The sequence below is a fragment of the Limanda limanda genome, chromosome 4 (genome assembly GCF_963576545.1).
Source record: "Limanda limanda chromosome 4, fLimLim1.1, whole genome shotgun sequence".
Lineage (NCBI taxonomy): Eukaryota > Metazoa > Chordata > Actinopteri > Pleuronectiformes > Pleuronectidae > Limanda > Limanda limanda.
In genome coordinates this window covers 10528121-10670128 of record NC_083639.1, presented here as the reverse complement: position 1 = coordinate 10670128, position 142008 = coordinate 10528121, and the positions used below count along the sequence as shown (strand labels likewise).

The window sequence follows — 142008 nt, the reverse complement described above, 5'->3', positions numbered from 1 at the left end:
TGAAAATATAGGTATTTTTATGGAATTTTTTTCTTTTGGCATCAAACACAAGTATATAAATACAATGTATTTATTCAGAACATTTCAGACCCCAACAATTTAGTAAATGTTGTAGTCTTGTGTCTGTAGGAGTCAACTGAGGTGAACTTAAGAAAACACTGAGTTACATGAAGCTGTAAAGCCCTGTGGAGCTGAAAGGAACTGCAGTCAGATGTAAACTGTGGGTTTAACACTATGAGCAAACACTATTATATAGTCTTTTGATCCATTGTTAATATACAAATACAGATTAAAGCTGTTTTAAGTATTTCCGAAACACATAAGATCACGGCATTTCATTTTCAGAAGATTGAATGCAATGGAAAGAGAAGAGGAAAAAACTGGGGCTGGTTGGAAACACACTGAGGACGTTTTCTTTTTCATAAATTTATTGTATTTGCCCTAGACAACTTATTCATTAGTTGAGACTATACACATGTAATTTTTCCCACCTTGAGGCCTGAGTATTTGACAAACACCCTCCAAACGGATATCTTAAAGAAGTTTTTTTTTTCCATGTGATTCACTCTGTTGAACAAATAAAACACACTTATGCTCTTCAACAAATAAAGGAACATAAAATCACATGATGGTATAAAGCCTAACATGCCCAATGAAAAGAAAATAACATATTGAGACAATGACGTAAAAAAAAAACACAGTGACAAAGGGGAAAACACAATGTGATAGTCTTGGAAGTACAATGTGGTACAAAACAATCTACATGTCAAAACTTAAATTTAAAAAGATGCACCTTGCTCATGTATGAAGTCTACTTCATGATATAAGACAGTTTTTCAAATGTTGGAAAGCAACCAGGTCGAGGCCATCTGTATTTCCCTACAGATGTGCATTCATCACCGAACTCATTCATTCAAGATTACTCATCTTCACATTTTTACCGCTCACCTAGTAACTTAAGCTTTCAATTAAAATAGACCAAACCCCTCTCGGTGGCTGGGCTACATGCGTCAGCTAAATGCGAGAACATTGATATTTAATAGAAAAATATATTGCACTACCTCTTTCCTCAAACTGAAATGGTATGGTAAATGATTTAAAATGCACTAGGTTTGATTATCCTTTAAGGGCCTTCTAAAGCTAACCATTTCAATGACTGAGGATGGAATTCTTACACAAGGACAATCTTAGCATCAATAATTTGATGCTATACAACAGAAGTAAAAGCAGCTCAATAACCAGTGATAGTACGATGAGGCACAAACAAACAGTGGTGTTCATCAGCCATGAATAATTCATGCAACCAATAGAGTTTGATACATACACAATTAATGAAATGGGACCCATTCCAAATGGCTTAAAAACTAGTGCTACAACAGTCAGGCAGACATTTACAAGGAAGCGGTGAACAAGTCTATAATTTGGATTGTTACGCACTTGGCTGACTAAACCATTGTGTATTTAAAAAGGACAATGAACTCAAAGGGGAAACGTAGACAGAAAACTAACAGTCAGGGTGAGAAGTAAACAAAAGAAGAGCATTAGAAACAGTTCCCAGGCTGCCGTTACTGCAGTCAGCCAGCCCATCTCTCACGGTACTTTCACTGCATCAGCCACACGTTACGTGGAACACCCAGCAACAGGCATGAAAAAGTCTTTCCTTACATAAAAAAATACAAGATATCACAGAGTAAAACTGTCAGCCTGGAAAGCAACCAACCTCATCACAGCCAGCGTGTGGGACAGAATTAGACTAAAGCTGCATATTTAATGTGAAACAAAAATAAAACACATGATTTTCACATACAGATTTTTTTCATTCATAATTTTCATCCTGATCTAAAACATTTTCCAACTGTCGTAACTGAATGAGAAATTCCCCCAAACCCCCGCAATGTGAGTTTCTGACGTGTTATTCGTATGTATGTACACAGAGAGACTCTCTGAACAGGGAGCCTGCCGGGGTGGAGGGCTGATGGAGCCGCTGTGCAGTGTCTTTGTGTGATTATCATTGGCTGTGAGGGGCGAGCGGAGTTACTTAGTCTGGGGGTGAGAGAGGAGGCTAGATCCCTCTTTTCAAACACTTTGCACCAGTTCGGCCTCCTAATGCCACTCGAGTTCATACTGGCTACCTGTGTCAGCACATCATCTTGAAGTTGCCTGGGACTGCGTCGCCATGACGACCCCTCCCGGCTGGCCGGATCCCATGCCAGCCAAGACTGACATAGCCACGGCCTCTGCAGCGCGGACACTCAGCCCGTTGATGGTGGCCCCTGGGCTGGAGGCAGAGGCAGGCGGTGACGGCCCGCGTTGGATAACTGCCGCCGGGGAGCCGATGGGCTCAGTCGAAGTGTCCCTGGAGGATTCATCTCCTCCTGCAGCTAGAGACAGAGAAAGAAACATTCACCCTTAAGGAGAGGTGAGCGAGTAAAAAGAACACATTAGATGGATGAGGTGATTTATGGATCCTAACAAAAGAAGGAACATTGTGCTGGAAGCTCGTCGGTTTGTGACCCTCGGTGGTTACCTAAGAAAGCGGCCTTCTTCTGCATAGCTGTGACAGGGCAATCTTTATGGGCCAGGAGGAGCTGCTTCAGCTGTGCCACCTCATTCCTCAGGAGGGATACTTCAGTCTGAATGCAACACAAAACACACAGCATACACATCATTCCCAACATGCCCCTACCCGTCACATTATCAGGTAAACTAATCTGTAAGCATGTTTAAATATTTGGGATAAACCCTGGAGAAGCCGCACCGTCAGGGAGACATTATTACTGACGAGATCGTCTGCCTTCCTCTCAAGAGAGTTAACCCACAGCTTTCGTTTCTGCCGGCAGCGGGAGGCCGCCGCCCGGTTTCTCTCCAGAAAACGCTGCCTCCTCTCATCAGGATCCATCTCCGAGGCTCGTCGTCGCCGCCCGCCCGTGGGCTGAGCAGGGGACACCTGGGCGAAACATAATTTCACATCACATCTAGATTATGTGGCATGGGAAATGTGGTATGGTGATTGACAGAAAGACTTTATCACAAGGAGGAAGTTTTTCCTTAAAGGCACAAACATGCTGTGACTTGATAATTTTCAAGTCACTCAGAATAACACAAGATGTTTTGGAATAAGTGCATGAATGCTTATTGCAGAACCAAGTGTGATGCTATGTGGAGACCATATTTAATGAGTCCTGTAAAAAGTCCATATACATCACATTGTCAGTATTATAGTGTCAAACGAAAGCATTCAAAACAAACATTGAATGTGATGCTCATGTTTTCCTTTCTGAAGTGCACATATGAGCTTGTTTTGTTTTATTCAGTTGAAGTTTAAAGAAAATTTGGAGAAAGTTTGTGATATCACATTCAAGAAGCCAAAGAGATGTTTTGTGAGGCCACAGCTACTTTGACAACCCCACAAAAATAATCATATGATCCTCAAGTACAAGTTTGGACCAAATTTGAAGGGATTCCTTTAAAATATGTCAGAGATAAGGTGTTCATAATAAAGGGAGGGAAAGGTGCTAGGTTGTGTTGTATGTAAGTTCATATGACCTGTGTAATACCTGTGGTTGAGCAGGTGACGGTGCATCAGAGTTTTGGCCCGGCTGCTGGCTCTGTTCCTGCCGCTGTGGGTAAGCAGGGAAGGATCCTGAGCCACAATCATCTTGTGCATCCTGGCCCTGATGAGTAAGAACTGTCTTCAGTCGCTACAAAAACACTGACTGTTGAGCTCACAAAAAGCTGTTAAAGTTAGGCGTCTGCAACTATTAAATATTACATTGTTAATATACACATGATACAAATAGTTTGGCCCCTATAATGATGCCAATATGACTGATCATCTCTCACCATATTGGACTCAGAATGCAGACTGTACCCAGAGGGCGAGGACGAGCCACTGCTTCCTCCACCAACTGGAGGTCCTGGGATCCCAGGGATGTTAGGCACTGAGTTCACTGGCCTCGCAAGCTTCACATTCCATCGAATGGTCATGCAGAGAAAAAGAGTAAGAATCAGAAGAGATATGGATCAAGAATATTGCTCAAAAAGATTAAGAGATCACTTAGGGCCTGTCCCGATTCACCCCTTAGCCCCTACACCATGGCCCATACCCATACTTTTGTGCATGCTCTTGAAGGGGTAGTATTATTATTACTTTGTTGAACGTTTAGCTCGCAGTGAGAGAGCAACAAGCCGATTGGTAGATGCAGAGCAGAGTGAAAGGGCTTGGGTGTATCGTTTGACCATGTCCTGGATGTAGACTTGACCCGATCCGTTCGCAGCACGGTACACAAGTACTAATGTTAACCAGTGAAGGGAGCGGAGGAGCGGAGTAGTGTGAGTGGATTTAGGTTAAAGACCAGTCGAGCTGCTGCATTCTGGATGAGCTGCAGAGGTCGGATGGCACTAGCAGGTAGCCCTGCCAGGAGGGAGCTACAATAGTCTAGGCGTGAGATGACCAGGGCCTGGACCAGAACCTGCTCCGCCTTCTGAGTGAGAAGGGGGCGTATTCTCCAGATGTTGTGCAGCATGAATCTACAGGAACGTGTTGTTACAGTAATGTTGGCAGTAAGGGAGAGTTGACTGTTGAGTGTCACACCCAGGTTCCTAGCAGTCTGATTGGGGGATAACACAGAGTTGTCAAAGGTAATGGTCAGGTCGTGGGTTGGAGAGTCTTTCCCTGGAAGGAAAAGTAGTTCAGTCTTGTCAAGGTTCATTTTCAGGTGATGTGCATACATCCACTGAGAGATGTCAGTCAGACCTGCAGAGATTCATGCTGCTACCTGTGTTTCTTCAAACACCTTTCAACCTTAGGGTATCGTTTGTTATTCCTGTGTACCTTAAATGAAGTTTGAAAAATTGAACAGCTTAACATTTTGCAAACCTCCCTGCTCATGCTACAATGTTTCCAGTGCGGGGCAGAAGTTTCTATGGAGAGGACTAATGTAACATTGAAGTAGTCAATGTAAACACACTGACTGTGTAATGATCAACAGATCAATCTGTCTGGTCTCTGCTGCAATGTGGTCAGATGTGTCACTATTATAATGTTGGTTGATTACGGTTGTTAGTGGCGTTAGTTGATATCGTTTGTCATTGTTATAACGGTGTTTGGCCACTGATGACGTAGCGAGTGGTGCCAGGTTCCTAAGGGGAAGATTTTCTAGTTCTACCCCTTGTGGCTCTGTTTGGAGGTGGACACGCCCAGCGAAGGGCACTTCATATCTAGGGGTAGGGCCTTTCACAGGTAGTCTAGCTCCTGCAGGATGGCACATCTATGTGTGCCATCATAAGAAGGTTTTCTATGTGTCCCAGCACAGTCTCAAGATGCTGGAGGAGATACCAGGAGAGGGGCCATTACAGGAGGAGCCCTGAACAGGGCTGTAAAAGGGCAACAACCAAGCAGCAGGACCAGTATCTGCTCAGTTGTGCGATGAGGAACAAGAGGAGCACTGTCAGGGCACAACAAAAAGACCTTCAGAGTGCTACTGCTGTGCATGTTTCTGACCAAACTATCAGAAACAGACTCCATGAGGGTCGCATGAGAGCTCGACGTTGTGAGACCTGGGCTCAAAGCCCAGCACCAAGCAGATTGATTGGCATCACCAGAGAACACTGGAATTGGCAGGTTCGCAGATGAGAGCAGGTTCTCACTGAGCACTTTTGATAGACACGAGTGGCGCCGTGGCAAACGTTATGCCAGCTTGACCAGTTTAGCGGTGGGTCAGTGATGGTCAGGGGAGGCATATCCTTGGAGGGCCGCACAAGCCTTCATATCATAGTCAACGGTACCCTGACTGCTGCTAGGTACCGGAATGAAATCCTTAGACCCATTGTCAGATCTTACACGGTTAAAGTGGGTCCTGGGTTCATCATGGATCAAATTTTCACTTTTATTTCAGTGTGATTTTGAACCCAGCCCTCAAGGTGTTACAGATTAAGATTTCCTTTCAGCATTCTTACGTTGTTTTGTTGTCAGTGAATTAAACGTATATCAGTTATGATTTTCCACATTAATATTTTTTTCCATTGGAATTATATGTGGTATTTAAGTGCTCCCTTTATTTTTTGAGCAGTTTATAAAAAAAGACTGCTAAATATAATGTGTTATACTTCTGAGTGTTTTGAAAATGACTTACAGATATAACTGAGGTCATCTGCGAAGGACTGGGCAGGAGAGGGACCGTCTGCCCATTAGGGAAGTGCCTCACCAGCGGATAAGAACTTGTTGGGGAGCTGTTGACAAAATCAGATACCTGTAAACGGCTGTTCCTCCAATCGGTGCAGACTTACGATTGAGGAAAAGGTGCATTTATATCTTTCAAGAGGGATTAGGATGTGCTGCAAATACCCCGAAGAAAAACACACACAGCAGTTTACCTGAGCTGTCGGTTGGAGGGTGGAGTTGGCGTGATGACGGATGTTGGGGATGGCAGAGTTGAAGGGTGTAGTGGTTCATTACTCATGCGAAGTGGAAGAGAACCTGGACGCACAATGGTTGGAGTAGGGGCAGAGCTGGGCTTGGGGGGAATCTCCTGTTGAAACATCACACACTTTTTATGTTGACAATTAAATGGAAGTATATTTTGTCTTCAGGAAAACAGATATAATCATTAATGAAATTAACTTATTATCAGTTGAGACTGGGCTATTTTTTGTTGTGGAATAATGCCTTGCAGTGCACACTTTGTTTGTTGTAAGATGTGTTTGTATTTAGGAGAAGATTATTAAATAAAAATAAATGACAAGTTTTACCAATTTTGATTTTGATAAATCCATTATTATATTAATCTAGTAATACAAAATAATCATTCGAGTAATCGATTTATCGAATAAATATTCGTTGGATAATCGATAGTTGCAGCCCGTCTGTAATCCAATGTGCAGTCCACATAAAAGAAGTCTCTAGCAATACTTTGCATCTGTCCTCTCACCTTCGCGTCTCTGCTGTCATCCGACATGCTGGAGGAGGAGTCTGGACTTCCAGGAGGTGAAGAGTCAACTTCCAAAGGACCCTCGTCCTCATCTTTTGCTGGACATGGTGTTTGTAAAGGTGCAGACTTGGAGGAAAAAAGCAGACAAAAGAAGATCGATGTCAAGTCATCTGAAATCATTAAATCCTTCATAAATAAATTAATCTGAATGAATGAATTGAGTAAAGCAAGAGTGTGAAGTTCCTTTCAACATACAATCTTCCTTACTCTAACCAGGTGCTTTGCCCTCTGGTCATCATCATGTGCTTTGCTAAACTCCTGTTCAAAGGAATTGGCGAGTTCACTGAACAACCCCACCTCCTCACAGTTTTTCAGGAAACGTGTGGGTGTGGGGGTCTGGTCTGCATTTGAAAAAAAAAATAGTATGTCAGATAACATAAATGCTTCTTACACAACAGACAACAGATTTCAATATCAATATAGATGTAAAAAAAGTAATGTAAATAGTAATGTCATTACCTGCAATGATAACAGAGTCTGTTCTGGCAGGACCAAATTTTAATGTCATTTCATGCTTGTGTTTGTGGACTGACAGGTGGTCTTCATTGGTGAAACCCTGCAAACAATAACACAGCAGATAAGAAAAGTATAGTAATATAACCACCAAACAGCATCATTACTCTGGCCACTGTGCTGCTCATAAATCTGATTTGAGATTAAGATTAGCTCCTGCTTTAAGTGCAGAAGGTCCACAGTGATGTCAGACACTGTAAAAACAGTCTTGCATGTGCTTACTCATTTTTATGGATTACTCTGCCATTTGTGCACCACCTTGAATAAATTGTAGTGAGTCTATGTAATAACAAAGAGGCAAGGATTTATATTAAACCATGTTCAGACCTGAAATTAACATTCATCTTGAGAGAAGTGGTCAGCGTGATGATCGTTGGTTGACACCTGGCATTCAATTACGTCCTGAATGTGTTTCCTGCGACCACTTGTGATTGGATCTCACGGGAAACACTTCCCTACGCTATATGCAGATCACAGCTGTCAGTGGTGTTTGCGATGATCGAATGATGACGTTTTGACCCGGTCTAACTCCAATGTTTGTGTGTGTCTGTATGTGTGTAAGTGTGTGTCAGTGCGAGCAAGAGCAAGAGGTAGAGAGAGAAAGCTAACGAGCAGGAGGAACTGAATGAATGAAGGCAAAACTATGAGGAAAGATTTGACCAATTTAAGAAGTCAGGTGGCTGCAAACCAATACAACATAATGTCACAGTACAGGGTAATAGAACGTCGGCTGAGTCTGTGATCCTTCATATGTGGCCCTGGGCGCCTTGCATTTACATAGAGAAAAGAACATGGCCAAGACCAACTTTGAATGTGATTTGAGTGATCGGATCTCGGGACACATCTGATTGCATTCAGACATGTACTTGGCACAGACCACTTGTAATCCGATCACTCTGGGTGGGTGTAAATAACAGGTCTGAAGAGGGTATTCGATTTCAGAGCTTGATAATCAGAGAAGTAAAAAATAGTGATATGGAGACATGTATATGAATATAAATACTGAACAAAATCGTACCTGCCCACATCCAGGGGCAGAGCACACAAAAGGCCTGTCGTCCCCCATTTCAGACGAGTGATCTGTAAAAGAGGAGCAAAGAGCAAACTGTTAACTCCAATGGAAGCAGAGATCTGATCTTACTAAGACACATTATATTATCAGCAATAAATACATGCTCCTGAACGTTGCAATAGGGCAAGTTTAAACCAGCTTCCAGCCATTGACAGCGTTGACCAAACAGAAAGTGGTTGGCCACATGAGACGTGCACCTGTTGAGAACCACGGTCTCTGGTAGCGCCATGGACAGCCCGAGCTCTCACGTAAACACAGAAGCGACAAGCAGGCCGACCACCTCCGGCCTGGTCGGTGCGTTGGCTGCGGACTCGGTCGGTCGAGGAGAACCGTGGACCAGCGATCAGCCATGAAGCAGCAGAGCCAGAGCAAGCTAGCACCCAAGCTGCCCTACACTGTCCTCGAGTCGGAGGCGTTAGCCCGCGATCACTGCCGAGGTCACCCAGCTGTGCAGCTAGCGAGGTGGGCTGGGTGACGGGACTAAAGGATAGGTTACCATAGGGCTATCGTATGGTAAATACATATTGGACTTCATGGGAAACGGGCCTCAGGCTAGCAGAACCCTGCTGCTAGCCACAGCACCCTGACCCGACACCTGACAGCCGTGTCATCCTCCCGGGCGCAGAGGCTGGTTTCGGGCTCACTTATGTCACACAACACACGGTCGAACACGCCCAGCAAAGCGAGTTTTTTCTTCCTTGTGTAGCTGCCAGCACAACACCGCTAGCTAAGCTAATGCTAACCCAAGCTTCGTTAGCTCCAGTTCACACACCGAGTTAGCAGCTACACGTTAGCACGCTAAATGCTAAAGAAAGCTACGCCCGTGAACTGGTCGCGCAGAAAATAGCACAAGTGACACGAGTACAGAATCTGTGTCGGTCACGAAAAATCACATTTGAGGTTAGAACAAGCGAGCAGTGTCCGGACTCACCCACCGTGGAATCGGCCTCTCCCTCCGCCCTGCTCCGGACAGCGCCGCGGTGCTGCTGCTGCTGCTGCTGCCCGTTGTTGACACTCTGACTCTCCGCCCGCCAAACATCGCGAGAACTGCACCAAGCCACGGTGTTGCGTAAGACAGGGGGTCGTATTCATCTGTGGTCGTATTAATGTGCCCCTACTTTACATATGGAAGCCCCCTGAAGTCCAATTAACTCTTATTTATTCAGTTAAGATTTTCATTATTTTTCATATGAGTATATTTCTTTTAGATAGATAGATAGAGTACTTTATTCATCCCTGAAGGGAAATTAAGTTGTCATAGCAGCCGGTACATTTGAATACAATAAAATACAATACAATAGAGTAAAATAAAAAATATTGAGGTAGAAAGAATAAAAAAACAGAAGCACAAGATAAAATAAAATAAAATAAAATAGGTATTTAATAGATGTTCTTTTTTTCTTTTTTTGACAATAACGAACAAATAACGCCTTTCAAAACACAGGTACAAGGTGCTTTGCAAGTTAAAGATGGACAAATTAAAGGCAAACAATAGGAAGTTAAACAATTTAAACAATTGAATACACAGCATGGGAGGCTGTGGCTGAGGGGTAGAGCCGTCGTCCTCCAACCTTAAGGTCGGTAGTTCGATCCCCAGTCTTTCCCATCTCCATGGCGAAGTTTGCTGAACCCTGATTTGGCTCTCATAGAACAACAGAAGTGCTGCTAATAGATGCACTGTATGAATGTGTGTGTGAATGGGTGAATGTAAAACTGTACTGTAAAGCACTTTGAGTGGTCATCAAGACTAGAAAAGCGATATATAAATACAAAACCATTACCAGTATTGAAGTACACATAGATAAATAAAAAATGTTAGACGAGAAGTGAAAAACAAGATTAAACTAAAACATTGAATCGGAACATGGAGAAAGCACAGAACATTGCTTTATTCACATCCTTATTGTATATTTATAATGTACCATTTATCAGCTCTCTTGTATTGTGTTGTTTACCCTATGAAACGTGTACAATTTCTTAGTTAATACAATTTTTCCAAAAAATATGCTTTATATGCTCTTTACCACTCTTTTCCTGTCTACACAAAGGCAGTTGAGTTAGTGTCCCAGTTAAAAATAATTTCCAGTTAATCGGGAGGAAACTGAAACTGTACTGTACACACACACCTGTCACTGTCCTGCCAGGAATGTCAGAGTCCAATAGAAGATCAACACATCCCACGTCTGAACATGTGAAAACACACACAAACACATAAGACAGGGCTGTTTAAAAATAAATCTTTATTTCCATATATCAGGCTCAGTAATAAAATATTCACTTGATAAACCAGTGTACTTGGCTGAAACTTGAAATCCTGTGTTTGATTGAGACAGTTATAAGCAGGACTGTGATATAAGACTAATATTGCATTGACAAGCAAACAAAATCATCTATATCATACACACCTAACAATGGACATATAAGCATGCACATACTGTACATGTTAAGCTCTGCTCAAATCCGCTGCAGCCACCATAACCTAAGATTTACATCGGGGAGGATCTACGCGTCTCCCAAGTGTCGTGAACGGACCGTGTTGGATTTGTTCGACCAGCTAACCAGCCTCGATCAGTGGAGGGATGTGCTCAACAATCTCACAACTTTCTGCTGTTGAGATCAAACACTGTTAAGGCACTGGAGGTTTGGTTTGAGATAACAGTTCCGTGTAGTTTGAAGCAGAAGCCATCTGTCTTTCTTGCACCCAGGTTTACACTGTCAATACAAACATACTACACTATACTGTACACAGGAGACAACTACTGATTACAAAAACAAAATACTGAACACCACAGTAAGTTTCCTAGAAGCAAAGGAATCAAAACACGTATCTCAAGGCATTTTTTTAATTCCCCTAACCCTAACATGTATAATTCTTTACCTTCACTCATTTTTTTTGTTCATTTAAATTTGCAGCACCACAGGCTATTCAGATTAAATGAAAACATATTGAAGCATAAGTTCAGCCTTTCTGAACAACATTTCTTACATCTGCTATGATTAAAAACCTTGAGATCAAACAATAGTGCATTGCAGTTCACACCACTACAGATACAGGTTGCTCTGCCATGAACCCTGACTGTACACCTCAGCATTCAACTCAGTTGACAATAACCAAGTCTTTTTCCCCCCTCAGATCAGTCTACACAACAATTAGGAACATTAGAGAAACACTGATAACCATGAAAAGAAAAACATGAGAACTGGACAGAAACTTAATGTAAAGACATCCTGTGCAGCAGGAAATAAGTACATAAACAACGAAAATAAGCCTGTATACACACACACTCAAGAAAGCTAATACAGAAGACATTTTAAAGGTCAAGCTCAAACATGGTTTCTATATCAACAGATATACATTCAGCTGAAATGATGAAGTGATGATGATGCAGGCAGTGTCCCAAAAACCAAGAGGAGACACTGGCCACAGCACCATCCATCAAACAGCAACTTTAATCCAATTTCTATTCAGAAATCATTATGTTTTAGCAAGTCACATGCAGGTGGTGGTTACAAATAATTATTTCACATCTCATCCTTCTCTGAAAACTTTAGAGAAGAATCTGAAAATACCGAACAATCTAAATACTATGTTACAGTAATTAGTGGGTGATCGTCTGGACTTAAACATTTCTGGAACAGGTTCTCTGCTCGGCAGGTTACCACCGTGAACTACTGAAGTAGCTGAAAAGCCAGTAATCCTGCCTCATGAAACAGACACCATCAAATAAAACATGTATTACTGCTCCAGCTTAACTCTAATAAAACTAAGCAACTGAAATAAGACCTACTGATTTGCACAAAAGTTAAATAGAATTTAGTTGTTACACTACATTTGTTATTTCAGCTATTTGCAGTGCTATAATATCTGCATCACAAAGACAATAACTGGAAAAATATTCAATAATTAATAATCATCATATGATGTAATGTTTTGAATCTATGTAACTTAGTATTTCACCATCATCTGTTGAAGAACATGATTCCATAATCAAGAGAATTTCTCCAATCACAGCTTCTCATCTAAACTCAAACCTTCTGTGGTATCACACTCCACTGCTTCTATTACTCTGTCCCGGAATTTATCTTCCATTTCATAAAAAACAAAAAACATCCTTGATACAAATCTAAATAAAATCCGAAGACGAAGCAAATGCGAATAATGGCCACTAAAAAAAACATGTGCCACATTTGCCTTTCGGTCATTTTGGATGTTTACAATGCTTCATGTCAGAACACGATAATTATATAGATACAAGATCCCCCTTTTGAAGGTTCAAACACACACACACACACACACTTTTGCCAGTTAATGGTGATATTACTTTAGGCAAAGTATGTTTCATCACCTCGTCTGCAATTCTGTCAGCAGACTAAATGCATTTTCCTGAATGGAAAATCTACTTGCAGTTTTTTCTGCAACAATGTAGAGAATCTTTGACAAAGTCTGTCAAACGAAATATATCAATCTGTCTATTTACATATATTCTATATTTACATATATATTTATTTCTTGTTTAAGTAAATGTTGTAAAGATGTCTGTTCCTTGAGTTATTTTGGTGAGCTTGGGGGAATGTTCTGTTCCTTGCCGCTGCGTCTGGCGCCCCGCTGTGGATTAAATGGTTTTGCAATGTTCACGCCTCTCTGATGCTCCCGGACTTTAAGCCCTGCACCTGCACCTGCACCTGCACCTGCAGCTGCACCTCCAACTCTGGCTTGGCCATTTCCCCCTCTGAAGGAGCGCAACGGCTGACGAGGTGGCCGGCTCTCTCCATTTTTCTCTGGTTTGTCTGTTGTGCGCCTGTAGTTGGGGCAAGGCTCTTCCCCCCTGTTGGCCTTGAGCTCCTGTAGGGGCTGGCTGTCTGAAGACGCAGGAGGTGGGGGAGAGGGAATCTGTGATCCTGGCTTGGCCATCTTCTGGCACACCTCTGCATAGCTGAGCTTTTTGAGCCCCTGGTAAGTGAAGAATAGAGACATTTCAAAACCGAAGTATAAACCACACATCAAACAACAAAATAAACATTAAAAAGGATAAAGAAATTTGTCACAAGTTTAACAAACATACAGGCTGTCTCCGTTTGAACCACATATGAGCATAAATATTAAAATATCCACAACAAATAATCCTTCAATAACACACTGACAAGGATCAATGGCAGAGAATTGGCTTAAGTTGTAACAAATACATTTCTATAGAAATTGTAAATGTTAAGACACAACTGGAATCAATTTAAAATGTTGTGAATTCAAGCTGACATCAGCTGTAAATATTCATTATCCACAAAGGAGTCAGATAAGATTCAATTGGACTTTATACAAGTTTTTTGAATAACTCTGTATGACACAAAGCAGTGTACGCAGGTCATAAATTTCCTCATATGACTGACTAAACAGGGACGTAAGCAGGAAACTAATGCAGTATTCAAGAGGAGGAAAGCCGGACTCACCAGCTCTGATGTTGGGGTTGAGGGAGACGGAGATGGTGTTTCAGTTGGAAGTGACTGGCTGCAGTCGGGGGGGACATCGTCTGATTCAGCTGGAGAAACAGCCTCCATGGATGAAGAGATCACTTCCTCTGGAATGGGAAGTTCAGCTTTATCCTCTTCCTTTACTGGAGAGTCACTGAATCAACAAAAATAAAGTGTTATTTTCTTCAGATAGTTGGCTAGTTCTTGCAATCAAAACTTCTGGAAGAGCTCCTGCACACTGTCCCACTTGGAATCAGAAATGTAATATGCAGTGTTTCAGTAGTAGACCTGTGTTCTGATTGCAAGTTGGACAGTGAGCGGGAGCTGTGTCCAAGTGTTTATTAGTTCTTGCTACACCATGAAGAAAACTTTACCATGAGGTGGATGGTGCCTCGGTCTGCAGTGCCACAGGATCAGGTATTGCAGCTGGGACCACGGGTTCAGGTGAGCTCACAGGCTCTTCTGAGACAGCTGTGCATCTGCTCTCATTAGCTTCCTGGCTCACAGGCTGAGATAAAGAAATTAAAATATAATGAGCATTTATGCAACTTTTAATAACTCCAATAAAGGGGATATCAGAGAAGATGAGATTTACCTTGTTAGTCACCTTTATGCCACGTACAACATCAGAGAGGCGCATCTCTGGCGTGGTTTCTCCTCGCGTACTAACCACAGACCCCGGTAAAGGAGGGAAATTGGAATCTGCCAGGTCAAACTTTGGAGGAGGTGGAACCTTGGCCTCCATCAAAGGGATAGGACGCTGCAGAAGAAAAAAAATGATTAAAGGTTAAGACAAGAAAGGATTTTGTACACTACGTGAAAATTGCCAAAGAACATTACACTGACAACTTTTTGAGACGCCTTCAGGACCTGTCTGGTCTACAGAAATGTGTGAGGACAATTGTTTTGAAGAGAGTTGCTCGATATTTTACAGAAAAAGGTAAAGTGCTCACCGTGGTATATTCATCTTCTCTTTTTCTCCTCATGCCTCTGTAGCCACCTCTCCTAAAAACACATCAGTTCTGTTTTCATATTTATTGTCTTTTTGTCTTGCATATCCATTGAGCTGACTGTGAAAGCCAAAACCATTCCTTAATAATGTCAACACTTAAGGTGATCAAATTAACTATTTATATGAATATTAATAGAGTACACACCAGTTCACTGCACATTAGTGGGTCACACTGCAAATAATCTCTTAATGTTAACAAACAGGATAAATTAACTAACCTGCCCCGTCCACTTCCACTCAGATCTCCGCTGGACATGTTAGCTGGCAGAGAGATATCTTTAAAAGAGAAGGACAGCAGAGAGACTGGCTCTGGTGTCTGTGAGGGCTGCACACTCAAGGGACCAGTCAGACCATCCATCAGGGCCCCCAGTGTCAAGGAGGAAGGAGAATGAGTGTCAGCCGGCCTATGGTGACCCTTCACGTGGTTTCTGGACATAAACAAAGGACATACAATCTTAAAACCCAGCGTTACCATGAAAAAGTAGATTGATATTTTAGCAAAATATAATCGATTACTTTAACAATAAGAGTGAACACATTTTGACGTTAAAGCAGTTTAAAATAAAAGGCAAAAAGGATATGGTAGATTGATCACAATGTAGTTTTTTACATTTCTAGACCATAAATGCCTGACACAGGTTTGCTTGGCTGCACATACTTTTTCTATATTTGATCTGTATGTCTTTATTATTTGTTTAAATAATTTGCTTCCCATTTCAAAATATATGGACCAAATTCAAACAAACCTAATCTGTGCAGAAGACCTTCGAACGTACAAGGGAAATTAACCATCTTGTCCTATATTCTAAAGTAGCTTGCAACTTCTGTTTGCCAATTGAAAACCAGGGCTTAATATAATGTTTATGAATTGATTTAACAACCACTACAGCTAAAAGAAAAACTTTTACGAGGTCATTCCACTTCATCTGTATTTTTATTGAGCCTGGGATTTGCCGCCCTCTCAAAGGACATAATTAAGCTAAGGTAACAAATGTCTCATATAACTTCATAATGTGGGTCCATTTGAGTTGTAGTAAATGTATATCCTATTGTCTCATGGTCCAAAACAAATCCAGAAGGAAATCATCTCAATGGAATCATAGTTATGACAGTATTAGTCTTGTTAAAGACATTTGAACCATCAGGGGCTAAACATTAACGTTAAACTTGATGCAGTCTGCTAAAAGGTAAGGCAATAAACATGAGTATTACCACACCCCTAAACGTCAGTAGTGTGCTACAAAGGAAATTTAAGTAAGACTAGAGTTCAAATTCACGTGAAGTAATGTGATGTCCCCGACAAGTCCTGACAAGTGAGTAAAATAATCACATCCTGTCATACACGTGATAAGAGAATGAAAAAAGGTGAATTAAGACGGGACAGAACTACTGTGAATGAGAGAGTAATGTCATCATGACTTGCACTTACTGGTTCCTGCTCATGGGTCGATGTGGTTTGATGGAGCCCGAGTTTCCTTTGTAGTTCCCAGGATTGTTGTAACCATTCATGAATCCACCATTTTGGAAAGGTGCCTAGATGTTACAAAGGAAATCAAATTACACAATGTAACTCTCTCATACTTTAGTCAATAATGAATCTCATCTTGAAAAGCACGTTGTGATTGAAACTCTTACCAGTGGCGTTTCAAAGTAAGGCGTGACTGAAGGGTTCCAGGAGTGAGACACCACAGGATAAACAGGGTACTGCTGCTGAGGGCTGTACATCTGCGGCATGTAGACAGGGGAGTTGTACTGGGCCTGGGGCTGGGCAGGCTGACTGAAAACACTGTCCAAACTGCGGAAGCCATTCTTACCAAAGAATGTGTTAATGGCCTTAATGCGGGCCTGTGGGGGACAGAAAAGGAGAGGAGTGGAGTGAGTTAGGTGTGTTTGTTGTGGCTCAAGAAGTGATGTAGCTCTGTGTATATTGTCCTTTAGTCCCCTCAGATCTCATAATCTCAAGGTCATTAGGTCATAAAACACTGCGCTGACTAGGGGAGAGAAGGGGAGGGAGTTGGGGGAGAGAGTGAAGGAGGACAAGGAAGAGTAGAGATAAAGAGTAGAAGCAGAAGCAGATATACAGTAGAATTATAGAGAACTACAGATTAAACCTTCCTCCCAGCCAGTCGCAGTGCATATGGGTCCTTCCAAGCGCGATACTGATCAACACTGGTGTTAAAACAGAATGATTTATATCTGACAGGCTAATTTGTTATATCAGCGAAAAAAATTAGGGCTCAAAAGGTCAAGTCAAAGTCCAGCCGCAAAAGATACGTGAAATGCAAAGGTAAATGCGAGACTGGGATAACACGGGCAATCAAACTATCTGGAGATACCAGTGTGCTGCAGTTCAGACAAACAACGGAGCAGAGATCATTGGATTTGCTCCTTGCTTATCAAGAGCCTGTACACACAAATCCCAAGGTCACTCTTGAGGCCACAGCTTAGCCAAACAGCCTAGCACACAGAGTAGTGACGCGACAACTGACAACACAACTAGTCTTGCGTAACACAAGGCTCACCGGGCTCCACACTAGTGTCTAAATTACAACCAATGATAAGCAGTGATCCAGCCCGAGCTAAGAGCTTACTATACTCAATAAAGTCAATAACACTACTCACCATGATGGGTTTTCCCTGGAACATTTTCACTTCCTCTCTGAGGTATCTGAAAGCCTGGGGACAAAAAAAAGAACCCAACATTACACAATACTGTAAAATCTGCGGTGATCTGTTTTCACTGACACCATTCATCACTTATTAAATATGCGTCATTAATTACCATTTACAGTGTCATAAACTTCTTATTATAATTCACCATGTTTCAACATGTGTTGTTAGGTCTCGAAGTGTGATTAGTTATGTTTTATCATTTACTGTTGTTCACTGCATAATTTGCATCCGTCATTGTGAACAATAAAAGCCTGGCAATTACAGCATTCGAAAAGTACTGATTTTAATACTCAAATTATATTAAACACAGACCTACTTCAAAGAATTAACTGTATTCTAACTCTAGATTCGACCAGCAAGTTAGTCATGCAGTTATTATTGTGGTTATCAATGAGGATACGTACCTGTAGTGCATCCATATCTGACTGAAATGTTATGTACCAATTGCTGTTATGTGCAAACTCGACACTTAACGCTTTTGGACAGTTTTCGCTCTTAAAAAGAGCCTCCACCTCCTGCAAAGAGAGAAAAGAGACACATGTTATACTGTTCTGGCTCCACCACTGAACTCATCTCCCCATGCATGCTCAGTGATGAGATGTCAATGAACCATAACACAGCCACAAACAAATCAAACCAGAATTTTAACATCAAAGTGATGCAGGTACTGTGAATCACTGAGTACAACTAACTACTAACTGAGCAGCTACACAGTGTAAACCTTGTTTGTAGGATGTACTGTACAGGGAGAAGTGTGGATGTGGAGGACTGTGCAGTGCGAGTTGTCTTTACCTCAACTGGTGTAGTTTCTGGCACCTCTCTCAGAATAATGATACAGCGGCTGTGGTTCGGCCGAACCTTCTCTCCACTTTCGTCAACTTGCACCATGGGAGAGGCTGTAACAAAAACACAACTGAAACATTAGGGTCACAAACTAAAAAAATTGTAATGTGGATTCTGTAGGGGACCTCAGTGAACAACAAGTGTAAATGGATACAGGGACAACAGCAGGGACATGACCGTACCTCGCAGTACATCCACAATGAGGTCCATGTCAGTGGTGAGAGCTTTGATGTCCTCTATGCAAGCGATGGTCCAGATGGGAACAAACTGATCACTGTCCATCTGAGATATAAGGTACAGGTCCTTGGAGAGGTTCTGCCTGTAATCACCCAAAAAAAAAACATTGATCTTTAAAAAAATCATTCAAAATATCTTTGCTTTGTACCTTCACAATCAGGACAGCACCAAATATGGATTTTCACTCCAATCTCTCACCATCATTAATCAGGAACTGATCCTATTCAATCAATCATCAACCACTCTAATCATCCATGACTTACTTCAGAAAGTACATGAGCGAGTATCAGAATTACAATTTGTAGTAAATAAAAAGGACTTGGTTCATTATTGATCTTTCCTTACTAATAATAATATATTCTATTCTCACCTCGAAAAGCAGAACTCCAGCTGTTTCTTCAGAGCCTCCCTTAGGCACTCTTCAGACATTGGTTGTTCCTTAGAAACGTCAGCATCTATGGCTGGTTCGCTCTGTTGGTCGAAAACTAGAAACCCAAAGTCAGGGGGGTTTGTGCCGTCTGTGGCTGCAGGGCCCTCGGTGGCTGCAGGGCCCTCGGTGGCTGCAGGGCCCTCGGTGGCTGCAGGGCCCTCGGTGGCCACAGGGGCAAAGTCACCAGTGCTGTCAGGAAACTCAGTGTCACATTCTTTACCCTCTGTGGTAGGAACGTCTGCATAACCTAAGATAGAGAATGCAGGCAATGACAAAATAGTTGTGAAATAACGGTTATGTGTAGACCACAACAGACACAACTCTGAACAAGCTTGGTCATGCTTCGTATTCTCTGCGTAACCCTGAAGACATAGACTTACAATGATTCCCTCATATACCATGTTTTAGTTTAAGAAATATTGTCCAATTCTATATGTCAAAGTGTTGTACTGGGAGAGGTATGGCTTTTGATTTATATTCATGCGAGGAGCAGAAGCTGGGGATAAACTTTAGTTCAAAAACATTAATTTAACATAGAAGTGCTCTTACCATTGGTCATCTCAGCAGGAGGAGGGTTGGTCTGCGGCCAAGATGAATCCTCTGTCCCCTCTGGGACGGCGTTCTGCTGGGCAGGAACCTCCTGCCACACTTTAGCATTGGGATTCAGACCCGCTCCCTTACTGGTAACCTGCATGATTATAAGAATATAGTATGAGGTTCACACTTTACACTGTATTCTAAAAGGAACAAATAGCATAGAGAAGCAAAACAGTTATTTGGACATTATATCCACCATTATATCACTCATTAGCCATTAGACACAACCTCTTGGTAAAATCTGGAGAATTTACAACGGAGTCCAGTAAATGGTTGAAAGCAGCCAGTATAAAAAAGTCAATACTTTATTTTGTTACTTCTAAAAGTGGAGCTTGGTATATTAGACTGGTGGAAGGTGGAAAAATGTTGATATTACACATGATAATCCAGATTTTAAGATATGGATTATCACGCCTACGCAGTTGAGAGGTGTGGTTAAGTGTAGTATGAAGCAATCGGAGCAACTGTGTCAATGTGTCAACTGTGTACAACAACAGATCCCAGATAAGTGTAGAGCTGTCAAAAAATGAGTTATTAGCACTAGTTAACCATGAATTACAAATGAGGGCAAATTCCCCGGCTCAATAAACTGCTGTCCTGTAAAATATCCTCTGAACGCAGTTTTAGGCTGAGGATATGCTTTTGAAATACTGCTTATCCGTATAATAACGCAAAAATAACTAATACGCCTGCACAACCCTGACAACTGACTTCCTTCCTCGGATGTATCACAGCCAATCCGATGAATGAGGCGAGTTCACATGCGAAATCCTGTAATCCAGTTTTACAACACACACACACAGACACACACACTTCATTGGCTTCCTCCTCAGCCGCACTCCGCCCCTCCCACGGGCACATGGAACCATTGATATCTATGCATGTAACCGTACATGGCGCTGGTCCGACTGGGAGCGTGACTTACACAATGCATTTCAGCCTGTCACCAGTTGCAAAACCTCGATCGCCCTCGTCCATCGAGACCAGTAGATAACTGGGAACGTGTAGTAACCTGTACGTGCGTACTGTGGTGGTTCGCTGGCACCGAGGCCTCAAAGTGAATTGGCTTCGAGAATCAGGAAGAACGAGCACATGGCGCAGACGAGCCCCTTGCTACTCGGGGACGACGTTCAAAACGCACTCGTTCCGCGTTGAATCCGAGTAAATAGAGCCGATCCGGCGAATGGATACAAGGCGTGTGTGGTTGATTGACTACCGGGTCCTCTCGGATCGATCTCCTGACCAAGGGATCGAGCCGTGACCTTTACCACGCAGCTCTTTAACAGCCGAGTGGAGCGGCTAGCTAGCGGTGGACACAAATCACATGCAGCATGAGCACCGCAGCGAAATGAAAGAATACGTGTATTAATAAAAACTTCTTGTTAAGGAACAACATGTCCCACGTTCCCCTCCCGAGTGCCTCGTGTCCCCCCGCACAGGGAGGCCAGCGTGGTCCCCTCGTTGCCCACCATATGGTGCCTAGCCACAACAAACACACTCCGTTAGCTAACTAGCTTAAGTTGACTGTAGCAGACCGGCGAGAACTGGCCTGACTTTACCCTGCAGTCATTAACTAACGTGTCCCTACAGGGTGACCGCGACCCGCCATTAACAGCACATGGAATGAATTGAACCGAGGGGAATTAAATGCCATCATGAAGGTGAATAAACCACCATGAAACCTGAAAGGAGTGAGGCGGTTTAGTTCCAGGGAGGAAGGACGCAAACAGGTTGCCGCATGTTAGCTAACCTCCAGGCCCCAGCACTCACCATGCTGCCCCGGTGCTCGGCTGCTTCTCTCGGTGTCCCCTTCGGCTCCGAGGGGTTTACCCGCCCTGCTGGATGTATTCCCCCGCAGATGGTTTCACAGTGGCCCGCTGCTCTTCGTCGTCGCTTCCCCGGTTGAACTCACGTCTCCCCGGCCACTGGTAACTCACACGGCCGTGCGTGCTCCGGGTGGATCCGCGCACACTTCAACTCCCAACACTTCTAACTCGAACCAGTAGTGATGCTGTGGGTGGGACAAGCATTCCCATTTGGTTTCCTTCTCGTGAAGTGTGTTCCCTCCGCTGCTCAGTTCTTCATCCCGCAGATCAGCTCCGTAGTGCCGCTAGTCCAGCGTGTGACAGCTGCGTCCTCTGTCCTCCACGGTTCGTCCCGACGAGCTGAGACGAGCTGAGCTGCCTCCGCCTCCAACCACTGCACCGTCAACGCGCCGCGTCGCAGCCGCTGGCGGTGACCTCTGAGCGGCCGCAGCGCAGTCCGAGTGCAACTCAACACACCGAGATATCATCTGTAATCTATCATCTATATCCACACCTCATGTTTTACTGAACTTCCATTACCAGTCAATTTACTGCATTAAAAGTACAACCCAGTCATTGGACATGTTGAAGATAAGATAAGATGATAATAAACAAGGTTACAAGGTGCTTTAAAGATTAAACAATTGTTGACAATTGAAGGTAAACAATATAGGAAAAAGCTCAAATGCCAAAAGGTTAAAAAAAACTATTTAAAAGCAATTTGAAGATCAAACAACAATACAGCACAGGTACAAAAATAAAAGTGTCACAGATAAGTGTAAAAACAAGATAAATTTTCACTCAATTTGCTGTCCTGAAAAGCTGCTTTCAACGTTCAATAACAGTTTTAAACGATTTAAAAAATCAAACTTTGACGCCACGCCACGGCCATGCCGTTATTCATTTAATTACATTTTTTTAATTTTTTATATTTAATTAATTTAATACCATTGGAAAAACGCAACAGGAAGCCTGCTATTTTGCATTTGGTGGCCATTTTGGCCATATTCCACATTTTTACTTTGAGGTACTTGTACCAGGACTTACTTCAAACATCAACTTCAAATTGAGATGAGTGTCATCCAAACAAGATGGAGAAACAAACTTACTCAAAGATTGATTTTTCGTCACACGGCCCTAAAAAACTGAATAGAATCAATATATATTATGGTTACATTTAAAGTGTTCAAGATTGATCAGTAAAATTAAATTAAATTTTCCATGTAGAAAAGATCTAGATTTTAATCAGTGGATATTATTTAATGCGTAACACTATCGTAGAAAGTTTAGATGAAGCTCATTTCAATTATTTTCACTTAAGATTGCAATTTATCAACATTTTCATATTGGATTCATCTTCGGATTATTCGTTAGATTCTATAAATTCATAAAATAGTAAGAATAACAGTCATCTGTATCAAAGTGACAACTTCCTATTGTGTTTAACCAATTATCCAAACCTCAAAACAAAAAGTAAAATTAAACGAGGGTAAAATCAGCCAAATTTCTATATTAACTATATATATATATATATATAAATTATATTAACTGTAATCCGAATAATTGACAGTAAATGAATAAAAAAGGTACACTTCCAGCTGGGTTAAGTGGAGTATAAGTACAATGTAGCATAAAACTCTAATACATAAAGTAAGGAGCTCTCAAAGTTGTATTTAAATTGCACAGTACTTAGGTTAATGTGCTAAACTTGCATTCCATCACTTCTGGTTATCACTTATAACTCATACAGTGAGTGAAGAGGACATGAGATAATGCAAAGTTTGAAAGTGTGGCAAAATTATTTTCAATTAACAAGTACGGGTAACTTTAGCTTTCTGTGTTCAATTGCTTTTTAAAAGGTGATGTGAGACAAATGGGATTTTAGGATTTCCTGACATGTAAATTGAAATGAAACACTGGTTACACTATAACATGGATGGCATTGAAAATTAGAATTAAGGGAATGGAATAAAACCATGAATGTTGACAGTGTTAGGAGTTTGAGCAGAGCTGGTCAGGGAGGATAATGTACAACAAACTGCACTTAAAGAAGTTTATAATAACCCACTGAATGTGTGGTTGTGTAAGTGTAAATGTTTGTTGTCCTTCTGAAGAGATCTCAAGTTTAATTTAATGTACATAAAACAATTTTAACATGACCTAGTGTGCAGAAAGTCAGAGTCATAGGGTGGAATTAAGTCTTGGGTTTTATCGTGAGCCTTATGCAAGGAAATGGCTTCATGAATGGTTAGTGTTGTCCTGCACGGAAACTGTTGTTTATGTATCTTGATCGAAACATTGTGACGAGTATGACTTGTGCTGGGATTGATTAGTACAGGGTCAACTGTGTATTGTTCCACCGTCATGTCGTTACTTCATGATTTAAAGCCTCACACATCTGTGCTCCATCCCACAGAGGTGATTTCATTCAAGGCTGACCGAACCTCTTCACACGACTTTATGGGTTGCGGTCATCTCACGACATTCCCAAACTAAGTTTTACCCACACTCTCCCATCAGACTAGTGGACCACAGCTATGTGGGTGTGCAGGGCCTTAATGATTGTGTCACATAAAAATTAAAAAACCTCTCACTACTGGATACCAATGATGAAACTCAGAAGTGAAACTGTTGCTTAATGGTCTCATGAATTTTATTGTTTATGTAAAACTGACCAAGTACATGACCAATTTACCAGTGACAACAACCTACTTACTGGTGACCAGGTTTGTGCACTTACTTCAGACAGATACAAAAAGATGTTTTATCATTCATTATTTATTGTGGATTCATTGGGTTAAGCCTTGGTGACCACCTGTGACGTCGGCTGGCTCTGTTGTAGTTGCTGGATCTTCACATTCATGACTTCGATCACAGCTGCAAGACAAAAACAAACCCTCAATGAATTAAGTAAATAGTTGCGTTTGTTGTCCTGAACTAAAGGATAAGGTTGTGATCGACAACCTAACTTGATATGTGCGGTCTGCAGTAATGTACAACATTGGTACTTTCATCCGTTTAATTAGAAATTTTACATACATACACCCCTGTATAACATTAATGAAATGCTTAGCATTTCTTAGGGCTTGCATACAGACTATATAGTCGACATGCCTCCACTTCCACTTTTTAAAGATGAAGCCAAAATGTCCTGGATATGGTTGCTGTCATCTTGGGCTAATTACACAATTTGTAGAGTGTGTGCAGTAGTGATTGGGGGATAGAACAGTCAAGCATGACATTTCATCCAGTGGTTATATCATCAAGTCACTAATTAAAACCAAATTTGCTAAAAACATCTTTAAGATAAAACTATTTGATATGTGATTTTTAATTTTAGTTTGGCCTTTGCCCCATCTGCTATCACAGTATATGACCTATACTGCAGCCAGCCACCAGGGGCGATTGAGGTGCTTCAGCTTTACTTTTCGGGAGCCATTATGTCGGACAACTTTACATACAGTCTATGACATATATATATGTAAAAGATATAAGAGAAATGCAGTACAAATGTTTGTCTATATATAAAGGAAATTGTGACCATGTTTGGTAAAACAATAAGGAAGAAATGATCTGTTGAAGATGTTGCTTGGCTTACCTTGTTTCATTGAATGTTTTTCCTGAAGAGCTGGCTGAACCTTTTCTATCTGCTTTGTGAGGAAGTCTATTTTGCGCTTGAAGAATTTCTTTGAGTCTCCCACATTCTACAGACACAGACAAATACAGTTATATGAATACATTTACATAACAATTACTAGCTCAACATTATGTGAACACTGTAAATACATGAATACATTGTGTGGTGTTCAAAACTGCACATTTTTACCTTTTCAACATAATATCCTGTCCCCACATCCACTAAGACATGTTCCACATCATTTAATGTTCCAGGGACGTACATCTGAGAAGAAACCAAGTCAAGGACAAGCAACTACTGTACATCTCAAGAGACATCATTTGAATTACATCTCGCAGAACAGTTAAATGCTAGATTGTGATGAAGGATACAGAACTGGTGAGAGGCACCAGCAATTCTTTTCCTGCATGAGAAGAAAGAGAAAACAGAAAAGGTGAACAACTAATCTGTAACAGCTAAAGATTCAAAGCTGCAGATCAGCACAAATTTCACATCACTAAATCCTGCTGGTTTTACTTGATGTATTAATTATATGGAGGCTGAACTTTCGTGATAAAGTTCACTATTCCTGATGCACAGAGAAGGGAAACGTGGTTTATCACAGGAACTGAAGAACCACTGATGAGGTATGTATGTTTTTGAATAAATATTTCCAGTAACATTGATTAAGACTTGATTTTAAAAAAATAATAAAATGTATTTCACTCACCTTTGTTGTTTTTGCTCAACACATTTAAACTATCTTTTGCCTCAACAAACTTTGTCTGGGCAACTTTTAGTTGAGTTATTGAAGACGTCAAGAACTCAACTTCCTGCAAGACATTAAAATTGACAAAACAACCACAGTCAGAGAGGACACACCAAACAATCCCATAAACGCCAGGTTCATTTGGGTCCAAGTAATTTTAGTAATTGCAAATTTGTCAGAAGAATGTGTGGCGGAAGTACAGAAGCAGCTTTGACTGGTCCCCCATCTTGTGGCCCAGTCTCAAGTCAAATTCTAGCTGCAAGACCCTCATTGGCCCTGTTCAGACATGGTATTGACATGTGTCCCGAGAGATCCCACCACACGTGGACAGCGGTAAGTTGTCCTGTTCACTCCTCGCACTGAAATCCTTTCTGAATGTGTCTCCTGGGACCACCTGTGATCGGACTTCATTTCCCAGCTCTGAGATCAAATCAAGTTTTAATCGGATCATTCAGGACGGATGTTAATACCAGGTCAGGAAGGGGTCACTATTTCAGTCAAGGATTATTGTTTTCTCTTTTTAATCAATCTGCTTCCAGTTTTTCAAAATATAAACACACAAATCACAGGGAAAATTAACTATTGCATTACTACACAATGTTAATGGAGACGACACTTTCTTCTAGGGATATTGACTGTCAGTGACAACCAAGATATCAATATATAAAAAATATTGTTTTGTCTGGACAAAGTTTAAAACACAAATATGTTCAGTATCATATAAAACTGATGAAGACATAAATATACATTAATATCTTGTTATCGTGTCAATCATCTATGTGACCGGTCAACTAACCTGCATGAGGAAATAAAGACATTGCGGTAGATATGGGGGGGGGGGTAACGGCTCTGAGCCCCATACGGTTGACATGGTCATGCTAACAAGACTGTAGCCATTCACTCACTTGCATTGATTTACCGTGAGAATATTCCTCGTTTTACGTAGAACGTTCCATGCTGGAATATTCTACGTAAAACGACGAGGAACACGCGTCGTCATAACACACCGGGTATTTAAGCATCGTCTGAACCGCTAGCTAGTGATGCTAGTTAGCTTCCCCCCCGGCCTGGTTTCAACCTGAGTGTCGCCCCCGTCGGGTCAATATGTCCGAACACACTCAGGCTGGATATGAAGTGAACCTGCTCTGTTACCTGGTCCAGCTGGTTCTTCAGTCCCTCCAGCTGAGGCAGGGAGAGGTCTGTGAGGTTCACCGCCATGTTGGAAACGCACTGCCAGAGGACCCTCTTCTTCTTTTCGTGGGAGTGTTTCCGGGTGAAGTGACGCCGGTAGTGGGATACGTCGTCCCCTGGTGGACATGACGCGACGGTACATCTAGTCTAAACAAAGCCGATGGTCTCTCATGGAAGACAAATGCATTACAAACACACTGTGGTGCCACAAATCTAAGTCGCTTACTGTTGAATTATAAAACAATGCATTGAATATTCTTAATTTATAAATAAATGCCAGGTTAACTGCATTAAACAGAAACAATTATATTAGGTGTAATCCCTCTGTCAGAACTAATTCTCCATGGAGATGTTCTAAAGTAGCTTAAAGGTAGGTAGTTTCCTTTGTGCTTTGAGTCTTTCTTAGTGTCTCTTCATGATATCTCATAATGTGTGAGAGTAAGATCATCTGTTCCATGACTTCTTTTTCCAGAGCTATTATCTTTATGACTCTGATCATGTTTTGTCATGCTGCAGCTCAGATGAAAAAATTGTTAAAAATACTTTTAACATCTGAAGTGCCTGCATTTCTTCCATGGTCTCAACATGCTTCAAGAGCTAGAGATAAAGCTTTAGTTTTTACAATTAAGGAGAACACTATCCCACAAGTAAAGAAAACAACAGTACATTTGTATTGTACGAATGAGATGTCCATGTTGTGTAAGAACACATTTTACTAAGCACATCTTTCCTATCCCAAGTTATTACTGTAAATACCCGTAGTCAGGCTTTACCCATCCCTTCACATAAATGTGATCGAAATCAGTTATTTCCACAAACAGGCAAACAACACAGACTGTGTGTGAGAACACCTTTATTTGAAAACAATTCTGCCAATATATAAAAATAGCATCCAAACACTGTTAAAATTTTAAATAATTCAAAACACTTTAGAATTTGCTTAAAACCAAGAGGCATTTAAATAAGGAACATGCAGTACTACAATCGTACTTCAAAGGAAATTCAAATCAAAGTCACATTCTCCAGCTTGTGTGCTGAAACCTTTATGTTTAAAAACTGCATAGAAACTGTGTATATCCTGCTTTTTGAATACTTTTATCTCATTAATGCACCTAGTGCAGGTGGACAGGTAGCCCACAGGCCACAGGCGCATCACCTGAGAGGTGTTTTACAAGTGTGGCCTGATGGGATCGGTCCATGTAATCCAGCAGCGGCGCCCCAGACCCAGCAGAGAATCAAGACTAAGCAAGGCTTTGAGGAATGGTTGATGAACTGATCACCACAATCTGCAAGTTTCCAAAAGCAACTAATGTTACTGTAGAAGTTTATTCACTTGCATGAATGACAGGCCTGCTGTGGCAGTTTAAGATCGTTGACTTGAAATGTGTCATTCTGCAGTCACCAGAGGACTTTCATCCTGGAGGTGATGGGCAGACACTGTGGGTGAGTACAAAGAGGTGGAGCCCCCTCTGCCTTTGACAGAATCTTGGTAATGCCTCATTTTTCTCATATATAAACTCAGCAGTGGGTCTAATCTTTGTTCCATAAACCAAACATACATCTATCAGCTTCTCTGAATGCCAACGTGCTCTCTCTCTCTTAGGCAAGCAGGATGGTAGTAGAGGCCGTGATGGCTCTGCTGCAGGCCACACCAGACACTCCTGCATGTTAACATATGTTTAGTATTTTGTTAATTCTCCGATTTAATCCTCCGTTTTCCTTTTTGTCTTTTGATCCACTTCAGACTAAGGGCCACCAGATGTTGTCTGTGCACAGCTTGGCTCCTGCGATAGTGAATTCTAGTCACACACACAAACAAAGAAGAAAACGTTAACTTTCATGATAAACAGTTTTACCCTGTTGAAAGACACTGATCAGCTGTCTCTTTAAATACTGCATAGAGACTGTTTCTGCATTTGGCTCATTAACCCACCTACTGCAGGTAGACAGGTAAACCGTAGGCCACAGGTGCAGCTCCGATCAGGTGTTTAAGGTTTGTGGCCTGACGCGAGGGGCCCATGTGTTCCAGGAGGGGGGCTCCGGGTCCAGCAGCGAACCAGGACTCCAACAAAGCTTTGGTGAAGCGATCAATGTCCCGATCTGTCACATCCCACAAGTTTCCCAAAGCAAACGGACTAAAGAGAGAAAAAAATAAATAGTAATGAACAATTTAAGCGAGTGAATTAATGTTTGTAGATCAACCACATCAAGATATAAAATCGCCAACTCCATTTGTTAGATATATTTGCGTTAAAATTGTATCAATTGATCCTTATTTAACTGCACAACAACACAGATATCTCACCAGCCTGCGATGAGGTAGTTGAGGATGATGCCTTGTCCCTCCTGGTCTCCACGCACGGCCAGAGCAGCACTACTGCAGCCGAAGAGAAGAGACGCCGCTCTTATCGGCGTCTTCAGGACCGTCTGACCGTCCAGGAACCGAGCGCCTGCTCCGTGACCCACGTAGCTAACGGACCACACATGCAAAGTTTAACAGGTCATCACGTCACATGGGAGGAAAATTCTCAGGAAAATTTGGATTTTAATAACACAAAAACAGTGCTTGTCGAATCTCCTCCCATATAATCCCCATCAGTATGTCGTTTCCTTCCTTTATACAACTTCCACAGAGTTTCTTTATTTGATGTGAAGCATATTTTGGACAAGGGTTTTCCCCAAAATTTAGCAGCCTGAATCTAAGCATCAAAACATTCACAAAAGCACCAAGTTATTCCATAGCCCTGAATTAACAAAGTTATTTCTCAACATTAGCATGTTTGTGGAGTGTAGCCATTGCTTCTCGTCTCTTTCAGGATGCAGAAGATCATCACAAACTCACATGTACAGATCCTTGTTGGCCACTGCTTCTTCCAGCTGACCCGAGTCAGGAGCAACCCCACACACACCTTCCCAGTCCGGGTTACTTTAAGCAGAACAGTCATGTGTCATTAGGATGAAACAGCAGTGAAAAAGATAAACCTTATTTAATTCTGAGTGTTAGCCTTACCTGCTAAACCATTCCTTGAACCTGTCCTGAGAGTTTCCTAAATTAGCATCAGGGTCTAGCACATAGAAGGCCTTCTTTGTATCCACACCTTGTCTCAGGATGGATTGAGAGTCATTCTGAAGGGAAAGATAAGTAAGAAAGTAAGAGACGTACATCTGCTAGTGCACACTACAGATTACATTCGTGGACTTTAATCTTACCACTTTCTGAATGCTCAGTCCAATCAGTGAGTGCAGAGAAGGCATCCGACTGACAGAGTGAGACTTTAAGATGGAGATGCTCTCCCATGGCAACTTCTGAAGGTGCTGCAAAGGAGACAGGACAGAGAGTCATACTTTTACACTATTTTGCTCAACAAGGGACATACTGTAACAGAGCATTGGAGGTCTATTTGACTCTCAAAAATCTGTTTTATTAAAAATTAAGTTGACAGGATTTGATAGAGCTGATATAACCAACCTTGTCCAGGATCAGAACAACATGACCATGGGGCTCGTCCCTCTCTGAGGGCCGGGAAAGAACTGTATGCACGAGCTGGCAACACTCCGCAGGCCAGTGTGGAGAAACTCCAAGAGAAAATCTTTGCAATTCTTCTTGAGACAGCAGAGGAGATGCAGACAGCAACGCCTAAATGAAAAGTCACCAGTTCAGTGTTTGTATATTTTGCTGTTCCTGCTCCAGCCGCTTTTGAGATCAAGTCAGAATGGAAGGTCAGCTGTTGATGCTCCAGAATCCATCAATTGAAAAGAAACAGATTAAAAACAAACAAACAAAATAAACCCCACACACCTTCAACATCTCCTCACTGCATGTCGCTCCTTTAGCAGACAAGGTTTTGCAAAGGTGCTGGGCCTGATTTGGAAGTTCTGGATCTGAAGAAAGGGGGAGAAGAAAGCTCTTCCAGCATCCGAGCAATCCCTCCATCTCTTTCAACAGTTGCTGGAAGAAAGATGTGAAGGTGTTTAGATGAGTAAAAGCATAAAGTAATCACTTACAACTTTCATACATTTCTTAGTCAAAACAACCAAACTAGAATGATACGTGATTTTTCCCACCAAGATCCATGAATGATTTTTGAGAAATGATCTGTACATGCAGATACCATTCGCCTCTCACTACATAATCAAATCCACCATTATAATATACATTTACCAAGGTGAAAGCACACCCAGATTTATGGTGATTGGTTGATTTACTGCATGTGAAGCCCAAATCACAACCATGATTAATTGAGAAGTACAAATGCTTAGATCATTTAAATGAGTTTCTCCCACACGGTTCTCATCACTTACCTCAACTCGAGAGTCTAGCGCCCTGCGGCCCTCCCACCACTTGGCTTTATCCGACACACAGCTCACAACCTTCTGATCCACCTGAATACTGTCCATCTCCTGCACGAGCCAACTAATGGGACGCTGCACAACACAGAGAAAGTTGAAGTCAGTTTCTTGGATGGTGAAGAGCAAATTTGTAACAGAGTAAAATTAAGATTCAAACTTAAACTTGTTCCAAATATTATAATAGCATTTTACGACACTGAATTGGTTATCGTTACTGAATCTCATATACAGATTATTGTAATTCAACTACAGCTGCATAAGTAGCTGCTCACACTATAATTATCTGTATTCTGGCCGCCAGTTTGCTTGATTTTAAACTGCATTTGCTTAGATAATACTTGTTTGGAAAATACAATAAAACACTCATCTTGAAATTATATCAACTATTGTCATCACCTTTTGCATAGATGTGGAGATATGAACAGTGACGGGTGCAGATCCTTTCTGGAGACGTGAAAGTATAATGCTGTCGCCCATTTCCCCAGGTTTGACTCCAAGCACAGACATCATGCACACAGTTATCCCTGTACAACAGAGAGGAAGGATATCATGCAATTTATATTTAGTTTTTGCTTAGCTTATTAATCATGAAAGCATCAACTAATGAGATTATGGGCAAGACCAAAAGTACACACTCATTAAATGACTCCCAATAAAGTCCATTTCAAACAGAGCAAAAATGTCCATTAAGATCGGGGTGAGTAAGGGTCCAATCCAATTTCCAGGTCAAATGACGCTTCATCTGTCACAGGAATTTATCAGCTGTGGCTCCGACAGTGATGCAATCATAATATCTTGCACAATCCTGTGATTTGCATAATTAAGCATTAATGTGGCTTTCTACCTTTTACTGATTAGCTGAATTCAATAATGGACAACATCTCTCAGCCCCTACATGATACAGCGCCTGGCCCTTAAATGCTGCTCTGGTCTGTTACTTTAACTATTTTTAAGAGAGAGCACTTTTTTCACATTTGTTTTACATGTACAAAGTAAACATTTTATTCTCATGTACAAAACAGATTTTTCCTTGCCCATACACTCATCCTGTGTCTATATAATGTACATGCTCAGCATCATTTTATTTAACTTTAATTCTTTATTTTTATTCTCTTGTTAACCTCATTCTGACCTGCCTGCTGCTGAACAAGTGAATTTCCCCGGTGTGTGGATCAATAAAGTTTTATCGTATCTTCATTCCATTTTCAAATGAGCTTGCAAAACATGCATTTAAAAAACTCCATTAAAGAACTAATTTGGTGTATAAAAGGGTAAAATTATTGTTAAAGTAGTAAGATGAATGATAAATTAGCTTCTCATAATGTATTAGTGACATGCAAACCATGTCTGGACCAAATCAAATTTTACAATATAAATATATCCATTTTGCCAGTAAATCCAAGACAGAATCTACAACTTTACCTGTGGGAAGGTGTTGAAGTTGTTGGTTAAACTCTTGGCAGAGGTTCTGGGGGAAAGATGAGGAGTCAGCAGTGGGGAAGGAGTAGATGTTCTCTAACTGAATCAACCTCTGTTCAGTAGTCGCCTTGGACTCTGTTGAACTGAGCTCATTTAGACTCAGAGCATCGAGCTGGTCCGCAAGTTCACCGGACGACTTTTTCTGCTTTCTATAATATACAAAGCAACATAAGAGCCCAGTAATTTTGACACAAAACTAGTGATCATACAAGTAAAAGAAGTTGCTCTATTTTGCATATCAACACGAGCATGCTTACTTGAGACAACTGGCTAAATGCCTGATTGTGCGATGACGGCTCGTGATGGCAAAGGACTCGGCGTGTAGCAGTGCTGTGGTTACAGGGTCCTGCTGTCCCAGTGCCAGGGCCAGGAGAGCACAGAGGGTTGGGTGGAGAGTGGGAGAAGGGAAGTGCTGAAGGTTCAGCCAGGCTGAGCGGAGCAACGACTCAACATCCTCCAGGGACAGATTCTCTGAAAAACAAGGGGAAAAAAAACATGGAGGGAACTGGATAAGGAACTGTGATTAACTGTACAAATAATTTAACTATACAAACCAGTAACAAAAAAAGGCAGGAAAATCCTGATATGTTATTGTTACAGTCAGCAATATCACAGCATATTCTCATTTCAACATGGACATTAGAAATGTGAGGTATGGACGTACAAGATCTTGCAAAACAATTTATAAATTCCAGTTTTGTAATTCCATTACTTTTACACCCATCTATTAATTATCCTAACAGCCAATCCTTTGAAGGTCGCTTGGGAATTAGAGGCGATCCGGGCTGACATTGGGTAAGAGGCTGGGGACACCCGTGATAGGTTGCCAGTGTTTTAGAAAGCCGACATAAAGAGACAACTCGTCACATTAAGATTCACACCTAATCCCAATCTGCATGCGTTTGGAAGTTGATGTAAACTCAACACAAAAAGACCCAACCTGCACCTCCTTGCTGTGAGGAGACAGTGCAAACCCTGCACCGCCCCGTAACTTAACATACTACATATCATTCGATATTAGACCATAAAGGCACAGTACCATTGCAGAGTAAACTCACCTGGCCTGGTGTCTGAGTGGGTGAGCTGGATTGGAGGCCCTTGGCTCAGATGACCACTACTCCTCAACTCAGACAAACCATCTCTCGGCAGACGACCACATATATCCCTCCGCAGGATTTCAAAATCTATGTGGGGGGAGAGATAAGTGCAAATTAGCACTGTAGCATTTATCCACATTTTACAGGATACCGATAAGAATTGCTATTATTGGTCTCCGGCCATTTCCTGCCAGCCTTCATGTTTTAAAAACAATAACTTAGCGATATCATCCAATGTCCTCCCAGGTTGTTTGTGATATTCTGATACATAATTAAGAACAGTTTTGATATAATTACAATAACTGAGCTGGGATGAAATTTGGAGGGGATCATTTTTGTCTATGTTACTTTAATTGCCACCTTACTGCAAATGAAAAGTTAAACATTTCAAAATATTATATTATATTAATATATCTTTACTTGAAGCAGCGTTGTCCTCAGTGTCTGATGTCCTAAGCTCTTCGATGCTCATGTCCAGAACTTCATTAGATTCCTCCTCGATGGTCCTCATTTTGTCCAGCTCCTCCATCGTTTCCACCTCTGTCTTGGTCAGCTCCTTTCTGCTTCTACCTCTTCTTGTTGGCACAGGTTGAAGGATCAAACTATCGTCGTCCTCGGAGGACGTGGCCTTCGGCACTGCAGTGGTTTTTCTACCCTTAGCCTGCCTCTTGGGGAGTTTGCTCTCTGCAGGTGGATCTGGGACTGTTTTAGCACTTTGGGCAGCTCTTCTGGTAGTTGTTCTCTTTTTAAGGGCGTCTGTTTTTTCTTTGGCCTCTGCTTGGGTATTAGCCTCGGAGTCACTCTCATCACTAAACTCCACCTGTATTGAATATAAAAAAAGAAAGATATTTATCATTAAAACACAAAAGGTACATTTTTGAAATAACAAACTCGCTCTGATGTGATGCAGACCTTAAAGCGTGATGTCTTGGTGCGTCTGGGGGCAGCGGGCACTGGCTGGGTAGGTGAAAACTCTTCATACACATAAAACTGCTGCTTTGAGGCAGTTCTTGGTGCTTTCCTCACTGAAGCAGGAGCTCTCACTTTTTGAACAGGAGTACAAGCCACAGTAGGCACCACTGTGTTGAAGTCGAAAGAGCTGAGCTCCTTAACAGCAGACTTTGACCTAACCATTACTGGTGTCATGGGAACCAGATCCGTTCCTCTGCTTGAGGAGCTCATCACTTGAATCTTGGGCTTGACGGTGTTGACAGCTTTGACCTTCGTTGCCTTCTTTGTTTTGTCGGGAGCATCAGGGATTTTAAGGCAGTCCTTAAGCTTTTTATTCAAGGACAAGGCAGGTACATTTTTCTGTTCGGATTTCATGTCTCTCTCTTTCGGTGCATTCCAGGTCCACGCATTTGAGAAGAGCTCCTCTGGGTTGCAACCCTTTTTGGAAGCCAAGGTGATCAATGACACTATGGCTTTGGTTGCCATTAAGCCAGCTCTCACAGGTCTTAGCACAGGAGAGGGTGAGCAATCAACAAATGCTAAACCAGCTTTCAGTATTTTCCATATACCACAAATGTTGTTGAGTCTTGGATCCAGGCTGGACAGGGCCATGTGAAGGTACACCCGACCCACCACATCCTGCATCAGGGAGGGTTTATAGGAGCCTTTTTTGGAGTCACAGCGAGGGAAGAGTTTAGCCAATTTTGCCCCAACTTTGGCAGTGATGGTCTCACAGCGGGATAATGTTGCCCATTGAAGCTTCAGACTGACTTTGGGGTCACTGGACTCCACCTTGAGAACCAAATCAGCCTGTGTAGCAGCCCAGCGAGCAGTGGCGTGGCCCAGACAGGGCTCAGAGCAGCATGGGCACTGACATTCAGCTTCATGTGCCAGGGAGGAGAGCCAACGACGGGGTTGGGCCTTGAGAGGAGGCGAGCTGGTCAGGTCCCCTACTACAGGTTCTTTAGCAATCCACCTAGTGCTCAGGATGTCTTTCAACTCATCCTCAGGGGAAGGTAGAGGAGGCTGAGGTTTCTGCGCTGGCCGACCTTTCCGGGGTTTGATTTTTACCTCCGTCTTCTGCACCTGATCAGAGAAATCTGAGGAAAGAAACTTAAGTCAATTATGCAGCTCAAGAAAGTGTCAATATGAATGAAGAATGATGCAATCACAACTTTACATTCCTAAAAAATATAACCAAATAGTAATACAATATAATGACATCACTATACAACTCTACTCAAAGTCACTGAAATATTAATGGATCCAGTGCCCAGCACTATTTGAACAGGTAGCTGTGCATTCAACTGACCTGTGCAGAGGTCCAGAAGGTTTCGGACATTTACCAAATCAGTGCTACTTTCTTCTCGCTCCCCCTGCATCAGCTCCAACTCTGCTTTCATCACCAGCAGCTCAGCACATCTAAAGAAGTGAGAAAGGAAGGAATTCAATCAAAAAGCTTCCTCAAAATGTGGACATTAAAATCTTACAAACAAACAAGCTTTAAGACCCTGCTTCACAAAATCATTTTGACCTATAAACCATGTTCATGTACTTACTGGCTGAGTGCCTGCAGCTTGATGGCCAGTTTAAGAGCTTCTTGGCATTGGAGCCTGGCATCATTGATGGCCCCACAGCTACTCCGAACAGAAACCATTTTCATGGAGCAGTTTAACACCTCTGACAGCAGCTGCCATTTCAGCACCAGGTTATCTCCTGCTCGTGGACCAAGAGAGAGAGACACAGTCAGGGAGGGAGGAACTGAAATAGCTGAGGGCATCTAAAGAAGAATAAAGTAAATGAAGTCAGTTTTTATGAATTGTTGAATGAATGTGTGGGAAAAATGTACCTTGGTCGATAAAGCGCACATCCGAGCTGGTGCCATGAGTCCCATACAGGCCTTTCCCCACTAAAGTGACCAGCAGGCTGCAGAGAAGCTTCAGTCCTTCATACAGAGCAGTGTCAGGGCTATGTATACCTGAGAAAGGCAAACATTGGTCAATACCTAGTTATAGCTGCAAACATCATGACAAATTAAAATACAAAGCCAGCTGTTAAAGTGGAGAAAATGTGTGTGCTTACCAAGTTCAGTGATACGTCCGCGCTCAGCCTGTGGCAGTGCAGCTGTGTCCAAACTGAGGTAGGAGCTGCAGGTCTGCAGAGCCCGAGCACGAAGCAGGTACCAACTTTTCGACTGCCTCTGCTCATTCACCTCTTTAAGCACCTCACACAGATAAGGCACTCCAAGAGCCACCTGAAATATCATCAAAGAGGAGAGGAGCAAAACTGCTCTGCAAAACAGCAGGAATCCAATAATATAAAAAATGGTGCTAGCAGATGTCCTACCTGTCCTGTGCTGTAGTAGTACTGAGCTTTCAACAGCAGGGGCAGCATAGAGAGGGAAGAAGTTCCCTCATTGGTGGTTTCTGAAGCAAGACTTTTTTCTGCTTGCTCTAACTGGGCCTAAAACCACAAGTTAGATTAGGGAATAATACTAATTTGCTTGAAACATATCAGTTTCATTATAGAATAATCCTTACAAAACTGCCTTACCAAAGCAAGTTCAGGGGCACCTATATCCAGTAAGAGGAGGGCTGAGTGACAGAGGGAGCTGGCACAACCATGTGCGTCAGAGAGATGACGTGAAAGTCCAATTGTGAGTTGGTAAGCTTCCAGAGCCTTTAAAGGCTGCATGAGAGAAGAGAGACATATGATTAATACATGGATAGTATAATTACCAATGAAGTGAACACAGGTTAAAACAACCCAACCCCAGTATGCATCATGAAATACCCCTGACATGCTTTTAAAGTAAGGTAAAACCAAATTTATTAAATTCTTAATAGATCTGTGTATATTTTTACCTACATTTTGGGAGAAAGGATGATGACATGAGTCAATTTATCCCTAATCCATGATGCTTTATGAAGCAAGTGAGGTACTTTGATACAAGATGTAAATATATTTGGAGCTAAAGACAGAATAAAACAAACAATGAAAGGTTTATCTAGACTTATGTTGAATCGTTACCTTTCCCATTAGTCTGAAGAGAGCTGCAGCCAGAGCAATGGAGGTGCAGGTCTGTTTGGGGCTCCTGACAGAAGGCAGATCTCGACTCTGCAGAAGAACGGACCACTCACCCAGAGCTCTTTCCAAAGGTTGGCACAATTCTTGAGAAAGGAAAAAAATGATGTAAATGATGATGTATGTGTATTAATTACACAATGAGACAGCAAGTGGTGGGGATTAATTCTGGAGCATAATAACAGGTTTAACATTTACCATGATACTGGTGATTAGATTAAGGGTCCAACAATGCATAGTATAGAGAAAATGGTTCCTACTGTTTTCTGCAGCCAGGTTGAAATGCAGGCCTTCATAGAGCAGGATGCTGTCCTCTGTTTTCTGCTTGTCTTCATAGTCAAAATCGTTGGTTCCTATGGGATTGGCCACACAACTTTTCTTGTTACGCAACTCGCGCAATTTGATGTCCTTCTCAATGGCCTGGCAAAAAACACAATACATTGCCATCAGTGTATGTCTCACTTCAATCCATAGTTTATTTGCTTACCTAATCCAGACACAATTCTAATCATTGAGATACTTAAAAAAGCTGAGAAACTGGGAAAGGCATCTGTATGCATGATTTGACATAATTGATAGATCACAAACACGCCAGAAAACCCCAATAACACAAAAACAACAATATATACATCCTATTCATGAAAAAAACACAAAAACAGTGATTCCTGAATATATGTACAGAGATTCAGCACTAACCTCCTGAAGATTCTTCTCAAGAGTGCAGACAAAGAGCCAAAGAGAAGCATGGGCCTTGTCATCTTTTAGTCTATCAGCGTTCTCTGCAGTCACAGATTCTTCTTCCAGTAGCCGCAAAGCTTCATGGGTAAAGTCAACTGCAGAGCTGTGTAGTTAAAGAGAAATATAATAAACACAGTGAGAGGTTAGTGGGTTTTCTCCAGTGTTGGTCCAGAATAACTTTCCCAATTACCAGTACAAAACAAGGTTGTGTCCAAAACATTGCTCAGGTACCAGGTCTGACATATTGATCTCACCCTCACATTTACTGTGAAAACCCCATTCACAAAATTTAAGATTGTTGTTGCAAGTCCTTTCATCACATAAGTTGCCTTAGCAGCTTTAGTTTCATAAACTTAGTGGATAAATCAGTGTTTAATAAAAGTATTTAGTTTGACATAAATGTATGGTTTTCCTAAGTTTATCTCTTTCAACCACTTGATTTCTTGCTAATTTATTTTAGACTAGTCTAGTAGCACGTACATTTCTTTCAATTGCCAACAGATTCATGAAGAACAGGCAGCAGGTTACATAATTCTTACAGTGATCATAACATCAAACATTCACATTGACTACTGGAAAACTAAATGTATTTTTTTCTGTTAAGAAACACTATTCACTGTAAATGCGGATGTCAACGAAAGCTCCTACCAATCAGTCTGTTCACTGAAATCCTGGAAACACACAACTTGGGCCATTTCACAGAGGTAGACAGCACGTAGGTGGGTGTGGGAGCTCTCCTCATGGCAGATGTCCAACAGGTCACAGAGGGTGTTATAACGTTCCTGGGCAGTGTCACTTGCCACCTCCTTATAGGCACGTAGCTCTTCCTCCAAAAGGCAGAGCATCACTTTCTCATCAGGGACGTCAGGACCAAAACCATCACGTAACGTCCTGTTAAAGGACAAGCAAACACTTTTAAGTTCCCATACGTATGAATAAAACTAAAATTCAAAAACCCGAGTTTTAACACAACAGAGCACCTAGCAATTACATATCTGGTCAGGAATTATTAGAAGACTTAATATTAATACTGTAACTTCATTACAACATATTCTAGAGGTGGGGAAAGTAATCGCTTCTAGGACCTGAACAGTACTGACGATTACTTTGTCTGTACCCTGATACAGTAAAGGCTGAAGATACAGCACACACGCCTAAAATGAACAAATGTGGAGATCGGAATCGAACTTGTGTGGTGCCAAGAGATTCCCACCCCTATCCGTACCTGAGTCTGATGTCCTCCTCAGAGTTACGTGCTGCATCAGTCTTGGCTTTCACCCACAGGGAGACCGGTTCAGCCATATGAGTGAGAATGTTGTCCCCCAGGGCCTTCAGCCACAGAATCACCCAGTCGAGTGCTCGCTCCAATTGTCCAGCCCGCCGAGACGTCTGCACAGCCAGCATGAAGGGTCGGCACAACTAGATGATGATGATAATAATAATCGCAATTAAGAATGAAAAGTGGTAAAAACAATGACTATAAATCAATTTTGTTTGCTTCTATCCAAGAATATTCTAGAATTGGTTACCTCTGCCAAGATGTGTTTGTTTGTTGGTTAGCAGGATTACAATTATAATAATTCATCATTCTTGAAAACGAAATTAGGCATATTTAGGGGATTGATAGTTATGATTTAGTGCAATTCGGTGCAGATCCAAAATCAGAATGTGTGAATTTATGTGGTTTCATAAGGGGACTGTTGGGCCTTTGCAGAGGTGTCAACTCTAGTGCGTACTCTTCAAGTTAAGACATGATATGCTGTGAAATGTGATGTATAATAGATCAAAAACATGATTTAGGAGTTTACCCGATCAACAGACAGTGAGACGGGGCAATTCCTGCAAAGATCCTTGCAGAGGATCTCAACCAGCGTGAAGGCCTGGTCATAGAGACGTCGGTTGTACAATCCACACACTAAGTTGCTCACAGCTATCACTGCAATACACACAGCGAACACAAATGAAGAAAATTAAAACACTCATTCAATTGGGAGCATTCCAGAACCTTCAATATGACCGGACAAGATTAATGAAGTAGAGTTTAACCACCTGCTTTGATGAGAAGACTGTCACTTGGAAGCTTGCGCACCTCAGTCATCATCTGCCCAGCTGTGGCTTGGCAGTACAGCAGCACTCGGTCCAGTATGTCACTGTTCTCCAGCTAAAAGGACAAATCACAATTAGAACCTTTAAGTCTTGATCTGAGAACATTTAAACAAGTAAGTTGGAAAACATGCACTTCATTCCCAGTTTTAGCATCAGCATTACTGTCATAAAATCTGATGAGACAGATGTTATTCTCACCTGTGATGCAAGCATGCTCTCATAAGCAAACACAAAGCCTTGGCAAATACTGTAACAAAGGGTCTGTTGCAGTCGGCTGCCCTCAGTCTGGCATGTCAGATTCTGTAAACATAAACAAGCCAAAAATTACTCATTTCTACAAGTTCTCAAAAAATGTATTTGACCAATGAAATTTTTTTGGTGGCGTAAGAGAATAGCACAATGGTATCATTTTACTGGGAAGTTACTACCCTCACCTTTTTCAACATTCTTAATATCTGCTCTTGATACTCCTCCAGGAATGAAAACCAAGCCAGGAGCAGAGGACCACTTAATCCCTTGTTGTGGCCGGTCTCGACAGCCCACACCACATGTCCACACCCTTCCACAACTGCATGAGCTTCTTGTTCTCCCAGGTCGGCAGAGAGAGACCTCAAAGCTCGAGCACAGTTTGTCAAAACCTGGCCACTCTCCCCACCGGCCTTCATTGCTGAATGAACTTCGACAGCCCACCTGCCAAGCACCAGAGCTGTACACTGAGAGTCAGCAGAGACGCCTCGGACCTCTCTCTCAATATCATTCAGGAAGGTGGAGGCCAGATTGTGGTGTCCCGCTTTACAAAGCACCCGAACAGCAACCAGCAGGATTTCAAAAACCACATATACGCTTAATTTCTTAATAAACTGCTTTGACCCTTCCCCCTTGCAGCCTTGTCCTCCAGTCTGGCATCTGTTGAAGAGCAAGCGCAATTCCTGGAGCAGAAATGAGGCATCTTCTTTGGTCACTTCTCCAGATGCCCTCTCAAATTCTGCGATGGCATCCTCCGTGTATATGGGAGCTTTGGAGAAGGAGGGAGTTGTACTTTCGGTGTCGGACAACAGGAGGAAGCTCAGAGCTTGCATCTGGCAGTGGAGTTTTTCTTGAGGAGTAAGGGTCGTCCGGTCTTTGTTAGCAGATAGTCCAGTCCAGAGCAACCAGAAACAGCTCCGCAAAAGAACAGAGTAGTCCTCCCCCTAAAGACAATATCAATCTTGTTAAAGCTGAATGTAATGACACAATCATGCAGTGTGTATGTTAGTGGTGGGGGGGGTGGGGGGGGGGGAAATCGATTCTGTTGAGTATTCGCGATATTTTGCCCACGCGATTATATCGAAGTATTGCAATTTAACATTTTAGGTCATGACCTTGCAGCCAACTGGACTGGGGCCTCATTTATAAAAGAGTGCGTAGGATTCATACTAAAAGTGTACGTACGTACAAAATCCGGAAATGGCGTACGCAAAAGATAATTCCGATTTATAAAACCGTGCGCACGTACAACTGAACGCAATGTTCGCTTTAAAAATTACAGTCCACCTGGAAACGTTCGTACGTGGATCTGCCTCCAAATCCGCCCTCCACACGCCCACTTTCAACCATAAATGGTCAACGCAAAGCACGGCGTGAATATTAAATAATGCTGCTGACCAATGGGTTTCCACCGTGAGTCCTGACGGAGTCACGGCATCAAGCGATGTGAAGAGGAAGTGAAACTTTCTGACACTGACAGCGAGGTGTTTGTTAGTGAGGTGGAGGTGAAGAGCGACTTTATGGGACAGCAGTGATGTCACTAATAAAGAAAATACACTGATACTCTGCTGCTGCTGCTGTGGATAACACACTGTGTGAGATCAGACATCACATAACACACTGTGTGAGATCAGAGATCACATAACACACTGTGTGAGATCAGAGATCACTGAACCCTCACTTCCTCCTCGTTCTTCCAGTCACATGCACACATCGAGCAGTTCCCCGCTCCGGTGTCACGGCAGTATTTATTTATTTAGAGCATCGGACCGATTCCCTCACATCAGTGGATCCTCACCTCTTCTGGGATATTATTTGGAAAGTTTCCTCATTTCTTATAAGTAATCTCCAGTGTGCTCTGTGCGCTCTGTGGCTCAGTCCCGTTCACTGCAGTGATCTGATGATACACGCACAGTGTTAGAAGATATTATTAAAACCTATTAATGACTCGGCTCCGTAACTCTGCCGTTAAATCGAATCTGAACCTTATTTGCTTAAAGTTGTTTTATATTTTTTAAATAAAAAGGCTCATGTGGAGCAGATACGTCGCGCGAGAAAAACTGTTGGTTTTAATGTAAATGATGAATTGGATCAATAATCTGCTGCAGTTCACCGCCTCACGTCTGTGTCGCCGTTTCCCCGTCTCCCCAAAACGCTCGTACGGGAGGGTCTAAGTTTGCGTAGAAATACGCACATTTTCCCGTCAAGTTTGTTTTTATAAATCCCAACGTTGGCGTGAGAAGTGGCGTACGCACGTTTCAGGCCCGTTTTGTGCGTACGCAACGGTTATAAATGAGGCCCCTGGACTCTAGTAGTACACATTTGTTTATTTTATTTTTCTCAATTTGATTGAAGCTCTAAGTTACTCTTGTTTAAATGCTTATTCTCAGGTTTATGTTACTCTATTATGTCTGCTTTATGTTACTGTATTGTATTTAAATAAGTTATGAGCTGGGAGCTCAGCATTCACGTGAGAGGTCTCCTATTCAGAAAATAATTACAAAGGTCCTGTGTCTTGAATGTATGACAGTTTTTGCACTACCCTTTCTTATTTGCACTTCAGTTAATGTGTAGAAGACAATGTTGTTCACAGAATTAAATGTGACACTTGAAGTGAGTTGGCAGTCTTATTTTCCTCATTTTTTGTAATGCTTTTGAATAATATGGGGGACATGAATCGCAATATATCGCAGAATCAAATCACTATACTTGCTGTATCGCAATATGTTAAGAATCGCAATACTATTGAATTGTGGCCCAAATATCGCAATACTGTTGAATCGTCACATTTTTGCCAATTCCCACCCCTAGTGTATATGGGAGCACCGCAGTTTAAGAAGTGATACATACCTGCTGTGCTGTAGTAAGCCTGGTGTAAACCAAGCCAGACACATAGTTGCACAGGCTGTGAGCTTCTAGAGAGCTCAGCTTCTTGATGATATGGAAAATAATCTTCTCCATGTACAGCGGGCAGCTCTGAGGAATAAGAGCTGCAGAGATGTCGTAGCCATGAAGGGCCCGCTCCACCAGCCTCACCAGCAGACTGACATGCTCCCGGGAAGGGGATCCAGCTCCAAGCTGCTGGTTACAGGCTCTGATGATCCGGTCACACAGCGTGCGACCCTGAAGGCCGGGCTTGCTCTCCACATAATTCTGCAAAATGTAAACAACTCTGGTTTGGATTCTCGACTTAATAGTTAATATTAAGGTGAAAGACGTTTCATAATAGAAAACAAGTATAATATCTAATATAGCAATCGGACTATTTGGAGGTAGTTAATCCTGGGTTAAAATTGGAGCTTTAGTCCTAAACTAGTAAAACAACATTATTTTGTATTAGTAGTGGTTCATGTTATTAAAGATGTGATGAATTTGCTGGAGCTGCTCCAAAGCTATGAAACAGTTTATTTTACAAGTGTCTAAATACGGTTTATGCATTATCTGCAAATATGATTATTGTATCTTCTATACATAGATAGATAGATAGATTTCTTTATTCATCCCCGAAGGAAAATTAAGTAGTCATAGCAGCCGGTATATTTGAATACAATAAAATACAATACAATAAAAAATATTGAGGTAGAAAGAATCAAAAACAGAAACACAAGATAAATAGGTAGATAAGGTGCAGTGGCAAGATGATGGTAATAGTACTGATGATATGATGGTAATGTTATTGTTACAGTATATAAAAATAGTACTGTATATAATATAACATAATATATATTTATATATGATAGTAATTATACCAATATAATAGCAGTTGCTAATAGCTGATGCTGCTACAATTGTTGTTTTTCATACTTTATTTTTAAACTTGTATAGAGATTTATCTTGGAGAGAGAAGCATCGGATTACTTCATTGTACTCGAGTACGATGACAATAAAGAGCTTTGACTGTATAGCGTTGACTGTGTTATGCTAACCTCGAGCTCCTGGAGCAAGCGCTGCGTCTCCTCCACGGAAGCAGTCCGCTGGATGAACTCGTCCACCTTCAAGCATTTCATGACGCAGGCTGTGGACGACACGGTAGTCAGGAGTTAGCCATTTTATCTGTGAGCTTCCACAAAGCGAAGTAGCTCGGTTGTCACACGACATTAGCGACAACGTCCAGCACAACATGAAGGCGGCTAACGTTGACACAGGCTAACGTTAACATCGGCTAACGTGGAAATCGGCTAACATAACTCCAGGCAGCGTTCACTGCCACTCACCTGGAGCGGGAGAGCCTCGGAGAGAAACCTCTATTCACGGCAGATCACACGGAGAACCGATATCCACCTGACCATAGGTTGTACCGCTCTATTAAAATGTAAAGAATAAAATCCTCAACAACCTCCACAGCTGCACGGCTCGCGCACTCTTTTTTGAAAGGCGTCCGTTAACCAATCCGAGGAGACATCCGGTTTTATACGGAAGTTCAACGGACCTGTGGGTAATGTAGTGTCTTTGCCTTGTACGAGGGCCCGTTCAGGTTCAGAACCACTGACCCAGTGTGTTTATGTTTAAACAACATGTTAGAAAATAAATGTTTCCCTCTTTATCAGAAACACGGCTTCACATAATATCTCCCAGAAACAACAGGCTGGAAGTTAGAGTAAAGACATTTTGCTCAATTAAAGGGACTCTTACCTTTGTTGCATTTTTACACTTTTTTTGGATAAGGTTAAATTGGTATTAATAAGGTAATGACACTCTAAAATGCAAGACAGACCCACCAGGAGTAAAAACAAACAATTATTTCACTCTCATAATATTTAGTGAAAACTTCAACCAATAAAATTCTTCGGACCGAAGGACCTTATTGGCCGACAGACCTGTCTGTTTGCTGCATGGACATGCAGGTTTTCCGTCTGCTTCTTGTGGCGCATTCGGGCCCGCGTCATCAATGTATATAACTTACCGGTGCTTCTGAATCCGAATCCATTGCTTTGGTAAACAAAAACTCACGTGCGTGCGCGGAGGCAGTAGGTTGAAAGTCTGCTTGTAAATAAAGTTTCTTCAAAAAAACACCGCGGATGGGAACGAGGGGGTGGGGCATTGGAGGAAGGCGGGATGATTTGAATGTGCTGTAATTCTCAAATGCAACAAAGGTAAGAGTCCCTTTAATAGTTTTTTTAACAGTTTTTCCATAAAAATAAATATAATTCAAATACCTAAAACAAAACTTCCAAGGTTACACAATGGCCCATTTCAGAGTATTTTAATATGTTGATTATTAATGATGCAGCATCATTTTATGATGTGGGGTCCATTTTAATTATTATAGATAGATAGATAGATAGATAGATAGATAGATAGATAGATAGATAGATAGATAGATAGATAGATAGATAGATAGATAGATAGATAGATAGATAGATAGATAGATGGATGGATGGATGGATGGATGGATGGATGGATGGATGGATGGATGGACGGACGCACGGACGGACGGACGGACGGACGGACAGACAGACAGACAGACAGACAGACAGACAGACAGACAGACAGACAGACAGACAGACAGACAGACAGACAGACAGACAGACAGACAGACAGACAGACAGACAGACAGACAGACAGACAGACAGACAGACAGACAGACAGACAGACAGACAGACAGACAGACAGACAGACAGACAGACAGACAGACAGACAGACAGACAGACAGACAGACAGACAGACAGACAGACAGACAGACAGACAGACAGACAGACAGACAGACAGACAGACAGAAAGATAGAGATAGATAGATAGATAGATAGATAGATAGATAGATAGATAGATAGATAGATAGATAGATAGATAGATAGATAGATAGATAGATAGATAGATAGATAGATAGATAGATAGATAGATAGATAGATAGATAGATAGATAGATAGAGATTAAGGCATAATATTAGCGCCACTGCTGTTTATCGTGAATTTGAATCCAGGATGACCTGTAATGATGCATCAGAATGACTTGTTTATAACATATTTATCATGATAATTTGAAGATTTTTTGTGTTATTAATGTGAATCTACAAAGTAAGTTATAATACAAATTAGCAAATACATTAGCAAAAGTACAGTATTTCAATATTTCCCCAAAATGCACCGGACCACAGGTTTTCAAGGTGTTCAAATAGCTGCTCAAAAAAAAGCAAATACAAATAATGGGTGTGACTTTTGAGTGTTTATTGTGAGACTTGCTTGTCTTTATTCATATCGCACTTTTCAAAGACAGGGTTGCTTCAAAGATAAATCAGACGGCTGACGCCAGTTTGAGAAGAAAGGCTTCTAAGGAGCTAGGCCTCTCTTCTTAATGACATGTTCCATCTCAGTCTTTTCAGAGGTGTCCAGGTCGATCTTGTAATGGGCCAGAATTTTCAGGATGGGCCTCAGCTTTAACCACCACTGTGTCTTTGGAAGACGATGTCTGCAGATGTAAAACAACAACAACAACAACAACAACAAAAACATGTGTCAGAGCGAGGAGCATGATAACAAAAAGGGTGAAGTCCTCAAGACGTGTTGGATGGTTTAAGTAAAATATTTGAAGTAAAGTCATTTTTGACCGATTTCACATCAAGAGACAGAGTAGTGACATGAACATAAACAGAATGGACTAAAATAAGGTCTTACTCAAAGTCAGTGTGATCTTTAAGTTCTGCCAGAGGCTGGAAGACCAAACTTCTCTTCCGCATGCCCAGTACACAAGCTGAATCTGAAGAGTTGGCAAAGATGCGACCTGAAGGGTTAAGAACAAAACCATGTCAATTCAGGAAGCGCAAGGGGTGAGTGCACCAGAAGTATACAACATTGTGTGTTTTAGTAACGTGATGTCCTCACCATGTCTGTAGCATTCCTTCAGCTTGTCAGTCAACCAAAGGACAGACTTGATGCCCATCTTTGTGGCAAAATTCCTGTCGAAAGGACTAGGCGTTCCACCCTGAAAACAAAAAGCTTTCCTTATGATTGTGTTATTATTAAATTAAAATAATGAGTCTGTGACAACACAAACTGACCAAAGACCTGTTCTGAACACACACACACCTGCTGCATATGTCCGAGTACATTCTTTCTGCAGTCGAACACACCCTTGCCCTCCTCTGAGTACAGGTTGAAGATAAAATCGGTGGTGTAGTTAGCGTTGCTTTTCTCATTTCTGAAACACAAGGAGGATATTGAATGAGGTACAAAGCCACTGTGAGTTTAAAGTTAATTCTATTCAGACCAGAAACGATGCAAACCTAAGAATCAGTCCTCTCTTCACCGTGGTCTTCATCTTCTCCACCAGATGATCCACGTTCATCTACAAACAAACCAGCTGTTAGACCACAGAGTTTAGAAATGTCCATCCGTCCATCCATGGACACAGAGGTTCTTCCTTTTATGCTTTCATTAACTCAGACCTCTAGGTCATGGATGTTGCAAGGCTCCTCATAGATGTAGGCAACGTCAGCCCCAGATGCCAGGCCAGCCATGGTTGCCAGGTAGCCACAGTATCCTCCCATAGTCTCAACTATAAACACTCTCCTCTTGGTGCCGGCAGCCGATTGTTTGATCCTGTCACATGTCTGAAAAGGAGAAAGAGAACAAAGATAAAAGAAACAGACAGAAGATGAATAGATTGTTGTGAACAGGACTTGTGTAATCCTTGTTAGATTGTTAAGTGTTTGTTTTTCAGAGTTTTACCATGGTTATGGTGTTGAGGGCAGTGTCAGCTCCGACACTGAAGTCAGATCCAGGAACATTGTTGGAGACAGTAGCAGGAACGACGACAAGGGGAATGCACAGCTCCTCATACTTCTCTCGAGCCTGCACCATCTCCAGACCTCCAACAAACGCCTGATGGGGAACAAAGGACAAAATTCGTACAAGTGACTTTCATTTTATGTTTTACAGGTTGCATTTGTGTGTACTGACTTTAATCATGTCAATACACAAGCAAAACCTCCATATACTTGCTGCTCACCTCAAAGCCTCCAATAATGATCAGAGCATGAATGTTGAACTTAGTGATGCTCAGACTGATCTCCTCCATAAACTCATGTGGCAGGGATCTTTATGAAAGGGAAACACACTGAATAACCTGCTCCATGGTACGTTAAGATAAAATTCAATGTACATTTAAAAAAAAAACCTGAAACATGTAGTGTAATATAATTCTCACCTCTTAGTTCCCAGATTGGAGCCCCCCTTTCCTGTCCATCCTCCCACTCCAGACCAACCAATGGGCTCAATCTGAGCAGAGACAGGGGGTCAGTCTCTTCCAATTGTATAGACATGCACCAACAGGGTAAATCTGTTTATCATGAGAGTAAAAGCTTTCTTGTTTAAATATGTGTGCGTAACTAGGATTTACCATCCCATGAGCCAAGCCATCGAAACTATCGTGCACTGCCAACATCTGGTGGCCCTGCAGAAGCCCGATTCTGACAGCTGAACGGACTGCAGCATTCATCCCAGCACACGGAGCTCCCACGTTCATGATGGCGATGTTGATATTACTCTGGGACGGTCAGATTTGCAGAGACACTTGTCAAAACAAAAGTATTGATTTTCTGACTCAGAGACAGTTTTTGTATGTGGCGCAACTGCAGTTCCTCACCTTTGTGTCTGGGGGGTGCAGATGAGCCAACATTTTGTAAGTGTTCCAGTTGTTTTCAAAGCTCCTGTTGTCACAGGTGAGAAATGTACAGACATTTGAGACTCAGTGCAATAACATGAGAATTTGAAATTATAACACAGCCGTGCATGCCTCACTTTCCCCTGAGCTTCACAGCATCGTCAAACCTCCCTTCGGACATGGCTACGGTGACGTCTTTAGTCTGAAGTGAATCAAAAGACAAAAAAGGAAACAGAGGATTAAATAAAGAAAATTAACAAAATACAAAACATATGTGAATGATTTGGCTACTTTTGTATAAACCGAAGAAGCAGGTTTTTTGAGTACAGTAAGGAAAATAATGGACTCACCACTTGCACACACTCCATGAGAGGCAGCCTGACAGCCATGTTCCCAGACAAGCTGACCACACATGCAGGAGTGTCTGGTGTGGCCTCCAGCAGAGCCATCACGGCCTCTACTCCCATCCTGCTCGCCTGTATGATGTCAAGGCATGAGAAAGAAAGCACATTGGCACTCAGACAATCTTGTAGATGTATGTTTGATTTATGGAACAAAGATGAGACCCACTGGTGAGTTTATTTATGAGAAGAATTAGGTATTACCAAGATCCTGTCAAAGGCGGAGGGGGTTCCACCTCTCTGTACGTGCCCCAGGATGGTCGTACGGGTGTCGAAGCCAAGTTTCTTTGATACCAGCTGGACAGACAGATAATTTATGAGCAGCCTTCCTCTCGTAACAAGAGTCTATCCTATGTGCTAGTATGTTGGAGCTCTGTCTTCACTCACCTGTTTGACAAGCTCACAGGTAATAGGCTCTCCACTGCGGTCCATCGCTCCCTCTGCCACAATGATGACGTTCAAACGGGAGCCGCGACCTCTTTGCTGAGAGGGACAGAGAAATCAACATGCAGACTTTAAAAAAAGCCAGATTAAAGTTAGTCTCTGAGGATGATGCAGGATAAGACGGGTACTTCTGACAGTCTCCTGCAGAGATGCTCCTCCCATCCATCATCTGGAGGCATCTCAGGGATGAACACCCAGTCAGCGCCACAGGCCAGAGCTGTCACTAAAGCCAGGTAACTGCGGGTAAAAGGTCATCAGACGGGCGGTGAATGCTTTTTGAAAATTAGACTCTGAGTAATGACCTTTTAAACTATTTAATATGATCTTGGGTCATTTTTTATACAACATATTAGAATTTGATTTAGGTCGTTTGTGGTTTATTGGTTTGCTGTCAGGATTACACAAAAGTAATTTTATTTAGAAACGATTTTCCGGACCAGTTATCGCACAAACACCCACATTTTCCTGTATTTTGTTTAATGATACCAAAGACAAAACCTGCAAAACTTATATTCCCATCAGCCTTAGCTGCTAATTAGCATATTTTATGATAAGTTAAACTCTCAGCATTTAGCTCAAAGTGATGTGTGTCAAAGTACCAACCCATATACTACGGCACATCCTCATAGAGCTGCTAGCATGTCTGTAGAATGTGAAGAAGAGGAACATTGACTATTTCATCCTCAGAGAGAATCTGCCCATTGAAAGTTGTAATTTCCTTTTATTTTATTTTTTTCTGTTTTTTAATGTTTTACTTAGAAGATACCTAAGTGTCTTTGTTTTACATTCTCACTTTGTCTGCTCCGCCCTGGTTTATTTCACCAGATATCCCTCGAGAGAGTCCTGTGTACCACAGTCCAAACTGTTTTTTGTATGTAGTGTACAACCAGCACTTTATACGTTAAGCATCAGAATCGATCATATTACAACTACCCATTTACAGAGCTTTGTGGCCACTTCACCCCGTGCCACACAAGATACACACAGGCTGTACTCACCCACAGTGTCTGCCCATCACCTCCAGGATGAAAGTCCTCTGGTGACTGCAGAATGACACATTTCAATTCACAATCTCAAACTGCCACAGCATTCATGTAAGTGAATAAACTTCCACAGTCACATTAGTACCTCTGTGCTGTGGTGGTGATGGCATCCACTATCTCTATGATGCGATGCAGGGCAGAGTCCGTGCCAATGGTCATGTCGGTGCCACAGAAGTCATTGTCAATGGAGCCCACCATGCCGACGATGTTGAGGTGAGAGGAACACTTGGCCTCGTTGGCTGTGATCTTTCCTGAGAGAAGATTAAATGCACTATTTCACCAACAGGGTTAAATGAAACAGCAGATGTGGAAGAGCACATGGTTATGGTTTCAAATCTGCTCTTTGGTTGGTTTGTCAGTCGGATTCCGGTTAAACTATGGAGCCAATTTCCATAAAACTTGGTCAAAGGAAGGGACATTCAATTTTGGTGTGAGATCTGGACAAAGGGGCGGTTCCAGGATTTTTTTTTAAAACAGTGGTGGGATGTTACAAGGTCCATTTTCTTTGTTACTGTACTTAAGTACATTCTTCATGTATCTGTACATTCTGCATGTATCTGTACTTTACTCTGCAGTAGATTTATATTCAGGTACTTTTACACGTGTTTCATGTTCACGTTCTTTTTAAATTTTTAAAAAAGTAATCAATGATTAAAGAGAATTGATCCACTGATCCAATCATAACAAATGTAGAAGTGGCCACCCCTGAGCCTCAACCATAATGATGCACTAGACTATGCTGGGAATGAGCTACACTCGGGAGAATGCTGAGTGTGTGCAATTTGGTGCAGCTTGATTGAATTTAAGAGGACTGTTAGGCCTTGGCGTTGGGATACGCTCTACTGAATGAATGACATTCTAGTTTATCTTGTATAAATAGGTTGTCTTGTTTAGATTGGTGTACTTCATGGCCATGCTTCTCACCGGCTTTGACCAGATCGGCCAGCAGCTCACTCCACTCTGTTCTGAAGTGGTTGGCGCCCGTCAGACTGCCATCGCCACCAATCACACACAAGTTGGTGATGCCCAGCTTGACTAAGTTGCAGGCAGCCTTGGTGCGGCCCTCCTTGGTGCGGAAATCCTGGCAGCGGGCACTACCAATCACAGTCCCACCCTGAGGTCGGGCAAGGAGAAAAGGTTTCATTCCCAGACATGATTCATCAGGACGCATATAAGGACAAGGGGTAAGGTCCTGAAACCCTAGTGCTCATGGCTAAGATGCAGTAGGTCTTGCTATTTAATGAACCCTTGACATTTAAATGACCACTTGACCTACAGAACTGTAAAGTAGAGGCCAGTGCAGCTAAAGTTACACACACATCCATCCCACTTAATATAGTTTGGGCAGTGATCGGGAAAACAGTAGCAATAAGAAATATGCTGTTTTTATAAATATGCTTTTGCATCCTCATGCTTGTTCTCACCAGCTGCAGCATCATCGACACACTCTCCCAAGTAGCAAGGCGGATATTGTCACCTCCATCTACCAGACCCTGGTAACCCTGGCAACAAACAAACAAGCACACAACACAAAATCAACTCTTTGAAAGGGCATTGACGGAAGAAGTAATATTTTTACTGTGACACATTTGCTATTTCTGTTCAGTGTATGTTGGAAATGGGATTTGGTGATGTTTGGCAATGGGATAATGCTACCTGGATTCGTTGATCAAAATACATTTGATTTTAAAGTAATTCCTCAAACTAAAGTCTGGAGCATTTACTGGTACCAGCTCCAGAGTTGTGATCGTTTTTGCTTCAATTAATTGTAAATTGAATAACTTTTTTGATGGACATTTGAAAACTTGCACTTTCGCACCACAACAAATAAACAGAGGCATACAGTCTGTTGTATTTATTTTGATATTGTGCACCATTATATTAAAAGTATCATAATTATATTAAAAAACAATACCTCATGGACAAAATAAACTTTGGCTCCAGTGTAAAGTCCAACTCGAACTGTAGCTCGTACAGCTGCATTCATACCTGTAGGCAAAGTGCATGCACATAGTAATTACATATACATGTTATGATAAGATTGAAACAAAGGTGGAACTGACTGAACCAGGTAATTGAAAAAATATGGTAAAAAAAATAGTTATTTTGTATTTAGACGTTTTGCGCTTTATATTCCTGCAAAAACATATCGTTTTTTTTTTTCTCAAAGAGTAAATTAAAAATGAATTTTCTGTGCTACAGTTAAAACAATGTAGCATTTCATTTGAGTGACTTATTTTGAGAGCCCTTCAATTTTAACATGCTGCATGGATGTTGTACAGCCTCGATCATTGACTTCCATTAGTATTTTGTTACTATAAGAAACAGGTGATGATGGTTCAACAACAACAACAAAAAGAAGCGTAGTAAGGCGAAGATGGATGATTATAACTGTAGAGTTTAGGTGTCAATTTGTTTTTCAGGAAAGGCAACTTGGCCTCTTCCCTTGGGGTGGTGGGTTACTTAAAGGACATGACTTGGATAGATTAGGTGTGCCAAGAGCATCTCCGCTTACAGTTTAAAGGAGGAGAGGAGAGAAAGGTGGAGTAAGGGCAGCCTGCTCACTCACTAACTCTCCACTTTACAAACACATGAGAGAAAGGTCACTCCTCTAAAATTAGCCCTCATAACAGATACAGTGTGAGAGAGACAGGAGGGAGGGAAGGAGACACAGAAAGTCAAAGATCAGGAAGATATCAAGGTGACTAAAAAGGCAAGGCTGTGATTATGAAGATTAAAGGTGAAAAGAAGAAGGGTGAGGGTTAGCCTGTTTATAAGTTTGGCATGCACACAACTCCACTAAGGTCTCGTAAAGTTAAGATAGGTAGAGAAACAGGCATATGGAGCAGTCAGTGCTTCACACATTCACACTACAGGCTGGTGTGGGGTCACTGACACATCCCAAAGGTCGGCGTGGAGATATGGTCCTCGTCAAGTTAAAGGTCAGAGGAGCATCTGACTCACGCTGTGGTCCAAGCAGCTTGGAATGAGGGAGGTTGTGCTGCCCTTTTCGATAAGTTATGCTAAGATTTCAGATGGGTACCTAGCTAGTTAGACTTTTCTAGTACATAAAGAAGAGACATCGACATTTTCAACTCTTCTCTATTTCTAGGCCTTTCTTGGCCTTCTCTCATTATACAACTTAACTACTACTTATTATCTTTCATGAAACACTCCTGTAGAGTTATTAATTACTCACCAAATCCCCTCAACCACCTGCCGTATCAAACAAACACGTCCGGCCATGGCACTCTGCACTCAGCAAGCCACAACAGAAATCCTCCACTCACCCTGGGCATCGCCTCCCGAGGTCAGCACGGCAATCGCCCGACCGTCTCCCATCTTGGTGGGGTGAACGGGAGCTGGTTGTGCCATGGTGCCGGACTTGAAGCTGGCTGAGGGAAAGAGGCCTCGAGTGTAAAAATCCCTGCCACCCTGCTCAACTGTGTGGAGCACAAGAAGCCTCAACCTCTAACACAGTCTGCCTGTTATGGAAAGTACCGGCAGTGGGTGTCCAGCTCAACTATCCCCTTGGCAGACACTGAGGCACACATAGTTGCGCGCACACAAACACACACACACACACACACACACACGCATGTATGCAGTGCCTATTAAAAGTATTCATCTCTTATTAAACTCCATTCATACTCTCTGTCATTTTACATATTTCATCTTCTACAACTCTGAATGTGGATGTATTCTTTCACATTAATAATTGCGAATATAAGCAATATATTTATCATGTATATTAAGTTAAAAAAGTTGAAGAATTTTGCCCATGTGTGTAACTGCTGCAGCTCAAGTTATACACCACACATTCTGGACTGAATTCTACAGGACACTGATGTTATTTTCTCGTTGTTGTCCCTTCAGGTTCATTGTCTTATCGGAAAATACTTTGAACATGAAAGTTTTGTGGAACATTAGAGATGCAGTTGTCATGTTATTCACTGCATATCGGAACAGCAGTTTCTGCTACTGCAGCTGAATTTCAGGTCTTCATTCGTCACTACTGTACACTGATGGAGACAGTCCTTTCATTTCAATCTGGCTTACCAGCGCCCACTGCTGGATCAGAGCTGCAGGACATCTTGCTCCCAGACGCTGACAGGTCATCACCACCTGAGGAGGTAGAATGATACAGGATAATACAGACTGTGGTAAGACCTCAGCTGTACTATACATATGCTCCACATGACTTTCCTGAATTATCAGCTGTTATTGTAGAAAACAAAGCTCCATCACTCACTGCAGTGCACAAGGCAGCTGCTCACTCACATGATAAACCCTACAAAATATGCTGCTCCAGCATTATTCCTCAGCTCTGCCTCTTCTGTCCATTGTGCATGTGAAAAACTTAATTTTTTTGCTTATTAAATAAGAACTATAGAGCTTAATATTGATACTGTGGCCAATGAAATAGAAAATTAAAGTAGGAGTCATGGTTAAGAATTTGAATTATTTATATTGACGGCCAGGGAAATTTATGAAAGATTAAAAAAATAAAGATTCAGTGAGAGAAAAAGGTTTGTGTCTTGAACGCAGCCTATTGGAGGCGTCTTTAAATAGACTCAAGATGTCTGAACGTAGACACAGAGCTGCTATCTATAAAACAACAGAGCCCCCTCCCATTCTGCACCGCCATTACTGTGTAACTGCACAGTCATCCCCTATTGGACTGAATGCCAAAACATGTCATGCTTTAGTGTTTATTACCTGATAAATATACAACAGGCCTATGTGACATAATTTATCAAATATTACATTTCAAAAGTTTCCAAAGGTGATGCTGATGCGAATGTAAAGAAAAGAGACTGACACAGAGACAGAATGGGCCCATCACAAATACACACATATCCACAGCAGTTACCTGCACCTTGAGTTTTCCTTCTGAGCCAGACCAGCAGACAGACCAGCAGACAGACCAGCAGCAGCGTGACAGTGAGAGCACACTGGGCTGAGGGGAAGGCCGGGTCCCACATCCTCTCTGGGTCTGATCTGTATTAATAGCTATGATATCCCAACACTTTATTGTGTAATGAGCACAAGTGTAAATGCATGGTGGGTAATCAGATACAACATGCCCTGGGATCAGAGTCTGTAGCGCTGGGTAGTTGTCCAAGCATCACGTGTAATGTGAGTATTAATCAAATTTGGCTGTATAATAAATATTTAGAAATGTATGCTAAAAAAATATGCTAACACCATCTATGCTGCTTAATTTATTCACGTTTCCTATAACTGAACATAAACCCAAATAAGAAAAAGGTTAAAGGGTTGCAATGGGTGGAGAAAATAAGAAAACTATGAAACAGATGTTTGTCATTTTCAATTATAGCTTATTTTCCTGGACAATGATATTGTTATTTAAATGGATTCACATTTAAAGCTCAGGTTGATTTATATTTGCAGTTATTAACTACAGGGATTTCAAGACTTACACAGAAGAGACCAATGTCTAAATAAGCACAGATCAGTCAGTATATATTAACTATTAGAAGAATTAGAAGAAAACCAGAAGATTTTTTAAACACTGTTGTGACATTGGATGAACATTCATAAACTAAAAAGGCACTCAGTAAAGCGCATACCTCCACCAAGGCCCAACAGTCACCTTGAATTCAATCAAGCTGCACCAAATTTCACACACTCACAGATGTTAGTCCTCTCAACAGTTCTATTTAGAAGAAATTCATATATATGGTGTCACATAAGTAAAAATAGATCTGATTTATGGTGAAAAATCTCAAATGAGCCAAAACAGCTTTTTGGAGAGGACGCCTAAAGATATCCATTAAAATTAAAAAAATATATCAAACTTTGCTTCACTTTATCAGAATAAAATTTGGTACAGATTAGAATCAGTCGTTGTGCTGTGGAGTGCTGGAGGTTATAAAATTCATCTGCATGATATAAAGGGGATATTCAATCTTAAACTGTAAATCTTTCATTTATTTTGTGTTCCTTCTTCATTCTCACTTCTGCTGAAAGTGTTACCTTTATGTAGATACCAATATCCTTCATATAGACCCTGTAGTTGTAGAGTTACAGACATTTCATTTTAAGGCACGTCATTTTCAAGCAGGGGCCTGAGAAAATGGCCTAATACATTTTAACATCCAGAACTCAAAATGTTCCACAGAGAAAGAAACAGGGTACAGGAGCGCACAGAAACAAGCGGATCATGATATTTAGAGAGGACATAAAAAAAGATATCCTTTTGTCACAGACACACACACAGTCTCAGGTGGTGGTTGTTGTCTGGCTCTTTGTGCAGACTCCTTCCAACACATGCGTAGCCTACCCTCGTGGGGGGGGGGAGCCGGCTCTCTCCCGAGGCAAACCCCGATCGATACCACCATTTCCAGGTAATCCCACCCTCTTTCTTCCCTGCACAGTGTTAACATTCACACAGCCTGTAATAAACAACATGGATCAATACAACAACAGTTCCAAACAAAACACTTCCACCCAAGCTAATGCGGTGAAATGTGGACTGATATTGTTACAATCTGATCGCTCACATTCTGCATTAATCTGATTCACAGTACACGGAAAGTAATTAGACCACATCAAGTAAAGGAAGGTGGGGTAGTTCTGCAGGGACATGTTGACCGGTTACACAATTCTCACGGATTGCACAATGGTTTTCATGTATCATTTAAATTTGAATCTGACATTCAGAAATATGAGGCGGCCTAATAAACAAATTAAAAATTTTCCACTTCTTATAACACTTATTTCTTCCCTTCTTTCTTTCTTAACACTCTCAACAGTCTGTATATCTCTTTCAACCGTTGAAACAATTTGTTACCACAGTTAGCAGGCTGTAGTTGTAACAGATAATTGTGACTGAGAATCTTGGAAACTCTCTTAAATTGAAATAACAAATAATGAATCGATTAGTTTATTGTTTCTAGTAATCCACCTCTTGTTTAAGTATGTATTTTTGGCAAAAAGACCACAAAAACTCTGGTTCTAGCTTCTCAAATATGAATATTTACTTGATTTTTAGTCTTTAATAATAAATGAACGGAGAACATCCTTTCCCGATTAATCAACAATAAAAATAACCTTTAGCTGCAGCTCGGTGTCATCATTCTTCTCATGTTGAGTCATATAACAGCATAAATGTTTTAAATATGATTACCAGTCAATAGTCAATATTTTCGAAACACTACTAGACAATGTATTTTCATTGGAAATTGCATGAGAAACAGTTTGTAGAATCATTCTACCTTGCGTTACAGATGTAAACTAAGGTTCCGGGTGAAAATAAAAAAAGGATAAAATACATGGTTTTATCTACTGAGCTGGTATTATTTAGATTAGATTAAACCACTCTGTTTAACTTTAGTACTCAACTATGTCTCTTAAGTCCATTACAGTATGATTTCTGTACTCTGCTGCTCTCTCTCTCTCTCTCTCTCTCTCTCTCTCTCTCTCTCTCTCTCTCTCTCTCTCTCTCTCTCTCTCTCTCTCTCTCTCTCTCTCTCTCTCTCTCTCTCTCAGATTGAAAACCCTCACTGAACCCTTCACCGTCAGCTCTCAGTCAGCCAACAGGTGGCAGCAGCATCTGATCTTTCCCCCCCGCCTGTTTATCAGTGCTGGAGCTGCACATGCAGAGCCCTGCTAATAAATCATGCACTGAAAGTGTCAGTGCATGATTTTGTTGGATTTTATTGCAGTTTAATCAGCTCAATGAATGTTTTAATAGGCTGATATTTCAGAAAGCGGATAGCAATGCAGTGATAAATTGCGTGTGGGGGGAGGTTGCCCCAATCCCTGACACCCAACACCCCCCCCCCTTCCATCTCTTATTTTTCGCTCCAGAGAATCACTAATGTAGACCTGCACAGCAATTTGCCCACTTACTGTTGCAGTGGTATTGGTCTTGTGTACTGAGATGATCCATATTCATTTGAGAACAAACAAACTAATCTGTAATTGGCCCAACGAGACAATAAGTGTGTATTTATCTGATTAGTAAACTGCAAGTCCGACTTTTCAGATTTTTTTTATCTCCTCCTTCAAGACCTTCTATGAATTCATCAGATTGGGCCGGTGGGCTCCACCTTATACTCTCAGGCCTCCTACACCATTTAACATGTCTTTACCCCCTCCTCCTCTCCCTGAGGATTGCTCTATTTCTCCATTTGTCATCCCCCATCCCTCTTCCCCATTATGTACATATCTTAATCGGCCCATTTTCCTCCCCTCCTCCATTTCATCCATACCATGCTTTTTTTCATAGTTGCTTCTTTGACCTTCAGCTCCCTGGCTTCATTAGTCTCACCCATTTATGCATTTCATCCCTGTTTTCATGACCATAAGGTGGTTATAGAATGCAAAATCAAATTGACTGTGACATTCTGGGCACAAGTTCCCCCCTAAAACCTGTACTCCCCTCAGCCTGTGTCTTATGTACACTGATGCCGTCTGCCATCGTGAACATGCGTGTGATGTGTGGTATGACTCCTCTGATAAGGACATAGATGAGAGTATGGAGGAGGCTGGGGCTGTAATTAAAGGACGAAGGGTCTCTGTGAATAAATAAAGAGGGAGGGGAGGTAAAACGGTGGCTATCTGCTGCTGGAACAATAAATCAACCTGCCCCTTTTAACCGCCCTCAACACAATATCACAATACAGCATTCAGCCCCCCTCTTTGCAAAAGCAATTCCGTCATGTCTTGTTAGCTCATTCGTCTTCATCACCGCCAGGGGGAGGTTCAGACCCCCTCCTCAACCCCCAACCTCACCTCCAGCACCCCCCCCCCCTCCTCCTCCTTTACCCCAGTGCCAGGCACCATTGATCAAAGCAGAACCAGCTCCGTGCATCAGCATGGGCGTCATATTATTCTCACACACACACACACACAGACACACACACACACACACACACAGGGCTACAGGAGTAAAACTAATCCAGCTCGTCGATGCAGATCTGGATTGGACAGTAATGTTGTAATGAACGCGTGGGTTAACACACACGGTTCGCTAATGACATTCAGGGCCAATTAAGGGATGCCTAATTAATGAGACATTTCCTATAAGGCTTATTGATGTGTTAATCTGAAATCACATAAATCCCAGTCTTAATTTTACTGCCATCAGATAATAAGATATTCCTTGTTAGGCCTGCTGATTTGACGATTCACCAGAAATGCTGTTTTGCTTAAAGGAAACACAGCATAACTATCTGGCCTCTACATGATGATATTGAAGGCATTTTAACAGTGGCTGTCGAGAGTGGACAGGATATAATTTTCCTCGTTCTCCACGATGAAACTGGGAACTTGCAGATCATTTTTGCTTCTTTTAACTCGACGGCTGGCCTACAGCTACTAGGTTTGATTTGAGGACTGCGTATGGACTACAGCTTCAGGCTGACAGCTACATGTCAGCAGTGCATGTATTACAAACATGTGAAACATCCTCACACTCGAGATTTGATGGTTTTTATTGTTGTTTGCTACATTGTTTCACAATCCTCTCTGTAAATAGCCAGGGGGGTTACAATGGATACACTCAGATCAGTATTTGTAAGTATTGTGAGTCCCCGGTGCAGGTGGAGAATACCATGTACTTGTGCCTTTCCTGTATTTAAAACAATTCTGATATTAATTAAGAGGTGATAATTGGAAAGTATCAAAGTGAGGCTGAAAACTGAAGGTTTTACTTGGAGAAATGTACATTATTGTCGTACTGATACTTTTCTTGCCACCTGAGAATTTACCTTTCATCAAGGAGAACTTTTACACTGGTGTAATTTTTTTACAAAGACCAACAGTTTGCAACATGTGTAATTTAAATACTATATTGAGATCTAAAACATACATTTTTTTCAAGCTGTGGGGTCAGACAGTTCAGCCATTATCTACAATTGCAGAATATGTCTTTGAGCTCAGACCTGGCTTCCATCGAGGGGTTTGATCTGTATGCTTTGTCTTTAACAGTTTGTTGGCAATGGAGAGTAATAATAATGCAGATAAACAATGGATGCACTCGCTCCCCCACAACAAAGAGAGGCAAGCTGAGACATCCTCGCTGCTCGGCTCTTTTGCCACCGGCTACAAAGCATTAAAACCTCTGGACATGTCTGCTTTACTCAACCACACAACACAGGAGGCACGTCTCAAATGAACACAGCTGCTGAGCTGGATCTCACCAGGCTGACTTTAATGACTGTTTAGTCATTAGTATTTTCCTCATAAACCTCATTCAGTTTGTTTTTTAGGCTGTGCATGTGTTGGTCATTGAAAGTAATGACAATTTCAGCAACACCTCCTATATCAGCGACCCTATAGATGGTTTGGCGCTGCCGACTGATACTGATCTCGGAGCCCATCAGCTATCAACTGCTGATAAATCAGCCTCTGGGGGCAACAGGCAATATTTTGGGGCTACTGGTGTAGACAGCTGATACCCGGGCCAAGACTCCATCTTCTGTTCGATGTACACAGTTTACAGTCACATTAGTTCCTTGTATCACACATAGTTTCTTGACACTAAACACAAGCGGTGATACTTTTTGGAGGCGTTTAACGTCCAGAGGATATGTTGACTAATCTTTATTAAAAGGCTGTTTACCGGCTAAAATGGGATGGAATGCAAACCAGTCAACTTCCGGCCCAACAATCTTTTCCCCAGATTCTGTCTATTCACATGTAAAATCTATTTTGACTCCTAGGCATACTGAACCTCTGATGTCATTGTTACATTGACAAATATTAACAATCATCTAGTTTGTTTGAACAAACTTTCAAGGGTGCTTAATCACGTTAAGCAACAATACTGAGCCAGAGACTCATTCACCTGATCGATGAGCAGATGTTAGATGGGAGATTAGCCTAATGAATGCTAAGCATATTGTCTCAACACACACACACATACACACACACACACACACACACACACACACACACATAGTGGCCGTCCATCAATGCTTCCCCCAGCATCACCGCATCCCAGACATTGGATTGACAGCTGTCAATCCAGCTGATGAGAGATGACTGAGGGGGTCAGTCGTTGCGCCTGGGGGCCGTCTTTGTCGTTAAAGAGGGACGGAGGGGAGAGGGAGACAGAAATAGACATGGTTTGCTGTGGTCCACTGGGCACTCCCCTGCCCCACCAAGCTGGTCAGAGAGAGAGAGAGAGAGAGAGAGAGAGAGAGAGAGAGAGAGAGAGAGAGAGAGAGAGAGAGAGAGAGAGAGAGAGAGAGGAGAGAGAGACTAAGAAACCTCCAGGGCTGCTACATGTGAAGTTGTTCGACATGGGACCACCTTGTTCGATATGGTGACAGCAAACAGTCGCAGCTATTGAGATGCATCATTAGCGACACATGATAAGTGCACTCGACTCATGAGCACGACATGTGAAAACTCTGTGTCTTAAATTTGTGTCGGCCCATCACTGTGATGGATAGAAGACGGAGATAGCAGCAGAAGATGATAGGAAGAGACCAATCGATTAAGTAATACCTCAGGAGGAGAATGCACCTCACGTCCTTGCTCTCAGTGGCTGGATACAAACGAGAAAAAGAAAGGGAAGAGAAATGAAAGGAGACGTGAGACGGGAGAAAAAGCCAAATGGCTGGAGGGAGGCATACAAGTGTGCTTTTTTAACTAAGACAGTGTATTTTTGGTCACCGTCTCTGCGGAGCCGAGTGGGAGAGAAGACAAGAGAGGAGGCAAGGTTTATGAAGCACTGGGAGAAAGTGTCAAAAACAGACAGCTACATAGACAAAAGAAGGATGCTGAAAATATTTTTTACCTTTTAAAGGTAAAGGGGGGGGGGGGGGGGGGGAAAGCAGGCCGACAGTCAGAGAAAAGACCGCTGGTGTTGACAGAGGCTATTAACAGTCAGGCGGTACACTAGAAGGCTAAAAGGAGAAATGGAAGGATCGGGCTGTATTCATAATGAAGACGGAGAGCGACAAAGAGGAGCTGGAGTAATGGAAGAGAAGCTGTCAGTAGTCTTTGGTCCTTTGGTCCATGCTACAACTGAACCTTCCAACACGGCTTGGTCACACGCATGCACATATGCTTACACACACACACACACAGACATACACACACTCACGTACAGACACACACATTCATTCCTCTTGCAGACTGTCTGATCCTCTCTCCTCAGGGAGGTGTTAGTTGGGAGAAATCTAAGGGGTTTCGTTTGGACACCAAAGTGAGGGGAGTAATAATTCTCTCTCTCTCTCTGTCTCCCCTCTAGCACTAAACACACATACACACACACACACACACACACACACACAAACACACAGACACACACATTGTTTCATTTAATGCAGCGCAGGTGAGTCAGCTCTCATATCACATCCAGCCATAATCCCTGAGCTCTTTACCGAGGCCCAGAGTTGACGAACGACTCTGCCATGTGGAGGAAAGCTGCTGAAGATGGATACAATTAGAAATCAGTCACAAACAGTTAAAACCAATGTAAAGAAAAATGACAATATAGTGTAAAATAACAAGACGAAGAGCCTATAAGCTATCAGCATTGTGAGGCTGTCCTTATAGGCACATGACAAAGTATAAGTCAAAGAATTGACAGTTTCCTGTGTTGAGTTACAGGATTTGAAAAAGATAGAATTAAGTATAATTTAATGTTCCTGAAACAATTGGCCACAAACTAAGAAAAAGATGGAAAACAATATTGTGTAAACTGTTTGTTTTGGTCAAATGATTTTTAGTCAGCACAAGTTACGTAGCGCAAATCTATAGACACAAAAAGACGATGGGATATACTGCACTGGCCAATCAGAAGGGAGGTAGAAGGTGTTTAACTTGAATTCATCAGCTACGTGGATGTAGTCAGACATCATACAAGCAAATTTAAGAAGCTGCAATCACTTCAATAAAAACAAGATAGAATTCTCTGTTTTTTAGACTTATTGTGATTATGGACTTTGACCATGCTGTTTTCTTTCTGTTTAATTTTTGGATCTATATCTATGCACTTTGAGATCATAATTTTCTATTTTGAAAACTCTTTCCTTACATGTCTCTCTTTCTTCACTTCCTGTCTTTGTCTAGGTTCCTTCCTTTCTTGATTACCTGCCCTACCTGCCCTCATTAGCTTTCTGTCTTGTTGACTTTGTGTATTTAGACACTGTCCCGACAAAGGCACCTAGGCCCGTTCCTCTGAGTTTGAGCCCCTCATCCACACGCAAACAGTGTTTTAAGTCAAGTAAGTAAGTAAAACAGAGATTTTTACATACGCCTTCCAAAGTGCAGATTTCAGTTTTCAGTTTCCATGAATCCATGTGTGCTCATTTAAATTGAGCGTTGGTGATGTCATAGCGTACCTCCCACATGCCCACTGTTGCTCTGTGTGTTGAGGAAAATGCCAGAAACAACAACAACAATGGCGGCTATATAGCAATTTCTCTACTTTCGATTTGTACTGCTGCGTCTAAGTGCAAGTTTGCATTTCTAACCCCCCCCCCAAATTGGATCTAAGCTTACAGAGCACTCTCACAATGTTCTTCTCTGGTGTTCCACACAACATTGATGTAGACTTTATCACCACCTACTGGCTCTGCGTGCTTGTTTGAGCATTTGTTGTCATCTTGTCTTGCGGGAAATATTTTTTTGAAAACAAAGTTCATGTGGATGGAGATTTATTTCTTTAAACTGAGGGGAAAACATACATTCAAAAACTATCTGCAGCAGTGTAAACAAGTTGTTAGTCTGTGCAGTGCATTTTGTTTGGTGCTAGTTCATTATTATTATTCATTATTACAGTTCAAATGTTTTTCTTAATTATTTCCTGTGTTTTGTGAATACTTTCATCTAATTCAATTGCAAACCTCTACGCCTGCCCATAAGTCGTATGAAAGACTTCCTCATCCTCATACATTCGTAGGCTTAACACTGATAAACACAGTTCAGGAATCAACCAAACCAGTCACCTGAGACCTGCAAGTCAATAAAAAGTCTCAAAACTCACAGATAGACACAGATACAAGACTGCAAGATGGGAAAAAGGAGAAAGTAAGAAAAGTGTGTGTGTGTGTGTGGACAGATCAATATCAAACAGTGCTGTGATACCATATTCAGCCTGGGGGCCTATCAGAGAGAATGTCAACACCCTGGTGAGAGTACCCCACCAACCATCTCCACGCACGTGCACACACACACACACACACACACACACACACACACACAACACACACACACACACACACACACACACACACACACACACACACACACACACACACACACACACACACACACACACACACACACACACACACACACACACACACACACACACGCACATGCACACACTTTGTCCCCTAGTCACCTTTTCCCCAATTCATTATGAACAAGCTCGCAGGGCCTCATTAGCAGCAGGCCACACAATGCAGCTTCCACAAACAAAACAAAATGCTCCACAACAGTAATTGCCTTCTTCCTCCATGTCTCCACCTCCAAGCCTCCTTCTTCAGCTGACACCTGCAGTGGAGAAGTTTTAACAGAAAACAGACACACAAACACACACACATGCACACACATTGACAAGCGCAACCTCTCTAGGACCACTGAGTCAGTCTATCTTTATGATTTTGTCCTTCTTTCTTTGGTCCAAGTTGGTTATGAACTACTGATAATAACAGCCAAATCAATAATAATCTGTGAGGACTTTTTTGCATTCACACAACTCTATTTCCACCTGTGCCCATTTGCTCCAACATTTGTATTATTTTAATTTTCCTTCACTCTGAATGTGCTCCTCTGCACAACACCTTAAGAAATAAAATAAAAAAATCTTTAAGATAGACTAAATAACACACAAAATGAGAGGCGATGAAAAAGACTGTGGGAGAAAAGGCGAGAAGAATATAGATAAAATAAACAGAAGGGATGCTCCACTGCTTGGCTGACACACATGGGGTCTCTGCAGACGGAGAGGATGCTCGGAGACGAAGGGGAGGAGAGAAAGAGAGTTGTGTGGTGTGGTGAGCAGCATCCATTCCCCTCCTTCTCCTCCTCCTCCTTCTCCTACTTCTTCCCCACATCAAGTCTCCACCTCTCCCAGCCAGCACAGTGGAACGATATGCTTGGCTTCTCCTGGTTTCTTTAGCATTCCTCCCCCATCCTCTCCCAAAGCCTGGGAGAGGACCACAGTAGACAGCAGGGCTTGTCAGAGTCACAGGCCCTGGTCCAAGGAGAGTCTCTCTCTCTCTCTGTCAAATGTGCATATGAATCTCTACTGTATGTGAATGTGTTTGAACATATGTATAAGTGCTCAATTGTATGCGTATCTTTTGCGTATGCATCCCTGCATTGACGAAAATAACTCATAGGAAAATTTTAATTCAGTGTCTGCAAAGGAGGCTCATTCAGAACATACAATTAATCAAAATTCATCTTTATTAAAATATTCAAAAAAAGCTGTGAAACTGAACCAAAAACAAGCAATTAAATAGAAGACTGAGCCTCAAACCAAAAAGAAAAGATTTTTTGGGCCACTTTGGGCAAACATGTGTGAAAACAACACTGACCTATTATCACCTTCTACAGTATGGAATTAGACTGAGTACAACTCTGTTCAATAACACTAAAATGTTAAGTTAATAGGATTTTATTAGTCTTCAGAGATGGGGGCTTCAGAGGAAGAGAGGGTCATCCACTGACCAGAAGGCTGGTGGTTCAATCCCCGGTTCGTCCCAATTCTGAAGTGTCCTTGGGCAAGTAACTGAACCCCACATTTCCAACAGTGTATGAATAGTGTGTGATATAAAAAAAAGCTGAAAATGTGTTGTATTCTGGGTGAATGAATAAGTGCTGTGCAAATACAGTAAATTTACCATAAAACCCAAGAAGTAGCCAATTACTTTGAAAAACAGCAAAGTTCATGTTCTAATACTACAGGGAAAGTTGCACATGTAAGAGCCAACTCCATTAAATCTCAGTACACCCTTACATAGAGAATTACATAGAAATTTTATAAATAAATCAAATAGAAAATAAGATTTTTTTAAATATATTTTGTTCATTATTTATTTAATTTTTGTTGACTGGTTCAATTTGGTGATCTGACATTCTTTACAAATTAAACCTTCCACTGCTCAATGGTGGAGTTTTTATAACTATGGAATTCATGTGGGACATGCTCTGCCAGGTCATAGTCTTCACCTTTTTTGTCTCTTGTGTGCTTGGGATCATTGTCCCTCTCCTACCAAGCTTCCAGAGGTTGGGAGTCATCATTTATTCATTATGAGGGCATAAACAAACCTGTATTTATAGTGCCATCTATAAATGTCCTCTTCCCTACACATTTTGGACTCTTGCCGCCCGGTACCAGCACACGACCACTTCAAGTGCAAAGTGCAAAAAAAAATCATAGAAAGTGCAACATTTTTTTCCCAAAACTGCACCATTTAATCATGATAAAGATCATGAAAAGAAATCTTTTGTAGCATTTTATGACAACATTATTATTCATTGAGTCACTTTTCTGACCCTATGATCACATGTCATTTGGCAGACGCTTTTATCCAAAGGGACTTAAAGTTTGTGTATTCAACATCGTTTAGGGGCTATTTAAGTGGATCAGTTTCTTGCCCAAGGACACTTCGGCATGCAGCTGGGGAAGACTGAGGATTGAACCACCGACCTTCTGGTTGGAGGACGAACACTCTTTGAGTCCTCACAGACATATGCAAAGCAGCCCTGTGGGTCCTGTAAAAAGCGTTATATACATACAAGCCATTATTATTATTATTATTATTATTGTTATTATTATTATTATTATTATTATTATTATTATTATTATTATTATTGTGTGTTTGTGTAGTTAAATCTGTGAATCTGTATGAATATCCATCCTGTGTGTATGTGAGCACGTATTTGAGTGTGGCCTGTCAGGACAGGACATCTGAGCTGCCTCACAGTATTGGCAGAACGACCCCCTTGACATGTGGAACCAGAGAAAAAACTCACACCAGGGACCTGAGCTGGACACGCTCATCCTCTGCCAACTCTCTACTCTCCGATATCTATAAATTATTCACCACGCCTCAATTGATGGGACAGAGATCCTAATGAGAAAAATGTTACAGCCAGACACTCGGCTGTGTCAGTGTGTGCATATGAGCGTGGGTTAAGTATAAATAGGCACCATGTCATTGCATATGTAGCGGATGTGCGCGCTCGTGTATGTGTTCACGTGTGCATGGTGTATACAGAGAAGCTAATTAAAATCAGTGCTGCTGGACACGAGGAATGATTAGGTCCCAGTGTAATTAAGTCATGGTGGATTAAGAGAAACTCAGTTGTAACTCACAGGGTACGGAAACACACCTGCGTTCTTTTGTTCTTATTCACAACTTTCATCCATTTTGTTCGAGGGAGATGATGAGAGAGGTATCTGTCTCATGTCTGTGCTAAACTAAAAAGAGGTCAAAGAAGCTGCGTCTTTATTCAGATGCCACATGCTTTGGAGGGTGCCTTCGAAGAGCAGTTGACTTAAGCTGCTTTCAGACATGCACTGAACTCCGCAGACATTCTGTGGAGGAGCTGTATGTGTGAACTAAAATGTCTGAGTGAGAGCTTGCGGACTTTCTTCTGACTTTCTCCGGCCAGTCCCCTGGTGAAGGACTGCAGAATGTCCAAAGGATCGATGTGAGAACACAAGAGGAGAACCTCCATTGGATTCAGCGCAAGGAAGAGGGTCTGTTGATGATTTTTCATAACACACGACAGATGCAAAAATGAAAGAAAAAAATAAATAATTTGTATTTATCTGAGGATGAAAAGTGATGTCACACATGAAGGAGACACAGACGAAGATGTCAAGAGAGTTTGTGGCGATATGGGCCGATGCTGTGTTGTCAATGTGCTTTAAAAAAAAACATGTGATATCCGGAGCAGATTGAATATGTTAATTCACTTGAACACTCCAGAGATTTCTGTGTTGTCGCGTTTCAGCAGAGAACCTCTCACTGCACTGAGCATGTGAGAAGGCAAACTCTGGAGGAAGTCCGGACCCAATTCTCCGGATATTTAATCTCTGAAAACGACTTCAATGTATCTTGTTAATTTTAACAGACGTGATCCACTTGAGTGTTAGCAATTCTTGGGAGTTGGTCCAGCAATTTTCTTTTTTTTTATTGTACTAATTTGACGGGTTTATAGTTGTTTAGCGAACTTCTTTTCAATTTTGGGTTAGGGTTAGAATAAGAGAGTTACAGATCATTGTAATAATTATGTCCATGCAGGATGTGAACTCTCAATGAAGAAAGGGAAAGGTTACAGCGACCACTAATTCTATCAGCGTGCATATGAAGATATGATATTGTTTGTTATTGCAGGAAAATCTTTCTTGTTTGTCATGTCAGTCCCAAAAGGATAGTAAATACGCATGCTTACCAAATTGTTGAACTTCTTTGTCTAACCTCTTGGCTGGTAGCAGCTTTGCACTGGGACACAGCAAAACAAAACAGACAGAGGAGCAGATGACACAGATACATTGAAGTTTCTATCTCCCCTACCTGTCGACTTTCTCCTTCTCCCCCCCCACAACCCCAGCACACCTCACGCTGTCTCTCTCTCTGTTACCTTGGAGTCTGGCCGTCATGCTCCTGTGGCTCCACTCTAAAGGTTACGCTGTGTACCCACCGTCACTGCCTGTCACTCTCCCTCCACCACCTCCACCACCACCACAACCACCAGTCACACACACACACACACACATGAGCTTCATCAGTCCCAGGCCCTGTCAAGATATATTGCAAACCATTTGGCTTTGCAAAGAGGGTGTTGGGGTGAGTAGAGTTGGAAAGCCAGGACAGGTTCCAGGTGAAAGTTTGTGTTTGTTAGTGTATTAAAGGAACACCGAAAAATAAAAATCCACTCATTATCTACTCTCCACTATGCCGATGGACGGTTGGGTGAAGTGTTTGTGTCCACAAAACACTTTTGGAGTCTCAGGGGTAAACAGCTTAGCAGCCAAATCCACCCAACAACCCCCTATCAGCATTATGGTGAGTAGATTAGAATCAGAATTCTTTTATTTGCCAAGTATATTTGCACATACAGGAAATTGCCTTGGTGTGGTTGGTGCACTGTACATAAAACATAAAACAACAGTTGGACATAAAAAAACAATACATACACTAAGACAACAATAAATACAGTAAGACACAATAAGTTATGGGCACGTTTGATGCTAAGGTGCAGTGTAGATAATGAGTGAATCTTAATTTTTCTGTGAACTATCCCATTTCAGATTGTGAGACTGACAGGATGGTAGAAGGAATGTGCAGGTAACAAATATGTGTGTGATTTTGTGTGCATGTCCATCTGCAGTCTGCTGGCCTTGGTACATGGAATTAAAATGCTGCTCACTTGATAGAAATCAACAGGGTCCTCAGAGGCCTCCTCTCTTTCCCTGCCTCCCTTTTCCAGCTTCACTCGCTCCTTTTTTTAATGACATTAAAACGGTTACATGATGATGAGAAATCCAGTTCATGGTCTTACCATGATCCTGGTTTGTGTCCTGGCCATTATTCCATGTCACACTTATTTCCCTTTAACCTTCACTCTGTTATTCACTGCCAGATGCTGTATACTTTAATGCTGCATTCAGACGATGTCAGAGCAAGAAAAATATTCAGACTCAGGAGTGTTCACGCATAATTCCAAGATGCTTTATTCCAGCGGTTTCTCCTGCAGTGACAACATTTAAATAGCAAGAGTAAACAGTGTGAAGCTACTTTTAAATTAGCTGAAGTAACTTTGTTGGTTTTTGAATTGGATTTGACGGCTTTTGCAACCATTTTGCTCACAAATTGTTGTCATCTTTGTGGTTCTTTTCACCAAATGTCATCGCTATCAAAAATACCTGATATCTCAGACTCGACTCGGGATTACAACCAGCAGGAAGCAAAAGCGCTTACGGTGGACATTTCATGGATTGTTGCAGTTGCCCCATAAGATTCCATTGTAGCCACTGAAGCAGTGTCACAGTTACTTGTGGAGATGATCTACTTGACTGATTACCAAAGTTTTGATACATCACACACACATACATATGTACAGACACATGGACCGGGTTGAAAAATATTGGCATTCCCCTTTAATTGTAACTGACACTGGCTTTCATGTGTTCATATGTCAAAAACTGGAGGAGACAGGAGAATTAAAGGGGGAATTAATACATCTGAATCTGGATACATTCAGCAATGTCTTCACACACATTACACAAATGCACATGCCGGCACACACACACAAAATTGAACAGTTTTGTTCTCCCTTATTAGCCAGTGAATGATATTTTGAACCAGGTGCAATGAAATTAATTTGACCTCGGTCCTGACACAAACTCTGCCTCGTCCGTAAAACGTCTCCATTTTCTTGAAATATCGTAGAACTCAAATCACACCTTCAGTTTTACAGCTGCTCCCTCTGATGTCCCTGTGAAGTTCTCTGTTGTTTAAACAATAAAACATTGTTTATTCATTTATCTGTCTCTCCCTCTCTCTTCCTCTCATCCCTCCACCCACTCCTGTCTCTTCCCTCCATCCTCCTCTCTGTGGGGCCCTCCGCGGAGCGTTCAAGCAGTCTGACGACATGCACCGCTGAGTTCTCAACATCTTGTCTCGTCACGGCAATTACACACACACACACACACACACACACACACACACACACACACACACACACACACACACACACACACACACACACACACACACATACACACAGTCACAGTCGCACATTCAACGTTTAACATACACATACTCAGTACACTCAAAACATATTGCAAAGTGTCATTTACACTGAACAACACAGTCTACTCTTAGATGTTATAACACCCAAATACAATTGTTTTTTTGTGTGGCTTAAATCTCAGTGGGATTGACCTCTTCTCTGTGAGAAAAGGCAAACAATCACACAACCCCTCACGCTCCAGTAAGACAGAGAGCTAAAATCCAGGAGTGACAGACGAAGGGAGTGAGCAGGTGGTCTGAGAGGTCAGGACGGGGACCAGTCACTGACCCCCTCCATACTACCATAGGAAAGGATAAGGGTTAATTAACAGCAGACTTTAATCGCCTCTGATGAATGATTCATAGCTTCCTGGTCTATAACCAGTATTTAAAACACACGGACAGAGCCAGAGCACACATGAATTATTCAGGTCCTATGGCACCCATCGCTGCATTTCACTCACACTGAGCAAAGACAAAGCTGGATTTTAGCCTGTGCACATGTCGATGTAGCCTGTTGATAAAGAGTAAGCCACAGATATGTTGCAATCAAATCACAGGGAAATTCGTGATAAAGAGACAATGATTATTTCCTGAAATGAAGCAAACGTGATGCACAGTCATTATTTGGCAAAAGAGGAGACAGGGACAAGGAGACGTGAGAGACAGAGAAATGTTGGAGGACTGCTGCTGAAAAAGACGGATGAACAGAAGAAAAAGGAGACGGAGTAAGTTTGGTCAGCTAAGATTTACTATCTTGCCTGTGAATGGAGCAAATAATAAGTCACCAGCTAAGCAGCTTCGATATATCCTTAAAATCCATGGGCGTCTTGTCTGAGTTTTTTCAACACATTACTCAACCCCCCTGTTCACGCCTTGGATAAACTGAGATGCAGCCGGCAGAAAGATATAGGTCTTCAATGAAAATGTAGGATTTATACAAAGGCATGATGAAATACAACAGTGACAAATAGGATAGGGGGATGAAGAACAACAAGGTAAATGATGCAGAATGGAGAGTAGGCTGATTTGACAGACACCACCGTAGCTCTACAGCAGACAGGCTTTAGACACACACACATGCTGTGACCTCAGCTGGAGTTTTAGGGTGTTGGGGGGGGTCATCTGGGTCAGTGCTGGTTCAGTCAGAATTATCCAGATAGACTCATCTTGTCTCTACTGTTGTTCAAGTCTTTTCAAGTCTCTATGGGGGGAATTATAGTGGAATGATACAATAATGTACAATACTCAAGTGGTTTCACACTGTTAATATTAAAAAGCTGGGAAAACTCAAAAATTCAAGACAACTAACTGCAATAGAATTTGGAGTTTTGAGGCAAACTTAAAATCTTAATTTTTTTGCGCCAATTAATCGCTTTGTTCAGACAACTTCAATCTATCATGATTCTTAAACTTTAAAGTTAAAAAAAATTAGTTAGACTAACAAAGAATCCCAAACAATCAAAATTGTGCCACCGAATTATGCTTTGTAAAGAAAAGAAAGAAAACAAGTTCAGTCTACATGTATATTTAAAGCATGACATAGTATTTCAATCATGAAACAATTGTTAAACTGTTAACACTTGACTGTTCTGTATCTTTCAGGACTCACAGACACACAATGAACATCTTTCAGTCTCTGTAAGATCTGTGTGGACAATTTACTCTCCTTTCAGAGGTGTCACAAAATGTGTCCTGGGCCACATGAAGCTTTGTCATCTCACAGCAGCTGACGTCTTGTGACCCTCTATAATTAACCCACAATATTCTTAGACTTCTCAGTTTTCCCCATACATTGATTTTTTTTAAGACTAAAAGCCACAATATCAACATTGGCTGCATATTGATTTTCAAATTTTATTTTTGTTATGGTTTCAAATGAGTAAAATCTCATTGAGTGATGTGCTGCACACGTTCTCTCTCTCTGTCCACTTGTGATGGGATCACCTGAGACAGAAGTTAGTGTTGATGACTGGAGGGAACCCGGAACCCGGAACCATGAACCTTCTCTCTGTGAGGCCACAGATACTAACTATTCTGAATTAATTTACATGTGAGCACTCTCTTTTTCTTTTGGGACCCTCAACAGAACCCTCTGAGCGAATGGGTTAGAAAATCATCTAATTACTGAATGCATCAATGAAACTGATTCAGACGATGAAGAGGTAGTAAGAGACAATAAAGAATCCACTGATTTGTTGGATACTTTCAGATTTAAGTTAATCTAATTACATCATTTGTCCCGTGTTTCCAAGGGCACCAATCAGTCCATTAAATAGGCCTCAGCAAAGCATTATCTACAGGGACCATTAGATGGTGAATACAAAAGTCACAGTTGAAATTATCTATTATTATTATCTTGTCAACTAGAATAATCTATAACAAATCATGTACACACAGGAGCCATTTATCTTCTGACCTGAAGAAGCACAAAACCTTAAACTGGGATTACTGAAAAAAATAACAAGGAAAACTAAAGCGGCAGATGTGATCATTTTCTGCACATTTATGGCCCAGGTTTTTTCTTCATCTGACAGAGAGAGAAACAGAGAGTTTGGTTTTACCAGCCCACACAAGCAGGGGCCAAATGAAACGTCATTATCTACAGGATAAAAACAAATGAGGGCGCTGTACTCGTGGTGTGTGGAGAGAGCAGGAGGGTAAGAGCTGGAGATAAAGCTTTGATAAGAGATAGGGGCGAAAAATAGAAATGGTGAGAGATTGTGTTTCTACTAAGTCGTCATCCAATTTAATGAGAATCTCCAAAATCGGAGAGGATATGTTGCAATTAATAATATCCAGCTCGCGAGATAGGATTTTGAGAAGAGAGTAGCGCATTGTATTTCACTTAGTGGTGATTTATTCTTTTGTATCCTGTTGTGTTCTTATGTTTCATACGGTGTCTAAATTAGGCTCCATCCACCTTAGTTACTGCTGCTGTATGTCCAGCTCTCCACTCTGATACAGCGATAACATTTACCAGTGGAAATGTGTCATCATTTTTTAAACAACAGATCTTCAGTTTAAAATAAAAGTGAAAAAAACCAGGCTGCACTTTACCAGCCAATTGCTATAATTTGGGTTGTCTGAAATAACAGCTGTCGCTACAAGGTGTTACCTCCTTGAGAACTCAAATGCAGATGACACAGATGATCTCAGGAGAGATCGAATGAAGTATATAATTTGACTTATTGGTAAGTGTACGTACTGTGGTTGAAATGTCTCACACAAACGCAATGACGACTGCAAAGCCAGAAAACTATTGGAATACATTTCTGTGGTGGCTTTTGCGTTCGTGTTATTCAATAATGACTTTGTGTCACACATCTTGGCAGTTCTGTTCTTGTATTGCAGGATAGCGCTATAGTCCTTGTACAAAAGTGCAGTATTAGATAAATAAAAATCAAATTTAAAAGTATTTTCATTCTTTTATTGCAATTACACAGCCAACAGCCTCAGCATTCCAATCACTGTGTGTGACAGTGTCACCTGATGAGGTCTGGTGGGATGAACTGGTGATTAAATACTGTAACAGGAGAGGTTTGCATCTGAGTAAGTGAAAACCAGGAAACCACAGCCATAAGGGAAACACAAAGAGGGGAAATATGAAAGATTCCCAACATTTTTAGAATATAGGACGAGATGGTGAAAGTCCCTTGTACGTTTGAAGATCTTCGGCACAATTTTTTTTCTAACAGTAGATGTTAGCAGGTGTTAGCAGCCAGCAGCGGATGTTAGGGACATAACATCAGTTGTGTACCTTAACGTCATCAGGTGTTTTGGCCATTCAATCACAAGACACACTCTTCTAAATCAGGCCCAACACAGATTGATCAGATCTGTGTGCGTCCCTAGAATCCAGGGGCACAGCCGGGATCTTTCCTCCTGATCCAGAGCCATTGGCTGCAGGGTTCTGCAGTGTGTGATGTTTCCTTTATGGTCTGGTGCAGGGCTTGTCCGTGGATCCCCAGATCTTTGAGCAACCTGATGTTGGATGATGTAAGGAAACCCTTGCAGTCAACCTCCACAGGGCAAACTATTGCTTTCCAGCCATGTTGTTCTGCCTCAAATGCCATGTCTGCATACCGCAGTGCGCATGTGCCAGTAACTGTGGTAGTGATCCTGACAATATGTGATGGGACTGTAAACCGCTGGCCAACATACACCAATATCCATGTTTCCATCGCCCACAGGTCCTTCCAGCTGATCTTTCTTTTCTCCATGCTTTCCCACTTCATCCATTATGGCTTGAGTGACAGCCTTTGTACATCTTGCTTCCTCTTCCTGACACCAGTTTTCCAGAACTACCAATTTCAACCCAGTCTCATCAGGAAACGTTCAGTGGGAACGTTGGTCCACTTGGACAAACGTTTCCATCTCACAATCTGGCCTATCAGATTGTGAGATGGAAACGTTTGGTCCGCCCATTGTTTTGCATTGACGTGTTTTCACGTCACGTGACTCCCGAGTTCCCGTCTCCGGAAAGGAAAACATGGCGGACAGTCCTTGTTTTTTCAGATAAAAACATGATTTTGTAACTTAGTCTGGGCATAAAAATACATTCTGACACCATTTCTAGCGAGAAATGTGGTCTTTGCTTCCACAGTCTTCAGCCAGTTTGTGCTTATGATATATATTTTAATAGTTATCACGAATGTTTTTATCGTTGCTATGGTGGTTGCTATGACGCTGCCATGCACACAACGTCGTAGCGTGCTGTTTAAATCACCATCCCTGCGTGGTGTCGTTCAGTGATTGTGTATGTTATTCATGTTAAATAATATTAATATTTGAGGCTAGATTACACCTCTAATGCGAAGGATCTTGCGAGTCTGTTCAGAGGCGGACATGAGTGTGACACCGGACCGAGATCGCGAATGGACCGGAACTGACGTGTGGCTGGCGTAAAAAAAGGTTTTGTAAACATTCTGTCCATTTAACTTAGCGCTGTCATAAACACGGACCATTTGGAAGACAACGATGTCATCTTCCTTCTGTCAGGTAAGTAGTTTATTGTTTTTAAAGATCTATTACGATCTAGGTTCACAGTCCGAGTGCTGAGACAGCGGATGCGGAGTCCGTCGATAAACACAATGGATGCATTTCTTCAGCTAATATGCCATTGTTAGCCACATGCTTCAGCCCACGGTAGCATGTGATTACCTGGGAGGTGAAAACATGGTTTTTGAAACCAGTTCAAGACGCTTAGCTCATCATTAAGGGACGCTACAATATAAATATAAACATGAATTTGATTTATGAATGCTTTAGATTAATAAGGAGTGTATTTCTCGACCATTACTCCTCAATAACAGATCAATTTGGTTTAATGTATAGTATGCAATATGACAATAATGTTTTCATGTTATGGAGTTGCGATTCATTTTATAAAACAATTGCTATGTTCTGTTTTTTAATCAAGGAGGATCCAAGTGAAGCTACAGGAGTTTCATTAACGTCAATAACTTGGACCGAACAGTTTGTTTTGCTTGATGAAGAGGAGGAAGGGCAGCCTGGAGAGAAAGAGAAGCCGGGTTGAGCCCACTTCCATCATCCACGTACCACAAGGAAGATGAGGGGGAGAAATTATCCTACCATTAAAGAGGTACTTTTAAGTTACATACCAGAAACACCATTTTATATAATGTGCCAAATATAAATTTGTATTAAATCCCCAAAGTACGCTGGCTGAAATACAAGTTAATATCACACTGAAAGAGTTTTGATCAATCATGCTTCCCTGCTGTGGTTGTTCAACTGGGAAAACAACTTTTTCCAAAGGAAGGCAAGTAAATTTAAGGAATGCATCTGCAAAGTTTTCCTCTGTTATGTATAATGATGACCCCCATCAAACATTATGTTATTAATAATATTTACACCTTTTCATTTATACTGTTTATTTCTGTCTACATGTTTGAATTTGCCTTCATTAGTTTCAGAAAAGAGCGATGATGTATCGGTCAGTGGGCGGCAGCACGAGACTCCGCAAACTAGTCTCTAAGCAAAGTAGACGAAGGCATTGAGGTTGCGGCCTGCCATCATTATCATTTTGCTTAAGGGACTGAATACGTTTCATGCAGAAATATTAGCATTTCCCTTATATCTACCAAAACTGCTTGTTTCACAGACTGCAGTTTTGTTTTGATCCGATGTGGTGTGCAAATACTAACCGTATATCTGCAATGGGTTGTTGTGCATTAACATTTGTAACTCTAATTTTGTTTTGACAGACTGTGCAAAGAATGTTGAGAACATCACTAACCAGTGCAGTGTCCGTCTACATATTTCTACATATTTTCTCTCATATAAATGTCACTGTAACCTCTTGACAACTGAAACCATAACATGAGGTCAGTGTGGCCTTGACCTTTTGACTTTAAGACAAATACACAGTTAGACAACCCGAAAACATGCAGTAATGCCTCCGGCGACTCGCTATTGCAGAGGCATTAAAATGTTAGTGTAGTAGACTGGATTTTATTGGTGTTACATTGGACATCTTGTATTGGTATACAAAAAATATATTTGGTTTCACATTTTAGATGGCATAAGCAGAGACATCAACTCAGGAAATGGATTTCTGCAGAAAAGAAAGCCTTGTATGTGTGTATATATACATACAAACGCACTTTTAAAACGTTTTGTTTTTTATCATATATTCTCAGGTAGTACTGACGCATTTATGGAGATGGGACATGAGGGCCTTGTCTGCGTGCTCAAGAGAAGATTCCACAGAGTTCAAGCTGAGCAGGCTGCAGCAGGTTTGGAGGAATCCTCCTCTGAAGAGGAAACATGGCGAAGTACTTCTCCACTGATGAAGAAATGTGAGCGCTGTGATTAAATAAAATCTGCTGCCATGCTACTGTTGCTACTGGTGGGCCCTGCTATTAGCTTGGTGTTTGGTAGCTGTTAGCTTTAGCATATTTATTTTTTAGGGACCTGTCTGACGTTTATGTTTTTAAAAAAAAATCAGAGGGAACCATCTTCATAATTTAACACTATGTTTTGTTTGTGTTCTTCAGTTATTCTCAAGAGAAGCTGCCTCAGCTCCACGGTCCCTCCTGCAGCTTCCACTCCTGATGCTAACCCCCTGTTTACATCACACCATCCGGGCAGACCTGGAGTCACAGAACTTTGTCCAGAGCTGCCGTCTGAGAATTGTTGATCATATAATTTCCAGCAGATGCCTTAATGTAATGTTTGTGCACAATAAATGACATTGATCATAACATATTGGTATTTCCTTGCACGTTTACACCATGATATTGGCAGATAAGATGTTGATTACATTAAAGCAGTGAATGCTCTGCTTTAAGCAACATAAACACACAATGATCCAATGGATTTGAAGTAGAATGGGCACGTTACATTCTGTAGAGAGTACCTCAGTAACGGAAGTCAGAAAATTACTTTATCTGAGGTTCAGTGAGTTATAGTAACAGCAAAGCACACAGGTCTTGTTGTCTAAGTGGCAACCATATCATATTATTTAAGATGTGTAACATCAAGCTTGTGTATCAGTGCTAAATACATCCAGTCATAAGTAAGTTCACCCTCTTGTTAACACTAAAAGTAGGTGACCCAGATGTTTCACAATGCAATCTGATAAGGTCGTATGAGAAACATTCTTAACATTAAAGAAATGAACACAGAGGATAGCAATAGATGTTTCACTTTAAATCAGTAGCTGGTAATCGGCAGACTGACTTATTCAAACACATTAATACTACAATGAAAACAAAATTAGAGTTACAAATGTTAATGCACAACAACCCATTGCAGATATACGGTTAGTATTTGCACACCACATCGGATCAAAACAAAACTGCAGTCTGTGAAACAAGCAGTTTTGGTAGATATAAGGGAAATGCTAATATTTCTGCATGAAACGTATTCAGTCCCTTAAGCAAAATAATAATGATGGCAGGCCGCAACCTCAATGCCTTCGTCTACTTTGCTTAGAGACTAGTTTGCGGAGTCTCGTGCTGCCGCCCACTGACCGATACATCATCGCTCTTTTCTGAAACTAATGAAGGCAAATTCAAACATGTAGACAGAAATAAACAGTATAAATGAAAAGGTGTAAATATTATTAATAACATAATGTTTGATGGGGGTCATCATTATACATAACAGAGGAAAACTTTGCAGATGCATTCCTTAAATTTACTTGCCTTCCTTTGGAAAAAGTTGTTTTCCCAGTTGAACAACCACAGCAGGGAAGCATGATTGATCAAAACTCTTTCAGTGTGATATTAACTTGTATTTCAGCCAGCGTACTTTGGGGATTTAATACAAATTTATATTTGGCACATTATATAAAATGGTGTTTCTGGTATGTAACTTAAAAGTACCTCTTTAATGGTAGGATAATTTCTCCCCCTCATCTTCCTTGTGGTACGTGGATGATGGAAGTGGGCTCAACCCGGCTTCTCTTTCTCTCCAGGCTGCCCTTCCTCCTCTTCATCAAGCAAAACAAACTGTTCGGTCCAAGTTATTGACGTTAATGAAACTCCTGTAGCTTCACTTGGATCCTCCTTGATTAAAAAACAGAACATAGCAATTGTTTTATAAAATGAATCGCAACTCCATAACATGAAAACATTATTGTCATATTGCATACTATACATTAAACCAAATTGATCTGTTATTGAGGAGTAATGGTCGAGAAATACACTCCTTATTAATCTAAAGCATTCATAAATCAAATTCATGTTTTTATTTATATTGTAGCGTCCCTTAATGATGAGCTAAGCGTCTTGAACTGGTTTCAAAAACCATGTTTTCACCTCCCAGGTAATCACATGCTACCGTGGGCTGAAGCATGTGGCTAACAATGGCATATTAGCTGAAGAAATGCATCCATTGTGTTTATCGACGGACTCCGCATCCGCTGTCTCAGCACTCGGACTGTGAACCTAGATCGTAATAGATCTTTAAAAACAATAAACTACTTACCTGACAGAAGGAAGATGACATCGTTGTCTTCCAAATGGTCCGTGTTTATGACAGCGCTAAGTTAAATGGACAGAATGTTTACAAAACCTTTTTTTACGCCAGCCACACGTCAGTTCCGGTCCGTTCGCGATCTCGGTCCGGTGTCACACTCATGTCCGCCTCTGAACAGACTCGCAAGATCCTTCGCATTAGAGGTGTAATCTAGCCTCAAATATTAATATTATTTAACATGAATAACATACACAATCACTGAACGATGAACCACCATAGCAACGATAAAAACATTCGTGATAACTATTAAAATATATATCATAAGCACAAACTGGCTGAAGACTGTGGAAGCAAAGACCACATTTCTCGCTAGAAATGGTGTCAGAATGTATTTTTATGCCCAGACTAAGTTACAAAATCATGTTTTATCTGAAAAAACAAGGACTGTCCGCCATGTTTTCCTTTCCGGAGACGGGAACTCGGGAGTCACGTGACGTGAAAACACGTCAATGCAAAACAATGGGCGGACCAAACGTTTCCATCTCACAATCTGATAGGCCAGATTGTGAGATGGAAACGTTTGTTCAAGTGGACCAACGTTCCCACTGAACGTTTCCTGATGAGACTGGGTTGCCAATTTCCGTCCCACTTAAGGAGTTGCTTGTCTCAAGCTTTGTCTCAACTGTGCCCTTTTATTTTTTCAAGGATACCACAAGACTAATGACTTTTATCTATGGGAAATATGAATGTAGCTTTTACTTTGTGTTTTGACAATATCCTAATGAAAAAAGAGTTCAGGAGAATAAATCCTGCTTATAAATGAACGTTTGAAATGAAGTAAGTAATAAAACTCACAAGGATGCTGAATCAAATAATTCACAGACTGACAAACTGTAAGATCACATCATGATAATGAGGCAAGTCAAATTACATGTACATGAAAATCTGATGTTTTACTGTAAATGTGATCACACAGAGCCTCAAAGGGAAAAAAGTGTGTGTGTGTATTAGAGACGGTTGTTCAGTATATCAGACAGTGCCTGTCATGTTCATGTCGCAGCAGCAGGGTATAGGAGGTGTTCTTGTCTCTGAGTGATGCGATGGCATGAACAGCATGGTTTAAAAGCTAAAAGAAGGTCATCTATGTCCCGCTTCACTATCTCTCCCTCCTTTTTTCTCCTCTCTCTGTTGCTCCTGTCATCCCCACTGGATGATCCCTCGCTCTCTCTTCCAACCCGGCTGTCTTTCTGTCCTTCGTCACGGGTTGCTGTGTCCATTTCTTTCTCTTGTTTTTTTATTTTTTTTTATTGTAGATTCACATACAAAAAAGTATTTGTAAACTGTGAAAAAGTAAGAAGTGCGAGCAGAAAGCAAAGTGTCCTAGTCAAGCCAGAGTTTCGGACACTGTCCCAGGGAGAAACTGGACAGAATCGGGTTTTAGCCTGTGATAGAAGCACTGCTACCAAATTATTCCTATGGTTTTGGTGAGAAGGAGTGGGTGTAGAGGGAGTGTCTGGTTAATCTCCTGGGTTTAAATGAATTGTTGACTGTTTTCACAGCCTCTATGTCTCAGGTGACAGAAGGCTGCGTCTCCTGACAGCTCTCCTGAATGAATGTCGGATTAAATTCCACTATATCACCTCTGGACGTGGGTTGCACCAGGGTGTTTTCACTGCAGTCCTGACGTGGTTGATGTATGGCAGTTGTTAGTCAATTTTCAAATTAAAGAAGCAAATTACAATACCTGTCATTATTTCACCAATAGACAATGTATAGTATTATTCCAGCCAAAGCCTACACATACTGTACACAGTTGTATGCTGTGCCAAACACACACATACTGTTAGGAATTTCAAACTTTTAACTATAGGTTGTGTCTGAAAGAACTCTTAATAATAAAGCTAGAGGTATTTTTAGCTAGATATAATGCACATACAAAATTAATTTAATAACCGTTGCTGTTTAGTGCCAATAATGTATCTTTTAGTTGTCCTCATAATTAACTTCTTGGATATTAAAGCATATTTTCATTAGCTGTATTCAACATCAGACAGAATTCAAGGAGCTGTCCTTTCTGGGGCAAAGTCAGTATGACATTGTTTAGTTTCGAGGATGCGAATGTTTACACATTCACAGTCAAGATTGTTTTGATGGAGCAGACACACAATAATAGGTTCTCAAACCATAATGGCACTGACTCTTTTCATAAAGGCGGAAGGGGAGGTAGGAGCAGTGGGTCAATAACATTACCTTATACAAATCATTATTTTCAACCTTTCGCTTATCATATTTAATATTTGGAATTTGCTAATAATGTTTGTACGTCACAAGGATGGTCAGTCTAACAGCTGTCCTGATAGGAGAGTCGAAGAGAGTTTGTTATGGTTAAATTGGTGCAGCCGAGATGGCTGGAGCAAGACACTTTCTACTCAAGGCTGAATTACGGGACAACATCAGACTGTCAGGGTAGATAGAGTTGCCCTAGCAACCGGTAGAGTAGCGTAGGTGCTGCTGCTATGTCACTTCCTGGATTCGGTGACAAGAGGCATGGGACTGCGGCTGGACCAATAAGGGAGATCCAAAGTGATTTGCGGTGACTCCTCTCCAAATATTCATAACCAATCACATCAAATCTACTGTTATAACTATACCAAACCCCTGCTGTTCGGGGCCATTTTCATCTTCCTACTGCTAACTTAATTAGCATAGGCTATGATAATTGTCCATAGCTATGAATAACTCTTCATTGTATCTTTAAATAAAACATTTGATTGAACCAAAATCTTGGATCGGCTTCTCTCATTATATAGGATAAAAAAACACGCCTTAACAATACACACACAACCATTAAAGTGAAGGGGGGGGGGTGCCTACTAACCGCTGGATGTCACATCTGTCAGGGCGGGACAATGTGTCTATTGTTGTGGTTCATGGTAAAAGCATCTATGATGTCCTGCTCATCAAGGTCTCTTGCACGTTCTGTGTTGACGGACAGCAAAGTCAAGTTGCTATTCCTTGGGTCCCCGCTGTTGCTTCTCATGTAAAAGTCTGTGCAAATCACTAAATGTGTCCTTGTATGGACAGAGGAGGAAGAGAAATTCCTGTGTGATGTTCACAGTCTTCTCTGCTTTTTTTTCAGACAAAGAGCCGTTAAGCTTGGCCCAGTTGTCATTCAATCAGTTCAACCAACTTTTATTAGTAAAGCCCATATTCACAAATCAGAATTTGTCTCTGGGCTGAACAAGGTTCCACATTCGATATCATCAGCATGAGTAAGGAAAAAGTAAGGAAAAAGTACCAAATTTACCATTTTGGAAAAAACGTAGAAACCTCAGAGAGCCACATGTGAGAGATCCCCCTCCCAGGACTAATATAAGTACAATAAACGCCGCGTGTAGCTGAACACATCAACAAAATAACTATACCTTCAACATCGATGAGAAAAGACAGTGTCTCACATAAATCCAGAGGAGTATCAGTGCTTAAAGTATTAATACAAAATAAAAATGTCTGATAGAGTAAAAGGGAGCAGTATTGACAATTGTAATTATAGAGGTGTGGGTATAGAGGTGGTTCAAGGTTGGGCAGCACTGTGGCATATGTTGATACCACCAGGGTTTCCCATCAGCAGCCAGAGACGTTCCATTCACTTTTCAGCATTTTATATTCTTTAACCAGACCAAACATAAAATGGACTGTCGTCTCCTGTGTGGCTGTGTCTCTCTTCATGTCTCTGCCCCCATGTCTCCTCTGTTGCACTCTGCTGCTGCCTTTTGGATCTGAGGATTAATCACCTAACAGCCCTCCACTGCGCTGATTAATCCTCTGGTACAAGTGGATGTGCTCTATGAGCCACCTACATGCCCACAAACTGGATTAGCAATAATATTAGTCTATGTGAGTAGGCATATTGTATATCCAAGCAATCTAGTTGTAATACTAATCCCTATCGGCCGCCACCACGATCCACCATCGACCATCAAGGTTATGATACAGGGTATTATGACAGCGGCACTATCATAGCACTGGCCAATGTACTTGTTGATACTAATGTCAGACGTGAATCGTGTCTAGAACATCAGCTCATGTGAAGTGAAGGTACTCTTCTGTGTGCCGTACTAGGTCACGTGGTGAGAGCACCTGCTCTTTAACGTCGCAATCATCCCACTGGTACTTAAAGTCATCTTGTTCGTGATCCTTATCTTGTCCATGGCCAGCTTTTCCATCTCCACTGGTTTTCACGTTGTGGTTTACATTGAGTTACACTTGAGTACACTTGCCAGGTACATTAGCCAAGTTCACCCTCTTACAATGCAACCCCTTACCCCTCGAACACTCTTACCAGATGAACCACAGAGATGTTTTAGATGTTTTCTAAAAGTCGATACAAAATTTACTTTTAAAACCTATAATTAGACTAAAATTGCACTATATGTTTTTCTATAGGCTGCTGTAACTCGCCTTTGTCCCAAGGTCAGCTGGGATTGTCTCCTCAAAGGATAAGCAATATAGCCATATGGAGGGATTTTTTTCAAAATATATATTTTTAGGTTACATAACCAAAGCCTAGACATTTCCATAGCAACAACAAGCTACTGACTGGTGCTATCACTGAGTCTGGACATCATATTATAAGTATCTAAATCTACATCTATGTACTGCATAGCTGGGTGTATTACAGTGCAAGGCTGGCTGTGCGGATGAATCATAGAAAATGATCTGGGATGTAATATACAGAATGTGACCCTTGTAAATATTTGTCCATAAAAGTCAACAGCCATGCAGGCAGCTCAGTGAATCTGTCATCAGTAACTCTGCATCCTAGATATTACATTTATATACAATTAATTTCCAGCATCAAATAGGTATGGTAGGAAACATAATTGTGACTGAATTATGTATGTTGTTGATTTGCATAATTGGTAAGTCACAAATACGTTGATACTGAACATATCACTGACAGAAATGCAGAACAGTATCTACTTGAAGTGATGACAGATGGTCAAGTTGGTTATGTTTAGGTATCAATATTCGGTTAAGGTTAGAAAGATTATTGTTAAGTTTAATATTTAAAGGCTCAGTGTGTAGAATTTAGTAAGATCTAGTAGTGAAGTTGTGTGTTGCAGCTGAATAGCCCTCACCTCCCCCCCCCCCTTCTAAACATTAAAGAGAACCTGTGGTAGCCTTCAATTGTCATAAAAACTCAGATGGTGTTTAATTTGTCAAGTTAAGACAACTGTAAAAAAAATATGGCGGCGAGGAGAGGACCCTTTCCTGATCCTGAGTATTTAAATGTAAACGGCCCATTCTAGGGTAAAGAAAAGCACAATTGGTACAATTTAGATGAAGCCCACTAGTGAAAACATCACTTTTACATTCAGATTCTGCGAATTACATTGGTACACACCTTTAATCTACCCTTCCTTTCCTAACCAAAAGGACTTTGGGGATTTTAGATTAGATTTTAGATACAAACAACCAAATAATCCAGCAAGTTATTATGTTGCCACCAAAATGTTACAGGGAAAACAGTCCAGTAGAATATAGGAAAGAAAATTGTAGGAGTCCGTCCACATTAAACTAATGCAAGCTTGGAAAGCATGCTAACGATGACAATGCTAACATTCTTTCAGCAATGTGTCCCATGTTCACTATCTTAGTTTAGCGTGTTAGCTGCAAATACAGTACACTTTACAATCAAATTAACAAATCATTTTCTAGACGAGGATTATATCTGATCCTAAATATAATGGTCAGTAAATCAGCATCACTGCAGTTGAAGGGTTTTTAAACTCCACTCCAATCCACTTAATTGGTTAATGACGGCACTTAATGTTGCGGACACTCCCCACAAATGCTCCAACCGAGAGGAAGTGGGTAAGGAGAAGTTGTCTGAGGTAGTTTCAGAAAGTACCACTAACCTGAGGGCTCCTAAGTTTGTTTGTGTGGTATTTTACATGATTGCACATTGGTACCATATGGCAACAATTTACCTACAACAACATTTTAAACATGATATTTTTTTATGTGATTCTATCTCTGGAATAATTAAAAAATTACTATTTTCTAAGAAATAAGTCATTACATAGAGGGATACAAAAATAATGGAAGGTATTTGGTGATAAACAGAAGTTAACATTTTGATGATGGTACTAGAGGGAACTGTGAGAAGAAATTAAGGAATCATGACAGTTACTATTCATCCTGAGTGAGACATTTATATCTGCAGAAAATGTCAAGGCAGTTTATCCAATAGGAGCTATATTTCCTTTTAACCCATGGTAGTTTCACTGGTGCAAAAATCAGACAATCACTGAAGTCAGTTGAATACATTGTCTTGGTAATTTTCTCTACACCAGTCAGTGAGTTATTGTTTTTGCACAATTAAAACGTACAATATCGATTTTGATATCAAAGATCTATGGTTGGAGATGACATAAATAGCATAATGGGATAAAATAAGTTCACTACATAGGATATAAATATTATCGCTTAACATTTGGACAGCAATATTACTGAGTAGTGAGTGAGAGCTGACACAGCCCTTGTCTAATTGTTCCCTTTACTCAGTTTTCTTAGTGAAGTTTCTGTGAGAGCAATTCAAATTTTTGTCATGTGTTGATTTTACGTATCCAAGTCATTACTTTAATTATCTTCATGTGTTGAAGACGGATCTAATGTTGCTTAAACAACAAACAAAAGCTTCACTCACAAAAAAACCCGTCTTCATACAGACTTTCAATATAACCGTTCCTAGTAAATTCCAACAGACACCTACACGTGTCAACCCTGCAAATACATAAAGTTCACTCACACATCTGAACAAACCTCCTGTGGCACTGTCTTTCTAATTTTAAAAAAAGTTGTTACTCCGATATAATTATGGTTTTCGCATCTTCGCATCAGGTGTTATTTAATCAGTTAAAATGTTTCAGTAATTATTTCAAAGATGGGAATGAATAAAGGTGAAGGACATGATAATTAATAATCTATGGTTCACGAGTCTCTTGCGTACAGATTTTTGCTTTTCAAAAAATAAAGAGAATTGTGACAACTCAATCTCTATCAGGGTTTTTACTGTGTCAGTAATATTCATTTTAATTCTGGACATTGATAGTAATATTTTACATCTGTTCCACATTTGTGTGTGTGTGTGTGTGTGTGTGTGTGTGTGTGTGTGTGTGTGTGTGTGTGTGTGTGTGTGTGTGTGTGTGTGTGTGTGTGTGTGTGTGTGTGTGTGTGTGTGTGTCTTGTGCAGTCTCGCCTATGCTGGAAAGACTCGGAACACAGATTTCCTGGCGGGAGCAGCAGGATGTTGGGACGGACAAGAGCTTTAATTAATGTTCAGTCTGGGGTTGAGGATTTTTGACACAGAAGCCAAGTGGGGATTCAGCAGCTACTTTTGATCCACGAGTAATGAACTGAACATTGTACTCTCATTCTGCTCCTCTCTCTGTCCAGGAAGAATTGAACTCAGCTTCCATACATCCTGGTTTCCACACACTGTATAAGCTATCTAACATCGTCCAAACAACAAACATCTGACAAATACAAGAACAAACATCACTGATGTGTCAGGAGAAGAGGAAGACAAGAGTTGTGAGGAGCAGGCCTTTTGAGTCTTTTCTCAATTTTAACAAACAGCCATATGTCTGTGACAAAATATCTAATCAGAGAGTACCCATACGGATATGAATTGGAGTGATAAATCATTATTTACCGGTGTGAGAGGGCTTACTTAACCTTGGAGTGCTGGCGGAATTAAAATGTGGATTTCAGGGAGAAAAAAAAGCCCACTCAGTATGCTTGACCATGCAGTGGAAGGAGAGCAAGACATGAGTGCAAGAGGGAGGGGGGGAAAAGGAGTGCAAGAGCTGAAGATGGAGACGCACGTGAGAACGGAAGAAGAGGGAACAGGTGCAGAGAACTGAACGACGCGCAGAAAAGAGGCGAGTGTTGGTTCTGTGGAGCAATGTGTGGAGAAGTGAGTCGGGAGGAGATGAAGGGACGACATGGAATCAGGAGCCGGGAGGTGAGGGACAGGTAGAGGAGGGATGGCGTGGTTTGGAGCGGAGGACGGGGGTGTGAGCGGGGAGGGGCGGGGGGCCACAAGACAGATGACAAATTGTGATTAATAGATGGGGTCCTGTGCAGCACTGTGGAGCGCAACTCATTAATAGAGCGAATTAGAGCGGCTGTGCAACTCAATCTGCACACTGTCACTCGCAATCACTGACCATAATCAGATGTGCACACACACAGAGGTGCACAAGAGGACAGTGGTATAGGCACAGACACACATGTTTACCTCTGTGGTTCTAACAGGCGACATGTCCACAGCTGCACTCAGGCCCCAGGAAGAGACTTTCCTCAACACTTGACCCCGACCAAAAGCCTAATCATCATAATCATAGTACTGCTCTTAACCTTAAATTGAAGCCCAGACACGAAAGTGGAACTTTATGTGGCCGAGGAAGTGCAGTTATGTTAAAATGTTGCAGACATGGCCAATAAGAGAACATTTGAAACAAAGACACACACTGATAAAAAATGAAGATAGGCTTTAGGTTTCACTTCCACCAATAAAGATACCTTCCTCCCGTTGTACAAAAGGTAAGGTGAACTATCCAGGGTATGGATGCCGCACTCTTGCACTTTTGACACCATTTGGAGTAACAGTCTGTACAGTTGTGATCCTGGTGTGGAGCCACTGTACTGAGGTTCCACCGATACACGCTCTCGACCATTCATGAGTCAGTCTCAGTTGTCAATCAAGACATTTGACCCTGTTTTTAATAGCATCAAATAACTAATTAAGATTTAGACCCAAACTCATTGGAAAAAGGAAAACTTGAACAAGCATCAGTGTGATAAGAACTGTCTAAAATTACAGAAATCATCTTTGAGACTTTTTAGTTGGGTTCCATCTGCTAACATGGAGGAGAGAGGGTTTACTGCAGGCAGCCACGCAGCCACTTTATCTACGGTTAAAGTAAATAGATGAATTTAAAAGTATAAACAGTTGGTAATGCTGTAGATTTCAGTTAAACTAGACTCCAGGAGTATTACGTGTGTACATTTGCAACTGCACTTGCATGACCAGGATGACAGGCTTCATAGATTAATGGTGTGTGTTTTTCTGCAATGACAGTGGAAGTAAGTATGGTAAGTACTGCTAGTAAGGGAACAAGATAAATAAGGGGAGATAACAATGTCCGAACATAAAAACTCTTAATGCTGTATGTTTGTGATTTGTTCGCCTGCAGCAGGATCTTCATTCTATGTTTTTTCAGTAATAAAGCCTCTTTCCTGACATACATAAGATATATAAAGACCACAGTAGGTTCTTTCCAGGTAAATGTTAACATCGGTCACATTTGAAATAATATTCCTGGTCAGGAAGGTTGCCAAGTCATGCAGAAATGTTGAAATTACTCTTTCCACTGTGTAGAAAAAACACAATGAATGCTCACCCTGAGCATGTTGGAGTAAAGTCCATACACTGGCAATGGGATGCTATGACCCCTACATTTCCATTACCTGCAAGCTGCCTCTCGTTCCTCCATCCTCCTCAGGCTCGTCTGCTCTCCTCCTCACTTGCTCTGTGACCTGTGAGATTGCAGGTCGGGTTAAGCCCTTTCCACAGACACTTACATGGCTTAGGTTTGTGTCTCGCTGTGTTGATAGCACCTCCACCTTGAACGTGCTGCTTAATACCATGGTAACCTCTCTGATCATCTGCTGGCTTTCTGCTCATGCCCCTATGGGTTCTATTGATAGATTGAAATAGAGTGAATGACTGTTCCGCTGGTAAATCACCTTTGTCCGGCCTTATCTATCTTACCACAGTGTATCAGCAGGAAGGAGTCATTCCTACACAGAACTGGTTTGTATGAGTGAGCATCCAAAGTGAGACAGTAGAATATGGACCTGAGGTCAAACTGCTGTGCAGGGGTTCGCCAGCAAGACACGGAACTCCCACCAGCCCCAGAAGTGCTGTTAAATAACTGGACAAGTAACTGGACAGTTTTACCTGAAGACAATGATGCGCATTCAAGTTTTCCCATGATTAATATTGAATTGAGTTTCATTTTTTAACCTTAAGAACAAAACTACCCCATTAAAAAGGAAAAGGACAACATAAATATGCATCCTATTATGTGAGCAATGAATTAATGACTGTGATAAATAATCAGAATTCAGAGGGTCACTTACCTTTTTTCTGTTTCCATGCCAACAAAGTTTCATGCATGTTTTGTAATGACAACTAATAGAGAGTATCTTAAGACTGAGGAAGACTGAAATGCAGCTAAAATCTTTAAAAAACTTGAGTAATATCATTTTGCATAAAGTGGTATTTTTCATTGATATATGTTAAATATATTCCCATTTTGGAGGATGATAAATAGTTGGGTGTTTGATCAAATCTCTCCACATTCTGGGAAGTTAAAAAAGTGTATTGATTTAGTATTGTTCATGAAATTAATATTTCTACTTCTGTAACTTCTTTGTTTTGTGTATCTATTACTTTGTTGCTTTGGAGGAGAGATCACGCCGCGGTTGACCTTCCATGCTACAGGTTAAATATTTTACCCTGACTGCCAGCGTAGTTAGAACTTTAGTGTCTGTGTTAAATAACTCAACAATGTAACGAAGGATTTTTAACAAAGCTGGTGGGAATATTATTTGATAGAGTATCGCCAGATGATTAACTTTTGGAGCTGACTGGTCAAAGGTTAAACTCAACAAAAAAGTTCCACATTTTTTTTTTCTAAGACATTTCCAAAAGACACAAAACTGTTTTGATGATTAAGTCTGTGCTCCAGATCTGTGCTTTTATCCTTCCTGTATTTATTTAAAGCACATTAAATCACCTCTCTGCACGATAATGTGCTACACAAATACATTTCCCTTGCCTTGTCTAGAGAGACAATCTGAAATTCATATTGATGAGAAAATGAATTCCCCATCATATGTTACATGTTGAGTGTTTGCAATGAAGAAGCCACAAGAAAATGAAGTCATGCATAGTTCAAAAATGCATTTGAGGTATCACTGGATCCTATTGGACACAACAGCGATGTAATGATCATATTGTGGGAAAGCTAAATGTCCCTATCATGCCACTAAGAAGTCAGAAAATAACCTTATATTGTGTTGTATGCTTTGACTTTTGCGAGCAATAACCTTAGAGACCTGATCTCAAACCTATTTATATGATCTTATTTTATCTGCCAACAGCAAGGTCTCAGGGTAAAGGATATCGTTTGTCGTTTTAGGTATGAACAGAACTGTCTGAACCTCAGGACGAGCCAAGTCCAAGCGAAGGTTCAATGGGGGGGCTCTCTTATCGCACATGCCACCTAAGTCACATTCAATGTTCCTGCTCTCTCTACATTCTACCAAATCATTATCTCACGTGTAAGCTGTGAACGTTTGAAATGTTCTCTGTCCCTGCAGTCGTTTACCGAAATCAACGAGTGACCCCACCTCCACCCCTGCACCACCTCGGCTCTGGGTTGCGGGACATCCCACTTCAAACTGTCCAACCTGAACCCTTCATCAGACATCCCAACTCTGTGCTCAATTCATCATCACCACCAGGGTCTATAGACACTGGCGAAGGTGGTGGTCTCCTTTATATCCACAGCACCTAATCCATGGGACTGCTTCCATGGCATTATATGGGATCTAAACACCAAGGTCTATTTTCCCCTTTCAAAATAAATGTAATGTCATTCTACTTTACTCTCATTCAATCTCTGTTCATTGAAGTTATAATTAAGGCACATTTAACGCATGTTGAAAAATCTCCTGTGTTCTACCATTTCTCCAGATTTGCTCGTGGCTGGGTTGGTCTGTGCCTTGTGTTAACAAAGAGCCACCAGCCGCTCTCTCGGATTCAATCCTTCCTGTAAAGCTTTTATATAACTCCACAGCTCAGGCACCTGAAGGTCACAAAAGAGAAGACAAACATCAGACTCAAAAACACAAGAAAGGAGATGTAGAAGGATTTAAAAAAAACATTCATGAAATTATAATTTGTTGGATGAAATTTTACGATGTACATTCAAAATAAATGCTCGAGCAGTTTCTTTTTGTAAACCTGAGCTTTAATTTAACCCAGCAGACGATGGTATTGCACAGAACATGAACATGGTATCATATATCACAAGGCAACAGCGTCAGAGACAGATATTATCGCTTCACAGCTTATATATTCATCGGCTTAGTTAATATTTCATAGGGCTCTAAAAACCTCCTTCTCTAAATTGTCCCCGCTTCTTTGCAATAATAATTTAAATGCAGGGAGCCCCTGAGTGTGTCCCCAGTGTGTCAGAGCCCACATGTAAATTACATGTGTATGTGCTCACATATGTATGCATGTAGGCACTCACACACATGCCATTAAGGCACATAAAAAAAAGCACATCCAAGCAGGCGTGAACACAGAAGAGGAATCAAGCAGAGCGGATACTGTAAAGACACGTACTCACTAAAACAGAACATTCTTTAGCTTCTATTTGCCAATTTTGCAAAAAAAGTGTAGAGAACACACAGTTTCCCCAATTTCTGACAAGCACTAGTTATTTTCTATCTCCAAATGCAAATGTGACCAGAGGCTTGGCATCTGCCTGAGGGCTCAGTCGGCTGACAGTATGCATCCTGGGGAGTGATCTATTGATCCATATTCAATATCTGCTACACTCTCCTGCTCAGTAAAGTTGGGAGAAGAATGAATAAGGAGCAGAACTGACAGTATATACGAGTGCACTTGTGCCTCAGAGGACCGGCTGCTGCCTAAATGCTTCTCGTGCAAATGCCCCCCAGCCAACGCACAATGTGAGCAACATTAGCAGAAATAGCCACCGGGCATTTCAGGAAACTGTATTTTTGAAACAGAAAAGATAAACCACATGAAAAGAATGCCCTCCCTGGCCTATATGTAAAAACAATGTGATAAATGGGAAGTAAGGGAGAGAGAAAGGGAAGGAAAAGAAAGGGAACAGGAGCAGGAGGTGGGGGTTGTCAGCAGCGATACGTCTTTCATCTCTAACGAGGTCTGAAAGCTACAGAAACACAGACATTGACAACAAACCCCAGGAACGCCACCCTCCTCCTTTCACCTTCTCCTTTTCTCTTCGCTATCTGTTGATGTGTGTCAGTCTCACATCTGCAGCCTGTGTTCTGTGCTCACACGTCCACACCTGTTGTGCTCCCAACACAGCAGCACACAGCTCTGCACATGATGGGTGGAGTGTTGTCCCCATGAAGAAGGGTGTCGATGATCATTTTAAAAGTAAATTAAAGAAAGGAAATCTCGCCAGAAAACACAGAACAAACAAGTAAAAGAAATTATCTTGGAATTATTTAAGACTACGGCATTAATTGATGCGTTTAAGGTCAAATGAGGAGGCTGTAAATCCAGCACAGAGCATGACAGTCCCATTATCACAGTGATTCTTTTTGTTGTAGAGTCTAAATGTGGTGCAAATAAATCTTTATTATTTGAAAAAACTACACACTCTGATTAAATTGTTAAACAGATGTAGTCATTTGATTTGTGAAAAGGTCACATGCTGGATGGGTTGGTGGTGGATCTGAAAGTATGTGTTAGTGTGTGTGTGTGTTTTCAGCCTATACTCGTTATTGATACCTCCATAGGACCTTTTAGAGTGTAAGCACTGACTTTGTCAGAACCAGCAAGTGTTAGGCATAAAACTGGTGTGATATTGTACTTATATCTTTGTGAGGACCATTTTCAGCATAGCCTCTACATTTTGGGCAGGCCTAATTTTAAATTTTCTAAGTATGCTTCTTATTTTTTCTTTCTGATACCGCCGGTTTGATACTTTTGAAATGGTCCTTGTGCCTAAACGATACCAGAACCAATAGTCTTTTCTTAATGACGGCTGACATTAAGAACTCATATATTTATTGCTCAGGCAAATTTAACTTAATTTAAATATAAATAAGTAAAAAAATCTAAATAAAATCACATAATAAATAATACTTCACCCATCTACAATAATTAAACACTAAATATCAGTTTCAGTGCTGAATACAGAACTTCAGATTTTGGTGCCCAACACTAGCTAAGGATTATTTCTAAGGTTAGAAAGCATCAAATTATCTCAATGCCCCCCCCGCCTCATCCATGGACTGCGCATCGAAATGGGGCTAAGGCATTGCCCTGGCCAATGAAAGTCATCAAACCCCTCCATTCTCACATTAACCCTTAGCCTATAGCTGATGTTGGTGCTATACTTCTTGTTTTTGTTTGGCTCCTTACATTTTTAGTTGTTATACAATTGCAAATATCTTTCTTTTATTTCTGTATAGATCTTTTAATTTTACGTGTAGTGCCAACTCATTGTTTCGATAGAAGTAGGTGTACGTTGAGGTTTGGGGTCAGGCATTTAGTTATGATGGTTACACGTTTGTGTGTGAATGTTATGAGGGACAATCTGGGTTCAATACCATTATTGTGAGGACATTTTGACCTTGTGAGGTTATTTTTTGCTGGTCCTCACAAATTCAAAAGGTTGCTTGAGGGTTAAGAGTCGGATGAAGGTGATGGTTAGGGTTAGGGAATCCATTGTGTCCTAACAGCTATACAGCGACAAGTGTGAGTGAGTGTGTGTGTGTGTGTATGTGTGTGTGTGTGTGTGTGTGTGTGTGTGTGTGTGTGTGTGTGTGTGTGTGTGTGTGTGTGTGTGTGTGTGTGTGTGTGTGTGGAGGGCGGGGGGAGCAGCAGCAGTAGGCAGATACTGAGGAGAGAGAGGAGATGGAAATTACAACAAGTGAGTGAACTTTTGCTCTCCGACTAAAGTCGCTGCTCTGCGGGATGTTTACGCGTCGGAAGTCTGTGAAAGTCGATCATCGGAATATGTGATTTCACCTGAAGGAGCATCACGACACTTTGAATAATAGCCGATCACTGTTTTTCTAAAAAAAAAAAAGAAAGAAAGAAGAAGAAGAAGAACCCTTCGTGTGTGCTCGGACCGCTCCGGGGGATTTTTGGAGAGTCCTGTCCGACCAGCACGCAGGAGTCCGGGACGACAAGTTGAAATATCTGTGTGACTTGTTCCGCAGCGTCCGGTTCCGACTGTGGAGAATTTCATCCCGGTGTTGGAGCAGTTTTCCTGCAGCGTCTCTGAACCCGCGGCATGAAAAGAGCCCGAACACTGGGGTAGAAAGGAGGAAAAGAAAGTAAGAGAAATATTGGTAAATTGATGTGTTTTTGCACGATTTTCTTTAAAAGTTTGCTTATGATATCGTTATTCCTTGCTCTGATTAAATCAGAGCTTAAAATGTTTAAAATTAAATGTATTTATAAGAGAATCACTTCATGTCCTTCTGTATAATTCAAATGTATTATTTTTGATTTAAAACAAACCATATTGAATTTTGGCCTATAATAATATCGAGACCCAGCAGTTATATTGATTATTGTATTTGTAGGTTACCCATTTTGTTACCTCCATGAATAATAATAAGTATAATAAAAAAGTAAATTTGAAAGATCTCTCTGTTGTCTGACACAATTCCCCCCAGTATTTTAAATTGCAAAAACAAATCTCAATATGCATTCAATACAAATTAAATGTCTATATATATTTAACTTTTTATACATTTTAAATTTAAATTTAATATAGGTTAGAGCAAAGCGATTTGGGTTTGTTTGTCCACGACTGATTATTGAAATGTATGTGTGCTTTGTCTTTTTCCATGCAGATTGAAAGAAACTGGATGATTTACAGCGATGCTCCAATAAAATGTGTTCTGCCTCATCCAAGCTGCCTTTAAAACAAGAGTTTCCTAAATTCAGTGCAATTTGGCCTGACCCTTTCTTCAGAATTTGCCCCTTTTTATGACCTGTAACAAATCTTTACTTCGAATGGAGGAGTAGACGGCTGAGCTCAAATAAAAATCCTGGCTCTTCCTAAACGCCGGATGTACAGAGAGCTGTGAGCCCATCAGCAGAAACAGGGAGGAAGAAAGACAAAGCAGGGATTTAGCAGTTTCCCCGTTCTCCTCGTCTCGTTCCTGGACAGACAAGTAAAGCACCCTTTCTCGTATGTGGTGGGTGAGATGAACTCCAGTGGGAATTCTGTAGACCCCACCTGACAGCTCCCTGCCTGAGCAACTGTGAGCTTTTCACTGGAGCTTCCACAATCCACGAGCTGGAAAGAAAAAAATCTGCCAAAACCTTAACATTTCAATCGAGATGCATATGTTCGACCAATAACTTTAAATATATCCTCTTGCAGAGTGATGTATTATCTTTAGATAGGTTGAACGCCCCTCAGACACGTTGAGCCAGAGGAAGCTGAAAGATAAAAAAAAATACAAATAGATGCCCTGAACATCAAGAAATGGAAAATTGAATTTGTAATTTTTTCCTCAGACTGTTGATTTTTTCCCTGCTCCTGTCTGAGACTTGCCTGCCCTGATCCTAGAGTAGTCCCCTTTGTCTTTTCTCTGCCCTCAACTTTCACACAAGTTGCTTTCTACCCAGCATTCAGCCTGGCCGGCACAACCATTCCAGCGAAGGGGGAGGAGGATTTTCTTACGCTGGCCGCCTCCCGGCTCAGCCGCAAGAAACGTGTCATCGGGGCTGGAGTCGGCGTGGCCATGGTCCTGGTTCTGCTGGTGGCCATTCCCCTTTTGGTCCACACCACCAAAGGGGGAGGGTCCGGAGGAGGGGTCACGCAATACGAGATGCTCGGGAGCTGCAGGATGGTGTGTGACACTTTCACCCCCCCACAGGGAGAGCTGACAGCCGTCTCCCCTCAGCCCCCAGACTTCTCAAACCGCAGGGGAAAACAAGGGTTCAGAGGGACCCCTGGACTACCTGGCCCTGCAGGTCCTAAGGGGCCCCCTGGAGAGCCTGGCAAGCCTGGCCCACCTGGTCCACCAGGGCCCGGGCCCGGTGGCTATGGCCCCTCATTCTACAGCCCCAAAATAGCCTTCTACGCAGGCCTCCGGAAACAACACGAAGGGAGTGAGATACTAAAGTTTGATGACGTAGTGACCAATGTAGGGAACTACTATGAGCCAAGCACTGGCAAGTTCACTTGCCCTCTGCCAGGTATCTACTACTTCACGTACCATGTCCTGATGAGAGGTGGTGATGGTACGAGCATGTGGGCTGACCTGAAGAAGAACGGACAGGTGAGTGTGGGTGTGATGTGGGTCTTAAGTGTCTCTCCTAACTTCTGCAACTATTAACCAACAATGACGTGATACTCTCGAGTCCGGTTTACCTACAGACTTCAGTATCTCTGTCACCTACTGTGGATACAGTGACAGCAGCAATTCAATTATTTATCCCGGTGCAACATAACACACACTGGATAAAAGGTAGTCATCTAAATTTAACTAAATTATTAAGATATTTTATATTAGTAAAGACTGTGATAATATGTTAGATTTAAGAAATATCAATAATTTACTAATGTTGATTATGTCATTTCTGTAAAAAAAACCTTGTCAAAATCCCCCAAACCAATAGAAGTCCAAGCATGATATGACCAATCAAAACACTGTATTGTTACAGGCGTGTTTGATTTAATTCTTAACTCATCCATTTTTAGCGGTTACTGTATGTCCAGGTTCAGCAGACCCCTTACTAGCATGGACATATTTTATTTTAATGGTTTTACTATTCTATTCCTATTTAATCTATAAAGTCACATCTGTAGCATGGGAATACATCCATAATAATATGCTTGGCTTGGTTGGATGCGATTATTATTTAAGTCCACATAGTTGTTGTATTCGACCACACAAACAAAACAAAAACAGAACAAAACAGAAAAATGTCTGGAAGCACTTAACCCACAGTTGTTTGTTCTTCTTTCAGCAAAAATATATTATCCAGTTCATTAAGTACTGTTTTGATAACAGCAACAGCCATCTTGGTTGTTAATGGAAATCCTTCTGCAGTGCTTCTCTGTCAGTCATCATATCCGACCCGTCCCATTTTAGATAAATGGTTGTGATTGGCTCAGCAAGTCTCACGGTGGATGGCAATCTGCCATGAAGGAAGGGCGGCTGGACTCACCTGAGCATGCTAATAGATTCAGTTTCCAGACTAACTTTAGACAGACAATATAGATTAGCCTTAGAAAAGCCAACAAACACGATAAACATACTTTGGAGACTTTGTATGTTAAGTTCTCCTGCATTCTCGCTTTTTCTCCTACAAGTCGACTATGCACAAGGTACATGATTGTGAGGTTGAAGACTTGGAATGGCCCTGGAAATAAAAGGTTGTTTAAATGGAATTAGGCTGAAGTTACTGTATCTTAACTTTCGTTTGGAGAACTATCACTACTCTGTTCAATAATGCAGTTTATTCAGAAAGTATGAAGAAAACCAAGAATAAACAAAGACAGGATGAAATTAGAAACATCTAAGGACTAAGACGTGTTTTACATTTAAAACCAGCACTGTAATTAATTGTACAACTTGTAAACACAGGGAGCGGGAGTGAGAGGGAGAGATTGACAGCCAAGCGATCAAGAGGATAACAATTCTCCAAGTCTCCATGGAACAAAGCTAAAATGCAACAGCTGGCTACTGTCCTCTAAGGAACTCTGACTTTAACACTAATAAATAAACAAGTATAAATGCCTTGGAAATAGCCTTGAACACTACCATCTGGAGAAGAATGACAAGCTTGAGGTACTAAGCCCTCACTCTGTTGAGGAACTGTGATTCTGACATGTGTGCTGCAGGATAGAAGAGTGATATCCTGGGGATTACTTGGGAAGAAGGGGGAATTACATGCTTTGCATTGTTACAAGCCAAGTCAAACTGAACCGAGTGCTTGATGGAACATCGGTGGTTTGTCTGTACATAATTTACACGGTACATGAACTGACAGCAACATGCTGCTGAGCAGACCATCACCCTGCTGGGCTGCTGCACTAATACGCTTTGCTGAAGCTCCATCCTAAAAAGACTTTGAATACAGTAAGGATATGGAAGAGAAGTAGCTGATAATCACAAATTCTGTGGTAAAAATCCCAGTTTTAGTTTGTTACTAAGTGTGCGTAACATGTATTCTAATTCTTTTTTAGGATTTGGTCTTTATGTGACAGTGCAGATATTAAACAGAACCTTTAATGTTGAGATAACGTTACATGAGTCTTAACCATCAGGTAACCATAGCGCGCCCTTGCTGTGTTTTTTGGATGAAGGTTATGCTATATCTTGACCAGTGAGTAGGAGTCACTTGAGGCCTTGTTGCCTTTCTCATCCTTTCTCACCCACATAAAGATGGACGACGCATTCATACATCCACTCACCTCACTTGTATCCAATGAAGCTAGCATTTTGCGCCTTCGTGGTCCTGCTGAGGCACACACTCAACTAATTGAAAGTCAGTCGCCGCTGTCAATTAGATTTTTCATCCCGTTTTTATAGCATTAAATCAATAATTTAAACCAAACTTACTGGCACCACCTACACTAGCTAAAATGATGAAACCATCTTGGAAATAAATATATTTAAAGTGTTCTTTGACCTTTTAGTTGGTCCCATTTGCTAACATGGAGGAGGCTCATGATCTATATTGTAGCCAGCCATTAGAGGGCATCCTTTTTAGCCCTATCTTTTGGGAGACAGGCATGTTGTCCATCATTATATGCAGTCTAACTGCATGCAACATTGCAAAGAAGTCACCACCAATAAAATAGCACTATAGTGCATCATTAGGAATGTCGCCAGGGAACACCAGCATTTGTTTGATAAAGTTGGAAATCTCAAAAACTGTTGACTCCGTAAGATTTTGGGCCAAGAAATATTTGGTGCAGATCAATTTACTTCCTGTCTTAGCATAGTCAGATTTCATAAGCTACTATTTCTTATGAACTACTACATGTATAAGAAACTTCTGGCATATTTCATTACCACACTTGTATGAGTTGTATCAATATTGTCTATGACAATGTGTATTATGTTCAGATATCACCCAGATTCAGATGACGAAATAGGGCTTTAACCAATGACTGTTTGATTAATCAGTTTTTCTGGTAGATGCATTGATTAACCTTTTATTTTGTTAACTATAAGAAAAATAAGGAAAATATTCTCATCAGGTGACATCCATCGTGACAACTTGTAATTGCTTGTTTTAGTGGCCAATAGCCCGAAACGAGCAGAAAAACCTTGCATATGAGAGGCTGGAAACTGTAAATTTGGCATTTTGGCTTGAAAAATGACTGAGAAAATTAATATTTTATTAAAATAATAAATCTTGAAAGCACATCTCTACCAAGGCTGTGCGATCAATCAAATACTGATAAAATCTGCATCAAAGTACACAGATTCTTAATGCAGTTCATGAGGAAACAAGGAAAATACTCTAAATGTCTTTACTTATCTTATCGAATCACTATATTGTTACAGGCATGTAACAACTTATCTTATCAAATGTGATAAGATAAGATTTTCATCTGTTTCTTTCACCAGAATCTGCTATAATCTGCTTTTTGATGCCTGCTATGCTCCAAATACAAACATAACACAGTAGATCTTTTATTTGACTGATAAAGTCCATAAACATAGTTATTCCTCAATTAATTGACTTGGCAGGATGTGCATAAAGTGCAGAGTAAAGAGGACAGACAGTTAAATGTCAGATATAATTGGGGGACTTGGTTTGTTGCGTGCCTTCACAGACATTGTCATTCCTGTCTACTCCTGCTGTTAAATTTTTCATAGCTTTTAGATGAGATCTTCTCCCCCCCACCTGTGCCCCTTCTTAACGCACACTCACGCACCCACACACACGCACGCACGGACAGACTTTATACTTTTACCGTCCACACTGTCTATTGACTCCCCATTAATTATCTTTTCCATCAACTAAATTATTTAACCCAATTCAGTGCTGATCTTTACCCCTCAGTTTCAATGCACTGTGTTTTTTTCTTTCTGTGAATAGTGCTCTGGGAGCAGAATGAACTAGCCAGGTCAATTAGAAAAACCTTAAGGATAATATTGAAAAAGTTTGTCAATCTTCAGACAGTAAAGACATTCAACAGCAAATAACACCTTTATTATTGCCATTGCCATAACAATCTTACTTAATAGTCATTCTTTGTTGTGACATTATTCCACTGTGAGAATTGGATAACGCGTAAGAACATTAATTTAAGCAACAGTCTTACAATAAATATGCCGACACATGCACTCGACCAATAACGAGTCAGTCTCAGCTGTCAATAAGAACGTTTTTACAGCATAGCTACTTAAAACCAAACATACTGGGAAAAAAACGTAAAAATGCTTAAAAAAAATGTACAATGACAGAAACCATCTTCAAGGTAAAATTATTTGACATTTACGGTCCACATCTATTCTCTTATCATGGAGGAGGCGGGGTCTATGAATTAGAGTGCAGCCAGCGAATCGAGACACTTTGGCCTCACTGTTGGGGGGCTGAGATGTCCCCCATCTTCACACGCAGTCTATATAGAAAACATTTAACTGGACCCAGCAGCTGTTAGCCTAGCTTAGCATAAAGACCAGTAGCAATGGAAACAGCTACCTTGACTCTGTCCCAAGGACACAAAATCTAGCACCAAGACGTATAATAATGTACCATTTTTAGGTTTGAGCTAAACTATTAAGTCAACCTTATGCTGCTGTCCATTGGCGACCACAAGTGTCATGGAAATATGTATTTATAGAATATTGTAAATAATGTATTAATGCATATCTTTCATCGACAATTATTTACCAATTAATGAAATGCTCAATTACCATTTCCATGACACTTGTGTTCTGCCTAAGGTCTAGTTACATAGAAAGTGAATGAGTGTTTTTTCCTCTAAAAATGTCAATCTGGTCTTTGACTATGGTGTGTTTTGCAGGATTTGTGTGTGTGTGTGTGTTGTGTGTGCGCGTGCGTGCGTTCTTGTATGTGTGCGTGCGTGTGTGTACAAGTATTGTCAGACTGATATGTGTGGTGTTGATCAATGTCTTGTCAAAGCGAGCTGAGAATAAGACACATCCTGGGGAGAGATCACTGCAGGGACAGGCAGGACACAGACAAGTGGGCTGACAGAGAGAGACAGAGGGAGGGAGAGATGGATGGATATTCACAGAGGAGATAGAGGAGGATGAGTAAAAAAGTAACATCCTCTGTCCTCATTGAAGGGCGGAGCTGAGCCGACAGGATGAGGACGTATGTCACATCTGAAACCAATCAGACTTCTCAGGTGCCGGTTGTCTCAACTTCGCGATAACAAAACACGGATGTGCAAGCTTACATCAAGTTTGCAGAGCAAAATCAAGCAAACCTCTTCATTCAAAGTGTCCCATAACTCATCAAAAGATTGGTGTCGAGGTAGATGACCTTTTCAATGGATATATAATTCACTACCAATATGTACTTTGCCCTTTACAGTGATGAGCATGGAGTGGGTGTATGAATATTTAAAGCTGGTCCAATATGGGTGAATCTGGGTTGGTCAGTTGGATCAGTTGTGCTCGCACACACACACACACACACACACACACACACACACACACACACACACACACACACACACAAACTGGTTTTGATGATCAGTGCCGTAGTTCCATTTCAAATCTCATCTATTGGTAACCTCATTAAGTGGCCCTGGCATCAGGTTGGATTTGACCTACTGGAGAATAAGACTGGAGGACAAAGTGGTGCCTTGTTAAAACTGAACAAAAGTCTCTGACATGTGGCTCAGTCTTAACAATGTAAGGTGTAAAGGTTAGGAGGAAAGAGGAATTAAAAGTGGACAATGAAGGTGCAGACTTAAAGGTGCACAGGTTAGAAAAACAGAAGTGAAGGATTTGATAAAGGTATATATGTATTTTATTGATGATAATGTATCGGTTAATGTATGATTGAAGATGAGAAAGAGGTATCAAATAAAGTCCGGCTCATAAAGAGTAAACATCAATGAAGAATCATTTTCAGATTATTTATCACAACCAAGTTAACATCAAAAAATAACTTTAAAATATATGAGCTAATTAGATTATTAAATATTCCACATACGACAAGATGACAAGCTTGGACTGAAAGAGGTGGCTCAGCTCCTGTTGGAAGGTGTGATACTGTGAAAGGTGTAGGCAGCTAATTAGTGTGTCAGGCAAAGTGTCAATGTTGGCCTCGTGGCACTTCATGAAACAGTTTCAAATGTATTTTATTCTGGCACTTTCGTACCATGTCTCCCTCCAAGAGTCATGCGTATTGGTTGAATAGTTCTTGTTCAAGATTGAACATTTGTGTGTGTTGCATTGCTTTAGTGTCAGACACAAGGACCTAACATTATAATGGGGAACATTTTGTGATAAAGGATAAAAGCTCGTCCTTTCAGGCAGCATTTCATGTAGAGCAAATAGAAAGAATGCCCTTCTATACCCTGCAGCTTATCCTTGTTTTTTTCTTCCTGCTTTTTTCTCCCCGAAAATACACACAGCCATTATTTGACTATATGTTTCCGTTATAATGGCCTCAGCCATTATATTCTACAGACTAAAGGGTTTTGTGTGGTTGTTACGGTGTTTTGTTATGCCTTTATCCTGCCTTGCTTTTGCCTTCCCATTATATCATTATTTCTCCTCATCAAGGAAGCAGGACTTTGCCTCTGTTCTAAGCAGCAGTGTTTCACAGTGTTCGATGGTGGCTGAACTAACATAAGTGATGCTAAAATGTACCCTGGATTATTGAAAACTTTACTAGTAGATGTATCAGAATTAGATCCTTATCCTGTAACCTGTGACACATTTTTACATTTACAGTCTACATGATTAATGATGAGCGCGGGATCGTTAGTTTCTCTTGAGTGTTGCTGCTTGTGTCATTGCATACTGTGCATACACAACAGGTGCATGTGCACGCGCCCTTGTAAAAAAATCACAGATTTATTATGAGACGCACAACAGTATGGCATAGAGGAATATTATAATTTACCCTCAGAACTAAAGCTAAGCTGTAGCCGATGCTCTGCAGGTAGCTGCCGTCTATAGAAGCCATTTATATCCAATTAAGGCACCTCCTCTCCCCTCAAAGGTTCCAGTGTGGAGCCAATTAGACACTTCTAATCAACATCTTTACTCCTGGGTCTTGAGTGTCATGGCAAAACATTAGCATTTAGTATGCCAATTACTGCTCGAGTCAGGGGTGCACAAGGCGGGTTACTTGTCGACCTGCGAAAAAGAAACAGGAGACCTCCATGGTACGCATGGATGGAGGTAGAGAAAACACCGTCGCTTTCACAAAAAAAGGCCATTTCAGTTGCCCTTCCTCTCCCTCCCCTCCCTGTTCACCCTTCAGAGGTCCCTCAGGTAAGTTTAAGAGACCCTGTCTCAATTGCCTCGCTCCGCTCTGAGAGGTCTGTACATCACAGTGAATGAATCCTGTCAGTTTTATTACCACAAGATCAAGGCACCGCTGTGAAACAAAACAATACTGAAAAAACAGCAGGCCGCACGGACGGCCCACCTCCCCAACCTCATCCTCCTCCCCCCTGCTTTGAAATAGGCATGCTTGATCAGTTTGTTATCCAACACGATGCCCTCCCCATCACTCAGAGCCCCTCTCAACTTTGGCCTCCTTCGCTCAAATCCTGTGCCTAGACTATTAAAGTGCGTGCAGCTGCTCGCCCCAATGCGTGTCCTCATCCAAATTTCTGCTTTCACACCCTTCTTTTCACTACACATCCTTTTCTCTCCTTACTTCACACCCAAGCTTCCATCAGTTTTCTCTCGGACATAAACATCATGAGAGCTGGGTTGATACACATAATAATAATGGAGATCTTTTGTGAACTTCATTTCAAATACAGTATTTCAGCACTTAAATTAGAGGCACACAGCTGAAAATGTTGATTTTTATTGAAAATTGAACAGCAGTATAATTATTTCTATTCTGCCACTTTGCCCACTTTCTGCTCTTCCTTCCTTTCTGTCTACCCCCATTAAATGTTACCCCACTAATAAGAAGTGGAGGCAGTGTAATCTTCTCTATTGTCCCGTGGGTCTACCTTCTCCCCTACAGCAGCAGATCACGTCGGAACAGCACTGGGCCAACAGACAGAAATTCACTCCCTTGTCGCTATCAATCTCCGCCACTGTTGACAATAATCCTGATTTGCCTTTCCCTCTTGTTTTCACTCCCAAAGCCCCAGTGCCTCCTGCCCACTTTAAGAAAACAAGGTTTCCGTGTAATTGTTACTGACAGCCAGACCTGTGGATTCCTCCATGCTGGGAGCAATAAATTATATTTGTCATAGCAGTGGAGGAAGTTTTCCGAACCTTAAATTAATGCCATATATGTAAAGTGTCTGTGTAAGCACACACCAGCACAAACAGAGAGAACGGCTCTTCTGTATTTATGTTGAATGGACTAAGTAAACACCTTGAAAGCAATAATTACATCTACGTTACCTATTTTTTTCAATGCAAAGGCAAGAATGCAATGGAAACGTCTTTGCCTGGAAATTTGTCAATAAGGGCAGAACAATTTTTAAAATGCATTCTTTCCCTTTGAAATGTAGAGTAGAAATAAAACTAATACATACAATAACATCATTTAAAGGCCATGTAGCATAAGGTGACTGAAGTAAAATACTTGAGTAAACAATAACTTTTATTCAGCTCTCTGGTATTATTATTTGATTGATACATGTATTACTATATATTAAAAGAAAAAAAATTCATGTTGGTGTAAAATAACTCTGGTGACTGATACATAACTATATCATACATCGTTTGAATATTAATAGTAATGCAGTTGTGTAAAAGAAGTAATTGACTGTCAGGTAAATGTAGAAAATTTCATAAAATATCTTTGAAGAAATAGGTGAAACTCAAGATTTAGTCTGTAAATTCTGCGCATGTCTCCTCTTGTTTTTGGTTTTATTTATTTATATATATATATATTTATATATATGCGAACATGAATTAAACATAATACAGTAAATGTCAGCGTCTCTACGCTGTCTCAATTGACGATAAGTAAACCTATGTATCTCATAGGAAGTCAACCACAAGAGCCATAAATAAAACTGTGTCCTTTTAACTGGCAAATTTAATTAGCTAATGTTCATGTTTAAAATGCCATTTCAATGAAATGATGTAAATAACAGTGCTGCAACGTTTATTATGACCCTTAATTGTGGGCGATTGAGGCAGATATAACTCTGTCCATGCACATATACACAGTATAGAGAGGTATTAGTCAGTATTTTTATTGTAGCTAATCCTATAGTGCATTCATTGCAAGTTAGAGCAGCCTGTCAGCTTTTAACTCTGAAAATATTGTCAGGGGAATCATGGCGCTCAACCATGTAGACAGATGTTGGATGTACAAGATGTCAGAATCTCTTTGCTGTTGTATTTTTCCTAAACCTATTAGATCTCCTCAGGGGAGCTTTTCAGTCCCTTCAGTGCAAAGCAGACTAACAGTATGAAATAAAACAGAATAAGATAAAACGTCTGCTATGCTGTGTGGTTTTTCACAGGTGTTCACTTGAGATTCATAAAAATAAAAAGGAAAGAGAGCGGCTGCTATCGAGACGTAGAATGAGCTGGAGTGTGTGTGTGTGTGTAAGTGTGTGTGTGTGTGTGTGTGTGTGTGTGTGTGTGTGTGTGTGTGTGTGTGTGTGTGTGTGTCGGATCTTATCCTGACCTCCCACTAGTATTTCATGGGCCCATTTGACCACTGTAGCCTATCCTGTGCCCCCATTTATTGTGATTGTGTGGAGTTATTGAGGAGTTGGACCTATTAGGCGGGGAGCTGCCATGGCTGTCCGACTACCAATTACTGTAGCCTGCAGCCATGTATAGCCTGCCCTGACGCATCTGGAGGTAGAGAGGGCCGAGGGATGCTGTGAGGAGGGGATGGGAAAGGAGGCAAAGAGAAGGGGGGCAGGGGGGGGGGCTGGGTTCTCAGGAGACCTGCCAGAACAGCACGCCGTTAATCAATCCGATTTAGACCGGACAGGGACACACTTAGTCGCTTGCTCCCGCCAACACTGCCACGGTTGGGGGAGAGAAAACGTGTGCGTGACCTGCATCTCATTGGGGTGTGAGGACACAAAAAGATGGATAGATAGGCGCAGAACGAAGAGATAGAGATGGGGTGGCGAATGGGAGAGGGATGATGGAAGGAGCGTGAGGCGTGGAAGGGGAGACAACAATTAATGGAGTGATGTGAGATGAATTAAAACTAAGGAAATGTATCGATTCATTTCCGTCTCAAGAAGGGGGAATAAAGAAGTTCACCTTTTCTACATGGAGGAAATGCTCGTACAGAGAAAAATAGCGAGTCAAATTGATTATTGAAATATGCAACAAAAAAAAAAAAATTATAGAAAGGAAAAGCTCATTATTGGATGAAGGATGAGGAGAAATTGGTGGTTTAGTCTTATTTTTGATTTGTATTAGAGATGAGAGATAAAAGAAGTGAGTCAGGGAGGCTTGATGTCTGGTGTTGATGATGGACCAGATCCTTAGTTAGACCCAGAGCATGAGACAAGGATGGAGTGAGGGTATCATATTTGCATTCATTAATATGTATGTGTTTGTGTACTTTATTTCCCAGTGTTAAATGAATCGTCTGCTTGAATAGTCGGTTACTTACCCAATGATGGTGCAATTTATTATGAGGGAGATTTGCATGCTGGGATGCGAAAACAATTTAGGAGTTAGAACTGAGAAGGGGATTGGATGAAATAACTGAATTGCCTAACAACATAATGAATTAGGATGTCCCATTCTCGATTGAATCAGCTGTTTTCTGAACCTTAACCCTGGGATACCGGTCCGTGCATCTAGAAAATAACTCCCACTACTTGAAATTAAATATATAGAAGCCTATATGTGCTAGGTGGTCTCGTCGTAATGAAACCTCTTCTTCATTTCTGCATATATAAGGGCATTATTCTTAGACTATCTGGTCATTGTTGAATCAGCAGTTATATTCTCTGTTATATAAACATGCACAGTATCGTATAATGTAAACCTTTTTTAAATGGCTGGTGATACCATTATAGACCCAACATCATGTTTAATCAGAGTGTGTTCCTCCTGACAGAAACCGGTCCACATGCAAAAAAAAGGCTGAAGAATTACTCATCAGACCATCTATTGCTTTTTCTAAATTATGCAAGGCTCCAGATTTCTCTAGATTATGCATCCTACTCTGTTGGGTGTGAATTTCAGTAATCGCTAGATGCAGGGTTGGAAGCCATATTATGTCATGGCCTTGTTGTCACTGTGTTGTAGGGCTGTTGATTGCACTGTTACCAGGATACTCATTGAAAAATAAACACTGAAAAAAAGGGTTAGGTTGAATTGGTGGACAATTGAAATAGAAGGGTGCTCAGAAAGCACCTACCAAGGCCTCATTCTGCACTCTTAATCAAAAGCACTCCTAAAAGTGAATATATTGAATTAGGTTTAACTAAATTCTGATTTAGTTTCCCAGAGTTTCTGTTCATCTGAAACTCTCGTTATCTTTCAAACTCAAATATAGAAGTGATGCTCATTAGTGCACCAACTCACCCACTGTAATATCTTCAAATAGCTGCTATAATGAATATCTTTATCCAATGTTCATACGAGGGGGAACTTGGTTACTGAAGACATTATTAAGTACTTGTTTTTATTAAGTATTATATATGTACTAATCACTGTTGCATATTCAGTTGTGCAATATATTTGAATTAAGTTTAGTATATATGTATACATTGTTTCTTTATTAACTATAACAGTTAATATACATTGAGGCACAATTTATGGTGACTGTGATGGTTAACATGTGGGGTTGGGTGTTAACTGTCCTGCCGTGTCTGTGATAATTAATTACACAGTGTTAGAGTAACTGCAACACATGTGTTACCCACAACCCCGATTACAAGATCAGACCAGAAAACATGGACCACTTATACCAGTTTGCAAAACTCAATATCACTGAAATAATATCCCAAAACAATAAAAACTTATTACATTATTAACTTAAGTACATCAAATATTTATCGGAGACTATGATGACCTACTAATGACGATGACAAGGAGTAGCAGTTCAGTTGCAACAACAAATATCAGCAGCTAACGTTAACTTACATTGATCGTTTTCTTACTGCTTGACAAATGAACTGATGTCCTCCATGATAACATCCCTGTAATCCCTAGACTTCTTTTTTCTTCTTTGCAACAGGTGGATCATGTGTGAGGGCAATGATCCTCTGAAAAAATTGATAGTGACTCAGAAAGGTTGTGCTCCCTGATGGAGGCTTAAGGCCAAAGGTCACTGCACATCTCATCTATCTGCCCAGTGGACAGGAAGGTACGGAAGCGTATTGCATTCACTTGAAAAAATAAAAAAAGCTCTGGGTAAAAAAAATAAAAGTTCGAAAAACAGGATTTTTCCTGTTTTTTGAACTTTTTTTTTTTTCTTCCTGTTTTTCCGAGATAAAATCCTGTTTTTCGAACTTTTTTTCCCCCTGTTTTTCTGAGATAAAATCCTGTTTTTCGAACTTTTTTTTTTCCTGTTTTTCCGAGATAAAAATCCTGTTTTTCGCTCAAATTTTTTTCCATGCTTTTATTTTGAAAGTGACGTATAGCGTCCATAGACGTAGCGTCAAATAAACCTGAAAACATCAGTCGAAAGTCTCGACCATCTTTCGGGGGATATGCTACATATAGGTAGAGGATAGTTTTTATTTTTGTCCCGTTAGTGGCTTTATTATAGAAGATTGATGTGTAGTTCCTGTTATAAGCAGGTTGGTAGTTGGGACTCTTGTTTTGAAAGGGGTTCTAACGGAAAAGGGTTCTATCGATAGAGAAAAGTGTGAAGGAAAATAAACGAGTGTGATGTCCCGATTCAATAACCATCTCTCGTGTCCTCTTTCGGCTGAGGCCTCCTGACAGTATAATAGAACAAACCGCTCGGCTACATTAGTCTGTTGCAGGGTCAGGCTGATGCAGCAGCAACCACACTCCATGCATGTGAGAGCTTCAGGCAGGATTAAGGGAGCGCCTTTTCCGCAGAAAACTTAACTCAGAAAAACAGGATTTTGATCTTGTAAAAACAGAAAATAAAAAAGTTCGAAAAACAGGATTTTATCTCGGAAAAACAGGAAAAAAAAAAAAAAGTTTGAAAAACAGGAAAAATCCTGTTTTTCGAACTTTTTATTTTTTTTTACCCAGAGCTTTTTTTATTTTTTCAAGTGAATGCAATACGCTTCCGTAGGAAGGCATCTGCACTGATGACATTACACCAAGATCACAGAATCAAACAGGAAGTGAAATAGCACCAGTTACATCCAGATAAAGTGGACCAACTGGTTGTGCGTTGAAGGTTGGGACTAGATGAAAAAGATGAATCTTATTAAAAGCATCAGCCTATATGTATAAACATCAGATATTAACTTTTTATTAGGATTATTCTGATTGATCAGTTCGAACATATTTTGGATTAAACAACAATGAATTACATTCTTCTTCACATGGAACATGGATGTCTGCTGTATTTGCAGCTTTAACCCCAGGAGAACATTTCGACTCCACTCAGGTGATGACTACAGTTTTGGGTATCTGGACAACCAATGAAAAGAGACTTGTGGGAAGAAAGTTTTAAAGAGGCACACATACATATGATTCTTCAACAAAGAGTTCATAAAGCAGAAGGGAATCAAATTAAATCACACGGTAATATAAATTGAAATTATAGTGATGTATTAAAACCCGAAAACCTATTAGACATTCAGAAAAGCTTTGCCATATAATAATGTTTTAAGAAGTGTTTTTAAAAGAGGCTGAAGATGTTGTCTGATCTCGATTGAGCTCAAACAGCCTCGGTCACTACCCACAGGAGCTTCATCCACTGACATATGAACATCCAGGCACGTAATTATAATGATAATAAAACACTTTATTTGAACAACACTTTTAAAAACAGAGTTACAATGTGCTTTGCAAGTTTTAAACAGGCTAAAAACCAATGAACCCAATAAAATCATGCAAATAAAGTCGGTTAATGTCGGTGAAGCAGCGCTTTGTTGACGTCAGAGCTCAAACTGATGCATAAAGTGAATTTCATTCATCAAGACGAAAATGATAAATGCATGTATGACCTTGAATCAGAAGGAGAAATAAGTTAAAAGATACTTGAGATAAAATGAACAAGAAGGTGCCATATTTGCCAAGACAAACCTGCAGTGTGAGTGAGTTGCAGCCATGTTGGAGGAAAACTCACCACCACTGTCCTCCACCTCCATTCTCCTCCCACCAACCTCAACCCCATTCTCGGCCTCTCATTTTTGTAAAATATGCAGAAGCTCTAACTTTGCTACGAAAGTCCAAAAACTTGCAACGCGTAGACTAATAATTCAACATTTATTAGTGAAGAGTTATAGTTTTCAATCAAAATCTGCTCTGCCCAAGAATAGTTTCTCTTGGTCTGTAGGTCGGATCGAGTCCTTGTCTTATGTGGTATGAAGTCGTCAGACCTTTGGCTTTGGGGTTAAGATGCCTGTTTAGTACTAAACGCCAGAGTGGCTCCGCAACTTCAACACAAGCCACAAACCTCTGGCAAAAAACACATGACAGCCATGATTTCCTTTTCCACGGCTGTGTCTCAGGCTCTACTAACCAGAAGGTCAAAGGTTCAATCCCAGTCTTCCACGTCCCCAAATGGCCTTGGCAAGATACCGAACCGCAAATTGCCTCTGACAGCCGTGCCAGCAGTGTGTGCGATGTGCGACGGAGAAAAGGGCTTCACATAGATGCACTGGATGAATGTGTGTGTGTGAATGGATGAATGGAGGAATCGCAAAAAACTGTACTGTAAAATGCTCTGAGTGGACTGGAAAAGCGTTTTCTAAATAAAGACCATTTTACCATGACTTAGATGTTTCTTTCCATCTTTTCTGCCCATAACCATCTCTCTTGTCTGTGTCTCAGGTGAGGGCCAGTGCGATCGCTCAAGATGCAGATCAGAACTACGACTACGCCTCCAACAGTGTCATCCTGCACCTGGACGTGGGGGACGAGGTCTGTGTGCAGCTGGACGGGGGCAAAGTTCACGGGGGAAACACCAACAAATACAGCACCTTCTCCGGCTTCCTCATCTACCCCGACTGACAGTCTACTCATGTTTATATACTCGCTCTTCTGTAATCAAGCAAAAAGTCTCCTCTCCATCCTGCATCTAACGCACCAAGCCACCATTACGTCATTTGTCGTTTCAACGCTCTTCACTACGCGAGACATGAAATAACATGATCACAGTTAATAACAAGAGTTTGAATATTATATTGTATATACTACCACTTAACATTTACCTCTGATACACACGCTTGTGTAACCTGTGCCATGTACAGTATGTGTAAGCATGGCTAAAATACATTTAACTTTAACATCTGTTTCACATGCACAATTTTGCTCGTACACACACACACACAACACACAGGCATGAAAACACACACCTACTGAACTTCTCAGTTTTTACACTGACCCAAGATGGCTGTTTCAGCCAGCGGTCTGAAATCGACTGAGATGATCTCTGAATGTAGACTGTAAATCGAAGTGTGTGTATCCGGCTGCAGCCTCTCACCTTCACTGGGAGATGGATTTTCAATATGGCCGTTGTCACTGAACGAAAAAAGTCATGAATATATTGATCGCAGCCGATAACACAGCCGACACCACGATCATATCAGTGTGCTGTATGTCTGTGTTCATGCCCTGTGTGCGAGCGTATGTGTGTGTGTGTGTGTGTGTGTGTGCGTTTGCTCTCAAAAGCGTCACGTTGCTCTCAGTTTGACTCGCACAGTCTCTGACTCCTGTTGAGGGAGTGGGTGTCGAGTTGTCGGTAACAGTCCCTTAACACACACAGTATATCGATATTGAGGTTTAGCTTTGAGATTTTCCCTGAGCCGAAGCTTATGACAGCGCTTCATTATGTCCCGCTAACGAGCTGAGGCTTCTTCTCTTGCCTCACCTGTTCAGTCAATCCATACTGGCATCCATAGTGGGCAGTACGATGAGTATGACTTAAATAAAGATGGGTTAAAATCAAGTTTGACTAGTGGGAAATGCGCCCGGTTGGATGAGAAGACTGCTACCACTTTCCTTCCGCATATCTTGGATAAGACGTGTTATCTGATCATGTGGACAGCCACAGTGGAGGGAGGATCAAAAAGATGTATAAGAGCATACACAAGTTTTTAAAATGTCGGTATACCTACATATCTCCACCTCGGTCTAGTTGCAATGTTGCATGCTGGTTTCAGCAAAGCCACTCCAATAGAAGCTGAACTTTCTGCATCTGATCAGAATCAAGAAGTGAAAAAACCTTTGTGGCTATTTTCGCGCCAGTTCCCCAATACTTCAATGTCACAAAAAAAAAACCTGTGCCTAGACAAGATGTGCGTCTTCCCCAGGGTGTCATGTCTCCAACACTGCCAATCTGAGCTGGAGTGGATTCAAACCTGTGTCATATGACCCGGGAGTGAATGTTACCCAGTGGGAAAGAGGCTATAGAGAGTGGGGATATCCATTTTTTAACATTGGGTTTACAACACACATTGTCAGACCGTCTCTAGATGGCATTCGTAGAGTTGTAGTGTGTGAATGAAAAAAGAAAACGAAAGAGAGAGAAGGTTCTGAACAGTGTGCTAATCATGAGATAAAGTAAACGTGATTGTCGGATTGACAGTTTTGGAAAGTTATGGCCCAAGGGAAACCTGGCTCTGTTATAATCTGCCATACATAAACTTTTAAACTCACTAGTGAGCATTTATACCTCATTTGCACAAGAATTGTGGTTTTGGTATCTAATGACAGAGCCAGGCTAGCCGTTTCCCCCTGTTTTTAGTCTTAATGCTAAGCTAACCTAGCCGGCTGCTGGTTCCAGCTTCGTATTCACAGACACGAGAGTGATTTCAATCTTATCATCTGACGCTGCAAGAAAATTATGAATCATATTTCCCAAAATGTCAAACTACTTTATCTAATTTCATGGTGAATGTACCCACAAGAAGATGTTAATGTTTTACTGCCATACATATAGATTTTCTGTGCCTTACACTTTCTACTTGATTTAGATTTGTTATGCATGCAACAGGATTCCAAGTGGACACGGACATTCCATGCAATTATGTTAACTCACACAATGAAAATGCGGATGCTAATTGTGGACACAGACTGTGAATCTTTGTATGTAACTGGAGGTAAAACTTACTGCTATAAATAGAAAATAAAAAAACTAAATGGAGGTCAAGGTTCACTCTGTATGGTGAGAAGGAAATTTGTATCAAGAAAATTGTAAAAAAATTAAAAGTATATTGATGTAGCCAAAATATTATATTTAAAAATTCTATTATTTTTTCCTTTTATTCCATTATATTTAAATGGGATGTACGTCAAATTAATTTGAACCCACCTATTGTAGTTTTAGAAGAAGAGAGCTTCGTATCGGCCCAGTATCATACCTGCTCATCTGTGTGACAGTGACACAGATCCAGCCCTGAGGTCTGATAGCATGACTGTACCCCGATGAGACTTGGATGTGAACTTTCTGATCGACTTGTGCTGTGATTTAAAAAACTAAAAAACACCCTGACACCTTGTGTAGTATACACAGCCATTCCTGCTTTACATAACCCCTGTGCCATGCTGCATACCTACTGTGTGTGTTTTCTGGAGCTGTTACCTTTGTTAATGAGTGTGGGTGTGAACTCATTGTTGTCACTGTACTTTGCAAGCGGAGTTGTGTGTATTTGTTATGTATGAAGTCAGCATAGATTTTTCTCTGGCCTCAAAGACCAGGAACCATAATAAAAAAGAAAAGCCAGGATTATTTTTGCTGTGAAAAACTCCCCAGCAGTTTCTTTATTCTTCATTCATTTCGTCCTCTCTAATTGTACATTACAATAAAATCAAGGACTCAGAAGGTGTTTGCATCTGTTGTGAGATACGTTTTCACTGCTCAAGGTGTTTCTTGGTTGCAAAGATCTCTGTGTTTTTATGCAATTATGTCAAATTAAGGTAATGTTACGATGAATTATATTATGATTGTTTATTATACCAAACCTTGTAGACGTTCCTTTAACGATGACCTCACAAAAAAAAAAATAGATTTGTTGACACATTTCTGACAATGTCACCAAAAGCTAAAAATGAAAGCTGTCGTCTTAAAACACAACAGACACAAGAAAAAGAAAGGAGAGAAGCAGCATGAACCAATTCTCAAAGTGAAATTAGTCAGAAAGTCTGATTTCTGGTTTCTCTATGTGTATTCAAGACAAACTGAGAGCGACAGTAAAAATTAGTATAGTAAAATTCAAACATCTTCGAAAAATATTGAGTATTGATAATATATCAGTCAGAGTTAATCTGCTACTGCACTCACTGCCCAGGCGTGAATTGCTCTAAATGCTGAGCAGTTAAGGAGTTATGATATTTACCATATTCATCTTTGTTTAGGGGAGAGCACAATAATATTGATTGGCACTTAATGTTTTGCAGGTATTTGTTCATATTCAGTTTGGATTATTAGAAGAGGGGTTTATTAGCCGCAGTAGATTTGGGTTGAGAAGTAGAACCCTGCACTGATGTGGACTCATGGTACTTTCCAGAAATGTAAGTATGTTGGATACATTCAAAGATTATCTTTACAGAAGTGGGGCATGTGAATAATCTAAGTTACATCAAACAATGAATTGAGGTTTTGTGAACACAGTCACATAGGTTCATAATCAGTCTTACTCCATAATCAAAGGATTTGTCTAAATTCAGCTTCAGGAGAGTTGAACACAAACTTCTTTGGACGAATAACGTACTTAAACATATTTGAGAGGAAGCAGTGACAGCGACCTGTTTGAAGATACTGTTCCTACGATAGGACTTGTTTCTGCGCCTGATGCGTTTCCTACCCTCTGCGAGGCGTCCGTGTGAAAATGAAACACTGGCTGAAGAGATTAATCACCTCAACGGAAAGTAACAAGGAGCTGGATCTTTAAATAAAGGTGAGAGGTGATGCTATTCTGGATGAGGAGGTCTTCGCTGAATGTGCTGCAAAAGAGTGTTTTTTTGGAAATGCTGGACTTGGGAGGGGCTGGGGTCGGTGGGGTTGTATCCCAGCACTCCCCACCACCCCCCACTCCATGAATCCCAGTGCACCCTCCTCTCAGATTCCAGCGTTAAGTTAATTGGACAGGGAGAGAGGGCTGAGGAGGGAAGCGTTCAGCCCCATTAGCAATCTCCCTGTGGAAGGCCGAGCCGAGAGGATCACAGACTCACAAATAGGAGGATTAAAATAATCAATAGGCTTCTCTCCGTCAGCGCAGACGGATGCACCACACAAACACGGGTACTCTGGTATGCACACACATTCTCGTGAGCAAACACAAACGTGAGGAATACCAGTTCAAGGAGTACGACTATCTTCAATGTTGTCTCTGGACTTACACAAATTAGCCCGGGTCATGTAAGATTCAAACACACACGCACACATGCATGCACACGTCTATCCCTCTCTCTCCCACTCACTCACTCACACCCTCACGCACACACAAACACACTCTATTAATGAAGGTTAATTTGGGCCCCAGACTAAATGAGGACCAGTAAAAAGGTCACTATCATGAAACTGTCTCATGTATCAGTTATTTCTGTTCTTTTATTACGTAATTTTTTACAAGCAAAGTCGTTTTTTTCTTGATTGTCTTTGTCAAATTTATGATAAACTGAATCTGAGGGAGTGGGTTAAACAACACATTTATCGGTTGTTATTGTTCAACAATCCATAAACTTGAACAATGATTGAATTATTGAGAACAAATAAGAATTCAGCAGATTTTGCCATCTCAGATTGTGTCATTAGGCCTTCAGCGAATACTTAATTCATAATAGTCATACAAAATCAATAACTTTTTCTGTTGCAGTTCTATTGTATCTAGCTTTATTGTTTTATTTCCCATTAACCATTTCATGTTCCCAAAGACTTGCGAAGGTGCAACCACAGCCTTAGACAGTTCATCATCCCCTTTTTATACAGACACTTTCCTTTAGTAGGATAGTTTGCCCAGTGGAGGTTGGTTATGGGGGCTTGTTGCAACATCCACCATCGGGTTGCTCAAAGAGCCGGGAATCCACAGACAAGCCCTGTGCCACACCATAAAAGAAACACCAGGGAATCCAGAACGCTACAGCCAATGGCTTTGGATCTGTAGGAGAGACACCCACCGGGCCCCAAGATGTTAGGGACACATACGTGTGATCATTGGTGGGCCTGCCTAAGCAGTGGATGTCTTATGACTTACATCCTCTACTGATCCCTGATGTCTGCTGGTTACAAGCGAGTTACTATCAAACTAGTGTGGAAGACCTTCAAACTTGCACGGGATATTCACCATCTTGCTCTATTTCTTAATATGATTTGAAAGGGCGAAATAACATTTAGCCAGAAATCCACGAACAACTTTAAGAGCAGATGTTGAATTGGGATTATTAAAGGCATCCTTTTCTTAGAGTTCTCCTGCTGCAACAATCTGAGTCTTCGTAGAGAGTAACAGACATTTCGTAATAAGGGGTGAAATAATTAATAGACAGTTAATTGATAGTCGGCACAATAGACTAATAACAACATACTCATACTCACTAACAATAAATCACTTACCCACTAGAAAATTCACGGGAACACACCAAACAACTCCAAAAACGCGGTTTAGAAGATAGATTTGACAGAATCTCAATGTCGGAAAATTGCACAAAACATGCATCCATCATGTCAAATGTTATAAATATGAATTCACAATTCACAGAACAGAAAAGAAAGCAAAGCAATGTTTTATGGTTCATTGCAAGTAATGGTTACAAATTCGTAAAAAAAAAGGCCTAGTTTCCATGAAATTTATAAATAAGCTCTCATCCCATGGTTATTAACAAACAAATGTTGTCATTGATGACGATCAACATGTATAAGCACGTTATTTGTGAGACTGTGAGAGTGCCTGGGAATACAAGGTGCTGTGATCTTTTTCACTTCTCTTTACTTTCTCTGGACAGAAGTTTAAAAGAGCTGGGAATATCATTACTGGAATAAATACGTATATTATAATATAAAAGAAGAAGAGATATATAATCGTGATTGCAAGTCAAAGGAGTGCACCAACGCAGTCAATGCACATCACTGAACTTCATCAGCAGCTCATTCACAAATCTCCCTCCTCCTGTGTTGGTCTCCACCTTCTCACCTAATGAAGTCTCTTTAGTACAACATGGCTCAACATCTGCAATCAGACAAAGTTGACGTGGGATGTCAAATAAAGTCAACTGAGGACATTCACACTTACATGACGAAAGTGTTGTTATTTTAGTTTGCAATTAACAGACCATCAACCAATCAGACAAAACAAAAAACGCAGAGGAAAACAACCTCTTTGGTGCAAGTTGCTCACATATTTTCACCTACTTAATTAAATTCTAAAGTACTACTTCAATGACGTTTCTGAAATGTTGACTACTTTCTGATGTGCTGGTTTTAATGTTATAGACTTGCATTGCAATGGTGTCTGTTCTATTGATACTTAAAGTACCGATGATCATGATCCTTTTTACACCACTAAAGGATGCAAGTACTTTTGTAGGAGTCAAGGAGTATTTTTAAATTTGAGAGTCTAGTGTATAAAGTGCATTTACTTTGAACCTGGTATTTACAATAGCCTGTCACTTTGGTTTCAAAGTGCATAAACAGTCACCGCCTGTTGCAGCAGATTGAAAACATTCTCGACACCACTCTGCCCCCTGCTGCTCAGTGGGAGTCATTGCAGCCCCGTGGTGACCGTTCGTTGCAGTACCGCGCTGCGACCACTGGGTGGCAGGCGACGTCGACTGGTCGTCTGCGAGCAAAGATGGCGGTGCGGAAGAAAGACGGCGGCCCGAATGTAAAACATTTCGAAGCGTCTGACACCGTCTCCCAGTTTGACAATGTCCGCGTGTGGCTGGGGAAGAATTACAAAAAGGTACCGAGCGCATGTTTCCTAACCGCACACACACGCACGCAGACAGCGCCAGCGTGCGTGCTCTCTCCCGCCGGGCGGTGACAAAGAGGAGGAGGGGGGGGGAGGGGGGTGCTGAGTCCAGCTGTTTGACTCAGGCGAGCCGGGGACACAAAAGGATGCTGAGCAGAGGACGGCGGCGTGTCCCCCCGGGGCGGGAGCGAGGCTGAAGCGGGCATAGGGGGGCGGTGTCCCCCGGGCGGGCACTGTGCGACCCGGGCCGGCGTCTTTCTGCTGGATGAGCGGGAGACTGGAGCCGGGCAGCTGCTAGCGAGCTAGTTAGCATGCGGGCTAACGGCGCTGCAGCCCGGATCCAGATGTTGGCTGCGCCGCCAACATCTGGATCCGCGGAGCGTCCGCATCAGCCCGGAGCGCCGCGGCTCAAACACACTCAAGCTTCTCAATACAGCGTTTCTCCCCAAAACACACCATCATACTTATGATATCAAAAAATAATGATGATGATAAAATGGACGATATTCAACCCACCCCGCCCCCCCCCAATCCCCAAATCACATCAGATAACGTATTGCATTACAGCACTGTCTCGTGCCCTCAGTGGCAGAACTGAAAGCGTTTCAGATAACAACACACTGTGGTTTGTTTCTGTGTGAAGTGTGTAGGTGTGTGTGTGTTGACTGCTCCTCTGTGCCCCCCCAGTACATCCAGGCCGAGCCCCCCACCAACAAGTCCCTGTCCAGCCTGGTGGTCCAGCTGCTCCAGTTCCAGGAGGAGGTGTTTGGGCGACATGTCAGCAACCCTCCACTCACCAAGCTGCCTGTATGTACATGTGGCTCCTCTCCACACAAACACACACACACAGACACACACACACACACACAAACACACACACACACACACACACACACACACACACACACACACACTTATACAGCCACACACCTCTTACTTACAGTTGCATCATTACAAGGGTTTGAATAAACCAACTTTTTCCTTTGCACTGACAGTCAGTGCATTGCCGTCTGTAAAATGGTGTTGCTACGGGAATATCTGGCAGCTGAATTATAATCAGATGAATCAATCCCCAATGATGAAGCATGAGTTAATATAAAGTGTAAAGCAGAAAGGGAGGGAGGCTCTGTGGCATTTCACTTTACTCCGGTGGGAAACTCTGTTGTGTTCCGTGTCTGCAGATGAAGTGTTTCCTGGACTTCAAGTCAGGGGGGGCTCTCTGCCACATTCTGGCTGCTGCCTACAAGTTCAAGAGTGACCAAGGATGGTAAGACTTTCTTTCCAGCTGGTTCAGATGCTTGAGAAATAGACATAAAGGAAAGTGATCATTTTGGGAGTCACCGATGCGCTTAGGATTTTAGCTGTGTGGCCGTTTCGTGTGTAACTCCAGTCTAATTTCCTGGTAGGCGCAGGTTTGACTTCCAGAATCCGTCAAGGATGGACCGAAATGTGGAGATGTTCATGACCATTGAGAAGTCGTTGGTGCAGGTGAGTTTACCAGAGATTTTATTCATACGTCAAAAATGGGAACAACGTGGAAATCCAGTAAATCCTTTGATGGGGCTGGATCAACAAAACAACATAAACCTTTCAAAAAAAGAAATAAAATCTCATGTTACGCTTTTATTTATACAAAAATGATTTTGTATGCAACTTAAACATATTAGAGAGAGTTCTCTCAACTCTGACTTTGTGAAATTGGACAGAAGTAATAACATTTATATATATTTTCCAACAAATTAACCTACGTTCAGACCTTGCTTCACTCCACAAAACAATACTTTCACAGTTCCCAATATTTACTGGTATCCGTTTTTTTTAGTGCGATTTACTTTCAGTCGGCTCCACGTCCATGTTTCCACGTCTCCTCTCATTACGTCACAAGAGTCTGAGAATCAGGCTGCTTGAGCTTTTACAGATGGAAATAATGAAGGGCCCCCAGTCATGTGACTTGACCAGTAATCCTACTTGGTCAGTCCTACTCTTACAGCACGAGATCCTCCAGCGCTCCTGATTTGAAGAGCTGTAAAACTGCATTCATATTTTACTGCATAAGGCAGACACAGGTTGTTTTTTTGGCCGCTTGTCTTTGAAAGTCCTTTGGAAACCCTTTAAGTCAGTTAAACAGGTTCTTTGAACTATGTCAAACTTGTGGATGAATCGAGGCTGAACGTGAACCTCATGAACCATCTACTCGTCCCTTGTGCACGGCCTAAATAAGCTGGAGTGGCACGACCTGGCAAAAGTTCCACCCTTACATTGACCAAAATTTTCAGTCACCATTGTTTGTTTACCAAAAACATTTCACCCTAATGTACAAATACTTTAAATCACAAGTTTGCATTTTGACGTTTTTCATCAATAAATGATTTATGTTCACATGAAGTTAAACTCAATTAGGAAGTAATCTATATTTAGAATGAGTATTTATGCAACATCACCTACAAATGAGTTTAAGATTGTGAATGTATTTAATGAATTCATACAAGTGCTGTGTTTCTTCATTGTAGAACAACTGCCTGACTAGACCTGTCATCTACCTTAGTTCGGACATAGAACCAAAACTGCTCGGGAAACTGAAAGACATCATCAAAAGACATCAGGTGGGGTTTCTGTTTTTTGACAAACGCATTGGAGACTCTTAATTAGTTAAAAAGTTATTTTTGTGTTCTTAAACTTTAATTCACGCTACCTTTTATTGTCTTCAACCAATCAAAGCTGTTAAGTTTCCTTCTCCAAAGATCACATCAGTCATATGAACATGTGTTGCAGGGCTCGGTGACTGAGGACAAGGCCTCCGGCTCCCATGTTGTTGTGCCTATTCCGACCAGTCTGGAGGAAGGTGAGCCCTCACATGTCGTCTTCGAAAACAGCAATTTGTTGTTTGTTGTAATTCAGCTGATCCACGTTGTGCTTTGTGATTTTTGTCTTTTTGATCCAGAGGAGTGGGTGCGTCCCGTGATGAAGAGAGATAAACAAGTGCTGCTTCACTGGGGATATTTTCCTGACAGGTTTGTTCTAAGCAGCCATAAAACAATATGACCAGCACATGACATTATTCACCTAACTGAGAACTGTTGCCCGAACTTAGTGTAGAAGTGTTTAACAGTTACCACTCAGTAGTGTGTTTGTGGTACTTTTGTTTTCTCCTTCCACCATCCTGGTTTTCTTCACATTGCTCTCCCTTCGTTGGTTTTACAAGCTCCAACATGTAGTCATTCCCGTGGTTTGACATTTGACCTTGACCCTCTCACATTATAGTTACGACACCTGGATCCCAGCCAGTGAGGTTGAGGCTGCGGTGGAGGATCCTCCGAGCCCAGAGAAACCCAGGAAGGTACTTGATTCCTTGTCACACTGTCCACGTCTTTTATATTATTATTAGGGCTGTCAATAGATTAAAAAAAATTAACAAATTAATCTCCCATTTTGAAACTCATTAATCTAGATTAATCACGATTAAAAGTTTGTTTTTCTTCTATAGACTAAATCTTATAAATTAACGATGAATCACTTCAGACAGCCTGTATTTTACACAATGTTGTGGTTTTCAAAGAGGCTCAGGCCTATAACACCTACCTATTAAGTGGCAGCCAGGTCGTTAAATATCATGTATGATAAATTGTGTAACAACATTTTTTTTTAAACCAGCTGAAAATATTCCCAATGTCCTTGGAAACAATAACACTGCTTCTTTCTTCATTGAAACATCCAGATTAGTAAAAGGTAAAAAAAGTAATGTATTTGAGACACCATTTGTACTGTCATCTTTAACATTGAACAACACACACAACAGCATAACAAGTGGCCTTGGTAAACTGAACTGACATTCAAATCTGTCATGTTTAAGTGCAAAAAAACATGAAAATGAAAACAGGAAGATCTCTGCTACTTCAAAGGTCCCACCGTATGCACATTTTACCACAGTTGATATGGTTCCTTGGGGTCTGAATGAAATGTCTGAAACATATTTTGGTCAAAATACCAAAAGGATCATTTAAAACAGCACCCTTTTCACCCTGTCTAACACAACCCTCCTCATATTGACCTGTTTTGAGTGCTGGAGACGAAGATACAATCTTGCAAACCATATCGTTTTGAACTAGTCAGGTGGACCGAAGTGGGAGCAGTGGGAGCTGGAGCAGTTAGCTCCAGCCCCCACTGCCCATAGCTCCGGTTAGCAGCCCGGTTAGCTCCGGGGGCTAGCAGCTAGCGCTGTGCAGGCGAACATGTGCACACACACACATACAGTTCGAGGAAGATAAAAAAGTGCACATGAGAGGACGGAAAGAGTGGAGTTGCCTGCATGGTTTAAGTAGCTTAATTATAGATTTCTGTCTTTACAAAGTGAGAACTAAATATGTGTGATAAAGGAAGGTCGGTGTTGATTAACAGCTGATCTCTGTGCGGAGCAAAAACGTCACCACGACGAACTTTGATCAACAAACATGGAGACAAAAGAAGTTAAAGATTTACACACAGAATATAAATCACTGCTTTTAATGACTTGAGTCTATTTGAGTTTACAGAACTCAGCTGTGGCTCCAGAACAAAAAACAGTAACTCCAGCATAGAGAGGCTGAGTGAATGTGGTCTGGACTCTGTGGAGGAGAGTCATGGTGTCAGAGACGCTGTAAAAGGACAGAACACCTGCACTGTGATCCAGGTACACTCCTACTCTAGAGGACAAAGGACCTGAATCTTGAATCTTGATGTTGGTGTAATCAACGACATAAATGTTTCCAACACAATATAATGACCAAGATTTATCATTGAATCCAAATCCACCCGCATATGAGTCTCCTGCTCTGCAGATATTCTTGTATGTGACTGCTACACTAACTTCACCCCCCATCTCCACCTCCCAGTAGCAACGTCCAGTCAGACCCTCTCTACTCAAGACCAGCCACCAATCATTGGATCTGTCTTTTACTTTTTTTACTTTTCTGTTTCCCTCAGATAATAACAGATCTTTGTTTGCTGTGTTTGGATCCAGTGTGATTTCCTGTGAATATTTTAAGAAGTCAGCTCTGGTCTCTGGCTCTGGTTGTCGCAGTAAAACATCCACTCGAGACACAATCTGTAAAATCTTTGTCCTTGTCTCACTCAGAATGTCCCGTAGTCGACCTCTGACCTGTGACACAGCTGCTGTCACGTCCTCAAAGTACCCCAGAGGACGGATCCTGATGCTGGATGAGTGTGTAGATTCACTGAGTGGTGACAGTGAGGGGTAGTTGTTTAGAAACTGGTTGTGATCCTCTGTGTCTGAGAGCTGCTTCAGTTCATGGTCTTTCCTCTTCAGCTCAGTGATCTCCTGCTCCACTCTCTCCTGAAGCTCTCTGACTCGCCTCACTTCAGTTTCCTGCTGGGATCTGATCTGCTGCTCCACATCAGAGCTTCTTTTCTCCAGCAGACGGATCAGCTCAGTGAAGATCTCCTCACTGTCCTCCACTGCTTTATTAGCAGAGCCGTTGACAGCCTCCTGCTCTTGTTGAAGCAGCTTCACATCTTTCTCTGGGTCCTGGACTCTCTGCTGGATTGTTTGTCTCCTCAGCACGAGCTCTCTCTGCCTCTCACTCCTTTCTGCTGCAGCTGACACTGTGTCGTGGTCTTTATGTTCCTCCACAGAGCAGAGGTAACAGATACACTGCTGATCAGTGCGGCAAAACATCTTCATCACCTCGTCGTGACGAGAGCAGATGTTCTCCTGGAGCTTCTCCGAGGGCTCCACCAGCTTGTGCTTCTTCAATGGAGCTGACTGAAGATGACGCTGGGGGTGTTTCTCACAATAAAAGTCCCAACAAACCAAACAGGACTTGAGAGCTTTCAGTTTTCTACCAGTGCAGAAATCACAGGCCACATCTTCAGGTCCAGCATAGTAGTGATCAGCAGGAGCAAATTGGAGTCCAGTCTTCTTCAGCTCCTTCAGTAAATCAGCTGACATGGTGTTTTTCTCCAGGACAGGCCTCGGTGTGAAGGTCTGTCCACACTGAGGACAGCTGTAGCTTTCTCTCTCCTCCTCTTTGTCCCAGTGGGTGTTAATACAGCTCTGACAGTAGCTGTGTCTTTTGGCAGTAGGTGGTGCTATCGCTATCATTATACTAGACTCATAGATCTGTTCAGGTCAAAAACACTTGTTTCTCTCTTCAGACCTTATAAATCTTTCACCTTTACATCAAAGACATCAAAGGATTCTAACATCACTGACACTTTGACATTGAATAATTATGTGCTATTTGCTTAATGAATCCTTTGAAGTGTATTTTTATATGTACAGCTCATTTGAGCTTTATAATCAAACTTTTACGCCACGCCACGGTCACACCGTCAGATGAAAACTTGAAATTCGAGATAGTTTATATCTCCATCTTGTTGTGAGGACACTCATTTTGTTTTCTAGTCATGATACACCTGGGTTACGATTTTTGTGAAGATTGGTGAAAGCTAACTGATGGGCTTTTCCTTAGATGGCGCTGTTGAGCCATTTTGCCACGCCCATTTCAAATTACTCCAGAATACAATTACTTTTTAGGGTTTTAAATTTCCTGCAAAAAGGAAAATACAAAATACAATAGGGCCTCCCACCGTCGGTGCACGGGCCCTAATGAACAGTGTTGGCGCTTGAAGCATCAAATCATTGAAATAGTTAGAGCAGTATGTACACAACAATGAACACACTGGGTTAGTTCACTATCAATCCTCCTGTCACTATGTTTGCCAACAGTGAAAACGTCTCTCTTCCCTCAGACCAGAACTTCAGGCAGATCAAATCCTAAATCAACTGAAATCTTTTCTTCTTTCAGTGACTTTTTCTCTGTGGGTTTTAGCCAAAACAAATATTTTCTTGTAAGTAACTGTTAAATGTCTGTTGCCTGTATAGTTTCTTTTTGGATTTCTGAGCAAGGCCTCTGAATCCACTGTTTTTTAAAACATGTATGATCTAGTTTGTGTGTTGTTTGTCGGTGAAGCTCTGCTAAACTGTGTTAGAAGTTGGTGACATTTCACTCAAGCAATTACAGCAATAGTTTTAATATTTGGGGGTGCAATATGTGGTCATTTTTCACAGGTCCATGCCAAGTGGATTTTAGACCTGGACCAGTATAACGAGTGGATGACTGAAGAGGACTATGAAGTGGGCGAGGGCTGCCCCAAGAGGAAGAGGATCTCTGCTAAGACCCTGACGGATGAGGTGACCACACCCGACGAGCGGCGGGACAAGAAGCCCGGCAGTGCGAAGAAGAGGAAGCGTTCGCCGTCACCCTCCCCCACCCCCCCACCCCAGGAGAGCAGCAAGAAGAAGAACACTAAGAAAGGGTTGGTGACCACACCCGACTCAGCGCACAGATGTTTAACAATGATGTGATGCCTCAGGTGTTTGTTTTGGAATCTTTTAATAAATGTTGTCCTGACAGACCAACGACCCCGTACACCAAGTCTAAACGTGGCCAGAGGGAAGAAGAACAGGAGGACTTGAGTAAGGACTTAGATGAAGCATCGCCTGTTCCAGCGTCTGAAGAGGGAAACGCAGCTAAGACAAGTACACAAGTCCACATATCTGCAAAATATAAACAAAATCACATCGAATCACCATTTAATCCTATTCTGTAAACTAGTTGTCTGTCATTCGCTGATATTATACTTTATTTTTGCAGATAACACTAAGAAAGATTCAGATTCAACTCCAGTCAAGGGAGGAACGGATATGGGTGAGCAGATTTTCTTTTGTGTCACCAACAACGGGTTTACCAGTAACTGCTATTTAAAGGAAATGCTCCCATTTTGTGCAGTTAGCAAGACAATCAATGACCTGTTCATAATATTAGGTTTTAAGACCTCAATTTAGTATGTTTTTCCATCCAAGAGCACATTGTTTTTTTGAATTGAAGAGAGTGCATGATAGATTTTTATGCACTAACATACTTGGCCATTAAAACTGAGTTTGGGCCTCAGAACTCAGAATAAATCCTCTGGCGTTATGTTGACAGTTCATTTTCAGTTTTATTTTACTTGTCCTTCTTTTGTGACTTTAACAGACGAGCAAGAGGATGAGTCCATGGAGACAACAGGGAAGGTAAGAGACATTCTAAATGTGCAAGAAAATATTACAATGTGGACAGTAAATTAATATGTTATCTCAACTATGTGTGTGTGTGTTTAAACAGGAAGAGGAGGAAGGCTCCCCGGGTATCAAGGGAGAACCGGTAAAAGGCTCTGACCTTCATGAGGACAACGTGACTGAGCAAACCCACCACATCATCATCCCGAGCTACGCTGCCTGGTTTGACTACAACAGGTAGATCATCATTGTTTTTCCTCTACTTTTGAAAGTAATATGACTTCACAGATGTCACTTCGTGTTTTTAATTCGAACATGCTAAACAAGTGAGACCTAAAATGTGAATCAGCTATTGTGTTGTGTGGTTGAAGAAAAAAACATCTGGAGATTTTTGAGATTACTTGAAAAGTCAGTAATGAGTCATCAGCTGTGAGTCCTCACACTGTCATCGTTTTCCCTCCAGTGTTCACGCCATCGAGCGCAGAGCTCTGCCAGAGTTTTTCAATGGAAAAAACAAATCCAAAACCCCTGAGATGTAAGTATGTGGGATCTTTGATGTTTTATATCATAGATATTTATCTGAAAGTTTTTGTCTATCTTACAAAAGCAACCACAGTTCCTCCTTCTTTTTATATCTAATTTTTGTGTCTACCTCTATCCCGCGGCAGTTACCTGGCATACAGGAACTTCATGATCGACACCTATCGACTGAATCCTCAGGAGTACCTCACCTCCACCGCCTGCCGCAGGAACTTGGCAGGAGATGTTTGTGCAATCATGAGGTAAGTGATGCCTAAATGTGACGAAAAGAATATGTCAATGGAGTTTTATCAGTTTGTATTTACATAGTTGCATGTTTCAGTTTCTGTGAGGAACACTGTGTCTCTATTCCTGCAGAGTTCACGCCTTCCTGGAGCAATGGGGTCTTATCAACTACCAGGTGGACTCAGAGAGCCGGCCCACACCCATGGGTCCTCCACCCACCTCTCACTTCCATGTCCTGGCAGACACTCCATCCAGTCTGGTTCCCCTGCAGCCTAAGACCACCCAGGTCAATAAACAGTCACACACACACGCACAAATACACACATACACACTGATGTCAGGGTATTTTACATTTGTGGCTCTGTCACTTTCTGCCTTTAGACTCCTGCTACCCAGCAGCCGATGATGTCGTTCCCAGATAAAGTGAAAGAAAAACCAGCAGATCTGCAAAATTTTGGGCTACGGACTGACATGTACAGCAAGAAGAGTGGCTCTGTAAAGGTACAAGTCCAACATGATGGATGGCAGAATGATTCTAGTTTTTGTTTTCATATGAATAAAGCAGTGGTTATGTTTTTGTGCGCAGATCAAGAGTACAGCAAGCTCCATGAGGGACTGGACAGAGCAAGAAACACTACTACTACTTGAGGTACAAACATGTCTTCGAATCAACAGCGTTACAATTAAACAACGGGACATGAATACCTAAGTCAAAAAGGAACAACATGAAAATGCAGAGTTAGAGCTAGTACTTATTTTCCTCAGGGTTTGGAAATGTTCAAGGACGACTGGAACAAAGTGTCAGAACACGTGGGCAGCCGTACACAGGATGAGTGTATCCTGCACTTTCTGCGGCTGCCCATCGAAGACCCCTACTTGGAGGACAGCTCCTCGACTCTGGGACCACTCGCCTTTCAGCCGGTACCTTTCAGCCAGGCAGGAAACCCCGTCATGAGCACAGTGGCCTTCCTCGCCTCTGTCGTTGACCCACGCGTGGCCTCGGCTGCAGCTAAATCTGCTCTGGGTGAGAAGTTGCCTTTCATGTTGTAAAGACGGCTTCTGTAAAAATGTGTTCTACAGAACATACAAAATGTTTTGAATGAACATGTGTGAAGTTGCTTCAATAGTCAATCAGAAAGAAGTTATGAAACACGAAATGTATGTCTTTCTATTATGAAAGCTTTATTTAAACTTAAAGCCTTTTAAAGGGTAATATATGGAAATTGTATAGATTGCAATTGTTATGTAGTACACAAATAAAGACTAAACATCTGAGGCACGTAAAATTACTCAAATTAATCAACCGCAAATACATGAGGTTGATTAATTAATGATTGTTATATTAACACCGGAAAAATCTGTCTGTGCCTCTCAGAGGAGTTTTCTCGTATGAAAGAGGAAGTTCCTGCAGCGCTGGTTGAAGCTCACGTGCGCCGAGTGGAGGAGGCAGCGAGAGTCAGTGGCCGCCAGGACCCCCTGTACGGCCTGGAAGGAAGTGGGATTGCAGGAACTGGCCTGGAGGAGGGAGAAAGACCTGGTAAGATGGACACATACGCACACATTCACACGTACAATTCATAGATACAACTTGTGACCCGACTTCTCTCTCGACCCCAGATGAAAACACTGATGAAAACAAGAACGACACCCAATCAAGTGAAGAGAAGAGAGAGCCCAAGGTATGACACGCGTTCATTATGACACAGAATCTGTTTTCCCATTGGTCGTTCAAATCTTTGAAAGTTTTGTGAATGTGGTCATTGAAGTGCTTGAATTTATATATTGTTAAATTGAAGTTCCTACGTTTCTTAATGGTTCTAATTAAACTGAGGTATTACTACAAAGCTCATTGTGCTGTGTTCACTTCCCCACACAGGACAGCAAAGATGGAGCGGTTGAAGAGGAGGAAAAACAGGCGGAAAATGGGAAGAAGGAAGAAGAGAGAGGAAGAGAACCTGAAGGAGAGAGGGAGGCGGACAAAACAGAATCAGATATGGGTATGAAAGTGCATATTGTGTTCCTCAGACACAGTAAATACTGTGTTCCTGTCAAAGACCTTTTTTTCTTCTATAAGGTGACGGAGAGAAGGAGAAAGAGGGAAAAGAGGGAACAGAGGAAGGACAAAGAGAAGGAGAGAGTGAGATAGAGAGGAAGGCCAAGGTAGAGCGTGATGTTGGAGAGGGGAACCTGGCCACTGCTGCTGCATCGGCTCTCGCTGCAGCTGCTGTTAAAGCCAAGGTAAAGTCATTGATCACAAGATGCCTGCTGCCTGTGTCCTTCATCATCAACTTTAGTTTCACCTCCTCCACTCTCTTCACAGCACCTGGCTGCAGTGGAAGAGCGGAAGATCAAGTCTCTTGTGGCTTTGTTGGTGGAAACTCAGATGAAGAAGCTGGAGATAAAACTGCGACACTTTGAAGAACTGGAAACCATCATGGACAGAGAGAGGGAGGCTGTGAGTGAACGCTTCTGGGATATGAATCCTCAGTAGTCAGCCTTTTTAAAGTCAAAAGCCTTTAACATATTTCTGTGTGTGTATGTGTGTGTAGCTGGAGTACCAGCGGCAGCAGCTCCTCGCCGACCGTCAGTCTTTCCACATGGAGCAGTTGAAATACGCTGAGATGAGAGCTCGCCAGCAGCACTTCCAGCAGATCCAGCACCAGCAGCAAAGCCAGGCCGGGGGCCCTCAACCCAGCCAGCCGGCCTCAGGCGTGCAGCCTCAGGCCGTGGCAGCCAGTCAGCCAGCTCTCAGCACACCAGCACCACAGCCGGCCGCCAGTCCCGCACCTCCAACGTCCTCTGCCCCAGCTCCAGAGTCCCAACCGCCTCAGGGTGCTCACACCTCGCCCCCATGTCCCCCAAGCCAGGCCCCGGCTTCCCACTCCAGCTCCAGCACTACACCTGTACTTCATGGTGAGTACAGCCTCACTGTCCTGACACGGTTCTACATATAATCACAGTGTTGCAGCTTTAATGATAAAGACATACTTTCTTTATTTATACATTCACAGTTACTCTCGTAACTGTGCAATATTTACTGTGCTGTATTCACTGTGCTATATTATATTCATATTCTATATTCATTCGAAAACTATACGTCTAATCAAATTGATGAATATGATATATAAACCAAGGTTGCACTGATAATTGTGAAATGTGCACAATATCACAACTTCATGTACAAGTATTTTCATGTAAATTTTTCTATAAAAACTTCCGATGTAAGAAGCTCTGACCAACAAAGGTTTGAAATGTATTAGTTCATTGTTTATTCAATTTTAAAATAAACAACTATCAATTATTTTCTCACTAAATAAATCTGCTGCTTTTCTTTTGTCAATTGTTAATTAACACAAATTACTTTGAATCTTATCCTGAAGTTATAAAAAGCTATTTAGAGCTATTGTTGAGATATTGTCTGCTTTCCCCCTCCTCACAGAGCCCACTGCCCCCCTCTCCGGGGAAACACTCCACCCTGCAGCTCCAGTCCCTCCACCACAGTGAGGGATCCACACATTCCCTGAGAATCCGAATGACTCTGACCACTTTGAATCCTGCCTGTATCATCTGAAATGAAGAAGTCGTAAAACCGAAGGAAGAGACACATTTTCCAGCCTTTGTTTCTTTGTTTGTTTTTCCAACAAGACAATTGAAACCACCTCTACTAAAAAATACCTTTTTAGACTGAATGGCCCAATGAAGAGAATCCGATCATCATACATGCAGAAGCTGTTCATCACGCGGTCGACAGGACAGCACCATCTCACTTCATCATGTTTTTGTCCGACACCAGAGATCCGGTGAGGGTCTCGCCAACATGCTGGCACTCAAGGAGAAGAAGAGAAAAGACTCATCTTGTGTTTTCAGTGTTTTGGAAGTTGTTGCATTTATTTTCCTGCAACGTTTTATCACAGCTCATGAAGTCTGAAGCTTCATAACGTCTCCAGAGCCCCTCTCCCTTATACTCTAGGTACTAATTCAAATATATGTAATAAGAAAATGCACTTTTAATATGTTTCCCTAGGTCTCGCTGAAAGACTTGAAGCATCCATGAAATTGAACTTTAGCACTTATAACAAGTCCTTCTGTTGTCTTAAAATAGTTTTTCATACCGAAGGATTTGGAAACTTGATTGGGAATGTTACTTTTTCCTCTCTATTTTCAATTTGTATTACATGGACAACGGTCACTCTACAAGTTTTGGCCTGAAGGTCACATGTCTAAAAAAATCAAATATGTAATGAATGGAAAATGTTGAAGTCAGAAAGCCAGTTTGAAATTATCTGTTTGGATGCAGTTAGAGAATATGTACTGTAAATTGGAGTTCCTGTTACAAACACATCTTTTGTTGCCCTGTAATGAAAAATGTGGGAACTATTTTAACAGTATTAAGTCCTGAAAATACCTTATTTTAGTGAATAACTTTTCCACAGCACTTATTCATGTGTCAGTTGAGGTGTTGCAAACCTAGATGAACTTAAAGCATCCAGGTTGTAGTTTTGTGAGGAATGTAGGGAACAAATGACTGAAGGGGACGGTCCGGGAATAATAATGATTCTGTCTGCGACCTTTATGAATAATTTGACTTTGTCTTAATTGCTAAACCAAAATGTTTTTTATAATCATGATATTTTATTGTGGCTGCTCGGGAATTGAAGTCGTTTTTTATCCCGCAGCTTATTTTTTCGCTGGTGCATCATGGAAGAAATGTCAATGCTGTCAAAGAAAAATCAAGGGAGCTCGCACCTTAAACGGCTGACAATGGAGAATTGTGTCCTTAATATTTGCAACAATATCCTCACTTTTTATCCTATCAATTTTTATATTTTTTACTGTCCATTTTTCCATCTTCTTTCTTTGATACGTCAACAATGTAACTGTATATTATTACCTTTGTAGCCGATATTTACCCTCTCCGTTGTTGTGTATGATTCCGACAGGTCAGTCAGATCCGTCTGAGATGTGACTGTGAGCATGTGTGTATGTGAACGCATGCCATCGAGACCTGTAAACCATGTTACCATTCAGTTTTATTTTTAGTGCCATCCATCATGTGTCACCGGGGATTGAAGAATTAGAAAAAAGAAGAAAAGAAACATGCTTCATTGTAGACGTGGCACATCACGTCAGCGCCATGAGATATAATTCAGTCAGGTGGTGAAACTTTACAGTTAACGTCCATCCAGCCAGTATTGCAGTCCTCACCAGTTGTGAGCAGACATGCACTTCTTTTATCTGTGTTATTACTACATTGTGTGGATTTTGTGATATGAAATGTGTCTGTTCAGTTTCTGTATGTTTTTCACTATGCTGAAGGTAGCAGCAATTGCATTGATTATTAAATAGTAGAAATTGATTCTTTTTTTTTCCTCAGTAAATCATTACATTAGTGCTGACAGTTACTCTGACAGTTTGTATGGGAAGAAGAAAAAGAAAAAAAGACAACAAAAGCGGTTCAGGTTTTAATTACAAAATGTTGGGGGGAAAAAATAAAGATGTGAAGAGGAGTTGCTGTGTAGAGTGGTTTGTGCTTTTGTCCACTGCTTCACACACAAATAAAAATCACACACAAGGAGATAAATGTACCAGAATACATAGTAGTTCCACAGTTCGTCAGGATGTTTGTATATTTGTTCGTCAATTTTACAAGGATTTGCTTCTGAAATGTTTCCTGTAGATGCATCAGATCAACCAGAAACAGATGTTTTCCCTACACACATTCTGACTTATCAGAGCAGGAAAGGCATGTATGTTTTTAATAACATTAACAAAGGCAATGTGCTTTTCCTGCTCAGACAAGAATAATACATTTGTTTTAATCGTCAACTTTGACGTCTGCAATTTGAAAATTTTACGTGAAAACAGAAGATAACAAAACAATCCCAGCTCAAGGATCTGATGACAATTTTCAGGCTGGGGTTAGAGGATCATACATTTAAAATGAAAATTCTCAAAAGAAGTGCTCAATTTACTCAAATTACTGGCAGTTTGTTCATCAGTGACTATTTACTCACTTTTTCTCAGTAATCTCACTGTATTTACTCACTTTTTCATTTACGTGTAAATATATATATATATATATAAAAAAATAAACTCTTAACAATTCTTCTTTGCTATTGGGGACCAGTACCACATAAACTCCTAAATGTTCCCTCTCGTCTCTCCAGTGGGAAGATGGACATAAGTTCTTCACACCACCACCAGGAGCCTAACAATGTGTAGACTTAGGACAAGACCACATAAGATGATATCTATAACCTATGAAAAGATATTCGAACACAGACTTTCAGACTGAGAGACACTTAGTAGACTTTTTATTTAACACTGTTAAATGTAACATGTCACATTATCATATCCATCCAAGAAAATATTGACAAGACTGACAGTGGCTGATTGACAAAGAGGACAGAGTTGAACTCATCGAGGGACCATCGCTGCAGATGGAGCCTGCAACACTGAATGATGTTTGGGAAATGGGATGAAAGGGTCTCATCACACTGGACAAAAAAGGCACTTTTGAAATAAAATGTCATCTAAAAAATAATAAAAAATACACACAGACTTGTTGGAGGTAGGAATGACTTGGATGGGGGGGCAAGACCAACAATAGAAAAACATTTAGGAATAAAATTAAAGCTGGACGTGTGTTTCTGAACTCCTCAACCGCTCATCACCATCCGCACAAGTTCTGTCAGGAGAGAGAAACACAGAATCTGAATTCAAACCCAAGGCGACACAAGCTCAACACAATTCATCTGTAAAAGAGGAGACCAGTTCTCTCCTCACCAGCCACAGTCAGCACATCTACTGAGTATTTGGCCTGATACTAACTTTAAAAATGAAAAACCAGAGAAAAAAAAGAAGAGCAGGAGGTCAAGCAAAACACAACAAAATAGAATCAATATGAAGGTGTAGAAGGAAAGCTGGCAGCAGAAGAACTGTTGAAAAGTTAAGATTAGATTTTTCACTGGTGATCATCAGAAACATGCAGGGACTCGCAAGCTCCAGCCAGGGAAGGCAGTGAGTTGTTTCTAAATGAACATTGTCGTTGACTGTCACTGATGATGATGATGATTAGATTGTAGTAATGTTGATATTCATGAATATGTTGATGGATACCTTGCTGCTACGCTTTTCACTTATTGCACCACCATGAGACCTGTATGATTTTCTGTTGCCTGTCCTGTGCCATTCAGTTTCCCTCTTGAAGGCTTAATAAAGCATTTTCTATTATTTTGTTCTTATCTTTGTTTCACTGTAGATTTTATTACGACACAGTTGGTAAGGGACAGAAGCCGACTGCTGGAACCAAATCTGACATTCTTTGGGTCAAAGAAAGGGACTGATCTGCTTCACTGCAACACCACTACGAGCTGAGACATGTAGTCTGCTCTCTCTTGAGGCCCCTTAGCAGTGGTGAGTTCCTGAGCTGTTTCTACCTCAGATTCTGGAGATAAACAGTGAGGAGAGCTCTCAGGGGTCTGTTCATCCCCAACTGTTCAGCCGGCAGTGAGACTACTGCCAGTGAGACAAAGACTTCCGTTGTTTTCAGTCAATTAGCTCTATTCAACCCGTAGCACAGGACTTTACTTGATGCAGTCTGGTGCTGTTGTTTAGCCGTTAGATATTTGTGTGGATTTTACCTTCGTAGTTAATGCAGCCATTGGCGTCTTCATGTCCTGCTAAAAGAGTCTCCACCTCCTCTTCTGTCATTTTTTCACCTGGTGCACAAACAAGAATTTGAATTAAGGCAGAATAAAGACAAGAAGGATTCTCTACCGGAGGAGACGGCAGGCTGGACTTTTGTTATGATAAGAAGCATGACAAGAAAACCGACCTGGGTCAGCTTTATTTACTTCTACTGTCTTCCAGAGGTTTGAGCTCTTACCTAGTGTGGTGAGGACATGACGTAGCTCTGCTCCCATCACTGTTCCATTTCCCTCCTTGTCAAACACTCGCAGACCCTCCACGATGTCCTCGTAGGAACCTTGCTCCTTGTTCTTAGAAATGGCCTGAAGCATGGGCAGGAACTGTTCGAAATCCAGCATCTTGTGGTTCATCTCTGCAGGTGAGTTAAGAACAAAGGGGGAAATGAAAGTGAGGTAAATTCTAGTTTACTCCAGAGCTGTAACAAATCACAGCAGATGTGTATTATGCTTGTTTTCACAAAATTCAGACAGATACTTTTCATTCTAAGCAAAAGCAGTGAATCCTCCCTTCATACACTTTTATCCTCCCAATAAAAAAAACATAAATGCCATAACTTTTTTGGGGTTGAAAGGATCTCCCACATATTGGCTCCAATCCTTATAGATTTTCCCTTTAACTTTATTAATAGAAGCAATTGTGCATCATATACACACCTGAGTTACAGTCAATATTAGAGCCACATCTCACTTGTCCCTCTGTGTTTGTTAAGAATGGAATAAGGTTTTTTTAGGCAGTGGATATTCGCAGGGCTACAACTTATTTATATTGGAAAAATAATACAGCTCAAAGCTGTACTTTTTAACTTGTATTATAACAAACCACTGTAAAAAAAACTAACTCTAAACCAAAGCCATGATAATATAATAGTGGTATGAACAGAATGTCAGAGAGATATTTACCTTCTAGTTTGGGGTTTCCCAGGATTTTGAGCACCTCTGCATTGACAGGGTTCTGTCCGAGGGCGCGCAAGACATCCCCACACTGGTTGAAGGTGATCTTCCCCTCACCAGTCCGGTCAAACAAGAGGAAGGCCTCCTTGAACTCTGACATGGGGACACAAAGGGTTGAGAATATTAGAGGAGACACTTCCTACAGATATTGTGTGTCGTAGAGCAGTTCATATCTTGTTTTGACCTCACAAACATGCAGGTAACTGGGCTGATGGTAGCCAGGTGTAATATCAGCTCATTGTGTTTTGGTGATAATTACTGATTCATACACCAAGACAAAACTAGCTGTGTGTAATGATGTAAGTGACCTTTCATTATCAGAACTATTTATATTTATTCCACATCCCAAAGCCGGCAGATGATGGAATGACCTCCAGATGATTAAACCCTGGAAGCAGGATGGTGGAAAGTGTCGTCATCAACCCCTTTTAATAATTCAATATTTATATTATCACACTATATTATCAGAATGCTCCTTGAAAGTTTGTCGTGGGTCCAGAGACGTACACTAACAACTCAAAGATAACCAAACAACAAATCAAAAACATATAAACACTTACTGTATGAAGAGTTAATGTATGAAGAGAGAATAAGTGGCTGCTGTGAAATTGATAATATCACTCCCTATAACATGCAGTGCTCCGGCCACACAGGGACACTGAGGAGTACATTGAAATCAAAATTTGACTTAACAGTTTAACAGACTTAAGGATGAGTTCCACTGTTCAGCCTGAATCTTCTGCTTGAAGGAAAAACGATGATATTCCTAATATAAGACATACCTTCAGAATATGCACCTTGGAAACTTGACTCATGCACATATGAAGCAGTCCACTGCAGGGATGGGACAAAATGTTGATTCAGCAATATATCCTTGTCCTGACTCATGAGATATGCTTATCAAAATGCTAGCGCCAAATACCGATATTCAGTTATGTTTTTGCCAGATTATGTTTACTTTACATTGGAATGATGGCAAATGTGGACACTGACAAGTTACAGTTTGCTTGTTACGGTCTAAAGAGGCACCGAGACAAGACTTAAGTCCTTTTTGTACATTCATTCATCTGAGTTTTTGTCTAACTCTGTGAAACTGATACCAAATTGAAGTGAATAAATACAAAATGCATTTTACCTTATTCTTTTGGGGCATTTGGTATTATTCTTCTTAAGTTAGACAGATATCTTGATTTCGTTATAAGATCAAAATCCCTGTAACATGATATTTTCTTGTATAATATTATCGCCATGTATCGCAGAATTGTGAGTTACGGAGTCTACCCGCCCACACTTTGAGCTGAACAGAGAGACGACTGGAAAAAAACCTCCACCTCATCACCTGGATCTTGTCTTGTCAATCATCAGGGGGGGAGGGACTGTCGAAGCAAATACCTTCCTCCAAAAAACAAGAAAACCTGTTCCCACTCCTACAACAAGACACTGAACGAGTTTCACTCCAGCATCTTTGCACTCTCCTCTCTTCTGCTGTGGTTCCAGAGAGCGTCACAGAATTAAAAGTTTCAGTGTTTCCTCTGCCACGCCCCGATACAGCTGCCCCCCCCCCCCCCCCCACTGTCTCAGGGCTGCTGACATGTCAGTGTGGAGATGCAATAACACAAAACCTTCACTAAACTGTCTTGTTTGCAGGTTAGTACCACATGGTGACGCTTTCACACTGTACTTGTAAAGTGTGAGTCATGGCAAGCACAAGAAGACATCCACCCCCCCCCCCCACACACACACACACACACACACACACACGTAGCTCGGTCCGCTGGTGTGATGCCTGCTGGGATCCAGAGGTTTGCAGGGTTCAGCTACAAGGTCACAAGTGATCGAGCCATGTCAGAGGATGACATCACAGTATTACTCACCCACGATCTGGTCCTCGGAGAAGTCGGACTGGTTGGGGCAGAGGTGGATGGAGGCGGTTGGAGGAGTGATGGTGAGACACACACAGAAGAAGAAGAAGAATACATGAGTTAATCCAGATTTAACTAAAGGATTAACGTTAGCACGGGCTAGCACACACACACGCAGCTAGCTTAACGGTATCTAGGTTACACGATGGACACATCCACGGATGAAGAGCGATGTTACTATGGATACACAAAAACAACACGCACGCACACCACGCACGAACCTGGAACCTGTCGGTACTCACCATGTCTGTTGTCGGTGTTGTGACGGACACACACACGCACACAAACGCACACAGACAAGCACAGGAGAGTGGGTTCAGATGAAGACACCAGCAGCTCCTCTACATCCCTGATGACGTCACTGCAGCCTGCAATGACACAGCCAATCACAGGCCCCCATTCCACAACCGCGACCCTCACCTGTTTTTTTTTTTTTTTGGAGGAAACCATCTGCAGCCTCTGATTCCATCACGTGCATGTATATCAATGTAAGTGATAAACATAATGCATCACAACACTTCAGATAGATAGTCAGTAGAGCGCTTAGCTCAGCTGGTATGAAACCACATTTAAATTCACCTGAATTTATTTGGATCCGCACCTAATAACAAAAACTCAAAAGTTCAAGTTCCCTGCATAGGCTATGCATGATATTTTCATTAAGATCCTTGTATGAGTCTCTGAAAAATCAAGTAAAGTGTTGAAAAACTCCGTCTCTCAATGTACCAATTCATGGGTTCTTCTTTCAGTCATGCCCCACACATCCACAAGATTTAATGGAAAATGGTTGATTTGTTTTTGCATAATCTTGCTCACAAACAGTTAAATAGAAGCAAACATTTTTTAGGGCCCGAGCACTGATCAAAGGTCAGGGAGGACCCTATTGTTATTGTAAGGATTCTTCTTCTTCTTCTTCTTCTTCTTCTTCTTCTTCTTCTTCTTCTTCTTCTTCTTCTTCTTCTTCTTCTTCTTCTTCTTCTTCTTCTTCTTCTTCTTCTTCTTCTTCTTCAGGCAAATGAATTTGCTTTTTGAGGGCTTTAACATGCTCAAATTCTTACCAAAATTTGCAGAAAGTTAGAAAGTGGTGAACATTTTTATTATTATTATTCAGGCAAATTAATTGGCTTTTTGAGGGCTTTACCATGCTCAACTTCTTACCAAAATTTGCAGAAAGTTAGAAAGTGGTGAAAATGTACGTATGCTGAAGGAATTTTCAATGGGCATCGCGAAATGGCTAAACGGTGCCCCTGAGACCCCCGAGACCCCTGGTTTTATTTTATTATATTAATTTTATATATTTAGTATAATACACTGACTTAAACATTAGAGCCGAGAAGAAGCTTATAAAGAATGTGCAAGACATCCAATATGTCTGTTATTGTTCATTAATGTGTGTTGTGTGTTTGTTAAATTGCACTACTCCATTAGCTGTTTCTTTACATATTAGTGCTCTCTTCTGGTGAATACAATGCTTACATCAATATGATCTCTTTATTATTTCTATTTAATGTGTGATTCATATTCCCTCCCTGTCATAATAAGTGACGCTGCAGATATATTGGGGTTCATTTATTAAAATTATCTTTCTTTATAGAAGAGTTAAAAACATTATGGCACTATATTACATGATTTTTATTTTATACCTGTTTTGGCAAAACATGGGCAATTCATTGACAAGTGAGTATCAAAAAAGCTGGACTCATAAACTCATCACAACCTTACACCTTAGTGACATCTCTTTCTAATTTATCTGCAAATACAAAATACAAAATATGAAAATGACATCCCAGTGTGTTGTTAGGGCCCGAGCACAGACATCAAAGGTGTCTGGTGAGACCCTATTGAAATTGTAAGGATTATTATTATTATTATTATTATTATTATTATTATTCAGGCAAATGAATTGGCTTTTTGAGGGCTTTAACATGCTCAACTTCTTACCAAAATTTGCAGAAAGTTAGAAAGTGGTGAAAATTTACATATTCTGAAGGAATTTTCAATGGGCGTCACAAAATGGCTCAACGGTGCCCCCCGAGACAGCCCGAGACCCCCGGAAGGTGTTCCCATTGACCTATCTTCACAAAAATCGATATACAGGTGTATCATGACCAGACAAACAAA

The 142008-nt window shown here is 41.2% G+C and overlaps 8 protein-coding genes and 1 long non-coding RNA gene across 15 annotated transcripts; 3 read left to right on the top strand and 6 right to left on the bottom strand.

Moving 5' to 3' along the window:
• Positions 1 to 406: 406 nt before the first annotated feature.
• atf7b (activating transcription factor 7b) lies at positions 407 to 9588 on the bottom strand. 6 transcript variants are annotated; one of them, XM_061069867.1, is made up of 12 exons: positions 9510 to 9588; positions 8521 to 8582; positions 7449 to 7545; positions 7185 to 7330; positions 6930 to 7055; positions 6376 to 6530; positions 6135 to 6231; positions 3844 to 3963; positions 3558 to 3674; positions 2759 to 2947; positions 2528 to 2633; positions 407 to 2381 (listed from the first exon to the last, which is right to left on the bottom strand). In XM_061069867.1, the coding sequence occupies exons 2-12, from the start codon at positions 8566 to 8568 to the stop codon at positions 2146 to 2148; spliced, it is 1437 nt and encodes a 478-aa protein (XP_060925850.1). In that variant the 5' UTR covers positions 8569 to 8582; positions 9510 to 9588; the 3' UTR covers positions 407 to 2145. The 6 variants fall into 6 exon arrangements, with proteins under 6 accessions (XP_060925850.1, XP_060925853.1, XP_060925852.1 ...); XM_061069870.1 differs by having other exon boundaries at positions 7197 to 7330; XM_061069869.1 differs by having other exon boundaries at positions 9506 to 9577.
• A 1207-nt stretch (positions 9589 to 10795) lies between these two features.
• larp4ab (La ribonucleoprotein 4Ab) lies at positions 10796 to 22020 on the bottom strand. Of its 2 annotated transcripts, XM_061069452.1 has the most exons (15): positions 21603 to 22020; positions 19785 to 19923; positions 19176 to 19482; positions 18751 to 18887; positions 18518 to 18621; positions 18130 to 18240; positions 17675 to 17728; positions 16688 to 16897; positions 16482 to 16585; positions 15271 to 15480; positions 14994 to 15045; positions 14636 to 14800; positions 14415 to 14548; positions 14020 to 14194; positions 10796 to 13525 (listed from the first exon to the last, which is right to left on the bottom strand). In XM_061069452.1, the coding sequence occupies exons 1-15, from the start codon at positions 21603 to 21605 to the stop codon at positions 13124 to 13126; spliced, it is 2307 nt and encodes a 768-aa protein (XP_060925435.1). In that variant the 5' UTR covers positions 21606 to 22020; the 3' UTR covers positions 10796 to 13123. The 2 variants fall into 2 exon arrangements, with proteins under 2 accessions (XP_060925435.1, XP_060925434.1); XM_061069451.1 differs by lacking the exon at positions 21603 to 22020 and having other exon boundaries at positions 19785 to 19929.
• Positions 22021 to 24272: 2252 nt separating this feature from the next.
• Positions 24273 to 27274, bottom strand: pfdn5 (prefoldin 5). Its single transcript, XM_061069731.1, has 6 exons — positions 27175 to 27274; positions 25984 to 26086; positions 25646 to 25677; positions 25464 to 25538; positions 25236 to 25341; positions 24273 to 24514 (listed from the first exon to the last, which is right to left on the bottom strand). Exons 1-6 carry the CDS (start codon positions 27238 to 27240, stop codon positions 24435 to 24437), a joined length of 462 nt encoding a protein of 153 aa, XP_060925714.1. The 5' UTR covers positions 27241 to 27274; the 3' UTR covers positions 24273 to 24434.
• An 897-nt stretch (positions 27275 to 28171) lies between these two features.
• espl1 (extra spindle pole bodies like 1, separase) lies at positions 28172 to 45271 on the bottom strand. Its single transcript, XM_061070274.1, has 32 exons — positions 45191 to 45271; positions 44115 to 44417; positions 41453 to 42208; positions 41217 to 41318; positions 40962 to 41073; positions 40721 to 40848; positions 40138 to 40331; positions 39561 to 39803; positions 38871 to 39015; positions 38435 to 38594; positions 38121 to 38260; positions 37644 to 37778; positions 37437 to 37553; positions 37173 to 37344; positions 36940 to 37068; positions 36650 to 36806; positions 36403 to 36512; positions 35052 to 36190; positions 34560 to 34959; positions 34101 to 34226; positions 33300 to 33513; positions 32986 to 33191; positions 31960 to 32087; positions 31516 to 31638; positions 31013 to 31162; positions 30683 to 30850; positions 30424 to 30528; positions 30224 to 30339; positions 30056 to 30139; positions 29519 to 29683; positions 29147 to 29348; positions 28172 to 29012 (listed from the first exon to the last, which is right to left on the bottom strand). The coding sequence occupies exons 1-31, from the start codon at positions 45269 to 45271 to the stop codon at positions 29147 to 29149; spliced, it is 6510 nt and encodes a 2169-aa protein (XP_060926257.1). The 3' UTR covers positions 28172 to 29012.
• Positions 45272 to 47530: 2259 nt separating this feature from the next.
• On the bottom strand, positions 47531 to 55125 carry pfkmb (phosphofructokinase, muscle b). Its single transcript, XM_061069812.1, is given in 23 exon segments — positions 47531 to 47669; positions 47876 to 47981; positions 48083 to 48182; positions 48287 to 48398; positions 48484 to 48545; positions 48646 to 48896; positions 48899 to 48919; positions 48922 to 49081; positions 49209 to 49296; positions 49407 to 49477; positions 49599 to 49745; positions 49845 to 49908; positions 50000 to 50064; positions 50213 to 50338; positions 50468 to 50560; positions 50651 to 50746; positions 50836 to 50944; positions 51706 to 51750; positions 51836 to 52001; positions 52675 to 52864; positions 53175 to 53252; positions 53666 to 53739; positions 55041 to 55125. Coding segments are annotated over 23 exon segments (2448 nt in total).
• A 22258-nt stretch (positions 55126 to 77383) lies between these two features.
• LOC133000278 (uncharacterized) lies at positions 77384 to 79723 on the top strand. The gene is made up of 4 exons (XR_009678185.1): positions 77384 to 77495; positions 77917 to 78099; positions 79160 to 79318; positions 79517 to 79723. It is a non-coding gene; the product is annotated as an uncharacterized LOC133000278 (long non-coding RNA).
• An 18337-nt stretch (positions 79724 to 98060) lies between these two features.
• c1ql4b (complement component 1, q subcomponent-like 4b) lies at positions 98061 to 113591 on the top strand. Its single transcript, XM_061070429.1, has 2 exons — positions 98061 to 98621; positions 113412 to 113591. Exons 1-2 carry the CDS (start codon positions 98082 to 98084, stop codon positions 113589 to 113591), a joined length of 720 nt encoding a protein of 239 aa, XP_060926412.1. The 5' UTR covers positions 98061 to 98081.
• Positions 113592 to 120364: 6773 nt separating this feature from the next.
• On the top strand, positions 120365 to 134812 carry smarcc2 (SWI/SNF related, matrix associated, actin dependent regulator of chromatin, subfamily c, member 2). Its single transcript, XM_061070521.1, has 26 exons — positions 120365 to 120475; positions 121172 to 121291; positions 121666 to 121751; positions 121891 to 121972; positions 122995 to 123087; positions 123257 to 123326; positions 123426 to 123495; positions 123746 to 123821; positions 127551 to 127798; positions 127897 to 128021; positions 128137 to 128190; positions 128518 to 128555; positions 128647 to 128777; positions 129004 to 129075; positions 129209 to 129322; positions 129438 to 129591; positions 129687 to 129806; positions 129892 to 129954; positions 130071 to 130329; positions 130681 to 130842; positions 130923 to 130984; positions 131182 to 131302; positions 131380 to 131543; positions 131626 to 131760; positions 131855 to 132218; positions 132745 to 134812. The coding sequence occupies exons 1-26, from the start codon at positions 120365 to 120367 to the stop codon at positions 132807 to 132809; spliced, it is 3159 nt and encodes a 1052-aa protein (XP_060926504.1). The 3' UTR covers positions 132810 to 134812.
• Positions 134813 to 135930: 1118 nt separating this feature from the next.
• Positions 135931 to 140192, bottom strand: myl6 (myosin, light chain 6, alkali, smooth muscle and non-muscle). Its single transcript, XM_061069795.1, has 6 exons — positions 140130 to 140192; positions 139840 to 139867; positions 137915 to 138058; positions 137194 to 137367; positions 136949 to 137026; positions 135931 to 135993 (listed from the first exon to the last, which is right to left on the bottom strand). Exons 1-6 carry the CDS (start codon positions 140130 to 140132, stop codon positions 135965 to 135967), a joined length of 456 nt encoding a protein of 151 aa, XP_060925778.1. The 5' UTR covers positions 140133 to 140192; the 3' UTR covers positions 135931 to 135964.
• Positions 140193 to 142008: the final 1816 nt, after the last annotated feature.

Excerpts from the sequence above, each read along its gene's own strand:
- atf7b (XM_061069867.1), bottom strand. The coding sequence starts at position 8,568 with ATGGGGGACGACAGGCCTTTTGTGTGCTCTGCCCCTGGATGTGGGCAG. Across the intron at positions 6,531-6,929 it reads ATGACAGCAGAGACGCGAAG|GAGATTCCCCCCAAGCCCAG; the intron begins GTGAGAGGACAG and ends ATGTTTCAACAG. Across the intron at positions 6,232-6,375 it reads CCCTCCAACCGACAGCTCAG|CTCCCCAACAAGTTCTTATC; the intron begins GTAAACTGCTGT and ends TTTTGTCAACAG.
- larp4ab (XM_061069451.1), bottom strand. The coding sequence starts at position 19,929 with ATGCAGGTTACCAGTAAGGGAGCGGGTCTGAATCCCAATGCTAAAGTG. Across the intron at positions 19,483-19,784 it reads TCCTGCTGAGATGACCAATG|GTTATGCAGACGTTCCTACC; the intron begins GTAAGAGCACTT and ends TCTCTATCTTAG. Across the intron at positions 13,526-14,019 it reads CAACCCCAACATCAGAGCTG|GGGCTCAAAAAGCTCAGCTA; the intron begins GTGAGTCCGGCT and ends TTCACTTACCAG.
- pfdn5 (XM_061069731.1), bottom strand. The coding sequence starts at position 27,240 with ATGGCGGTGAACCTCACAGACCTCTCCCTGCCTCAGCTGGAGGGACTG. Across the intron at positions 25,539-25,645 it reads TGGTGCCTCTCACCAGTTCT|ATGTACGTCCCTGGAACATT; the intron begins GTATCCTTCATC and ends GTTTCTTCTCAG. Across the intron at positions 25,342-25,463 it reads CAGGATATTATGTTGAAAAG|AATGTGGGAGACTCAAAGAA; the intron begins GTAAAAATGTGC and ends CTGTGTCTGTAG.
- espl1 (XM_061070274.1), bottom strand. The coding sequence starts at position 45,271 with ATGAAATGCTTGAAGGTGGACGAGTTCATCCAGCGGACTGCTTCCGTG. Across the intron at positions 40,849-40,961 it reads CAGTCTTCTCATCAAAGCAG|TGATAGCTGTGAGCAACTTA; the intron begins GTGGTTAAACTC and ends TGTGTATTGCAG. Across the intron at positions 29,684-30,055 it reads GCCAACAAGGATCTGTACAT|CTACGTGGGTCACGGAGCAG; the intron begins GTGAGTTTGTGA and ends GTGGTCCGTTAG.
- c1ql4b (XM_061070429.1), top strand. The coding sequence starts at position 98,082 with ATGGTCCTGGTTCTGCTGGTGGCCATTCCCCTTTTGGTCCACACCACC. Across the intron at positions 98,622-113,411 it reads ACCTGAAGAAGAACGGACAG|GTGAGGGCCAGTGCGATCGC; the intron begins GTGAGTGTGGGT and ends TCTGTGTCTCAG.
- smarcc2 (XM_061070521.1), top strand. The coding sequence starts at position 120,365 with ATGGCGGTGCGGAAGAAAGACGGCGGCCCGAATGTAAAACATTTCGAA. Across the intron at positions 129,323-129,437 it reads GATGTTTGTGCAATCATGAG|AGTTCACGCCTTCCTGGAGC; the intron begins GTAAGTGATGCC and ends CTATTCCTGCAG. Across the intron at positions 131,544-131,625 it reads CAGCTGCTGTTAAAGCCAAG|CACCTGGCTGCAGTGGAAGA; the intron begins GTAAAGTCATTG and ends CTCTCTTCACAG.
- myl6 (XM_061069795.1), bottom strand. Across the intron at positions 137,368-137,914 it reads GGGAAACCCCAAACTAGAAG|AGATGAACCACAAGATGCTG; the intron begins GTAAATATCTCT and ends ACTCACCTGCAG. Across the intron at positions 137,027-137,193 it reads TCATGTCCTCACCACACTAG|GTGAAAAAATGACAGAAGAG; the intron begins GTAAGAGCTCAA and ends TTTGTGCACCAG.